At 40.4% G+C, this 144,179-nt stretch overlaps 1 long non-coding RNA gene across 1 annotated transcript; it reads left to right on the top strand.

The window, feature by feature from the left end:
* Nucleotides 1–72,356: 72,356 nt before the first annotated feature.
* LOC138760087 (uncharacterized) lies at nucleotides 72,357–136,787 on the top strand. The gene is made up of 3 exons (XR_011355391.1): nucleotides 72,357–72,519; nucleotides 102,533–102,602; nucleotides 136,465–136,787. It is a non-coding gene; the product is annotated as an uncharacterized lncRNA (long non-coding RNA).
* Nucleotides 136,788–144,179: the final 7,392 nt, after the last annotated feature.

The raw sequence follows: 144,179 nt of genomic DNA, 5'->3' as shown, positions 1-144,179 counted from the left end.
TCTAAACCAGATATTAAATAAAATCACTAAAAGCAACATCCCAAAAAATCCAGAGATCTTTCTGCTAAGTTATACAAGTAGTAAAGAACGAGGCCTCAATTTGGATGAAGCACAAAAAAGATTTATTATGATAGCCTTAGCTGTAGCAAAAAAATGTATAATGCCAACCTGGAAATCAGAAGAGAGCCTGAGAGTACAGTAATGGTACATAGAAATGAATAAATGTATTCCACTGGAAAAACTAACACAATTTAAGATATAACATCACAGTATTCGAACAAATTTGGGAACCATACATGGAACACAACAGAGAGGGCCTACCATGGACCTCCACCCCCTAAAATGACAGAATGAGAAGACGACGAAATGAACTGACCCAGTGTGTAAAAGTAGATGACACAATTTTCTTGTTTATTTTCATTGTGTGATGACATTGTTCAATGGGTTTATTGTATTGTACACGTTGACCGTTTAGTGGGTAGGGAGAGGGGTGGGAAGGAGGAAGGGAAGGGAGGGGGAAAAAGGGGAGAAAATGACACTGTGTATATTCAAGAGGGAAATGTTTGTGTGTATTTTGGTTAATATGGTTAATAGTGTGAAAAAAAAAATTTTAAAAATGATGCCTCAGAGGCTGATGGATAAACTATCCTCGCTGGGACTCAGCACCCCTCTCTGCACCTGATTTTAGACTTATTGATTGAAAGACTATAGTCTATCTCGGTTGGCAGCAAAACCTCGTCCCATCACGCTGAACACTTGCGCACCTCAGGGTCATGTGCTCGACCCACCACTGTTCATACTGCTGACTCGTGTTCTAATAGATTCATCATTTACTGATGATACAACAGTAGCTGCCTCATCGGCAACAATGAGTCGGCTTACAGAGAGGAGGTTGCAGGAAGAAGGGAATTTTGGGTAATCTTCATTATTACACATCAGTAAAAGAATTTTTTTTAAATGGTGTAAGAGCAACAAGGAGAAGACAAAGGAGATGATTGTGGACTTCAGAAGGACAAAGTCAACCAGTTTCCTTTACATATCAGTGGTTCCATCATGGAGAGCACAAAGTTCCTTGGTGTGCATCCTGGACCAATAAAACCTCTTCATTATTCAGGGTGGCAGCAGTGGCTACCAGCCCCTATCTTGACAACATATTACAAGAGCACAATTGAGAGTGTGCTGTCTATGGTTACACCATTGTGTAGTATGGTAGCTACAAAGCATCAGATGAGAAGATCAAAATATCCAAGAAGATCACTGGGGATTCCTTTTCCTCTATTGACATTTACTGGGAGAGTTGCTTAAGTAGGGCTCAAAGAATTAAAGAAGGCTCTTTCCATCCAGAAGACAGAATCTTTGACCTATTACCATCAAGGAAGTGGTACAAAAGCATGAAAATCAGGTCTGCCAGGCTGCGAAATAGTTTCTTCGTACAGGCTGTGAGATTGAGGAACAGTACCCTGTTACTGAGTAAATCATTCCAAAAAATGATTTGGTTTGTATATGTACAAAGGACAATAAACTTAACTTGAAATATTTGGAACAAAGTCCACCAATATAAGCATCCAATGGGAGCCCAAAATAAACAATAGAATTACAAGGTACAATTAACTGCACAGAATAGCCCGGCATCCGCACCATTTGTCATACCCAACTGAGAAGGTCAGTGCTAAGACTTGAGCAAAAACAACCTACATGCAATAGGACAAAGTTCAATGAACTCACATCAACACTGAGTCTGGAATGCCCCTTCAAATGCCATCTCCCTCCACAGTCATTGCTCAGTGCCTCATGCCCTCATTGTTAAGCTAACTGCAAGCTCTATTAATTAGAGGCTGTTCTGAACATTCAGGGGCCTGCTTCACCCTTCAACATTTTGTACATTGAATTAAATTTTTCAATGTCATGTGTACAGAGATGAAGTGAAAAGCTGTAGGTGAACCTCAATAAAGAGTTAAACATTCCAGTTCACCTTGGATTTACAAACAAGTGTCACAGAAAATAGAGACGAAAATCATCACGGCTTCTGCTGACATTTAACTTTAACAAGCGCTAACATTAACACAATAGACAAACCAAATTGAAAACTTAAATCAAAACTAACGTCAGCTAAGTACTGAGGATCCATCATTCTCCAGATGTACTCCCGTAACTGCTCTGTCGCAACTGGCCACCATCGCCAAAAGCAATTCTCTCACTCTCCATAACCATGGTCTTCCCTGCAGCACACACTTGGACATTTTTGGGCTCAGCTTGCAACCATAGTTCACGGCCTGAACCGAAGCCAGTGTGTAATGGCTACAGCTACATTGTCCAAAATGATTGTGTGACACTCACCGGTAGACTTCCTTCTTACTTACAGCACAAAGATTTTCGTCTCTATTTTCTGTGACACTTATTTGTAAATCCAAGGTGAACTGGAATGTTTAACTCTTTAATGATGTTCACGTACAGCTTTTCACTTCATCTCTGGACAGCACAAGCCAGAAATAGCAACAGAGAACAGATGGAGAACTGATGCAACTGTGGCCTCATTCACCTGGAGAAAAGATACCTGTAATAAAACACATGTAATGCTACATACATTTGCTTTAGCCTGCCATAAGGCAGACAGATTCGCCATCAGCAGAAGTAGCCTGGCACTTCTTACAGTTAAAGAAAGACAAGCCAAAGGGAATCCCCCCAGAATCACTGACTATCAATGGATTCACCTCCAGATCTCCCACAGCCTCCACAGCCACACAGACTCTCATCCAAACCATTGTCAACCTGAGCTCCAGTTCTGAACTCTTCAGTACCTTTGGCACCCTCTTGCCTTCCGATATCAAAACCTGGTTCTCCCTTCTTCCAGTCTCGAGCAGTCCACAGCCTAGTCAAAGTCACCATCAGCCTGCACGGGTTCCTCACCTCATCTCACCAATAGCATGCTGCCTGTGTGTTCTCCAGCTGCAAACCTCCTTACTGGTCCGCCGCTATGGTCACCATCCCATGGGTCATTTTCTTTGTTTCTCCTTCTCGGTGGACCCCCCCCCACAATTTTCTGATGATCTGTGCCAGTCTTCTCTGGATTCCCAGAGTTTGCAACCCTTTGAAAGCCACTGGCAGCATAGATGCCGTCATCTTGGGGCCAGGTCCAGCGGTTGCAGAATTTTAAAGCTCTTTTAACAAACCATTTAAATCCTGAACAGAGCTGTCTGTAGTTAGACTGGGTGGTAGAAGCCTGCAGAGGAGTGCTGTGTCTCTCTCCTCAATCTCTGCAGGTCTGAACCAGTAACTGCGCCTCATGGCAACAGTGCCACCATTTTTTGTATGCTGCGTGACAGATCTGATGTCATAGAAGCTGTCACAGAAAATGTACATATTAGAGCAGATATAATTGATATTATCCAACTATCCCCCTAAATTCACATTCCACCTTAAGCAATCCCTATTGCATAAGTGCTCTGTGATTAGTAAGGGTAAAAAGAAAAAGGTTGAAAACCACTTTTAATTGTATCTAATTGAGCCATTATGTGCACGGTTTCATAACTCGAAAGGAGATGGGCCAATAACGACTTTTCTCAAGCAAAATATTTCAGTAACAATTGTGTCTAGACCAGTGATTCTTAACCTTCCCTTCTCACTTACATACCACCTTAAGCAATCCCTTCCTTATCACAGAACACTTGTTGCATAGACATTACAAAGTGGTTTGTGAGTGGAAAGAAAAAGGTTGAAAACTACTGAACTAAGCAGTCTACTTACATTGCACAGGCTTTTTTTTTTTGCACAAAGCTCATTTGATCTTTATTTGTTAATTTTGACAAAATCTTTGCAAGATTATTTCCCAAGGGTTTGACCATTAACTTATAGTCTGTGTTCAGCAATGATATTGGTCTATAAGATGATTGTTTTAATGTATTCCCCACCAGAAAAGATCCTTCATGAGAGTGACTCCCAAGAACTTACATTGGCTCACCCCTTCACCTCTGATCCCCTAATGACCAATGGATCATACATCTCTGGTTTTCCCTTCCTGAAGTCAACAATCAATTCCTTGGATTTGGTGATGTCAAGTGTGAGGTTGTTGTTGGAGCACCACTCAGCTACATTTTCAATCTCCCTCTTGTATGCAGACTGATGTTCTCCAATTTTTATTTTATTGTGGGACTGTCCCTTTAAGAGAACAGATTTAACAACCTGCTTGCAAATTTGAAGTGTGTGAAACGAGCAGCAAGCTTTGAACATGTTCCTTTTACTGGATACATTTGAAGAGTCAACACAGATACTCCGGAGAAGCCAGATGCAAAGACCATGTGATCAACCTCTTAAAAAAAAACACATCATTTGTTCAGGTGGCCACTTTAAGGAAGCAGCACAAGAGTATCAAATTCTTTGACCTCTTTTGTGGGATTGAGAATCCCACTTGGCCTCATTGTGTGGTTATATACAAATTATCAGAGTTCTTTCTGTTAGTAATGAGGTATGAGAGACCACTTTAACTGACCCATGAAAAGGGTTTTAAAGTTGAAAAAAAAACTGCACTCTTCTTGACTGACCCACAAAAAGGGTTCTAACTGCAGAAGGGACTCATCTAAAAAGAATATTTCTCTGAAGCACCTCAAATAGGGCATCATAAATAATCAACATTCTATCACCCACTTCAGGAACTGCCAATTTCATCTTAAAGCCTGCGTGTCTTATCCATCTAAAGCCAGTGTGTTGCATCAATTTCAAACCAGTGTCCTAACTGAATTTCCAAAACTAAACTTTTAAGCTGCCTTCTGAGAGTTAAGCCTGAAGCTGTCGTTGCTTGGGGTATTCCCCACACACCAATATTTGTGCATTGTTAGAGTTTAAGTTAGATAATTATTTATAAATTTAAGTTTAGATTAAATTAGGTGTTATATAATTGTTGATTAATAATTCAAAATATTAATTTAAACCTAACACCGTCTGTGCTTATTTTTAAAGCACAGCTGTCGTATACCTAACAGGACTTACCACCTCTTTTTATACAGTCAACTACCATAGTATCATCACCAAATTTGTAGAGGGCGTTGTTGTACTGAGCCTCAATGTCATATGTGTAATAGGAGTAGAACAGGAGGCTAAAAAATGCAGCCCTATAATGTTCCACTACTGATGGAGAATGTGGAGGAGAGGTTCTTACCAATCCTTACTGATTGTAGACTGGAGGTGAATAAACCAAGGATCCAATTACTCAGTGGGGTGTTGAGTCTCAGGTCTTAGAGTTTGCTGATCAATTTTGAGAGGATGATGGTGTTAAATCCCAAAATGTAGTCAATAAAGAGCATCCTGATATATGTAACTTTGCTGTCCAGGTGCTCCAAGGGTTTGTGTGGAGCCAGTGAGATGGCACCTGCAATGGACCTGTTGCTAGGATAGGTGAATTGGAACAGACCCATGTCACTGTTCAATCAGGAGCTGATATGCTTTAACACCAGCCTTTCAAAACACTTCATCACATTTAATGCAAGTGTCACTGGTCAATAGTCATTTAGGCAGGTTACCGCACTCTTCTAGGGCACCATTACAATTGACATCTTTTTGAACCAAGTGGGTAGCACATTCTTCTGGAGTGAAATGTTGAAGATATCCATTAATACATTGGTAAGTTGGTCAGCACAGATTATTAATACTTGGCCAGATACTCTATCTGGATTCACTCTCCTGAAGGCAGCCTGCACATCATCCTTGGATATGGACAAGAGGATCATCAGGTGACACAAGGGTCATGGTTCTCTTTTGTTCTTGTAGTTGAATCAGGCATAGTACCTTGATGAAGGGCTCAAATCCAAAACATTCACTATGTATTTTTATCTTTGCTGCATAAAATAAACTGTTTGATCAGCTAAGTTTCTCCACCATTGCATTTTTACTTCAACCATATCGGAAGATTTTTGTGTTTTACTACTCCTCCTCCTCCTTTCTAGTTTCTCCTGCGAAGCCATTGTGTAGTCCAATTTACTACCTCATTCTGGATACTGCAGACTGAACCTTCTTGACCAAGCTCCCATGTGGGAGCTAGTCAAAGGCCTTACAAGCTTTCATGTGGACAACATTCATTGGCTTTCCTTCATCAACTTTCCTGGTAATCTCATTGAAAAAAAATTGAAATATTGGTTAAACCTGATCTATCACATTCAAAGCCATGTTGACTAACTCTCATGTCTATCAAACTGCTAATATCTGGTATCTTAAAATAGAATATAGTCCAATAATTTACCCACTACTGATGCCAGGCTCAATGGCAATATAATTTCCATGATTATTCTTAGAGCCTTTCTGAATTAGCTTTCTGCTAATCCTCTAGCACCTCACCTACAACTAAGAATGTTTTGAGATGTTTGCCATCAACCTCATCTATGCCTCTCTTAATCTTGCAAACTCTATTAAATCACCTCTCATTCTTCATCATTTCAAAGACAAAAGACCTAGCTCTGTTAACCTTACCTCATAAGACACATTCTCCATTGCAGGCAACATTCTGGTAAATACCCTCTCCAAAGCTTTCACATCCTCCCTGTGAACTGAACATGACCAAGTGTGGTCTCACCAGAATTTCATAGAGCTGCAACATAACTTCATGGGCCTTGAACCCATCCAGAATCCCATGCAAGTAGCCACTGAACATTCTCCACATTACTTCTGTGATTTTCCCCAAAAACAGCTGTTTCCAATTTACTTTCCCCAATTCTTGCCTGATCCCATTATTATCAGCCCTTCCCCAATTATACATTTTATTTACTCTTATCCTCATCCAGAGCCATGCCAAATATCAGAGAGTTGTGGTCATTATCACTGAAAGGCTGCCCCACCAAGAGGTCTGTCACCTGACCAGATTCATTGCCAAGTACTAGATCGAGGAGGAGGAGGAGGAGGAGGGAGTGAAGGGGTTAATTGGTCAAGGGCCAATAAAAGGAGATAAGGCAAAGGAGCAGCCAAGAGAGAGGTATGTCCCTCTGTTTTATTTGTCACATTATATTTTTCTCTTTGTATGGTGAGGGGGAGAGAGAGAAGGGATGAGTCTGAGAGTTGTTTGCTGTTCTCAGTGTCAGATATGGGAGGTCCTGAAGTCTTCTAGCCTTCTGGATGTCCACGTCTGCGCTAGTTGTGCTGAGCTGCAGCGTCTCAGGGACTGTGTTAGGGAACTGGAGCTGCAGCTTGATGACCTTGCTCTGGTCAGGGAGAGTGAGGCTACATAGATAGAAGCTATAGCCAGGTGGTCTCACCAGGGCCACAGGAGGAGGATCAGTGAGTTACAGTTAGGAGAGGGAAAGGGAAAAGACAGGGACAAGAGAGGGCCTGTGTGCCTGTAGCCCTCAACAATAGGTACTCCTCCATGAGTACTTTCAGGGGGGACAGTCAGGCTGGGGAAGGCAGCAGTGGCTGTACCTCTGGTACAAGGTCAGCCTCTGTAGCCTAGAAGGGTAGGGAAAGGAAGAGGAGAGCAATAGTCAGGACAGATAGTGGATTCTGTGGATATGATAAAGAAAACAAGATGGTGGTTTTCCTCCCAGGTGCCAGGGTCTGGAATGTAACTTCTCCCGTCCATGACCTCCTAAGGGTGGAGCGTAATGAACCAGAGATTGTGGTACAATGGGAGAAAGAGTGAAGTGGTCCTAAAAAATGAATATAGAAAGTTAGGTAGGGAGCTAAAAAGAAGGACCACAAAGAGGGTAAATATCTGCATTACTTCCTGTGCCATGCAATAGAATCAGGTGAAGGATGAATGTGTGGCTGAAGGGGTGAAGGGGCAGGGATGTGAGTTCTTGGATCACTGGGACCTTTTTTGGGGAGAGGAGGGACCTGAACAGAATGGATGGGTTGGACCTGAATCCCAAAGGTACCAGGATTTTGGCGGGGACATTTTCTAGGGCCATTGAGGCTTTAACCATATAACCACTTACAGCACAGAACAGGCCAGTTCGGCCCTACTAGTCCATGCCGTAGCAAATCCCCACCCTCCTAGTCCCACTGACCAGCACCTGGTCCATACCCCTCTAGTCCCCTCCTATCCATGTAACGATCCAGTCTTTCCTTAAATGTAACCAATGATCCTGCCTCGACCACGTCTGCCGGAAGCTCATTCCACATCCCCACCACCCTCTGCACCCTCTGTGTAAAGAAATTTCCCCTCATGTTCCCCTTATAATTTCCCCCTTCAATCTTAAACCATGTCCTCTAGTTTGAATCTCCCCCTTTCTTAATTGAAAAAGCCTATCTACATTTACTCTGTCTGTCCCTTTTAAAATCTTAAACACCTCTATCAAGTCCCAAAACTAGGATGGTTGAGGGAAGGAGTCCATATAAAAGAGAATAGCAAAGAGCAGGTGTGTCCACAAATAGAGAAAGCTTGTAGACAATGTTTGGGGGTGGAAAGGCAGATGAATGAGGAGGAAAGGGATCAGTGCTGTGATGGGGGGTGGGGGAAGATGGTAATAAATAAGTGTTGTCTGTAAAGATAGGAGCTTAAGAATTAAATTAGGAAAGCAAAAAGAAGGTATGAGGTGGGTATACTGAACAGGGTGAAAGTAATTCCGAAGGGATTTTACAAATATGTAAATAGCAAAAGGAGAGTGAAGGATAAAATTGGTCCCTTAGTGATTCAGAGCGGACAAATGTGTTGAGAGCCAAATGAGATGGGGAGATATTGAATGAGTTCTTCTCTTTGATATTCACTCGGGAAAAGGATATGGAATCGTGTAGGATAAGAGCGGCAGGGACTGATCAGGGACACCCAACATAGGTTTGTACGAAGAAGGTTATGTTTAACAAATCTTGTTGAATTTTTTGAGGAGGTGACTAGGAAGGTTGATGAAGGTAGTGCAGTAGATGTAGTCTATATGGATTTTAGTAAGGCCTTTGATAAGGTTCCACATGGAAGGTTGGTAAGGAAGGTTCAGGTACTGGGTATTAATGTTGAGATGATCAGATGGGTTCAATGGTGGCTAAAAGGTAGATGCCAGAGAGTCCTGGTGGATAACTGTGTCAGGATGGAGGCCAGTGATGAGCAGTGTGTCTCAGGGATCGGTGTTGGGTCCCTTGTTCTTAATCATTTCAATTAATGATTTAGATAATGGAGTGGTAAATTGGATTAATAAATATGCGGATGATACAAAAATAGGGGGAGTTGTGGATATTGAAGATGGTTTTCAGAGACTGCAGAAAGATTTGGACTGCTTAGAAGAGTGGGTTGAAAGATGGCAGATGGAGTTTAATACTGATAAATGTGAAGTCCTTAATTATGGGAAGAATAATCAAAACCGGACATATGCCGTGAAGGGGAGGGCATTGAGGAATGCAGAGGAACAGAGAGATCTTGGAATAATGGTGGTTCATTCTTTAAAAGTGGAATTTTGTGGATCGAGTGGTAAAGAAGGCTTTTGGTATGCTGGCCTTGATAAATCAAAGCATAGAATATAGGAGTTGGGAGGTGATGAGACTATTCAAGGCATCGGTGAGGCCAAATTTAGAATACTGTGTGCAGTTCTGGTTCCCAAATTATAGGAAGGATATCAAGGTAGAAGGGATGCAGAGAAGATTTAATAGACTGTTGCCTGGATTGCAGTACCTAGAACACAAAGAAAAATTGATGAGACTGTGTCTTTATTCATTGGAGCATAGAAGGTTGAGGGGGGATTTGATAGAGGTATTTAAAATTATGAGGGGGAGAGAGAGAGAGAGTAGATGTGAATAGGCTGTTCCCCTTGAGAGTAGGTGAGATTGGAATGAAGGGTCATAATTTGAAGGTTAGGGGGCCAAAGTTTAGAAGTAACATGAACGGGAACTTCTTTACTCAGAGTGGTGGCTGAGTGGAATGACTTTCTGGAAGAGGTGGTTGAAGCAGGGTTAATTTTGTCATTTGAGAAAAAGTTGTGAATGTCTCTCTCATTCATGGTCATCCCATTATTTCAATACCAAACCCTACCATTTGGAAATCTTGATTCACAGCTGGCCCACTTTTAAGCAACTTTTTTTCTTTCACATGTTCCCTTTCAGCTCTAACATTACTCTTTTCTTCCCAGCATGGAAAAAGTTACTCAAGACCTTCTGTTATCTGTAATTCCCCCTCATGCTGTTAATCTCCCTTCATTGCCTATCTTTGACATTATCATCAACATGAAATCTCCCATGACCTTTAGATCTTCAGTATGACTCCTCACTTAGACTCAAGACAACAGATGACCTACCTACTGCACACCGGATGTGCTATCAGGTCACAGTCATATTTGACCTGACCTCCATAGGAAGACAATATAAATCCTTCTCTTGTTATCTTTAGTATTCCCTGTAGAAGTCTTTTTCTATTTCCAATCTTCACAATATCATCTCCTTTCCTTTTTTTATCCTTTTGATCTTCACTGTCATTGTGACTCAGAGTATTATCCATCATCCCCTTCATTCATCACTGGCATATTTCCCCTTACTGACACAAAGCAAAGACACTCAGTTGCCTTAACCAGACCAATTTACATGTACCCATCCTGGAACATGTATTTCAACATTAACTTGGAGGATGTGGAATCGATATGGGTGGAGCTGCAAAACACTAAGAGGCAGAAATGCTAGTAGGAGTTGTGTAAACGACACCTAATAGTAGCAGTGAGGTTAAGGATGGTATTAAACAGGAAATTGGAAATGTACGCAACAAAGGTACAGCAGTTATAATGGGTGAATTTAATCTATGTGTAGATTGGGTGAACCAAATTGGTAAGGGTAATGAGGAAGGGGATTTCTTAGAATGTATGCGGGATTGTTTTCTAAACCAGCATGTCAAGGAACCAATGAGGGAACAAGCCATTCTAGACTGGGTATTGAATAATGAGGAAGCATTAATTAGCAATCTTGTTGTGCGAAGCCCCTTGGGTAAGAATGACCACAATATGGTGGAATTCTTCATTAAGATGGAGAGTGACAGAGATAATTCAGATACAAAGGTTCTGAACTTAAAGAAGGGTAACTTTGATATGAGATGTGAATTGGCTAAGATAGACTGGCAAATGATACATAAGGACTAACGGTGGAAATGCAATGGCAATCATTTAAAGATGGCTTGGATAAAATATAAAAAGTGTACATCCAAGTTTGCAAAAAGAATAAATCATAAAAGTAGCGCATCGTGGCTAACAAGGAAAATCAGGGATAGTATCAAATCCAAAGAAGCAGCATATAAACACGTCAGAAAAAACAATATTCCTGTAGACTGTGAGAAATTCAGAGTTCAGCAGAGGAGACAAAGTGATTAATTAGGAAAGGTAAAAGTGATTATGAGAGAAAGTGAAAGCAGAACTAAAGTAGTTATTCCATTGGTTTGCCATGGTCCTTGTTCCCCATGATCAATTCACCTGTTTCTGACTGTAATGGACCCACATTTGTCTTAACTAATCTCTTACTCTTTTAATATCTATAAAAGCTTTTACAGTCATTTTTTTAAAGTTTCCTGCCAGCTTTCTCTCATAATCATTATTACCTTTCCTAATTAATCACTCTAAATAATCTTCAGGAAATAGTAGGGGATCGAGGATCTAATGTGAGGGAAGGACTGAAGAAAATAAATGCAAGTCGAGAGGTTGTGTTGGGTAAATTGAAGTGATTAAAGGCAGATAAATCCCCAGAGCTGGACAGTCTATATCCCAGAGTGCTTAAGGAAGTAGCCCAAGAATTAATGAATGCATTAGTGATAATTTTTTCAAAACTCTTTAGATTCTGGATTAGTTCCTCAGGATTGGAGGGTGGCAAACATAACCCCACTTTTTAAGAAGGTAGGGAGAGAAAAAACAGGAAAATATAGACCAGTTAGCCTGACATCGGTCCTGGGGAAAACGCTCAAGTCAGTTATTAAAGATGCGATTGCAGCACATTTGGAAAGGTGTGATATCATCAGACAGAGTCAGGATGGTTTTATGAAGGGAAAATCATGTCTGTCCAATCTAATAGTGTGTTTTGAGGCTGTGACTAATAGAGTGGATAGGAGAGAACCAGTGGATGTGGTATATCTGGACTTTCAGAAGGCTTTTGATAAGGTCCTGCACAGGAGATTTGTGTATAAATTTAAAGCACATGGTTGTGATAGTACAGATCTATCACCAATGTATATAGTGTATATAGTTACGGTATCTAGACTGTGCTTACAGCGATTGGCTGAGAGCTAAGCCACGCCTACTGTCTGGGCCTTAAAAGGTTGTGTCCCTAGCCAGGTCGGATCATTCCGGACTGGTCGGCCACCTGTGAAGAGCTCCTGTCTTTTGCTAATAAAAGCCTTGGTTTGGATCAACAAGTCTTTGATTCTTTTGACGAGCTCTATAGTGGTATAAGAGGAAAGGTATTGAGGTGGATAGAGAATTGGTTGACAGACAGGAAGCAAGGAGTAGGAATAAACAGGTTCTTTTCAGAATGGCAGGCAGTGACTAGTGGAGTACCGCAAGGCTCTGTGCTGGGACCACAGTTGTTTACAATATATAACAATGACTTAGATGAGGGAATAGAAAGCAACATCTCCAAGTTTGCAGATGACATAAAGCTGGGTGGCAGGGTTAGCTGTGTAGAGGATGCAGGGTGACTTGGACAAGTTAATTGAGTGGGCCAGTGCATGGCAGATGCAATATAATGTGGATAAATGTGAGGTTATCCACATTGGAGGCAGGAATAGGGGAGGATTGATACCTAAATGATGTCAGATTAGGAAAAGGAAAGATGCAATGAGATCTGGATGTTGCTGTGCAGCAGTCATTGAAAGTGGGCATGCAGGTACAGCAGGCAGTGAGGAAAGCAAATGGGATGTTGGCATTCATAGCAAAAGTATTTGCGTATAGGAACAGAGGGGTTTTACTGCAGTTGTACAGGGCCCTGGTGAGACCACACCTGGAGTATTGTGCACAGTTTTGGCCTCCTTATCTGAGGAAAGACATCCTTGCCATGGAGTGCAAAGAAGGATCACTAATGATACCAGGGATGGCAGGACTTGCATGTGAAAAAAGGTTGGATTAACTAGGCTTGTACTCACTGGAATTTAGAAGATTAAGCAGAAATCTTATAGAAATGTATAAAATTCTTAAGTGATTGGACAGGCTAGATGCAGGAAGGTTGTTCCTATTGTTGGGGAATAGGGGACACAGTTTAAGGATAAGGGGAAGTCTTTTCGGACTGAGATTAGATTTTTTTTTCTCTCAGAGAGTGGTGAATCTGTGGAAATCTTTTCCACAGGAAGTAGTTGAAGCTGGTTCCTTCCCTGTATTTAAGAGAGAGTTAGATTTGGCCCTTGTTGCTAAGGGGATCGGGGGTATGGGGAGCAGACAGGAACTGGGTATTGAGTAGATGATCAGCCATGATCAAAATGAATGATGGTGTAGGCTTGAAGGGCCAAATGGCCTAACTACTACACCTATTTTCTATGTTTCAAAATATGATGGATCTCTGAAGGTCAAAAGGATGTTATGGACACATATGTGTTTTTTAATGTGTCCACATTATCACTTCCTAAAAGCAATGTCCACTTGTTGGGATGAGTAGGGGAATACTTCAGATCTCTCTCTTCAACCCTCTTCACCTCTTGTCAGCACCTCAACCTCGATTAGAGCTTTGACCTCCATATTCTGTGATTCTCCTACTCATCAAGAAAGCAAATGTGGGTAACCTGCCTTGTCTTATCAATCTCCAGTGATTTACTCCTTGGTTGATCATTGCTGAGACCTGCATATGTCTGCCTCTGTAATATTGTATAAATAAATCCTGTTCCATGACTAGCCTCGCCAAACGAACCCAGCTCAGCGCGGACATTGGTGACTTCAGGGGTTTCTATGAAGCTCTAAAGGCTGTGTACGGCCCCTCACCCCAAGTCCAAAGCCCGCTGCGCAGCTCAGACGGCAAAGTCCTCCTCAGCGACAAGATCTCCATCCTCAACCGACGGTCAGAACACTTCCAATCTCTTTTCAGTGCCAACCGCTCAGTCCAAGATTCCGCCCTGCTCCAGCTCCCTCAACAGCCCCTAAGGCGAGAGCTGGATGAGGTCCTCACCCAGGATGAGACATATAAGGCAATCGAACAACTGAAAAGTGGCAAAGCAGCAGGTATGGATGGAATCCCCCCAGAGGTCTGGAAGGCTGGCGGCAAAACTCTGCATGCCAAACTGCATGAGTTTTTCAAGCTTTGTTGGGACCAAGGAAAACTGCCTCAGGACCTTCGTGATGCCACCATCATCACCCTGTACAAAAACAAAGGCGAGAAATCAGACTGCTCAAACTACAGTGGAATCACGCTGCTCTCCATTGCAGGCAAAATCTTCGCTAGGATTCTACTAAATAGAATAATACCTAGTGTCGCCGAGAATATTCTCCCAGAATCACAGTGCGGCTTTCGCGCAAACAGAGGAACTACTGACATGGTCTTTGCCCTCAGACAGCTCCAAGAAAAGTGCAGAGTACAAAACAAAGGACTCTACATCTCCTTTGTTGACCTCACCAAAGCCTTCGACACCGTGAGCAGGAAAGGGCTTTGGCAAATACTAGAGCGCATCGGATGTCCCCCAAAGTTCCTCAACATGATTATCCAACTGCACGAAAACCAACAAGGTCGGGTCAGATACAGCAATGAGCTCTCTGAACCCTTCTCCATTAACAATGGCGTGAAGCAAGGCTGTGTTCTCGCACCAACCCTCTTTTCAATCTTCTTCAGCATGATGCTGAACCAAGCCATGAAAGACCTCAACAATGAAGACGCTGTTTACATCCGGTACCGTACGGATGGCAGTCTCTTCAATCTGAGGCACCTGCAAGCTCACACCAAGACACAAGAGAAACTTGTCCGTGAACTACTCTTTGCAGACGATGCCGCTTTAGTTGCCCATTCAGAGCCAGCTCTTCAGCGCTTGACGTCCTGCTTTGCAGAAACTGCCAAAATGTTTGGCCTGGAAGTCAGCCTGAAGAAAACTGAGGTCCTCCATCAGCCAGCTCCCCACCATGACTACCAGCCCCCCCACATCTCCATTGGGCACACAAAACTCAAAACGGTCAACCAGTTTACCTATCTCGGCTGCACCATTTCATCAGATGCAAGGATCGACAATGAGATAGACAACAGACTCGCCAAGGCAAATAGCGCCTTTGGAAGACTACACAAAAGAGTCTGGAAAAACAACCAACTGAAAAACCTCACAAAGATAAGCGTATACAGAGCTGTTGTCATACCCACAGTCCTGTTCGGCTCCGAATCATGGGTCCTCTACCGGCATCACCTACGGCTCCTAGAACGCTTCCACCAGCATTGTCTTCGCTCCATCCTCAACATCCATTGGAGCGCTTTCATCCCTAACATTGAAGTACTCGAGATGGCAGAGGTCGACAGCATCGAGTCCACGCTGCTGAAGATCCAGCTGCGCTGGGTGGGTCACATCTCCAGAATGGAGGACCATCGCCTTCCCAAGATCGTGTTATATGACGAGCTCTCCACTGGCCACCGTGACAGAGGTGCACCAAAGAAAAGGTACAAGGACTGCCTAAAGAAATCTCTTGGTGCCTGCCACATTGACCACCGCCAGTGGGCTGATATCGCCTCAAACCGTGCATCTTGGCGCCTCACAGTTTGGCGGGCAGCAACCTCCTTTGAAGAAGACCGCAGAGCCCACCTCACTGACAAAAGGTAAAGGAGGAAAAACCCAACACCCAACCCCAACCAACCAATTTTCCCCTGCAGCCGCTGCAACCGTGTCTGCCTGTCCCGCATTGGACTTGTCAGCCACAAACGAGCCTGCAGCTGACGTGGACTTTTTACCCCCTCCATAAATCTTCGTCCGCGAAGCCAAGCCAAAGAAAAGTTTGTTTTTATGAAAACTAATTTACAACATCACAGTCGCTCACTCAATTTCTCATTTTTTTTTCCTCTCTGAATCTTGTTCAATGTTTCACAAACTGGAGCTAAGCCAAAATCCTAAGGCCAACATGTCCTCACTACAAAGGACTAAATACCCACCTTTGTCAGAGTTCTCTGGTGGGTGATTGAATCATATATCGCAGAATCATGGCTGATCCATTGTGGAGGATGAAGACATCATGTTTGTTGTTAGGCAGGAAGGTGTGTAGACACTGTGATTGTAATGTAATACACAAAAGTGCTAGAAACTCAGCAGTTTATACGTCATCTATAGGAAGGAAAGGGTACCTACCATTTGGGTCTTGAATCCTTTGCAGCGTTGGTTTGAAAGGAGGTCTTCATTCTCACCCCACCTTCCAACACTGGATCAATAACCATGCAATTCACAGTTCTCCATCCACATATTCAAATATTGTTTCTAAATGATGGTTTCTACTTTTACCTTGCTTTCTGATTGTGAATTCTGACTGTTTCTGCACTCTGGGTGGATTAAAAAAAATGCTGTTATGACTTACTTTAAACCTATGCCCCCTATTTTTGACCCTTTACTAAAAAAATATAAATCGTATGCGACAGCCCGCAATTATGGAGATTGGGCCAGCACATCGCACGGCAGCAGACGCGGACAGAGATCACTAAAGCGACTCCCACGAGAACGAACCGGCAGGGGTAGAAGCTGGGGCAGCATCAGACCAATGGTGCTGGTCAAGCTGCCTAGCTAACTCAGTAGAAGCAGGCTGGGGAAGAAGGGCATTCATATGCATGAATGTTCCCACCCACCATTGTTATTCATATGGCTGACTCAATCAGCCAAAAAATGGCAGGAACTTGAACGGTATAAAAGCATCCTTTCCAGCCCTAATAAAGTGAGTGAGCTTAACCTGCCACACTGTATGAGTGTGTATTTCTTTGTAGTGATCGGCTACAGATTTACCTCCGTAAATGTTCCCAAAGAGAAACATTCTACCTTATTCAATCTTTTATCATAACTGCAAATTTCCAGTCCTGCTAAAATTCTTGCAAATCTTCTTTGAACTCTCTCCAATACCATCAAATCTTTCCCATAATATTGTCACCAGTTGTGTATGCAATACTTAAGCTGTGGTCTAACCAATGTTGGATACAAATTTAGCGTCAGATCAACTACACTGACGTTGTAACTGGATGCCATGTGACCTGCTGCGTTTCTCCAGTACGTTGATGCAGTGCACTCAACCCCAGCATCTCCAGATGTTCTTGTTTAGAATTCAAATTTAGAATTTGAATTTATTGTCACCAACGTGTCATGGAATTCATTGTTCTGCAGCAGAATTAAAGGTGAAAAAAAAAGCATTTAAAAAATAAATAATTTAGTGCAAAAGAACAAAAAAAGAAAAAAAACTTCCTTTCAGAAATCTGAAGCTCTTTTTGTATCATTGTGTGTTTATCTTCATGCTCCTATACTTCCTTCCTGATGTTAACAGTGAGAAGAGAGCATGGCTTGATGACACCATCTCTTGTAGATGTCCTTAACAGAGTGAACACTAATGCCTATGATGGCACTGGCTGAGTTCACTCTCTGTAGCCTGTTCCTGTCCTGTGTATTGGCACCTCCATATCAGACAGTGATGCAATCAGTCTAGTTACTCTCCATGGTACACCTGTAGACACTTGCAAGAATCTTTGGTGACAGACTAAATCTCCTCAAACTCTTCTGTTAGCAAGTCTTCTTCATGATTGCAGGGACATGGAAGGCCCCAGGATAGATCTAACACCTAGGAATTTGAAGTTCTTGACCCTTTCCACTGCTTACCTCTCAATGAGGACTGGTTTGTGTTCTCCTGGTTTCCCTTTCCTATAATCTACAATCAGTTCCTTGGTTTTGATAATGTTGACTGCAAGAATGTTGTTGTGACACCACTCAACCAGCTGGTCTGTCTCACTGTTGTACGCTTCTTCACTACCATCTGTGATTCTACTGATGACTGTCGTGTCATCGACAAATTTGTAGTTGGCATTTGAATTGTGTCTAGTCACACAGTCATGGGTGTTGAGAGAGTAGAGCAAAGGGCTAATCACACATCCTTGAGGTGCACCTGCGTTGATTGTCAGTGAGGAGGAGACGTTATTTCCGATTCACACAGACTGTGGTCTGATGAAGACATCAAGGATCCATTTGCAGAGGGAGATGAAGAGATCTAGGTATTGAAGCTTGCTGACCAGTTCTGAGGGATGATTTTGTTGAAAGCTGAGGTGTAATCAATGAAAAGCAACTTGATGTACTTATTGCTGTTGTCTAGGTGATATAGGGCTGAATGGTGAGCCAGTGACATTGCATGTTCTGTGCAGAAATTTTGATGCTAGGTGAGTTGCAGTGTATCCAGGCCTTTACTTAGGTATGTGTTAATTCTGGCCATGATCAACCTCTCAAAGCATTTCATCACAATAGATGTGAGTGCCATTGGGTGATAGACATTGAGGGAGTTCACTCTACTCTTCTTGGGCACCATTATGAATGATGCCCCTTTGAAGCAGGTGGGAACCTCTGACTGCAGCAATGAGAGGTTAAAGATGTCTGTGAACACTCTAGCTAGTTGGTTTGCACAGATTTTCAGTACCCTGCCAGGTACACCATCGTGGCTTACACCTTGTGAAGGCTCACATAGTTGAAGGATGTTCTGTCGTTGGCCTCCGGGACAGATATCACAAGGTCGTCAGCTTTTGCAAGGATTCTCACTGGTACTGTTGAATTCTCCTTTTCAAAGCCAGCATAAAAGTTTAGCTCATTTAACATCAACTGCTCCTATTTCCTTTGTCTCAACTAATAAAGAAAAGCATTCTGTGTGACTTTTTACCTGTCCTGTTACCTTTTAGGACCAGGGAACATATGTTTTAGCATCCCTCCACGTCTCTCAATATCCTTCCATTTATTGTATATTCCATTGGCTTTTGGCACCATCTCTTACAGCTCTGGATTTGGCTGCATTTGTTATTTTCCTGTTCAAATGACCAGAGCTCTCATATTATTCTGCTGTCCAAAGTCTTTCTTCTCACTGTAAACCACAGAGCCAATTGTGTATATATATATTTTTTCTATCAAGCATGTAAACTATGTTGAGATCTTTAATAATTGTTACCATTCAAGGGATCATGTACTGAGTCCTGTGGAGCCCTATGCAGTCTTCCAATCTCAAAAAATCCTGCAATCTTTTTCTTCCTGCCAGAAAATCAAAACTGAATCAGAATTGCCATTCTTTCATTGGATTCCACTGTTTTTACCAGTTTTTTTGCTGTGAGATCATGCCAAAAAACTTGTTAAAATCCATGTAGACTGCATCAATCACACTGTCCTCACTGAAACTCTTTTCATTCCTAAAATTTCATTAAGCATGACCTTCCCTTGAAAACTACGTTTCTTCTTTACCCTTGCCTTTTTAAACAAAGCTTTATACTATCCCTGAGAATGCAATACAATTACGGGTATGTGCCCATTACAAACTAAACCGTTGTGTTAATTTCACCCTTTCATTTTCAATAATGGTGCATGTTAACAGTTCTCCTTTCTTCAGACAACATGGAGGATTGCAAACTTGTCGTTGACTCCTCCACAATTAACACTTTTCAGTAGTTTGGAATACACTCAGAATAAATGGGGAAAACAAATATCTGCAGATGGCGGAAATCTAAAATATAAACAGAAAGTGCTGGAAATATTTATCAAGACAGGCTGCATCTGTGGGTCGAGAAACAGATTGTGCTGAAGCATGAACTTTGCTTTTCTTTGATGGTCTATAAATTCACTCACATCCTCCAACATTGGCATCATTCCCCTCTAGTGAAATAATCTCTTCTTGTAATAAACAAGAATGTATTTAAAAAAAAATATCTTTCACCTTCACACACAGTTTACCATTTTGACCCCTGAGTGACCCTAGTTATAATTTAGCTCTTTCATGAAATTATAAAACATTTTTGAATTTCCTTCATTTTGCATAAATAGTATTTTTTCCTCATCTTCTGCTTGCTTTTCTAATTTCCAATCTAGTTTTAATCCTACTTTTCTCATTTTCCTGCTTTATTAAGCTGTCTTTGCCTTAATTAAGGTTCACTTTCTTTTGTTTTGCTTAACCTTTATCCACAGCTCTAGATTTGGCAGTTTCAATCGTCTTTTTTGTGCAAATTGGCTCATGCTGAACAATTTTCAATCTTTTCCATTAAAAGCCTCCAGTTACAGAGACTAATTTATTTAAAGAAGCTGTTTCCAGACCAGTTTTGCAGAACCATTTCTCAGCTTAGCTTACCCAATGTGGAACCTTGCTTATGTTTACCCTATGACCCTTTCTCCAAAAAGGCTACATTAATTTACCATTGTAATGCTCTCCAACTGATTGGGACCAAAGACACACAAAAACTACAGCAGGAATCTTGAGCAAGCAATAATAGCTGAAGGAACTCAGCAAGCCAGGCAGCATACATGGGTAGAAATGGTCAGTCAATATTTCAGATATGAACCCTTTAACAAGACTGGAAGTACCAAAACGAGATCCAGAATTTACACTTGCTGTATAAAGGCTTGCGATATATTGGCTGAAAAATTCCACTAAATATTCAGTCTTATTAATGGATTGTGGTGATATTGTATCCCTTAAATCTCCATACTGAGTTCCTCTAGCAGTTAACTCTTCCTGTACTTGTGATTGTTGAGGACATGGGAGGTGTCCTGGTGCTCTCAGTTTGCAAAGGATGTTCACTCCATGGATCTAAAATGCCTCTATTTATTAGGCAAACTTACTTAGTTGAAATGAAGAAGTGCAGTTCATTTTCAGTGAAATGTCCATTAACTAAGATCATTGATGATCTTCAACGAGTGAAAGATATTTTCCTTAGCAATGCTATTCATTGTCATTTTTTTTATCATTTCCCTCTGAAAATCTAATGTTCTCTACTGACCACAAAGATTTTAACTCAATTTACTAATTGAGAATAATAGTACAGTATATTATTAAATATCATAATAAATAGAATAGTAAACTGCCTAAGCATAACATGTAACTCTCTAATCACTAGTGACATTTGACCCTGTAAATTGCACTCTATTTGCCTTGGCTCTATCCTCTCCCTCAATCTCTTTAAAATTGGAAAAATCGCTCCAGCTTTCTGCTGCTACTTGTACAGTAAGTCTTCAGGAAAGGGTTTCAATGCACTCCTGAGCTACTGGAGTGTAACTTGCTTTATCTAAGGCCAACTTCAATTTTTCTGATGACTCTAACGACCCTGCCACTGGTCTGCCATTTTCCACTAGGCTGTACTCTCTGCCGGCTGCTTCTATGCCAATACTTGGCCAGCAGTCATCTGCTCATTCTAAACTGGTCAAGCTTTGATTCGTTCATGTCGAATCCTGTCTTACTCCATATTTTCGTTCTGCTAAATGCTGCTCGGTTCCTCTATTCCATCACCATTCCATTCATCTGAAACCGAAGCAATAATTCTCTTACCACTCAATCTCCCTCCTGCTAACAACCTTATAACCTTTTGCTTGCAGGGAATGATATTAACAAGCGGGAAGGTGCTCTCTCCTCTGGTATTTCTTATCTATTTCTTTGCTATTTTCCTGTTAAAAATAACTAGAGAAATATTTTCATCAAAAAAGCATTTACCCTGCATAACCATGTCACTTGAGCTTGGCAAAAATAAATGAATTAATCTGACTATGTTCCAATAAGCAGCACTTTGGTCTCCCCAATCAAACACAATCACAAAAAAAAAATTGCCACATTTCTGAAAATGGTAGGGCTCTGAGATTTTTCCAGCTTTCTGTGATTCTGAGCCCCTTATTATTTTGCTGGCCATGTGAGTTCTTCATGCAGTGCCTTTTACCCTCCAGGGGTTAAGTTCCAAAGCAATTTCCAATCCTAATGCAGTTTGCACCTGAAGAGGAGTCTCCTGAAATTATAAATGGATTAGATATGTGACTTTCAGTTGTTTGGAGGCCCCGCTGGGAAAACTTTCAAGACTTGAAATTGTTGGAACATGCCTATAAATCATAAACTTGCAAATTAAACTATTTTTGTTCTATTAAATGATGGTAACAAAAATGCAGGTCATCATGAAAAAAGAAAACAACCTGAAAACAAAAGCTGATTTTTCAGTCGTCTGAAGAAATCTGGGTCAGAGGTTTTTTTTATCATGATCACATGAGCACGATTATTCTGAAACTAGGGAAACATGATCCAAAATATTAAGCTAGATCACAAGGATTCATTCATAAAATGTGACTTATCATGGGTGTGGATTGTATGCCTCTAAATAGAGATGTGTCAATGGTTTAATATATGCAACAGACCAAGAATTGTACAAAAAGATGGGAAAGAGTTGTTTAACTTACCTTCCTAAAAATTTTAATTCGGTATCCAATTAGTCCCAGTCTGTTAGTCTTTTACCAGAGTCCTATTCTTTATTTTTATCTATGTGAATACCCAATTGCTTTTGAAATTGCTTCCATGATCCTTCAACTCATGGATTCAAGACATAAGATTTATTTCACAATTAATCTGTGTCCTCTGCTTGCATCCTGCCAGTGGAATCCGTTTCATCCTGCTTGTTTTAATAGAACTTCTCATAGCTTCATTAAAACTTCTTGTTGCCATACAGAACATGGAACTATATCTTTCTCCTTCCATGTCTGTGCCAACCATATGACAATCTAACCAATCCTATCTTTCTTTATGTGGGTTGTACCCCATTATTCCCTGCCCATTCAAGTGTCTGTCTAAATACAACTTAAATGTTGCTTCTGTCGCCTTCCACCAAGTACATTCTGGACACCCACCATTCGTCTGAAGCCTATAAAATTCTGGTTGTAACTGATTGATTGTGTGTTAGCCAAGTGGAATGTACATTCCCAGTTTGCCTTTATGAATTTTGTAAGGATTGCTATGAAACATACTGAAACTAAAACTTCTGGTTATGGTTCTGAACCATAATCATGGTCCCTGAAGATCCCAAGGTGAACCCATGAACTATGAGGCCACTGGTTTTGACAGTAAGGGTTATGAGTGCTGATTGACATGGGAGAAGATAGTTTCACATTCTAATAATTTCTAAGTGGATCCTCCTGAGTAGTGCATCATATTAGATCAAGATCAACCTTGACAGTAATATTCTCTGGACACTTAGTACTCCAGTAATCCCACCAGCTGAACAATTGGACGAGAAGTGGTCATTCTTATCAAGTCGAAGCACAGCCCTATATTCAATAGATGTGTAGAAGTCGAGAACCTGGCATCTCTTCCTTTTCTACTTGACCAACCACCTTAGGAGCACTCTTGCCTGTGAGGCAAACACTGTGGGATTGAGACTTAGTTGGAAGGGCTCTCCACAAATAATTCAGATCAGCATTTCAGGGCTGTGATTCTGTAGGTGCAGTGTGTTGACAGCTTAAAATAACCAATTCTTGTGCTTGTAGGACACTATTCAAAGAGGCACAGGCAAGTCGTCCCAGCTCCACAGCCAAAACCTCCGCAGCCAATGGCTTCTTTAAGAATTTGATATTTAAGCATTCTTAATCAGCCCGATTTTTAATGCACATAGATTTCTCTGTTGTAATAGGCAATTGAATGGCATCTGCACATATCTTTAACAATTACTTGGAGAACAAATGTGGTCAGAAAGAAAAAGAGACGAGTATAAAACTGATGATGTATCCACTTACTCAGCACTATGAACATCACTTTTTCTTCTAGATTCCAGTCCAAATCCATTAATCAACTTCAAATTCTGAAACTCAGCTGGTATTGAAGTTCAAGAGAACTGATAGCATCATATTGACTTTAAAGTCCCAGTAGACTGATGATCATCACTCACTCAATGGACCCTCTCTTGATGGAACCCATGACTAATGTCACTTGAAGGGTATTCTGACAATGTTTAGTCAGAACTGTTGGATATTAGCACGATTGTGAGGAAGGATTTAAAAGGATACTTACAGCTTCCTAGTAGGAGAAATACATTGCATTGAATGGTTTCTAGTGACTTCTGCAATTTTGGAGTGTTTAATCTTCTTTACCGACAATGAAGGACTTGCAAAGCAGCCAGGAATGTAATTTTATCCAAATGGACAATCTATTTCAGATGTATATATTCTGAAGAGAGTGAACACCACATAATTTAGATGAGAAAAGAGAGGTAGGGAGAAAGCATAAAAATAAATGTAGCTAGTTAGCATGAAATGCCATAAGGGAAATCTTAGAAGCTGTTATTATATAGGAAGTTATAGGAGCTGACTGAAAATATTTAAAATAATCAAGCAAGGAAGGTGTACTCTTTTTCCTCCTGCATCTCAAAAATGTGTTCATTCATAAGTTAACTGGATGCTGTTAATTAACTCTTCCTCCACCAGAGCTGGTATAGATTGATGGGCTGAATAGCTTTCTATGTTGTAAGAAAGAATGAAGAGCTAGGAGAAAACTTATGGTGTGGTTGTTAATGTATGACCATCGCCTTCCCAAGATCGTGTTATATGGCGAGCTCTCCACTGGCCACCGTGACAGAGGTGCACCAAAGAAAAGGTACAAGGACTGCCTAAAGAAATCTCTTGGTGCCTGCCACATTGACCACCGCCAGTGGGCCGATATCGCCTTAAACCGTGCATCTTGGCGCCTCACAGTTTGCCGGGCAGCAACCTCCTTTGAAGAAGACCGCAGAGCCTACCTCACTGACAAAAGGCAAAGGAGGAAAAACCCAACCCCAACCAACCAATTTTCCCCTGCAGCCGCTGCAACCGTGTCTGCCTGTCCCGCATCGGACTTGTCAGCCACAAACGAGCCTTCAGCTGATGTGGACTTTTTACCCCCTCCATAAATCTTCGTCCGCGAAGCCAAGCCAAAGAAGAAGAATAAGGGTAGAGGATTGGCTGGCAAACCAGAAACATAGTTGGTGTAAATGGATTTCTATCTGGTCAGCAAGATTTAACATGACATGTTGCATGGATTAGTCTGTGGCTCTAAATTTTATATGTGACTTGGATGAAGGTGGTGAATGTATGGTTGTTAATCTCATGATGAAACAAGGCACGACATTAAGTTCTAAGGAGGACATAAGGAGTGTAAAGTCAGAAAATAACTATTTTGGCTGTGTAGAGCGAATCGAAAGAACCAAAGACTTGTTGATCCAAAGCAAGGCTTTTATTAACTAAAAGACTGGAACATATCACAAGTAGGTCAACCAGTCCAGAATGACCTGGTCTGGCGAGGAGCAATCCTTTAAGACCTGCTAGTAGGTGTGGCTATGCTCTCAGCCAGTCACAGTCATCCTACACTACCATCTGTACATGTACACATTGGTGATAGAATCTGTACTATCAGAGGCTGAATTTGTTGTTTTTAAAAAGTATTATCTAAATGGTGAGAGACTGCAGGAATCTTAGAAATAGAGGGTATCTGGATTCTAGTTCTACCTACCTTGATAAAGGGCTGAAGCCCGAAACATCAGTATTGTATTTTGACACTGTTTGACCTACTAAATTTCTCCAGCATTGTGTTTTTTACTGTGGATTCTAGTTCATGATTCACACCATGTTAAATTGCTGATACATCGAGTAAGTTGGAGACAGACAGACAGACAGTTCTGATTTATTGAGGGAGTGGTGCAGTGGCATAGCAAGTAGAGATGATGCCTCAAACCCAAATAATTCAAGTTTAATCCTGACCTCTGGTATGGTTTGTGTTGAGCTTGCTTGTTCTCCCTGTGACTGCTTGGGCTATTTCCAAGAGGTACTTCCCAAAGACTTGCAGATTGGCAGATTCATTGGCCATTGTACATTGGCCATTGTAAATTGCCCCTAGTAGATTAGTGAGTGATAGAATCCAGTTGCTGAAGGGAATGTTTAAATGGGGATGTGTAATTTTATCCATGGAACATTGTGACAAAAGGGCTGTTTAGTCATGATAGAATGGGGGTGGGGGGTGGGGGATAAAATTGCTTTTCAGGGAAAATATCACAGCTGTGCTCAGGCAGGACAGACAAGAGGACGTCTACTAAGACTATAGGGCTACAGCTGAGGAACGGGAAAGGTATGACCACACTCATGGGGTTGTATTATAGACTGCCCAATAGTCAACTAGAATTGTAGGAGCAAATATGTACAGAGATAGCAGACGGCTGCAGGAAACATGTGATTTTGCTAGATGGGGATTTTATTTTTCCCACATATTGACTGGGACTCCCATGCTGTAAAAGGACTGGATGGCTTGGAGTTTGTCAAGTGTGTTCAGGAATGTTTTCTTAATCAATATATAGAGCTACTAATTAGACAGAATGCAAAATAGGATCCCCTTATAGGGAACGAGACAGGACAGGTGCCAGAAGTATGTGTAGGGAACATTTTGGGTCCAGTGATCATGATGCCATTAGTTTCAAGTTAATTATGGATTGGGCCTTTTGGTCTGGGCCTTGGATTGAGATTTGAAATAAGAGAAAGGCTAATTTTGAGGAACTGAGAAAGGATCAAGGATGGATAGATTGGGATATGTTGTTTTCAGGAAAGTGTGTGTGAGGTAAGTGGAGGACCTTCAAAGGTGAAATTTTGAGAGTGCAGAGTTTGTATGTTTCTGTCAAGATTAGAAGCAAGGTTAGAAGGCATAGGGAACCTTGGTTTTTGAGGGATATTGGGCATCTGGTTTGGAAGAAGAGAGCAGCAGATAGCAAATGAAATACTTGAGGGATTTTTTTTTTAAATGCAAGAAAAACCTCCAGAAAGAAATCAGGAGGCTAAAATAAGACATGAGGTTGCTTTGGTCGAGAATGTGAAAGAAAATCCTAAGGGTTTCTACAGGTATAATAAAAGCAAAACAAAAGTAAGGGAAAAAATTGGTCCCCTTGAAAATCAGAGAGATCGGCTTTGTATGGAACCATAGAGATGGGGTATATCTTAAATGTTTTTTCCATCAGTATTCACTCAGGAAACAGGCGCAGTAAGGAAGGCACTGGAAGTAAGGAAAACAAGCAGTGAGGTCATGGAACCTATACAGATTAAAGAGGAGGAAGTGCTTGCTGTCTTAAAGCAAATAATGGTGGATAAATTCCCAGGGCCTGACAAGATATTCCCTTGGACCTTGAGGGAGACTAGTGTAGAAATTGCAGAGGCTCTGGCAGAAATATTTAAAATGTTCTTAGCCACAGGTGTGGTGCTGGAGTATTGGAGAGAAGCTCACATTATGCCAGTTTAAAAAAGGCTCCAAAAGTAAGCCTGGAAATTATAGGTCAGTGAGCCAGACATCAGAGGTAGGTAAATTATTGGAATGTGTTCTAAGAGATCAGATATACAATAATTTGGATAGCCAGAAACTGATTAGGGACAGTCAACATTGGCTTTGTGCATGGTAGGTTGTGTTTAACCAATCTTGTAGAGTTTTTTTGATGAGGTTATGAGGAAAGTTGAAGGAAAGGCTGTGGATGTTTTCAACATGGGCTTTAGTAAGGCCTTTGATAGAGTCCCACAATGGAGGTTAGTGAGAAAGGTTCAGACACTAGGTATTCTTAGTGAAGTAATGAAGCAGATTTGACAATGGCTGGACAGGAGAAGCCAGAGAGTCGTGGTGGATGATTGCTTTTCAGACTGGAAGCCTGTGACTAGTGCTGTGCATCAGGGATTGTTGCTGGAACCAGTATTTTTTGTCGTTTATATCAATGATCTGAATGATTGTGGTAAAATGGATCAGCATGTTTGCTGATGACATGAAGATTGGAGGTGTTGTGGACAGCAAAGAATATTTTAAAAACTCGCAGAGGGAGCCAGCTGGAAAGATGGCCTGTAAAATGGCTGACGGAATTTAATGCAGAAAAGTATGGGGTGTTGCATTTTGGAAGACAAACCAAGAAAAGACATACATGGTGGGTAGTAGGGCATGGAGGAAGGTGGTAGAACAGAGGGACCTGGGAATACTGATACACAATTCTCTGAAATGGCATCACAGGTGGATAGGGTTGTAAAGAGAGCTTTTGGCATCTTGGACTTCATAAATCAAAGTATTGAGTACAGGTGTTGGGATGTTGTGGTAAAGTTGTATAAGACATTGATGAGGCCAAATTTGGAGTATTGTGTGCAGTTTTGGTCCCCTAACTACAGGAAAGATATCAATAAAGTAGAAAGAATGCAGAGAAGATTTACTAGGAAGTTGCCCAAACTGAGTTATAGGGAAAGGAGATTTGATAGAGTAAATGTAGACAGGTTTTTTTTTCCCCCACTGAGGGTAGGTGAGACACAAACCAGTAGACATGGTTAAGAGTAAAAGGGGAAAAGTTTAGTGGGAACATGAGGAGGAACTTCTTTACACAGAGAGTGGTGGAAGTGTGGAATGAGCTGCCAGATGAAGGGGTGAATGCAGGTTCAATTTTAACATTTAAGAAGAATTTGGACAGGTAAATGAATGGGAGAGGTATGGAGGCAAATGGATTCAGTGCAGGTCAGTGAGACTAGGCAAAAAAGTGGTTCAACACAGACTAGAAGGTTTGAAGGGGCCTGTTTCTGTGCTCTAGTGTTCTATGGTATTAAGATTCTATGGTTTCTATGCTGTGTAGTAAAAACACAGAAAAGCTAGAGGAACTCAGCAGGTCTCGCAGCGTCCATAGGAGGCACAGATATATTACTCTTGTTTTGGCCTTGAGCCCTCCTTCAAGGTATCCCATGTTGTGTAACTTAATAACAGTATGAGTATTGAATAGAAAAGTAGGGAAGTTATGCCTCTGTAGTATTGACTATTGATGAGACAAAAGAGCATTGCTCTCCTCTTTTAAGGAAAAATGTATCACAGCAGATGTGGTTCTGAGGATGTTTCTGGAATGGTTGTGATGTGTTATGAGAACTGGTTGAAAAGGCTAGGTTTGCATCCTCTAGGATTAGAGACTGAGAGCTGACTTGATTGGAACATAATTTAAAGATATGATGGAAGACCATTCAGTCTCAGGAAACCTGTACCACCCAATTATCCTACCTATCCCACATGTCCTGGAGGGTGATGGGAACCTGGAGCACTCAGAGAAAACCCACACAGGTCACAGGGAGAACATAGCAACTCCTTCAGACCAGGATTTGAACCCTGGTCGCTGGTGCTATAATAGTGTCGTGCTAACCGTGCCACCCTCTTGAGGGTGGATGTGGAGATGGTATGAATCAGGAAGTACAACCCAATGATTGGGTCTTGAAAGCCTGAAGGATAGAGGAAGAAAGCGAATGACGTCAGCAATAAATACAGAAATATTTTTAAGGTTGTTGGTGTGGGGGGGGGGGGGGGGGGTGGAGAGGAGACTTAAAAGGAACTTGAGGGGAAACTTTCTCGCACAGAGGTTCGTGGGTATATGAAAATAGCTGCCAGAGGAAGTTGTTGAGGTGGGGACAATTACAATGACCAAAAGACATTTAGACAGGTCCTTGGATGGGAAAAAGTTAGAAGGAAATGTGCCATATTGGAATAAGTCCAGTGAACAATTTGGTCAGCATGAACACATTGTGTTGAAGGGGCTATTTCTGTGCTGTACAACTCCATGTCTCCATCACAAATTTAGACCACTATTAACAGAGGAATTAGGGTCCTGTGTTGTATGCTAAGTGTAGGCTTCAATGAATTTGCTAAGTAGGGTGGAGGAAGAAGATTTTATGAGAACAGAGAAATGGTGATTATGATGGTAGATATTGATAAATACAGAAAGAAGTGTCTATTTTTTGGTAAAAACTTAATATGCAGCTTGTGGCACTGTGCAGATTGAAAAACAGGCATTACCAACCATGATACAGAGCTGATGCATTGCTGGGAACAAATGTTTAATAAAAATTGGCTTCCCATTGCTAAAAAGACAAATATTTTTGTTTGTTTTGTTTGAAGTATAATGTTCATCGTCCAGCAAGTCGTCATCAAGTTTATTGTCATCTGATTGTACAAGTACACGCGGGTGAAATAGCGTTATCCAGTCCTCGGTGCCAAATAAGCAGATGCTCAACCAGACATAACACACATGCAGACAAATAATACATACGAAGAACAAGTATTTCAGTGATTAAAATAAATAAATATTATTTTGCACATGGGAGAGTGTCGGATGGTTAGTGTGGGAAGTGTCTTTGGTCGTTCAGCAACCTCACTGCCCATGGGAAGATCTGTTCCTCAGCCTGCTAGTGTTGGCTCTAATGCTCCTGTATTTCTTCCCTGATGGGAGCAGGTGAAAGATGCTGCGTGCGGATGGAAGGAGTCCTCAATGATTTTGTGTGCTCACTTCAGATAATGATCCCAGTAGATCACATCGATGGAAGGGGTAAGGAGTCTCTAATGATCCTCTCTGCCGCTCTTATGATCCTGTGGATTAACCACCAATCCATTTTTTTTCTCCAGTAATTGTAGCACACTCTGATGCAGCCAGCCAGGATGCTGTTAGTAGAATTCCTATAGAAGGTTGATATAATGGTGGCCAGTAACCTTGCCTGCTTTAGTCTTCTCAGGAAGTACGGTCACTGTTGCGCTTCCCTGACAAGAGAGGAGATCTTGAATGTCCACGATAGGTCACAAGTTAAGTGAACTCCGAGGAACTTGGTGATCTCCACTCTCTCCACTACGGAGCTGTTGATGTGTAGTGGATGGCGGTCGTTCATGGTTCTCCTGAACTCTACAATCATCTCCTTTGTCTTGTCCACATTGAGACTTGGCTTGTTACTCTCACACCATTTCCAGAGATTTTCCACCTCTTCTCTGGCATGCAACTCCGAAAGCTAGATTGTACTTGGCAATTTTTTTGGAGAGGAGGGATGAAATAATAATATGGAGGATAATTGGTGGATACCTGCAGAAACATGATCCATTCCACTCCAACACAGTGCATTAATTTAGTGAAGATCTGTCTGGGACCCATGCCATTTTGGTATTTGATAAATCCCTAATGGAGGGAAGGGTCAGTAAGTTGCAGATGATACAAAGGTAGGAGGTAGATAGTGTAGAAGGTTAGAAGGCTTTCATAAAGTACAATGGGATATAGACAGGATGCAAGGGTGGGCAGATAAGTGGCAGATGGCGTTCAATCTGGTTAAATTGAGAAGTGATGCACTTTGGAAGGTTGAACTTGAAGGTGCGTATGTGGTTAATGACGGGGTTCTTAGCAGAGTGGAGAAATAGAGGGATCTTGAAGTCCAAGTCCATAGATGCCACAAGGTTGCTGTACAAGTTGATGGGACGGTGAAGAAGATGTATAATGTATTGGTCTTCCTTTATTAGGTCATTGAGTTCAAGTGCTACGAGGAAATTCTTCAGTTCTATGAAACTCAGCATATTATGTTCAATTATGGTCACATCACTGTAGGAAGGATGTGGAAGCTTAAGAGAGAATGCAGAGATTTACCAGAATGTTGCCTGTATTGGAGAACATAGCTTTTGAAGAAAGGTTGACTGAGCTTGGATTTTTCTCTTTAGAGCAACAGAAGAAAGAAAGGCAACTTAATAGAGGTATATAAGATTATGAGAGGCACAGATATGGTGGACAGCCAGCATATTTTCCCCAGGGCAGGAATAGCTAATATATAACAGTTTACAGCGTGGAAACAGGCCATATCTATGTTTAAGGTGAGTGGAAGAAAGTTTACATGAGAGGTTTGGGGGTAATGTTTTTGCACAGAGAGTGATGAATGCCTGGAATGCATTGTGGGAGGGGGGAGGGGGAGGGATGTGTGTGGTGGGGGTAGTAGAGAGTGGTGCAATTGGGAGATTTAAAAGATTCTTACATAAGCACATGGAAATAAGAAATATAAAGGGTTATGGACTGTGAGGTTAGAAAGGGTTAGATTGATGCTGGAATAGTTTTGCATAGGTTGGAAAACATCATAAGCCAAAACTATATTCTGCTGTACTGTTCTCTGTTCCATATACCTTATCATGATAACATCCAGAAATAAACCTTTTCACCCATTGTAATCAGCCTGGCATCTGGGGGTGCAATCTCTACAGTCCCATTGCTCTTCTCCTTGTTTGTTCCCTCTCTTATCCACACACTCACACACCCACACATTTCCCTTTGACTCTTTACCATTAACCAAAGGGGTATTCAAAAATTTTCACTAGCTGCTCAACATCGGCACATTTGGTATGTGACCCATGTTGTAACAAAGTGAAAGTACAGACTTCACCAGAACATTACCCAAGGTCCCTGGTGTGTAGGACATCAACACAAAATGCTGTACCGCCAAATGCTGTTCCAAATGGCAGAATCTTATCTGAATTTCAATTCCAGTGCCCATGCTGGGATTTAAAGGTCTTTTGTTGATCTGCATTCTTTAAGCAATGCATCATTTGGCCATATTACTGCAGTAGTACGAGGAGAATCAAACGCTCTTTCTTGGGAATGTCATACTGTGGGAAAATTTGAAATTAAACATTTGTTGGATGGAACACTTTCTTTCTGGGAATGAACACTTGGCATTACACTATAACTCATTTGGAAAACAGATTCTTTCAAGTTCAACATCTAAAATTAACTTTGTAGCTGCCAAGTGCTGCAATATAGGTTCTCGCCAGGCATAGCCCCATTTACATCGGCTAGGTGATATCCAAATCTATTCCCTCAGAGACTATTTTGTGCAGACCTGGCGATAGGCATTCCCAGAACTATTCTAGTGCTTAATATTCTCATGTTTCAATGCAGAGTAGCAGCAACTTCACCGTCTAAACATTTAAATTAATTCCAGATTGGTTTATCAGTTGCTGTGGAGAGCCCCTTAGGTGTTTTATGAAGCCAATTTCACATCGCACTGGATCTGAACATGAGACTGCTTCCTTTGTAAAGTCTAATATACCATACCACTGAATGTGGGCTGGGCTTTGAGCTAGGATTTCCACTGGAGATTTGGCAATTAAACATGCAAACCATTTGTACTGATTCCAAAGTTGCACCACATATACACCCTTCGACAAGGTCAAGCACATGTTTGCATGACTGCACAGTTAAATTTGAGAATTAGTTGAATGCAAGAATGGAATGGCTGTTAACATGGCATGTAAACATGAAGTGAGTAATGAAGTGGGATCTGTTAAATGCTTGGAATTATACAGGCCAGATTTAGAATGCCAAATGAGTATATTGTATAGGTGTTTTCTAAAGAATTAAATTGTGAAAAATATATTGACTGAATTAGAGACGGTAGAAGATGGGGTGAAAATTGGAGGGAGATGTGATGAAAAGGCTAACTGCATTTAGAGTGGATTAGTTGCCTCGTTCTGATGGTGAGTAAATGGGATTGCAGGCAGTGGAGTGTGATCTCATAATGTTGCAATCTTCCATGGTTGCAGGGGGGTGGTAGGTGTCAGAAGAATTCCGAAGAATTACAGACTGGCCAGTGTTACATTAGTGGACTAGAAAAAGAAATAATCAGGGAAAAATATTTGGCCGGTCACTCAAAAAGATTTGAATCAATTAAAGAAGAGGCAGCATTGACCTGAAAAAAGACAGTGTCTGGCTAACATAATTGAATTTTAGGATGAAAGTTGAAAGAAATGCATTGGACATTAGCAATCACTTTCTTCATTTCCAAATCAACATAAGTAAGGTAAACACATTACTACCCACTTGGATTTTAAAAAAACCAAAAGCTGAGGATATTTTGGGGCCAAATGACAATAGAGGTCACTGATACGGTTGCTACATTTTTTTGGAATATACAATAAACAATAGAGGGCAATATTTCAGAAATGAACTGCTAGCGCATCTGAAAGTCTGACCAGTGCTTGAAAGTTAGAATGGATTATAACACCTCTTCATTGGTCAGGAAGGTGCAGCAGCGCCTAACTTCTTAAGGAGGTTGAGGAGGGAAAGTGTACTGGTCCCCATCTTGACAACATTTTCCAGGAGTGTGTCCTATCTGGCTGTATCGTTGTGTGGTATGGAAACTGCAATGCATCAGACCAGAAGTCAATGCAGAGGATCATTAAAACAGCTGGGAAGATTTCCCTTTCCTCTATTGATGACATTCACTGGGAGTATTGCTTAAATAAGCCTCAAATTATTGAGGGCCCCTACCCTTACTCACACAGTATCTTTAACTCACTAGCATCAGGAAGAAAGTACTGGGGTATCAAAATCAGGACTATCAATCTGGAAAATAGCTTCTTCCTGCAGGCTGTGAGATTGGGTATCCTGCAACTTGGGTTTCTTCTAAATGTAATGAGTAAACCATTTGAAATTATTTCAGCATATTTGTTTTTTATTATTCTTTTGTACATATGTGATTATTGTGTGTTGTGTATTACGTGCGTACACCATGCTCTGAAAAATGCTCTTTTATCTGGTTGTATGTGTACAACCAGATGATAATAAGCTTGAACTTGAATGTCACCATCAGACGGGAAGTACACTGGCACAGTAGTAGGGTCTTCCCTCAGTTCCATCAGTGCGATTCAATTTCAAACTCGCTGCTATCTGCAGATTGCATGAGTTTCCTCCAAGTGCTCAAACTTCCTCCCACATTCCAAAAATGAGCTAACTGCCCTGAGCATGGAGCTGAGTGTAATGATGAAATATGGGAGATGATGGAAACATACAGAAATTAAAGTGGATTAGTGTAGAAATAGTGTTGTTTCACTATCACTCCAGGACAGGCTAGCAGAATGGACAGATAAGTGACAGCTGGAATTTAGCAGAGGAAAGTGCAAGGTAATACCCTTCAGCAGTTAGGAGAGGAGGAAATAATTTTGGCTTCAGTGTATCATTTAAGTGTGTTCACAGGAACAGAGGTTATGATTCCCCTGTACAGTCGATCTTTAAAAATAGCAGGACATACTGAAAGAATGGTTCGCAAAATCATGTAGGATCCGAGAGTCAGAATCACAGAAAGATAGAGTATGAAAACGTGCCCTTTGGCCCATTGAATCTGTGTTCACTATCTGCCTCATTTACATTAATGCTACATTAATCCCATTTTATTTTCTTACAATTTTACCTCTCCTTAGATTCCACCAGTCACCTACACACCAGGGATATTTTATATGACTAATTAACCTGCCAACTAATGTGTCTCTGGGATGTGGGATTAAATCCCAGAAGCAACCCATGTGGTCACTGGGAGAGGGCAGAGACATCACATTGTTTGCACCTGAGGTCAGATTTGACCTCTGGCCTCTATCACTGTGACGTAGAGGCTCTCGTTACTGCACCACTGTGCCACCCTCTTAAGTAGGGTTTATTGAATTCAAAAGCAGGCACGACAAGATAAACCATATCAAACAAGATTCTGGCAGATTTAGATAAAATAGACAAAAAGAAAAGATGATGGCAGACGAGCCAGGTTTTGAAGGATTTCCAGGATAGAAGTAATGGTAGTAATGATCTGGAACTCAGTGACTAAGATGGTGCTGGAAGTGGAGAAGATCAAAGCTTTCAAGAGGAGATTAACTTGCTGAGCCATGGGGATAAAACAAGGGAATGGGACTGACTGGATTTCTCTGCATAGAACCAGCAGGGGCAATGGGCTAAATGAACTCCACATGTGCGGTATTGACTGATTAAATATGTTTCTCTGTAGTCCCATTTACATGACTGGTAAATGAAAAAAGTAACAAATGGAAAACTATAAAACTTAACGATGTGCTATGAGCAATCAAAATGAACTGGGAGGAACTCAACTGGTCAGGAGAGAGATGGACAGTCAACATTTCTGGTTCGTTGAGATTAAAGTGGGAAGGTAAAGGAGCAAGCATAACTCTATGATGTCAAAAATAATGCAACACTGATTTCTAGCACAATACTGAGAGACCATATTTCAAAAGAAGATCACTCAGTCTTTCACATGCACTGACCCACTTTGACTCACACTGTTAGTTCCTTAAGGGGTCCCTTCACAGTGATTCTTTTATTGGCTTTCTTCATAACATTTCTGTGGCTTCTTGCTTATTCTAGATCATACTTACAGTCAAAATTTTTCCAAACCTCATTCTGCCATTTCTATTAGTTTTGGTTGTTTCCTTGAGAGGGTACTGTTACTGGGAAATCTGGAAAGGGACCTTAGGATGTGGTAGACAGGGATAAGGAGCATGTGGACAAAGGCATTGAAAGGCTCATACTGAAGACCCAATTCATTGGTTTTACAAAAGCCTACACTTTTATCTAAATATCAGTGATGCCTGGGTGGTGAGAGTCCTTGAGGATAGAGGCTGCTTTCTTAAGACACCACTTCTTGTAGATGTCCTCAATGGAGTGAAGACTGGTGCCCATAATGGTGCTAGCTAAGTTCATGACTCTCTCTAGCCTTTTTTGTCCTGTGCACTGGCACCTCCTCAAACTCCTCATGAAATATAGAAGCTGGTGAGGCTCCTTCATGATTGCATTGGCATGGAGGCCCCAGAACAGATCCTCAGGGATATCAACACCCAGGAATTTGAAGTGCTTGACCTTTTCCACTGCTGACCCCCTTGATGAGGGCTGGCTCATGTTCTCTTGATTTCCCCTTCTCGAAGTCCACAGTCATCTCCTTAGTCTTGCTAACACTGAGTGCAAGGTTGTTGCGACACCACTCAACAAGGTGATCCATCTTTCTCCTGTAGGCTTCATCATAGCTGCTTGTGATTCTACTGATGACTGTAGTATTGTCAGCAGATATGTAGATGGCCTTTGAATTGTGCCGAGCTACACAGTCATGGATGTAGAGCAGTTGAACATATACTGGAGTGAAAGTGACTCACTCTTAAGCAGTCACTTCTACCGATAAATTTTGGAGACGAGAGTTAATCCAACTTGAAATGGCTTCTTACTCCTCAGAGCTTCATATCCTGCAGCTGACTGCTTATCTAATCGTTGCTACATCAGCACAAGGAGCTTCATCCGAATGTGTCCCGACAGAGGCTGGCATCGAACTACATGAAGAGCACAGCCTGTTTCCAAAGACAGGAGGAAGAGGAGATCAATGAGGATTGTGCTCCACATCAACAGCCTGAGCTCCAGGAGCACAATGGCAAGTGATGCCAAGGGAAGAGTTCTCTTGGATGTGCTGTCAAGGAATATTTTGTCCAGCAATGAATTTTCCAAGGGCCAGACATTCTCATCTGATGCATACATTACATTGGATGGATTATGAGTTTTTCCCACTGCTCATATCTAGGATGTCATTTCTCCATTCCCAGGCATTTAACAAGTCTAAGACCAGATTAATGAACAGAGACATGACAGAAAGATGCACCTTCAACAGAACATTGGGTTTATCTTCCCATGAGAGAAACCTCTAGCTCTTCCACACTGACCTGAGTCTCAAGCATGCAGACTGAGAGCAACTCATCTCACGATGTTGCTGATAGCTTGAGTGACTTTACAGTGATCTCAAACCACCACTGGCCACTCTGTGGAAGCTGCTTTACATGTCAGAAGCTTGCACACTATCTGCTTATCATATTTTCTTGTTATTAGGAAAAATATGCCTCGTTCAAATTCTGGGAGCTAATTAAAAGGTCCATTTAAGGACTTGAAGTCTGCAGTCCTTGTCAATCCCAGTAAATATTTTGGGCTCTGAAAATCAAAACTGCAGGCTAGTCCACGAAGTGCAGGCTAGTCCACGAAGTGCAGGCTAGTCCACGAAGTGCAGGCTAGACCACGAAGTGCAGGCTAGACCACGAAGTGCAGGCTAGACCACGAAGTGCAGGCTAGTCCACGAAGTGCAGGCTAGTCCACGAAGTGCAGGCTGGTCCACGAACTGCAGGCTGGTCCACGAAGTGCAGGCTGGTCCACGAAGTGCAGGCTGGTCCACGAAGTGCAGGCTGGTCCACGAAGTGCAGGCTGGTCCACGAAGTGCAGGCTGGTCCACGAAGTGCAGGCTGGTCCACGAACTGCAGGCTAGTCCATGAACTGCAGGCTAGTCCATGAAGTCTTCTAGATCTCCTTTAAATGCATTGGCCTGATGGAAAATTATAAGCATCTGATTATTTAGGTTAATCAAAACTCTACTCATTGACCATCTGGGATCATTTAATATTGGAGGTGATGTCTTTAGATGGAAGCCAATATTCTTCTTCAATCTCTGCAGAAAAAAGATCTTGTATCCAAAAGTCATATTCATAGGTAGCTCAACTCAAGAACAACAACTGGGAAAGAACAAGGACAACAGTATACTTTTGAAAATTGAAGATCTATTTTATCAGGTCCTATCAAATGTGACATGTTTAATGGCACCGCCATCAGTGGTTAAGCATTGTCAGACCCTTTATAATGGTGAAGGCATTAAGAATGGGGTGAGCCACTGTCATTAAAGATGACCTTTATGTTTCAGAAATTAGCTTTTCTAAATGGTGAGTAGCTATCCTAAGGGGATGGGACACGTTGTGGGTTGACTGCAGAAAAGAAAATGCCAACTCACAGCTTGATAATGAGAATAACTTCAAAGACTTGCATATGCCATGTTATTGAATCGGTCCATTCTTGCTGGAAGAGCGACAGGAGATGCTCAATAGGATTTTGGATTTCCATCTGAATAGTTGCTCTTAGTCGGAAGGTGGTAAAACATTCGACATCTAATGTCATGACAGGCAGATTAAATTATACTCTGAAGGGAACATGTTACTCGGGTCATGCCAATCTATCATTCCCTTTTGCTCCCCTTGAACTTGCTGCTTTGTTTTTGCATCTATCAATACACAATTATGCATTCATTTGTTTTCCAATGAAATACACTGAGATCTCAGGCAAATACCAGTATCTTCTTGTCACTGGATCACATTGATGCGATTTACTCCACATTATGACTTTATATATTTCCAACAAATGTGCTGAAACAAAAATTCTGCTGATTAGTTAAACCGGTAAACATATAACCTATAACCATTTACAGCACAGAAACAGGCCCATTCACCCCTACTAGTCTGTGCCGAACATCTTCTCTCACCTAGTCCCACTGACCTGCATTTGGCCCATAACCCTCCACACCTCTCACGTTCACATACTTATCCAACCTACCCTTGAATATTAACATCGATCTTGCTTCTACCACCTTTGCCTGAAATTCATTCCACCACCCTCTGAGTGAAGAAATTCCCCATCATGTTTCCCCTAAACTTTTCCCCTTTTACTCTCAATCCATGCTCTCTTGTTTGAATCTCCCCAACTCTCAGTGGAAAAAGCCTATCCACATTGAATCTACATATCCCCCTTATAATTTTGAATACCTCTATCAAATCACCCCTCAACCAATACTGAAACCCTGGCAACATTCTTTTAAACTTCCTCTGCTCTCTTTCTATTCTGTTTATATCCTTCCAATAAATCAGCGACCAAAACTGCACACAATATTCCAAATTTTCCTTATACAATTTCAACATAACATCCCAACTACTGTCTTCATTACTCTGATTTATGAAAGTCAACATACTAAATGCCTTCTTCACCACCCTCTCCACATGTGATCAACTTTCAGTGAAATATGTACCATGACTCCTAAATCCCTTTGTTCCACTGCACTCCTCAGTTGTCTACCATTTAACGTGTATGACCTATTTTGATTAGTCCTACCAAAATGTAGCATCTCATATTTATCAGTATTAACTTTCATCTGCCATCTTTCAGCCCACTCTTCTAACTGCTCTATATCTCCCTGTAAGCTTCCTCACTGTTCACAACACCACTTTGTACCATCTCCAAATTTACTAATCCAATTTGCGACCCTATCATCTAGATCATTAATAAATATGACAAACAGCAGTGGACCCAGTACCAATCTCAAGGCACTCCACTTGTCACTGGCTTCCAATTTGACAAACAATTTTCCACCACTACTCTCTGGCATCTCCCATCCAACCACTGCTGAATCCATTTCACTACTTCATTACTAATACCTAATGCTTCCACCTTCCTTATTAACTTCTTATGGGGAACCTTATTAAAAGCCTTTCTAAAGTCCAAATATACAACATCCAGAGCCTTCCCCTCATCAACCTTTTTAGTAACCTCCTCGAAAAATTCTATAAGATTTGTTAAACATTATCTACCACATACAAAACCATGCTGACTACTCCAAATCAATCCCTGTCTTTCTAAATAGTTGTATGTATCACCTCTAAGAACACTTTCCATTAATTTACCCACTATCGACATTGGACTTACAGACCTATAATTACCAGGTTTACTTTAGGATCCTTTTTTGAATAGTGGAACAACATGACCCACTCTCCAGTCCTCTGGCACCTCCCCTGTGGCCAGTGACATTTTAAATATTTCTGTCAATGCTCCCACTATTTGTTCACTAACCTCCCTCAGGGTCCTAGGGAATATTTTTCAGGACCTGGAGATTTATCCATCTTCATCTTTTTTTTAATATATCCAACACTACCTCCTCATTAATCCTTATATTATCCATGAGTTCTCTACCATATTTTTTCACTTCATTCGACTCAATACTCTTTTCCTTAGTGAATACTGAAGAAAAAAAAATCATTTAAATTTCTCCCATCTCCTCTGGCTTCTCACAAAGCCTACTCCCATGATCTTCAAGGGGCCCAATTTTATCCCTCACTATTCTTTTACTTTCAATTAACCTATAGAAACCCTTTGGACTTATTTTTACTTTGCTTGCCAAAGCAGCTTCATATTTCCTTTTAGTCTTTTTAATCTCTTTAGGATTTTTTTACACTCCTTATATTCCTCAAGCAATTCACCTATTCCCTGCTGTTTATACCTATTGAACACATCCCTCTTCCTCCAAACCAAGTTCCCAATATCTTTTGGAAACCAAGGCTTCCTAAAATTTCTAACCTTTCCTTTAATCCTCATGAAGACATACCAACTTTGTGCTTTCAGAATTCTCCTTTGAATATCCTGCATTTATCTGCTACATTCTTCCCTGAAAATATCTTATCGTAATCCATACCCTCCAAATTTTTTCTCATCCCCTCAAAATGTGCTTTCTTCCAATCAAGCATCTCAACCTTTGGCCCACCTCTATTCTTTTCCATTACTAGCCTAAAACTAATAGTATTGTGATCACTAGACCCAAAGTGTTTCTTAACACAAACTTCTGTCACCTGACCTATCTCATTCCCTAATAAGGGATCCAATACTGCCCCGTCTGGAGTCAGTTCTTCTGATTAAGAAAACTATCCTGAACACACTTAACAAACTCTACCCCATTCAGACCTATTACTCTATGGCATCCCTATTAATGTTTAGAAAGTTGAAATATCCCATATCTACCACCTTATATTTATTACACATATATAGAACCTCCACAGAAATTTGCTCCTTTATTTCCCTCAGCCCACTTGGTGGTCTATAATACACTCGCATTAATGTTTTCTTGCCTCTGCCAATCCTCAATTCTACCCAAATAGCCTCGCTGGACGTTCCCATCAAACCATTCTTGGCACAGCACTGCTGTAATGTTTTTTTCTAATAAGTAATGCAACTCCTCTACCTTTTATTTCCACCCCCCCCCCCACCTCCCACCCCCGTTCTATCATGTCTAAACCAACAGAATCCTGGAAAACAATCGAATCTTGGAAAATTGCCAAAACTACCTTCCTGAACCAAGTTTCACTGATGGCCATAATATTATATTTCCATGTGTCTATTCATGCCCTAAGCTCATACCCCTTATTTGCAATGCTCCTTGCATTAAAATATATGCACTTGAGAGAATGTCCTCCACATATACTCCTTTTGTTACCATCTATCTACCTTTATCTCCCCTCCTTTATTTATTTTTACATTCTGTTCCCTCTATTCCTTCCAATCTAGGTGTTCTTCCTCCCTAATCTCTGTCCTCTCATTCTGATTCCCACCACCCTGCCAAACTAGTTTAAACCCTCCCCAACAGCTCTAGCAAACCTGGCCACCAGGATATTGGTCCCCCTCCAGTTTAAGTGCAGCATATCCCTTTTGTACTGGTCAGACTTGCTCCAGAAGAGATCCCAATGATCCAGAAATCTAAACCCCTGCACCAGCTCCTGAGTCACACATTCAACCTCCACAACTTCCTATTTCTACCCTCATTAGCGCGTGGCACAGCCAGCCAAGATTGCCACCCGAGGTCCTGCTTTTCAACTTCTTACTTAACTCTATATAATCCTTCTTCAGGATCTCATCCGCACTTCTAACTATGTCATTAGTACCCACTTGGACCACGACCTCTGGCTGCTCGCCCTCCCCCTCCAGAATGTTGTGGACTTGCACTGTTAATGGAATCCACACCACTGGCACATCATTTTTTTTGCAATTGGTCTGCTGTTCTGACCACAAGGTTGCAGAGCTTGGTCTACCATTAGCTGCTGGAAGGCTGGGCCTCAGACAGGCTGGAGCAATCATAAGCTCTTGTGTCCTGGAAGGATTCCTGTCCTGGACTGCCCAACATTGCCAAACCAGTGCAACATGTGGCCTAACAGTCTGGAGAATAACTTATGTTCATTGACAGCTGAATCTCAATCCAGAGAGCCATCTCTCTGCACTCAGAAATGCAACAGACTCAAATTAGAGACTGATCTGCATTGCTGGCAGAGCACTGGTCTTGCACAGGAAATTCATGGAGACTGAAACCTGCACCGTCATCCATTGTCCTGCCTGAACTTGCCATCGGCTGATGCAGGAGTGCATAGTGTATTATTTATTTATTTTGTCTTTGAAAGATGTGTTCAGAGAAGGGGGACATGGATTCCTCTGTGCTCTCTTGCATTAATTACTGCAATTCCTCTGAAAGTCTGGATGCTGACTTTTCATTTTCAACAGCCTTCTCCTGAATGTTTCTATTTCACAATCTTCATCTGAGCTCTTCAGAGCAGTGCTCTCACATCCCTTCTGCTGTTCCACAACTCCAGCCATAGCAACTGAAAGCACATCCTCTCTATGTTGGGTCCTCAGCACCACTTTAAATTCCAAGATCTATTGTTCACCAGAGGTAAAATCTCCTTCTTTCATATATGTAATCAAAGAACTGCCTGCCATTTGACATACCTCTTATCACATGACAAATCACAGAAAAAAAAACAAGCTTTAATTAAGAGAAATTAAATTGTGGCGAAATAAGTTTACATGGGTCAGCACAGCATTATGGGTTAAGGGCATGTACTGTGCTGTTGTGTTTTATGTTCTCTGTTTAATTAAGATGGTTAAAAATTAACTAATACTCCTGCATTTTTAACAGTGTAAATTGCATATATCACACAGTATTGATGAACCAAATTGAATATGTAATATCACTGAACTAAAATGATTAGAAAGCTTTTGCCATCTCTCATTATCACACTACATTCCACCTTTTAATGCATAAATTCTACTTAGAAGGCCACGAGTCCCTTGTAGCTCATATATTTAAGCACATACCTCACAAATTAGTTTTCTTTCCACAGAAATGATGCAAATAATAAGTAGGACTGAACTTTACTGCATAAATAACAAAATGAGCAACAATTTTTACCTTGGGTCTTGCTGATAACTGATTAATTGTCATTCTCATTTCTTCAGATTTCTCTGTTTTGAAGCAGAATAATTAATGATAATAATCCTTTCACATTCCATGTATATTTCTTTGTCCTGCAAATATTTTCCCTTTTTGGGCAGACTTTCCTGGATATCATCACCAAACCTTTCTCCTTTTACAAAATAACCATTCCTTTGGCTGTCACTACTTGGGATTCCTCTTGCAATTCGAAGATTCTGTGTGTACTCATTAGTCTTGGAAAGGGTGACCTTTTGGTAGTGGACTGTTAATGAGATTAAATTCAAACCTAGATCAAAACTGTTAACCAGCCCTTGAGTGTATGTGTTGGTCTCAACATTTTTAGTGAGGCATTTAGCTGTTCAATCAATCCAGAAGTTTTAGGGTAATGTGGAATATGGAAAGTCCACTATATATCATTGTCCATGGCCAATGGTTGCATTATTTGTGCTGTAAAATGTGATCCATAGAGGCAAATAATAAAATCTGCAGATCCTGGTGATGAGTACAGTACACAAACATGCCAGAGAACTCAGCTGGTCATGCAGCATCCATAGGAAGTAAAAGTCAATGTTTTGGGCCTGAGCTGTTCATTGGGAGTGTGGTAAAATGGATAGACATCTGACTATAAAAGTAGTGGCGGGGGTGGGGGGGGGTGGGGAAGGAGGGAGGGGAAGGGAGAGGAGCACAGACTAGCAGGTGGATACAAGTGGAAGGGTAGAAGAGGAAGAAAAGAATGTGATCTATTATCAGATTGCATTTTAATAGACAACCATATAGTGGATCAATTGATTTAAACATTTGATAGTGCTTTGTTGATTTGTGTTTATAGTGGGAAATAGTCTCCCATCTAGTAATTTTCTGCAGTTGGTTTGTATTTTGCTGAGGTTTTTGGGCTTTCTTTTGTATTTCACTTTCAGCTGCACGGCTCTGTCTCCATGCACCCTTTGACATCTCCTAACTCTCTTAACAGCAATACCGCATTGCTCATGGGACTTCATTGTGCAGGTCCCACCAGTGGCAATATGACTCTTTTCATATGCATAGAACCAGATCTAATCAGATAGCTTCTGATATCCTTTAGTGCCTGAATTTGCTGCATCTAGATTCCTATGTGAGTTGCCGTGTTTATTAATCTTCAGTGAAACACGAGAACTGCAGATGCTGGAAAGGTGAGCAGACAAAGATGAGCTGGAGGAAAATGGCCCAGCAAATGTTTTGGATAAAGGGCCCTGACCTGTTGAAGCTTTGCCAGATCATTTCCACTCATGGATGCTGCCGAACCCATCGAGTCCCTGCAGCTTCCATTCATCTTCAGCTTCACCCTGCTTCCTCAGTGGCATGCCAGGGGTGACATTTCTCCTCCCAAACCAGAACACTGGAATATCTGTCTGTGACAGCTAATCCCAGCCATTTCAATCAGAACTGTACAATCCCCAGACGTTGTCTGCCAAACCTAATTTATCATAGGATCAAAGGAGAGAGTTCTGAACTTCTTCAGCTCTTGATTAGTAAGCCTGGGACCCAGAATCTTGTGAAACACATTATTTCATCTTGTATTCATGTGTGTGAGTTCTTAGACAACACATAGATGAAGGAAAAGGTTCTTTACTTTAAAGTTATTGTAAACAGCATCATGAAGCATGCCATGAGGCTGCAAGTCTCCATTACAGATCTAATATACTGTCTCTTGCTCTGTGTCAGCTCGCTGCTGGCAGTCAAGTATAATCAAATGGGACTATAATCCTTAAAGCGTTGCTAGTTGCCTTGCAAACACGACCACTCTCATTACATCTCCCTTTCTTAAAACAAAAGTAGCTTACTTTTAACTAACATTTTAACTGCAATTTTAACTTTAACACCAAGAACTTACATTTTCATTATTATCAACAGTATTAATATTTTTAAAACTTGTTTTGTGTGTTCATATTTACATACACTAAAACATGTAGAGCAAATAAGAAAGCACTACTTCATTCTATAGCAGGAGCCTTTAAATTTGCTGTATGAGTCTCTTAGGAGGATTCATGTGCTTTGATAATCTCCTGACTGATTGTCCCTGAATCTGAATTGTTGCCTCAGACGATGTCTTCTCAGATGTACATTCAGTATCCATCTTTCCATCTACTGTAGCTGGTACCATTTGAAGGTCTTGATGATTTCTTCACAGAACAGCACCTTCATCTGTCTGAATGGTATATGATCTGTCTTGTCCCCTTCTGAATCCATGTTCGTTTTGTCTTTTAGCCTTGCTTTGGTAGGTTTTTTGTTCCTCTGTCAAAGTAATACTATTGCTTTTCTTTCTGTTGTTCCTTTAATTTCCTCACTTTCTCCTCGTCTTTTGTTTTTAGGAGGTTCTCCTGAATGGGTAGGTTTGATCTTAACCTACGTCCCATGAGGAGTTGTGCTAGTGACATACCACACTCAAGCGGTGTTGTGTGGTATATTAGTATGTTCTGGCAGAAGTCTGTTCCACTGTCTTTTTCCTTGTACATCAGTCTTTTCATTGTCTGCACTGATTTTTCCATGAAACCATTGGACTGTGGAAAATGAGGACTTGAGGTGGTGCGTACAAAGCCTCACTCTTCGGCAAAATGTCAGAACTTTGAATTGCAAAACTGGGGTCCATTGTCTGTGAAGACCTCACTTGCCACACCATGTCTGGAGAATTTGGGTTTCATACCTGTTATTACAGCATCTGCAGTGGTAGTGTTCAGTCTACACACCTGTGGTTTGAGGAAGTCATAGTCTGTGACTACAAGATAGTCCTTCCCTTGACATTTGAATAGGCCAGTGCCTACCTTCTGGTAAAGTCTGTATGATGTTGGGTTTGACCTAAGTGGTTCTGCAGGATTGCTTGCTTGATATTTCCGGCATTTTGTAAAGTTTGATACTTCATTTGTTATATCATTGTTGATTCTTGGGCAGTACATCACCTCTCGTGCTCTTTTCTTAAACTTTTTGATTCTGAGATGTCCTCCATGAATCCTTTTTAGCATCTCTCTTCTCTTTGAGATAAAGATTTTGCTTCCTTTGTAGATGATGTCTTCAACTACTGATAGTTCCACTCTGCAGTTCCAGTACTCTGAAACATCAGGTGAGCAGTCCTGCTTCATGTTGGGCCATCCATCCAAGATGTTTTTTTCTCAATTGTCTCAGTGTTAAATCTTTGTTTGACTTTGTCTGACTTTGAGCTCCATTTTTGCATCTGATGTGGGCAGTACATTTGTGATCATGTCCACGAAGGCATTCAAGTCTTCATCCATTTTCGTATTGTGGGGTCTCTTGTGTCAACAGCTCTAGACAACATGTCTGCTGTGTACATTAGCTTACCTGGAGTGTACACTACATTCAGTGTATTGTGTTGCAGCCTAATCATCATTCTTTGTATTCTAAGTGGACATTCATTTAATGGCTTTTGGAACAATGCAATCAAGGGCTCATGGTCAGTCTCTACACTGATTGCTTATCCTGAGACAAACTGATGAAATCTTTCACAGGCGTATGTGATGCTAAGCAGCTCCTTTTCAATTTGACCGTATTGTGTCTCCGCGTCTGTCATTGAGCGTGATGCATACGCAGTGGGTTACCAGTCTTCATATAATTGCAGAAGAACTGCACTGAGCTCACTAATGTGATGCGTCTGATGATATCTTGATAGGTTTTGCTGGGTCGTAAAACCTCAGAACTGGTTCCTCTGTGAGCAGTTTCTTTAGTTTACTCCATGACTTTTCATGCTCGTGATTCCACTCCCATTCAATGTTCTTTTCTGTTAGTCTTCTCAATGGAACCATCTTTTCTGAGAGGTTGGATATGAATTTACCCATATAGTTGACCATTCCATTATAGAGGTATAATGCTTTTTGCATTGTGGCCTTGGCATGTTCCCAATGGCGGACACCTTTCTGGGATCTAGTCTGATGCCCTCACAGTCAATAATGTCTCCTACAAATGTTAGTTCTGTCACCCTGAGCTGGCATTTCTCTCTATTCAGCTTCAAGTTTGCTTTCCTTGTTGCTTCCAGCACTTTCCTTAGTCTGTCATCATGCTCCATTCTCGTGGTTCCCCATACTATTATGTCGTCCATTGAGGTATCAACTCCGTCCAGGGGCTCATAAACCACATGGATAGTTTTGTGATACACTTCAGGAGCTGAGGCAATTCCAAATGGTAACCTCAGGAATCTGTATCTGCCAAATGGACTAGTGAATGTGCAGAATCTTGAACTTCCTTCATCCACTTATAACTGCCTAAATCCTGAAGATGCATCTAACTTGCTGAAAAACTTTGCACTTGCAAACTGTGATATGATTTCTTCATGCATCGGAAGCTTAAAGTGTTCTCTCTTTATTGGTCTGTTTAGATCTCTTGGATCCAGGCAAATTCTATGCTTTCCATTCTTTTTATCCACAATGACGAGTGAACTCATCCACTCCATTGGCTAATCTATCTCTGAATCACGTTCAGGCTTTCCATTCTGCCCAACTCTGCCTTTAGTTGCTTTTGAAGCGCAAATGGAACTTTTCTGCATGGATGTATTATCAGTGGCACATTTTTATCTACTCTGATTGTGTGTTCTCCTGGAAGGCAGCCTAGACCCTGAAATAGGTCATTGTACTCTTTCATGAGTTCATCGTAAACTGTATCTCCTTTGCTTTCCACAACAAGGACTCTTTTTACCAGGTTCAGTTTCTCATAGGCTATCAAATCTGGTATGGCCTCTACATCTTTTGGTACCATGATGAATGCTAGCATGTGCTCTTTGTCCTTGTGTTTCACTTTGACCATGCATTCTCCTTGTACCAATAAATTGGTACCTGAATATCCTGTCACCTTCACTTTTGGTCCATACATCTTTGGTCTCGGTTTAATCTTAAAATTAGTCTCTGATATTACATTAATTTGTTCTCCAGTATCCAATTTAACTGAAATGTATATGTCATTCACTTTTAATTTCAACATCCAGTGTCTGTTTGTTTTCTTGTTTTCAGTTACAACATCCACATGGAATTCCTTCCATCTACCACATGAACTTTACTTTGTTGCACTTGGTTCATACAGTAGCGGGCATAATAGTTGCTTTTGTTGCATATTTGGCATGTTTTACTATGTGCTGGATGCTTTTTTGGTAGGTGTGGTGTACAGCATTGATGACATCACTTTGGATTGTCCCTTTCATCTTTGTTCACTGGCCACACCTCTCTTTTGACTTTGGCGCACTTTTTGTGAGATGGTTTATGTCTATTCTTGCTCACTACATCCACGTTGCAGCTAGTTTCACTGAACAGCTCTTTTGCCTACAATTTTACAGTTTCTGTAGCTCTACAGATTGCTATGGATTTTTCCAGGTCTAGATTTTTCTCTTTTAGCAGTCTTTCCCTTAGACTATTATCTGGAATACCACACACAAGTCTGTCTTTTATCAGTGAGTCGGTCAGTCCACTAAATTCACACATTTTGCTTCTGCTTCTCAATTCAGTCACATACTGATCAATGCTTTCTTTCATTTTCTGTATACATGTGAAAAATATGTGCCTCTCAAATATCAAATGCCTCAAAATGTTCCATTATTTTTTCCAGTTTAATTTTGTCTCCTTCAGCAGCAAATGTGAAGTTGTTATACACCTCCAGGGCTTCGTCACCCACAACATGTAAGAAAACTGATGCTTTCACTTTATCATTTTTCCCATCAGCTCTGTTCCAATTTTCAGCCACATTACCTGTCAGCTGAAGTTTTGTTGGTGGATGTAATCCTTCCATTTTTCTCTTTGTTAGCTTCTCTTCACTGATTAGTTGCTGTCTTTAGATTTTACCTTTTAAAGTGTTTCCTTTTAATTTCCTTCATCCCACTTCTGACATCATGATTCATTTTGTATTTGTATGTGTGAGTTCTTAGACAACACATGGATGAAGGAAAAGGTTCTTTACTTTAAAGTTGTTGAAAACAGCACCATGAGCCTCCATTACAGATCTAACACACTGCAGTCTCCTGCTCTGTGTCAACCCCGCTGGCAGCTAAGTATAATCAAAAGGGAGCTATAGTCCTTAAGGCATTGATAGTTGTATTGCAACCATGATCATTATCATTACACGTTCCACTAAGGATTTTGATGGAACTTGCTTTATTTGATAATGCTATATCCTGAAACTCTCTTTAGGAGTCATGGGTAATATATGTTTTCTGGGATGTTTTCCAACTTTTCCTTAGTTACTTTATTTGTTATTAAGGATTGGACTTTTCCTCCTCCCAACTAGACTCTCTCCTTGTCAGAAGGGAAGGCTCATTTACCTCCATGGTATTTGCTAGGATCCAAGATTTTTCATCATAAAGACTTATCCTTTACTGGATTTTCTATTTATTTCCTCAAGCAAGTTTATATTTGAAGTTCACCGAATCATTTCAAACAGCCATACTCTGGGCACATTGTCCGCCATCTTTTTCACTCTCCCCAGCAGTTTGGGCCACCAATACTACAGGTAATGCAACACTGGAACTATGCAACTGAATATTCTCTTTTTTTCCCAACACTTGAACTTCAGTTCTGATTAATCTTTTCCTCATTGAAAGCTTTGAACTGCAGTGTGTAATAGTCATCCAACGTGATGTGCGGATTCCTCAGGATTACATGGAAGACCTAATTCTGTTAAATGACCCTTAATACTATGGGATTGTTTCTTTGCAGTTTTTTAAAATATCCCAATTCCAAACTTCATGAACCCAATTTTCATCATCTCCTGCCAGGCACGGCTAGCCACTGTCCTAATTGATATCTTACTGCTCTCCTGGTTCACAGGACCTCAATCGATTAGGTCAACCTGCACCAACCTGCTTTGGCTCTTTCCCACCCCAACCTGCACAAGTTCTCACTTTGAGCACAAACCGTTTTGGTCAACACTCAAATGTGATGCTTGTGTTCCTTTAAGGCCTGTGCAACTTTGAAACATGTCCCTTTAGTAATGTCGACAAAACCTGAAAAACAGCACCTTTTAAAACGTCAAAACCAGAAGGAACATGAAGCAAAAACAGACTTCCCTCTTGTAAATTTTTGTAATGCCATTGCTGAGCCAAGCAACACTTCACCAACACTTCCCTTATCTGAAGAGGGTGCACAAAATCATTGAGGACCCCTTCCAATCTGCTTGCAGAAGAATTAGTAGGGTTATACATCCTTAGCTGAAGTCCCAATGTGAAACTTGAACCTGAAAAGTTTTGTCTCAACTGACTCACCTTTTTTTTTCCCCCAGAGGCAGTATCAATCTCAAGCCACTGCTGTTTTTAGAATCCTGGCTTTGGCCAGATTTCTGTAGGAGGATCATCAGCTGGTTTGAGCAATATTTCTGCTTATTAAAAAAAGAACTATTATGACACATTTCATAAAATTCCAAATTGTTTAGGTTTCTAGTCTGAACAGGTTTTTCAGGGCTATGTCCCTGTCGCAGAGAACTTTACTTGTATTGACTTTCATAGATTTTGTGGAATAATTTCACCTATAAGTAGAAGAAATTCTTTTGATCTTCCAGGTGGTCTGACAATTCAATTAATGTGAATGGAGATGGGAGTACTCCACCCATGGCAAATGTCAAACCACAACCAAAATCATACTAGAAGATTGGTCTTTTCATCTGGTGTCAATATTTGGTCTTGCATTAATCGATTGCAGGAAAAGTGTTAATTTAAAGGGCTAGTTAAGATTTGTTACAACCGTCCCTACATGTGGAACAAAGCATCATTAAGGAGTTGTTCAAAAGATGAAGGAGCTTACTTCATGAATATAATCTGGGCAGGGGTTGGGAGGAGCAGGTTTTGGAAAAATCAGAAAGCAAGCCAACATATATTGGCAAAAATGTGGATGTTTTGTCAAAAAAATGAATTAAATAGCTGTCATATACAGATTGCGTAGTGCCCTGGAGAAGTTGCTAAAGCAGGTGATTGGGATTAGCATTGTTAGGCATTTTAGTCATCCTGAATACACTGGGCCAAATGGCCTGTTTCCATGCTCAAAAACTCAATTAATGAATAAATCAGTGAATTTGGAATCACTTCTGCCTACAGTATGAAGTTGCTTGGTGCAAATGAGTGATTTGTTAGGCTATTTCATTTGAACAATTGCACTATTTTGAGTCAAGAGTCCCTGAATGATCAGAGTGGGTTATGAAGTCAGGCACCTTCCCTAAAGGGTGAGGCAAAATAGAAACTGCAACAGTTTCACAGTTACTGACATGGATTGATAGGGCAGTTTTAATCAAGGGCCTTTTTTTTAGACCAGGGCCTCTCATTCAGATCTTGGATTGCATGAGAAACATTTCAGCAACAACTAAAAGGGTTAGGCTTTCCCATCAGTTACCCTGGAGTCTAGAACGTTGATCCTTCTCAGGTAACCAGCACATTCAGAGTTTAACCTGCCCTTTACCTTTCTCCCTCTTCTTCAGTGCAGGACTACTTTGGAACCCCACCATCAGACTGCCAATCCTGCTTGCAAGTTTATTGTTTTTGCCTATCCCTGACCCTCACTGGCAGTCAATCCCAACCTGATCTGATTTCCTGCCGCCCCAGCCTGACTCTCATAATCACACAAAGACTATCACTCTGCCAAGTTTTTTCCCTCCATGTCAGTCCAGGCAGCCAATATTTATTAAGTCCTTGCCAGACTCCACTAATTGGCTTTACTTCTGTGACCCCATTTCACTCCACTTTTGTAACCTTGCCAGCCTTGTGTTCCAGCTCAGGCCAATCATTCTTATCAGTCTTGGTCCTGGGTCTTTAACTCGTGATTCTATCGAACCTGCCTCTCAATGACATGCTTGTTATCTGAAGAGGGTGCACAAATTCATTGAGGTCCCCTTCCAATCCGCATGCAGCATCTTTCAGCTGCTCCCATCAGGGAAGAGATACAGGAGGATCAGAGCCAACACCACCAGGCTGAGAAATAGCTTCGTCCCACGGGCAGTGAGAGTGCTGAACAACCAAAGGAACTGCTCACACTTACCATCCGAGACTTTCATATTCATGAAACAATATTTAGTTATTAATTTGTATATACATATGAATACTTATCCTGCGTAAGTATTGTTGTCTGCACGTGTGTTCTGTCTGGGTGTGTGCCTGCACATTTTGTATCAAGAACCAAAGAATGCTGTTTGGTCGGGTGTACACGTACAATCAGATTATAACAAACTTGACTCTTGTATTATGCTTTTGCACACCTCCACAAACATTAACTCCATACCTATTTGATGTTTAACTTATTTTTGCAGCATCTATCGATGCTCTTCCGTATTACATATGTTGATCACATCATACACATTTTCAACAATCTCCAATCATCTTTGTCTCACAAGTCAACATCCATATCTTTTTACTGGTTTCTTATGCGACATCATATCTGCAATGCCAGGAAAAAAAACTCAAATTACTCATTCCAATTGACAAATAATAGCTCCTTTGGCATTAGAGTGAATAATTAAGTTAACAATTTTTAGGAGTGAAACGATACCATGGAAAACAAAGTGATTTTATTATGCAGATACATATTTAATAATGCACTCCATTCTCTTCTTTCATGGTGTTTTAGTATTACACAGAAAATTGATGCTTTTATTATTCTCTCTATTTAATGATTTATTTTTCCTAGCCTGGGAATTTTTTTGAATTGAAAAAGAACATCTGTCATCATTCTGACAGTTTCAAGCTTTGAAATGCTCCTTGTCTATTCCAGGTGAGACTGTGGATATTTCTTTATTATGAACAACGCTCTTTTCACATTTCCTCTTTCACTCAGTCCAATTGAGCGAAAGTTAATTCACATATTTTAATGTAGCTATTAAGTCATTTAGTAAAGTATAATTGCAATTTCCTTGCGAAACAATACAATATATTAGCAAGACTTTATATATTTGAACTAAAAAATTGAGGAATAATTTAAACAATCCAAATGATGATGGCCAATAACTGATGTCATTTTTTTAGCTGACAAAGTAATGAGAGGAACAATTCAGAATCTCACCCCTGGCTGTGATATTTATGAATTGCCTTTGTGTTTGTGGAATGGAAGCTAACATTTCAATATGATTGTTTTTGTTCTGGGGCAAAACATATTTTTCAATAAAACAGCTTATGGTTTTTTATGAAAACTCCTTTTGTGTTTAGCCTCCCAGTTATACATAATTATGATTGATTTAAATGTGAAATAATGATTAGGTGCCATCCATTAGGCTTTGTGCATTCATCCACAATGTCAATAATGATATTAATAATCTTCAGGCCAACAGATACAATGTAAGGTGGGAGAAATTTAAATCTATTTTAAAAATTGTTCTTGGAGCTGAGGAACAGGAAGAATGCTCCTTCATATCTGCTTTCATGTTTAAACTGGCCAGTATAATATCAAAATCTTAAATCCCATACGAAATGAATTATAATCAGATGGAACACTTGCAGGATCTAGTATAGTCATCAACATAATCTTGCATGCTCACGAAAGGCTGTGTAATTTGATGGTCTGAAGCAAAACTTTATTTCATATTATTTTTCTGCACAAAACATTAAAAAATGCTCGATGCTTTGAGGTTGCGGTGGCCTTTGTGCAGCTGAGAACCACCGTAGAACAGAAAAGTCTTACCTGTTCATTGATGATCTATTCAATCCATTTCATTCTTGTACCAGAACAAAAATGCTGTGCCAGATCAAGCCTCCAAGTCACCAATTGAAGTAAGCAATATGCATGGCTGCTATATTAAGAATATACTGTCCAACTTTACAGAGATTTGGGTAGCAGAATTCACCCTTACAGAGTTCACAAATCACCATCAAAAAGTCTGATCTACAGAATAAAAACTTGCTCTCACAGAATTAAAAAAATTTGGTCAAGGGTTTGCATTTGTTACGAGCCCAGAGGACCCCAAAACGCAGCAGCAATAGATATTCACCAAGACAAATGGTTACTTAAACAAAAGTTGTTTTTATTTATCTTTAAACATGAAAATGGAATTTAACTTATCTCTATTGACTTACTTAACCTAACTTAACCCCCTTCGAATTCTAAGCACACATGTATATAATGTGTGTGTAAGTTCAGAAATCTTTTTTAGTTCACAGTCCATTCTCACTTCTCATTCCTCCAAGTTCACTGATTGCAGGCAATTCTTATACTGTGCACAGAATTTAACATTTATGAAGTTCACCAGGCTTTGGTGCTTGGAAGGTAAATGGTTACCGCTCAGGAAGGTTCTTGTTGGTTTGCAGAGAGAGATTTGTTGTTTGCTGGATCCCTTTTAATTAACTACTTCAGTGTCTTGACTTTAGGAGAAATGTTAGAGGATGCTTCCAAGTGGAATAATCTTCCAGAGGAGATAGTTGCAGCAGGGTCCTTTCTGTCATTTAAGAGAAGGTTGGATGTGTACATGGATATGAGGGGTTTAGAGGGTTATGGGCAGAGAGTGGAAGGGGGGAACTAGTGAAGTTGTTCAAGTGAACTGGTGTGGACTCAAAGGGCCGATATGGCCTGTTTCCGCGCTGTAAACTGTTGTATGGTTATGGTTAAATGCGTGTTATGACCCATTAGGGTTTTCCAGATGATAACTTCTTTCTTTCAGGTCACCACAGAGTTCCTTTTTGTTTTTCTTATTTCAAGTGTAACATTAGGCAGCCAGTCCTCTCTTCTTGTATGGACCACAAGGGCTTTGACCAGGCTGAACTAAGCCTAAGTTTTCCACAAGCTTGCCAGCTTGTCCTGTTCCAGTGCCAGCTGCTGCTGCTGACCTGTAAAACTGCAGAACTGATCCCTCCCCCCTCCTCCTCCCCCTCTCTTCATCTCCCTGCAAAACCACATAACCCTCTTAGAACAGCGTTCCACTCCCGACAGCCTGAGGCTCTGACCAGTTCTTCCATCTGTTGCCTTTTTGTAAACAACAATCTCTTGGGCACTCTCCAAAGCTTTTCAAAGGCTCTTGGTGCTGGAATGTCTGGCTTGAGCAGAGCTCCAGTCTTTTAAATGAAATCTGTTTTGAAGTGTTTGTATATGACCTACACTTTATAAAAAAAACCTGCCACAACCCATGTCCCAAAAACATATCGACAATCCATCACATATTAAGGAACTTCATGATGCAGGCAGTTTTCCAGGAAAGCAAAACCTCATAGATGTACTGTGTATCATTTTATATGTTCCCCATGTCAATATTTTGTATTTCTTCTAACAGGATGTTTTTGAGGAAGGCTTAACTGTTCAGTGCAGTTGGTAATTTAAAGGTTCTATATTTTTCTGGCAGTTCAGTAAAATGTATCGAAACCACCATTAACGTAACGATAACACTTTTCTCCAAAAATCTTTTTGTTGTATGGTGCTCAAATGCACAGATGTACAGTACGGTCAAAACAAAAGACATGTTTTCATATCTTGTTCTGAAAAGGCTCCCACACCAAAATACCTGTAATCAGAAGTTTCAGAAAAAGATAGTTTGATCTTACCTGGATTGCGGCTAAGCTGTTGAAGCCATCCATTGCCTTTCAGCTTTTTATAAGTGTTTTGTTATGTGTGTTCCTCTCTCACCCCTCCCCTCATTGCCAAAACATTTGAGGGCAGCAGCATGCTTTCCTGACTATTCATAATCATGGGGTTCTACAGCATAGGCCCAACTTGCCCTTGTCAACTGAACTAGTCCCATTTGCTTACTTTTGGACCATATCACTTTAAACCTTTCCTGCCTGTCTAAATGCCTCTTGAACATGAAAAATGTCCCTGCTGCCTTCCCACCACCAACACCTGATTGCACAAATTCTGAAAGCCCAAATGTGTGTCTGACTCATTGCACCTGTTCCTGATCATGTGTCTGATCTCCAACCCTATCCTAACCCTAACGGATGTAACTCAGCAAAATGTTTCCTGATCCTCATGACACCTAAATAGAGCCAAAGGATCTATTTCCATGCTGTATGCCTCTATGAGCCCAATGGCCAGCCTGTTTCCAATTTTCTACAATATCACCTATCTGTTCCTCCACATTAATGGAACTGTTAAGCAAAAGGCTTTCATTCTCACTAAGAGCACAAAATGCATTCCATTTCATCTGATGTATTGACCTCAAGGAGCAACTGAGTTTCATTGGAGGGAGGAACGGTTTGTACAAAAAGGCCAGAGAGCTCTGTACATCACTACTTTAATTTGCCTTTTCAGAATTTCTGGACTGATATCTTATGCCAGATCTAGTTCTGGGAACAGGAACATAGTCAGTTTTAATGGACTGATGATCCAGTTTAAGAATCTTCTTCCGTTTGGATGCAGAAAAGTCCTGGCATTTTATTAAGAATGACAGGGAGGCTGTCAATGCTCATCAGTATTATGGAATAAATCAGAGACCACATGTCTGTCTTTAAACATGGAAAGGAAAAAATTATGCTCTAATTGACCTTCAACTTTCAAAGCTTTGCTGTGTTGAAATTCTCAGCAGTGAACCAAATGTTGAGGGAGAGGTTGTGATATGGCTCCCTCACAAAATACTTTGGAACACACCGGCAAAAGTTAGCATCGACATTTTAATACAGTATATGCAAATTCTCAATGCTTTAAGTCTTAATTATTGCTAAATAATTATTTTGACTCTGCAGATTGACTTTTACATGGATGGACTTTCATTCATTCAGCTTTCATTTATTATAAGAAATTGATATTTTCGGGAAAAAAACGAAAAGTTAGGAGTTTACTTTGTCATGGCCAATATGACTGTAGCTACAACTCTATATTCTCATCTGCCCACAGTAATTGTTGACCTTTTTGTTTTTCAAGCGTCTATGTGTTTCAAAATAGATTCCACTCACATTGACCTTTATTAAAGAAAGTTCCAAGCTCCATGATCCCCGAGAGAGAAAAAAATACCCCATCAGTGTCGTAAATGGACAGCTCCCATTGTTAAACAGTTTCTCAAGAGGAAACCTCCTTCTACATTCCCCTATAAATACCCCACAGGATGTTTCATTTCACATAAATTCACCGTGACTTTTCTCCGGAAGATACAAGCCTAGCTTGCCCAGTCTTTCCTCAGAAGACAACTTGCCCTTTCCCAGTATCAGTTTAATAAACCTTTTCTGAAATGCTCCTCGTGCTTTATCATCTGTCTTTAAATAACAAGACCAATACTATGCACAATGGTCTTATAATATACTATATGTCAGCCAACATAACCTTCCCACAGATGTTTTTTAATTTCACCAGCACTAACCAACAACATCCTGTTGCCATTCCTAATTACTCACCTCACCTGCATACTAGCCATTTTGCCAAATGACCCTAAGATCTCTTTGCCTCTCAGAGTTCTGCAGTCTCTCAAGATTAGAAAATGGACTGTTTGATTTTTTTTTTCCAGCATCAATGAACAATTTCATATTTTCCACATTATACTTCAGTCAAATCTCTATCCACTTACTCAACCTTTGTGCCTCCTTCACAACTTGCATACATATATCCTCTTCACAACTTAGTTTCCTTCCTATTTTTGTGTCCTTTCACACTGGACCCTTCACTTAAGTCACATATAAATGTTCTAAAAAATGGAGTCACAGAGTCAAAAACCCCATTGCTGATCCCAGTGTATACCACACTCATGCCTCCTCTCAGTTTCCCGTTAGCAAAGCAATAAATTAATTTTTAAAAAATTTAGACAGACAGCACAGTTACCCATGAGCCTGTGCCACCCCATACCCCAATTAACCTATAAATCCCATACGTTTTGAAGGATGGGAGGAAACTGGAGTGCTTAGAGAAAACCCATGCAGACACGGGTGAATGAACAAACTCCTTACGGACAGCACCAGATTCGAACCAGGGTTGCTCACACTGTAATGGCATTGTGGTAACTGCTACCTAACTGTGCTCTTTCATCTGTACCAGTAAGTGTAGAGAATAGATGCTCCACATAATTAAATGTTACCTGTTCACCTAAATATAGAACATCCACCAATTCACCTTTATCAGCACCAGGTGTTGTTACTTCAAAGACTTTTCTCTTACGGCCTCACATTTCAGTGCTAATCTTCCTTTGCGTCATGAGGTTCTCTTTCTTCTCGTTAACACTCATTCTATTTTGAACCACAATTGTTTGAGTTTGCAGGACCTCTGGAAATTCAGTAGCAGAAGAGAAACTAAAAGGGCCAAACTCATGAGCCTTCCTCAATCGACTTGTGAGCCGGGAGCAAAAGGAATGCTTCCTTTAGGCTCAAAAAAACTATCATTCATTCCCAAATGGGATAGTTACTTGTTCTGATTGTCTTCAGCCTTGTGAAATATGCTTCATCCATTCAGTCTGTGTGGTGGGAAACACTCAATGAAGTACCTCCCAAAATAATTTGGGAAATATTTTCTAAATAAAATATTTTTCTAAAAAAAAGCAGATTCTCCCTTCCCAATTTCCCACTTTCATACTAAACTCAATTCTTGGTGTAAGTTCAGACTGGTAATGTTGCATGTATTGTTAAAGAAGAAAAGCTGCAGATGCTGAGGTTTGTGCAATACACAAAACTTGTTGGAGAAACTCATTAGGACACGCGGCATCCATAGGAAGTAAAAGCCAGTCGATATTTAGGGTAAGGGTTAGGGAATGTAAGAACTTCTTCAGGGTAGGTATCCCTCAAAGAGACTTCACATTGGAGCAGCCAAATGGAGTTAAACAAGAGAATCTTCAATTGTTAGTATCTGATGCAATACATAAAATTGCTGGCAAACCTCAAGAGCTTAGACGTAAAACATTGATTGCTATTGAGGGATTAAGACTATAATGGATCACAATTTAACCTTGAGAATGAAGGACAGACTGAACATCTTCTATACATGGTTTGATAAGAAGAAAAGGATGACACCCTGATGAACAGGCCACCTGCATAGTCATGGCTGAGGACAGGAGAACCTGATCCAAGGTGAATCCACACAAGTTGGTGGGACCAGACAACATACGCAGTTGGGTACTGAAGGGGTGTGCAGACCAATTATGGAGGTCTTCATAGAAATATGCTCCCCACTGCAGCAGGCCATAGTTCCCACAGAGTTCAAGACAGCCACTATGATCCCAGTACCCAAGAGGGTGACAATAGCAGGTCTCAATGACTACCACCTTGTGGCACTGACCTATACGATTATGAAATGCTTTAAGCGTCTGGTGATTCAACACATCGAAGTACAATTCCCAGAGACCCTTGACCCATTCAAATTTGCCTATTGAACTACTGTTCTAAAAACAATGCCTCATACACCAGGCTGCTGCTCATTGACTTCAGCTTGGTGTTTAATATGATCATTCCCCAGAAGCTGGTGGAGAAGCTGTTCTCGTTGGCACTTAATGTCTCTCTCCGTAACTAAAAATACACCGGACTGGCTTGCTCCTTTTCATGGCAGCATCACCAAATCCAGCTCCATAAATGTCATCAAGTTTGCAGGTGAGACAACAGTAGTTTACCTCATCAACAACAGTAGTTTACCTCATCAGCAACAAAGATGAGTTGCACTACAGAGAAGAGGTGGAAAATCTTGTGAAATGGTGCAACCTGTCTCAACGTGGACAACATGAAGGAGATGATCGTGGACTTTAGGAGGATCAAGAACAACCACCCTTTGTTACACATCAACAACTTTGTAGTAGAGAGAGTGGAGAGCACCAAGTTCCTTGGAATTCACTTAATTAGTGACCTATCATGGACTCTCATCACTTGTCAGGAAGGTGCATCAATGACTGAGAAGACTGAAGGGGGGCAAGGCTACCAGCCAATATTATGTCAACCTTCTATAGGAGCTCTACTGCGAGCATCACAGTGTGGTATGGTTGTTGCAGAGAAATGGATTGGAGGTCAATCCACAGGACCATAGGAGTGGCAGAGAGAATCACTGGAGGCTGCCTTCCTGCCATCAATGTGATCGACCATTATCATTGTTTGAAGAGAACGTGCAAAATCATTGAGGACCCCTTCCACCCTGCACACAACATCTTTCTGCTGCTCCCATGAGGGAAAAGATACAGGAATATCAGAGCCAGCACCACCAGGCTGAGGAACACCTTCTTCCTACAGGCAATGAGAATGCTGAACAACCAAAGGAACTGCTCACACTAACATCCAAGATTCTCATATTCATGAAACGACATCTATTTATTTATATGGATAGAAAAAAATTGTCCTGCTTTTGTATTGCTTATCTGTATGGTTGTTATGTTTTGTTGTACGTTTGCTTTATTTTGCACCAAAGACTGGAGAATACTGTTTTCATTGGGTTGTACTTGTATAATCAGTTGACAATAAACTTGACTTGACTTTTACTTTCTGTTGATACTGCCTGACCTGCTAAGTTTCTCTAACATTTTAGTGTATTACATGTTACATATCTTACCATCAAATTGGTTGAAGAAGTCTATGCTCATTTACAATGGATGTCACGCAGATCCAGTCCCAGAGTAAATATAAATTGCCATTCTAAACCCTTAAGTTCTGTGGGAAGTTCTACAGGGAATTTACGGAGACCACAGGATTGGGATTAAAACTTACAGATTGCATTTGGATCTTTTCTTGCTTGGGGGAGTAATTTAACATCATCACTATATTTATTCAATGCAACAGCTGATAGACCATTATCACTCCACTCCATGACTGTTACAGAGATGTTTTTCACTGCCAGGTTGGACACTGGGGATGTACAGGTGAGCCATGCACTGTGGAAGGCTGAAATCAGAGCCGAGGTTCAGTATCTCAATTCAAATTGGTCTGCAAATTGGGCTTGGTAAGACCAATTTGACTTCATTCGTTTGTTAGTGGAAGTTTCTCATTGTCAAGAAAACTTTTTTTTGTGTTGCAATTCCCTTGCAGTGAGCCATGATGCCATGAACAGCTTTCCATCTCTTTCACTTCACTGGAATACTTGCTCTGCCACTCCTATCCAGAGTCTCCCTATAGGCCTTAGCTCAACTTCAAGACCAGCCTGGATCGAAAAAGTCCTGGCCTGGGACATTCACAAGGATCTCTTCACTGAGTGTGCAGTTGAAAATCTAATGCAAAATGAGACTCAATTCACTGCCCAACTTCAATCCAGCCTTAGGCTAACCTCAACAGACAGTTGAAAACTGTTGTGTTGGAAACTGACAGAAGTCTGAATCATAGCCTCTTAGTTTCTCGAATTATTCACCACTTTTAATATAAATTACAATTCCATAAATCTGTTTTCTCATTTTTTCATGTTTAAAAATGCAAACAAAGCTTTTGTTATCATTGTGACCCTTTACATTCATGCTCCTCTCAACTTTTGTTCTATTTGGGAGAGGCTGAGGCAATTAAATAAAACTAAAATACATATTTCATACATTTTTGGGACTTTGCTTTTATGAATTTCTTGACTTGAGCCCACAGAATGTTTTGGCAGAGTGAAGAAATTTGTCTTGGGTATCATCCAAGAATGTAGAGCTTGATATGGCTGTTCTTAACCTTTATCACCCGATACTATCTGGAGTGCTTTATTTTCTTTCTATGAAACTTTAAAGCAAAATGCTGGAGATTTTTTTTTGGTTGTGAAATGTGATGTCTGAAGGAAGACACCTGTGTGTATCTAATGAGGTTTGGGATTGACATCGATGCGAATGCAAATTGTGATTTATAAAAAAACAGCCTTTCTTTTGTCCTATTCCTGATGACACTGCACTGTGCTGAAGCTCCATTCCACTGATGCTAATCACTTCAGCTAATTGGCCAACATTCATGTAGGATCCATGATAATGAGGGCAGTGTTTGGAGGAAATCACCACTGTGTACAATCCTTTCCTTCTCCTTTGTCTGCACAAATTTATTTCACAGCAACTGAATCCAAATTTGCAGCTTCAATCCTTGTACTAGGACACTGTGCCCAATTACTTTCAGTGCCCAGGTTGATATTTGCCAGCTCAGAGCAGCCTGGGTGTCAGGGGCCAAATGCAACACACGGCGTGCATTGCCTCAAATTTACTGGCACAGCTTGTAAAAAAAAAATAGAATCAGAAGTTCAAAATCAAGTCCCTGAAATTGTGAAGGATTTTGATAAAGGGGACAAGAAGAAATAATAGCAGCATCAGTAACCCGAGGTCTGTGGTTTAAGATAATTGGAATAAGATGCTGAGTCAGGAGAAGAAGGAATTATCCTATACAATTGAAATACAAAGCCTGAAAGGAACGTGGAAGCACATTTATTACCAAAAAGGAAATTAGATGGAAAATAAATATTTGTAAGGCGGTGAGAAAAGAATGTGGAAATAGGATTAATTATACAGCTTTTCCAAAGACCTGAAGGTGTGACACAATGGGTCAAATGGCCACTGTCCAGGTTCGACTTGCATTTAGCATGAAGTAAAAAATAATAGGTTTTTGGTATCATTTGTGTTTTGATATCATTATGGGCCACACCAGTATAATGTTGAAAGTGGGCAACATAGGAGTTGGAACATATGCTACAGCTGTATATGGTCATAATTGGACCATTACAAAGAATATAGAACATTACAGCACATTAAAGGCCCTGTGGCTCATGATGTTATGCTGCTTATGTAAACTACTCCACGAGAATCTTGTATTTCCTACCTTACACCCATTATCCTCCATTTTTAAAATTAGATATATGTACCTATCTAAGAGTATTTTGATTGTCTCTACTGTATCAGCCTGGCAATGCATTGCAGGCACCCACCAGTCTCTATGTAAAAATAAACTTACCTCTGCCATCTCCCTTAAACTTTCCTACCCTCACCTTAAACAAATATCCTCTGGTACTTGCTATTGTCACCCGAGGAAAAAGATTCTGGATGCCCACCCTATCTTAAGCCTTTAAAATCTATATTCCTCTATTAAGTCACCTCTCAGCCTTTGTTGCTCAACAAGTACTGGGTGATGCTTTGCTCACCCTGCTATAGGAAGAACATCACTAAGGTGGAAAGGGTGCAAAAAGGAAAGATTTTAAAAATGGCCTGAGCCATTTTTTTCATACAACAAATGTTGAATATGTGGAATGAGCTGCCAGTGGACAGGTCGACTGATATGGAAGGTTCAATCAGATATGGATGAAATGCAGGCAAATGGAGTTGCTCAGATAGACAGTTTCTGTGCAGTGTCTAGCTCCATGACTTTAAGGCTCCGCCCCCTGAGAGCTCTACCGACTAATAACCAGGCACACATTTTAGTCAAAGATTATGATGAGCTGGAAAAGGTAACTTGAAATATGATGCTCACTGGTAAAAAGCAGTTTGAACTCACGTAAAGACAGTCAGTAGTTTATTCATTCATGCAGACTATTTATTAATTTCAGAAATAATAATTGAACGAATACTTTAACTTGAATTGTTCTATCCTCATTCACTTTCTAATGAAATGAATGAATCAAGGCAGTGGGATAATTTAGATAGATATTTGAATTGGATTTTTTTAAGTTGATTAATAATCAGATAAAAGATTTTTATTAACTTTGTGTTATGTACCAACCCAACTTGTCTTCTTGTCAGCAAAGTGATAAATTACTGTGAAGAGAAAAAAAAATCTAAAAAAAGTTATGAACTGGTATTATATTCAATTACTTGTCATTTTGATGAAATAATAGATTTTCTATTCAAAAATTGAAAATATTTCCAGTTTCCATCAGTTTCATTTTTCCAGTATTCTCTTTTTCCCGAAAGAGATCTGATGATTCAAAGTTTGTAAATGTCCTTATTTTGAAAATAATCCCTGGCTACTTAACAAAAAATATCATAATGTGTGTATTCTAAACTCGAATATGTATATGTGCATGTACTACGGGTCTTGTCTTGGCAACATCATATCTTCTCTACATCTAATATATATTAATGATAAAGCATGGTAGAAGGCCTTTCTGGCCCATTAAACACATGCTGCCCAATTGCAACCAATTAACTGACCAACCCCGTATGTTTTGGAGGAAATCCTGGAGAAAATCCACAGGGAGAATGTACAATCTCCTTAAAGACAGCACCAGATCCGAACCTGGGTTGATGGTGCTGTAACAGCGTTACACTAACCATGCCACCCAGTACTGTTTACAAGCTTAGCTTCTCCAACTCTACTAACTTCTCTCAGATAGCCTTCATTCACCAGCTTGCTTTGCTGGCTCTAGTTTGGTTAAGATGCATCTATGACACCAAAATGCTGATGTCTTTTCAAGCTAACCCACTGATTCCACATTTATAGGCAATTATAGATCTCCATTTGAATAATTAAATTCTCATGATTGAATCATCACAGAAGATTTCTCTGAAAGCACCAATCTTGTATCATGCTCTGTCCATCACGCAGCTGGCAAGAAGCTATGAGATTTTTAATTAGACTAATGCATCAGGTGAATTTATGGAGATCTCAACAACAATGTTTTCACATGATCAGAGCAACCCATTCTACTTCAGTTACAATTGCCTGCAAAGCAAAAGCAATTATTTTTGTTTTCTCATCAAAAGTTCTCAGTGTTTGTCATATCCCAATAACATTAAAGTAGAGGCAACAACATTAAAGTGCTGCAGGGAAACCAATACAGTGAACAAGAGCTGTAAGTTTTTCTTTAATAGACTGCACACAATAGACTGTGATAACTCCATGACGTACTTTTTTGTAATCTGAGAGGAATGCAAGTCTTGACATGGTTTCCGTTAAATTGGCCGTTCGAGCGATATTCACTGCAATTGAAAATCCTAAAAGATTGCCTTTAAAAAAAAGGAAGCTCACAATTCTAATTGCTTTAATACATTATGAACAAATACTAACTTCTTGTGAATTGATGTGAAGTAATATTTTCCTTAAAATATTCTGAACGATGGGTAACTTAAGTGCTAACTGCCCTTTGACTAATCTTTAATTTATATTTCTTATTTTTCAAGAAATTAATATTTTTTTTCCTTGAAGAGAAGTAGTAAAATGTTTTTTTTTTCTCGAGCTGTATTTAAATTTACACCTAAGTAAGTTGGAACAAAATAACATTGGGGTAATTCACTCTCTAACAAGGAATATGGGTTTTCACATTTATGGGCAAGTAAAGCTTCTTTAATGTGACAGATAATCTTGCAAAACTTTGTTCTTTGACTCATTTACTGACAGTTGGCTTGCTATTTTAATCCTGATGTTCCAGATCGACAATGGCCAAAGGCAGAATGAGGGACAATTTAATTATTTATTTCAGTCGCATCGAACCCTGCATCAAGCAACACAAGATTCCAGTATTGCAGTACAAAATGTACTTTGTCCATCAGCAATACTTTCATCGAAACTGTGAAAGTAAATTCCTGCCCTGGATAGTAGTCGGGGACAGACTAAATCATGCTTGATCTTTTTAATTTTAATTTTAAACTGCTTGCAGGGAATTGTTGAAGACAGTCGAGCTTTTCAGTCCTGTCACAAGAGAGTAAATTGGTTCCTGATGATCTGCCTGGCACACACTTCCCTATTACAATTACTGTCAGGTCAATTTGAACCATCATTAATACTTTTTATCATGGAGAGGTCAGTAGGGAAGGGTGCATAGACAAAAGGACTCACTGAGGGACTGATCCTTGCAGAAGGTGGAAAGGGGTAGATGTGTCTGGTGGTGGGGCATGCCTGCAGCTGATGGATATAGAACCAGAGAACAATGGAATATTACAGTATAGAAACAGGCCCCTTCGGCCCTCTAATCAGTGCCAAACAATTTTTCTGTCTAGTCTCACTGACCTGCACCCAGTCCATGGCCACCCATACCCCTCCCATCCATGTATCTGTCCAAATTCTTCTTAAATGTTAAAACTAAGCCCACATTCATCACTTCATCTGGCAGGTCTTTCCATTCTCCCAGCACTCTCTATGTGAAGAAGTTCTTCCTCATGTTCCCTCTAAGCTTTTCCCCATTAACCCTTAATCCATGTCCTTTGGTTTGTATCTCAGCTATCATCAATAGAAAAAGCCTACCTACATTTTCTCTGTCTATACTCATAATATTAAATGCCTCTATCATATCTCTCCTCATTCTTCTACATCAGTAGTTTTTAAACTTTTTCTTCCCACTCACATCCACCTTTGGTAATCCCTATGCAGGAGCAGGCAACTTTAAAAAAAAAGCCTCACATTCTACCTTAAGTATTCCCTATGCCACAGTAAGGGATTGCTTAAGGTGACATGTGAGTGGAAATAAAAAGATTTGAAAACCATTTTTTAAATTGTATCAAATTGGCTCATGATGTGCACAGTTTCATAATTCTAAAGGAAATGGGCCAATGACAATTTTTCTCAAGCAAAATATTTCAGTAACTATTGGATCTAGAATAATGGGTCTCAACCTTTCCTTCCCACTCACCTATCACCTTAAGCAATCCCTTATGTCCTTTCTTGGTTTGCCTTTCCAAAATGCCCACAGGCCTCCAGTCTGAGAAGCAATCATCCACCACTACTCTCTGGCTTCTCATGTCCACCTATTGTCAAATCCAGTTTACTACTTCACTATAAATATCAAGCGTCTGAACCTTCCTGACTAACCTCCCATGTGAGACCTTGTCAAAGGCCTTACTTAAGTCCATGGAGACAAATCCCCAGTCTTTCCTTTGTTAAATTTCCTGGTAACTTTCTTAAAAAAATCTGTAAGATTGGTTAAACATGACCTACCACGCACAAAGCCATGTTGACTATCCCTAATCAGTCCATGGCTATCCAAATATGTGTATATCCAATTTCTTAGCACATTTTCCAATAGTTTACCTATGACTGACATCAAGCTTCAGGCTCACTGGCCTATAATTTCCAGGGTTACTTTTAGAGTCTTTTTTAAATAATGAACCAATCCTCCAGGACCACACCCATGGTTAAGGATATTTTAAATATATCTGCCAGGGCCCCTGAAATTTCAGCACTAGCTTCCCTCGAAGTCTGAGGGAAGATCTTGTCAGGCCCTGGGGATTTATCCACCTTTATCTGCTTTAAGACAGCAAGCACCTCCTCCTCTTTAATCTGTATAGGTTCCATGATCTCTCTGCTTGTTTTTTTTCTTACCATGATTGTGCCAGTTTTCTAAGTGAATATTGATTTAAAAAACCCATTTAAGATCTCCTTCATCTCTTTTAGCTCCATACATTGCTGACTGCTCTGATCTTTGTGGGGACCAATTTTGTCCCTAACCATCCTTTTGCTCTTAATGTACCTGAATACAACTTATCCCAATCCACACATTCTAGATCCTTTCTCATTTTCTCAAATTTCTCCAATTTAGAATCTCAACCAGAAGCCCAGATCTATCCTTTTCCATTATTAACTTGAAACGCATGGCATTATGATCACTGGACCCAAAATGTTCCCCTACACTTTCTTCTGTCATCTGCTCTGTCTCCTTCCCTAATAGGGGATCTTGTATTGCATTCTTTCTAGTTGGAACCTCTAAATATTGAGTTAGAAAATGTTCCTGAATACATTTGACAAACTCAAAGCCATCCAGCCATTTTACAGTATGGGAATCCCAGTCAATATGTGGAAAGTTAAAATTTCCTACTATCATAACCTGATGTATCCTATAGCTGTCAGCTGTCTCTACCGATTTGCTCCTCCAATTTTTGTTGACTATTGGGCAGTCTATAATACAACCTCATGAGTGTGGTCATAACTTTCCCCTTTCTCAGCTCCACCTCAGTAGACGAACCCACTTATTTTTCCTGCCTGAGCACTGCTGTGACACTTTCCCTGATGAGCAATGCCACTCCTCCCCCTTTTATCCACCCCATTCTATTATGTCTGAAGCAACAGAAGCCTGGGACATTGAGCTGCCAATCCTGCCCCTACTGCAACCAAGTTTCACTAATGGCAAAAAATGCCATAATTCCACATGCCAGTTCATTCTCTAAGCTCTTCTGTCTTCCCTACAATACTTTTTGAATTGAAATAGATGCACCTGAGAACTTTTCCACCATTATAACCCATTGACTTCTAATGTTACATGTAATTTTTACATAATATTTTCTCTCCTTCATTCCTCTATCTGCTCTGGCACTCTGGTTCATATCCCCTTGAAAATTTAATTTAAACCCACTGGAGCAGCACTAGAAAACCTTCCCCCAAGGATATTAGTCCTCCTCCAGTTCAGATGCAAACCGTCCTGTCGGAATAGGTCCCACCTTCCTTTGAAGAGAGCCCAATGATCCAGAAACCTGAAGCCCTCCCTCCTGCACCATGTCTTTAGCCACATATTAAGCTGCATTATCCTTCTATTTCTAACCTCACTAGCATGTGGCACGGGCAACAATCCTGAGATCACAACCTAGAGCCTAGCTCCCTAAATTCTCCTTGCAGAACCTCCTCCCCCTTCCAACCCACGTCATCTGGCTGCTCACCCCGTCTCCCGAAAATGCTGTGAACTTGATCTGAGATATCTCGGACCCTGGCACCAGGGAGGCCACCTACCATTTGGTATACTCGATTTCTTCCACAGTACCTCTTATTTGTCCCTCTAACTATGGAATCCCCTTTCACTACACATGATGAAGGAAGATGTGCTGAATAAGGAGGTTATGGTAAGAAAGGTGTGGACAAGGAACCTATACCTTTTTAAGGAGAGGGGGAAATAGAAGGGAGAATAGAGGAAATGCCGCTCTACCCAGTGAGTTCGTCCAGCAGATTGCTTTTTGCTTCAGATTCCAGCATTTGCAGCCACTCACATGGTCTTTGGATTGAAGTAGATTTGGGTTTGTATTTCTTAATATCACTTGTACTTAAACTTTGTGTATGTTCAGTGGTAAAACAAAAAATCATTTTGTTTTTTCAATCAACTAATAGATGACTGCTATGAGCAAATGTAAACAAAAACCAATAAGAGATTACAAATTGCATTGTAATCCTGATATTGCAGTCAACATCTGTTAATTAAATAATAAAATGTAAAGCAAGGAAGAACTTGGCACCATATAGGGTGATCTACTGCCAACAATCCACAACCTTTGTTTACTTTTAGCTGAAGTATGCATGGTGTTTCCTATGCAGGCACCAATCCTCCTGCACAATACCAATACATGACAATCACCCCTTCCTTCACAAGGTGATGTAAATGTAGAAAGTGCTGCACAGAAAGTGTTTCACTCTACAGTTGGATGACAATACTTTAAAATCCTCATTTATTTTCTTATTCGACAGGAAAAAAATGGCGGCGTTGCTCCAACAGCAGCATTGCCGCTGGTGTGGACCTGGAGAGAGTGGGGACCAGAGACATAATGCTCACCCCAAAGGGTCCTATTCCCCAGTCCGACTGCTGAAAGCTCTGTACAGGCTTTAAACAGCCTGTTAAAGGAGCCAACAGTGTTTGATTTAAAATCCTACGATTGCAGGGTCTCAGCCAAGATGGCAGTGCCTATGTTTGGCTGTGGCTTTGAGGGGTTGCAAACTCCAGGGAGGCAGCAGGCTGGCACAAGACACCAGAAATGGGAAGAAAGACCCCTCTTCCCCACTGAGAAGGAGAAGTAGAGGGGATGACCCTAAGGATGGCGACCACAGTGGTAGACCCGCGAGGCGATATTTGGCTGAAGGACACACACACAGGTGATGAGCAGGGGAGAAATCCACATGGTGCATACTGCTGGTGACTTACTCATGAGAACTTGCTATCAGCACTGGGATTCAAGAGGGTGATAAGGGCAAGGACTCCTGAAGGGTCATGTGTGTTGAAGGCTTCTTCATCACGTCAGAGGTTTGGATCTGGGCTTGGGTTGCTGATAGTTTAAACTGAACCGGAGTCTTATGTGGCTGCAGGAGTGCTGGAGATGAATTTAGGGGTACACAGTGACTCTGAGGGCACTCTCTTTTGCTTCTTTCTCTGACTGTAAGTGGCACTGGGCAACGCTAACAATGAATCTTTGACTGCCTTATGGCGGACTAAAGGCAATATCATGTAATATTGCATTTCTATTTTATTACATGGCAACTAATAGTATTTCAGTATCTCATCTGATCTGCACAATTAGACCAAGATTGAGGACAAAATGTGGTCTTCATTTAAATTCTGATAACTAAAATCAGCTATTTCCAATAAGAGAATGAACGTTGAAAAACTAGAGGGGCTCAACAGGTCAGAGAGCATCCATGGAGAGAAATGATTCATGGCAGGAGGCTTTATCAGAATTAAATGTTCTGCACATCATAATTCATGTAAATGAAAGGAAACGAATGAATCAGAAAAAGAGCCCAGCAATTTATTAGCTCCAGTGACCTGGATTCGAATTCAGAGCTGTCTGTATGGAGTTTGTATGTTTTCCCCGTGTCTGCAAGTGTTCCAGTTTCCTCCCACATTCCAAAGACGTCAAGGGTTTGCAGGTTAACTGGTCATATGGTGTATTTGGGTGGCATGGGCTGGAAGGGCCTGTTACTGCGCTGTACCCCTAAATTTAAAAAAAAATGGTGAAACATTTAGCAATGTTGCCTCACTATTCTAGAGACCCAGGATCCTGACCTTGGATGCTATCTGGGAAGAAATTGCAAACTCTCTCTGTGACCAAATGAGTTTCCTCTAGGTGCTTTGGTTCCCTTCCACATTCCAAAAGAAATGCAGATGAGTTAACTGATGACTCAAGATGATCACTTTGTGCAGGTTAATGAAAAGGGAATCAATGGTGAGTTGATGGTTATGCATATGTTGGCGCCTCACAGCTCGGCGGGCAGCAACCTCCTTTGAAGAAGACCGCAGAGCCCACCTCACTGACAAAAGGCAAAGGAGGAAAAACCCAACCCCAACCCCAACCAACCAATTTTCCCCTGCAGCCGCTGCAACCGTGTCTGCCTGTCCCGCATCGGACTTGTCAGCCACAAACGAGCCTGCAGCTGACGTGGACATTACCCCTCCATAAATCTTCGTCCGCGAAGCCAAGCCAAAGAAGATATGTTGAAACACACTGTGAAATAAAAAGAAATGAATTGGGATAAATGGGGTTGTTGCCTTGGGAACCAAATGGACCCTGTGCAGAAATGACCCCTCTCCACGTTGCTACAAAGAAACATAAGTTTAAGTTCAAATTTGCTTATCAAACACACAATTGGGCCCAACACAGATACAGACAAGCAATATATATGCTGAACAAATACACGTTAAAAAAAAATAAATTTTGATTCATAAATGGTGGGGTCTCGGAGGGTTAGTGTGAGCAGTTCATTTAGGCGTTCAGCACTTCATAAGATCTTTATCGATTGATTTTCCTTGGACTGCCTTGTGAAATTCACAGCCAATCTTTGAAGAATAGTTACTGTAGGAAGTAGGAAAGGTGCCTGCCAAGTTACCTTCAGCACTCTCGCATGAACATGTGCAATCGTGATGAGAGAATCTGCTTGATAATGTTGATTTAATGGTTAATGTTGGGCAGGATGTCTCAAATCTTTTGAAAAAGGCCATGGATGTTTTTGTACTAATGTGAGGGGGGATTTAGAGACGTGGTTTAATATTCCATTCAAAAAGGTGGCACAATCCAACATTGCAACAATGCCAAAAGAATCAACTTGGCAGCTTCAATATGGCGCTTCAGACTTTAAAATGCAGCTGGATTCCATTTTGCTCTGGTTTTGAGCAGATACATAAGTCTACAGGGAAAACTATTCATCAACGTCTCAAGGAATGAAGAATGAGTTAGAATCATGAACACAATTGGTCAGTCAAGGATAACGACCATACATATTCCATCATAAGTTATTTTTAAGTGTTTGTGATTTGTATACAGTACGTAGCAGTAAATTTGACAGTGTAGTGATACAGTAAAACATTCTTTTTTTTTAAATATATTTTTATTGATTTGGAAGAGAGAACTATTACATGTAACATATTACAGCACCAAATAGTCTGAATATGCCTGGGATTGTCTGATCTCAGAGGCTAAGCAGGCACAGGACTGGTCAGTGCTTGGAGGGGAAACAGCCAAGGAAAACCAGATGTTGTAGGTTTCTGTGAGGGCCGCAGAACAAAGTGGCGACTCTCCCTCTGCCGTACGGTAGACAAAAGTTGAAGAATTTCATATATGTTCATTATAGTATTATGTGACAATAATGGGACCTTTGTTGTGTGTCACCACTGTAGTGAATGATGAAGCAACAAAGAACACGAGGGGATGAACTGACCAGTTTAATGACATCCTTACAGCGTTTAAATATCCGAGATTCGTAGGCTCCCCACATCACGTGACTCCTGGAAATGACTTGGCTCTCGGAAGCCTTAGCATCATTAGTCCCCAGGAAACTTCTGGGAACTCGCGGGCCCGCAGAGACCCACGACTCGGAAGCTCTGGTGAGTTAAGTAGTGGTGTGGTCTGCCACACCTTTACCTTTACACCTTTAACCACACATAAACCACACAACTTATACAATACAATATAGAATATGAATCATAAAAATTATAGACATTGTCTTATTTAAAATGCTCAGTTACAATGGAAATCCCCTTAGGAAAACTTCACCTCATATTCCATCATTACAACATTTTCATGGTAAATTATCTAATTAGAGTAATATCTTCTACGTATAAAGAGAAAAAGAAGAAAAAAAGAAAGTAAAGGAAAATAAGAAAAAGAAAGAGAAAAAAGACCCCCCTATTCTAATCCTACCCCTCCCACTAAATACAGTCACCAGCGAATAATATGTAAAGAATCAATTTTTGTTTCCCGGACATTGGACAGGAAACCCCCAGAGCACCCACACCTATGTATTCATATTATGATAATAGTCCATAAATGTCCCCATATCTTGTCAAATTAAATCATGAACTCTTTAATGTTATATCTAATTTTCTCCAAGCTCAAGTGAGGCATAATATCCTGCACCCTTTGCACATGAGTTGGTGGTAAACTATCTTTCTACTTCACTACCATCCTCAGACATGTTAGGTAAAGTCTTCCTTAAAGCTCCAAATGTAGCAAACTGTTTAGAATAATCTCCATAGGTGGAGAAAGAGAGAGGACTTTCTGATGGGACATGCATTACTACTGAGGTGTGTTTTCAGATTCTAGTGCTCTGTGGTGGAATTGGGAGAAAGTCTTCAGTTTTTTTAATCTACATGTAAAGAGGTCTATCTTTGGTATCTCTGGTGATCCTACAGCAATATTGCAAATTGTATTGATGTTAATAAACACACATATGAGTAATGCCTCAGCAGCAGAAGCAAACTGAATTTTTTTTTCCTTTAGCAACTGACATCTCTCTCCATCTCAGACCTTCAAATTATTTCCTCAATTGGAGTCTTGAAAGATTGCCTTATTCAAGGATCCATCTGTCTCTTCACTCCACTGTCAAAGTTTAATTCTTTGCAGCTGACTTCTTCAGTGAAGGAAGGTTCTGTAAAAGGATCCACATTATAAGCACTGTATCAGCTGCTTCACTGACTGAATATATTGCTTTGTGTCAATATGAGAATGACAAACTCCGTAATGTTTCAGTTTCCATTGCATGCTCATTTAAACAAGTTACTGCAGGAATAACAAAACCAACAGCATATGCGCTTGCACTGGAGATATCATTAATGATTTAGGAACAGCAGGGAATATTTAATGGTCACAGTGTTGAAATAGCAGGGCAGGAGTATAGTGAGCTTTGTACTCCATCATGTCATCCATCCACCATTAAATTTCTCAATGGTTCACAGAAAGTTCCTAAACTACATTGGGCTTGCTGGAAGAAACTCACGGTTGCAACTTTTAATAGATTCCAGCTGCTGGATAGAACATGTCATTTCACATAAGCATCTGAGGACTTGATGGCCCAGTCCCAAGAAAGAGTCCCAACCTGACCAGTTGACTGGCCATTTCTCTTCATGGATTCTGCCTGCCTCATTGAGTCCCTCCAGTTCCTCTTTGTCCACTCGAGATTCCACAGTCAGTCCACAGTCTACAGTCTTTGTATTTGTCTCTTGGCTGCTCAATAATTTTTTTTTAAACTTTTGGTCCCCACAGAAAAGTCAGATTGCTATCACCATATTCAATGTACCAAACCAAAATTGACCTGCTCATTCCTGCTCTTAATCTTAATATGTTTCAGAATACATTTTGCTACTGCCATCAGCAGTTACATCATCAATGAAGATAAATGCACCAGTACCTGTGGCAGCCATACATGTCCAGGCCATAACTCCCCACCACCATGCTTTGGATCTTGGGCAATTCCCTTTATGCCTCCACACTTTGCTCTTGTCGTCACTCTGATTCAGGTTAATTTTGGTCTCATCTGTCCACAAGAATTCTGCAGGCTCTTTTAAATACTTCTTGGCAAACTGTCGTCTGGCCATCTTGTTTCTGTGGCCAACTAATGGGCTGCATCTTGCAGTGTTGCCTCTGTACTTCTGTTCATGAAGTCTTCTGCAGACAGTAGTCATTGACATGTCCACATCTACTTCCTGAAGAGCATTTCTGCCCACCAGTCCCTTTGCAATTACTGCACTCACCAGTGCACTCTTTCTTCTTAATGATGTTCCATACTGTTGATTTTGGTAATCCTAAGGTTTGGGTGATGTCTCCTTTATTCTTGTATTTTCATCCTCATAATGGCTTCTTTGACTTTCATTGGCACAACTCTGGTTCGCATGTTGAAAAATAGCAAATATGGATTCCAAAGGTGATCAAAAGCTTAGAGACAAGCCTAGGTCTCTTATACCTGCACCAATGAAGCAATTAAACATACCTGAGTACTCAGAAACATCCGTGAAATCACATGTCCCAAATATTATGGTGCCCTGAAATGAAGGGACTATATATAAAAAGTACTGTCATTTCTACACGGTCAGACCAAAATATATAAAAAATAACCTTGAATAAAATCTGGAATGTGCACTTTAATTTCAGGTGAATTATATTGCAGAGGGAAATAAAAGAAAAAAAAAATGTGTCTTTGTTCCAGACATTCTGGAGGGCACTGTATGCTCTCTCTCCAGTAGATTTAGAAAATCCATTTGAGGCGTTTGAACATGAACTTGATGTAAAGATATATAATATATTAAACCTTACTTCCTGTAATGGGAGAGTCTGGGACCAGAGGGCACACCTTCAGAATAAAATGACAGCCCTTTGGAACAGAGATGAGGAGAAGTTTCTTCAGCCAGAGGATGGTGTGTCTGTGGTTTTTGTTGTCATGGTTAGTTGTAGAAGCCAAGTCAATGGGAATAGTTAAAGCAGAGATTGATAGGTTTTTGATTAGTAAGGGCATCAAAGGATGTTGAGAGAAGGCAGGAGAATTGGGTTGAAATGAAAAATAGATCAGTCATGTTCAAATGCAAACTGAATGGGCTAAATGATAAGACCATCATGTGGTCTTTTTTTACCAAAATTATTAAGGCTCAATAGTTTCTGTGTTGAGCTGGCAATGAATATCAGATGTCTTTTCAAGCAGGTACAATGGTATTTCTAGTTTCATAAGAATAATTTTCCTGTAGAAGTTCCAATACTTAAATGATGGGGAAGAAGTAAAGTGGCTGGAGGATACCTCAGTCTTCTTATCATTCATGTCGCAAACTCCTGAAAGAAGCCTGTAGGATCAGTTATAGAATCATGGAACTCCACTGCATGCAAGGAAGCCATTCAGCCCCTACTATCATTTCTAGCCTCAAGAGAACTGTTGAGATTCATTCAGCTTTCTAGCTCTCCATGGCCTTGAAATTGTTGCGTATCTTTAATCAGCATTATTTAATTTGTCTCCAGGAAAATTAGAGAACCTCACCATTTGTGATAACACCCCCATCCTGTAAATGGATAAACAGTGGACTGGAAAACTGGGGAGGGAAAAGTTCCTGCGTCGAAAAACTGGGAATCTATGGCAGCTGAAAATAATATTGAGGAAGACAATTTTTATGTCGATATTTGAGCAAGGTCATTCATGAATGTTAGGTATTAAAGTGTGTTGGGAATGGTGTCTGTTCTGTACAAAAAGGATAATCAGCAGGTATTGCATGGCTTTTGGTAAACCTTCCACATTGCACCTGCTTCACAATTTGGCAGTCCAGATGACAAGGATGTAAAGCAGCTTTTAGGGTCTCTGATATATTGATGGGAATACAATGTTACAGTGCCAATAATCTCCAAGTCTTTGAAGTACTTCATCGACATGCTTTTATTTATGTTTAGTAAATATTTTGGTGGTTACACAGCATTTTCTTTCTTTTTTTTGCCTACCTGCTGCTTGTAGCCGTTCGAAATGTGTCATGTCCCACTTTTGGGCAGTGTTGAAAATAGTCAAGGATCTGGTGATACTGATTTCTGCTTGAGGTTGTGGCCAAGTCTGTACAGAGTGAAAAAATTGTAACTTTTCATACCTCTTTGTCCCAGTGTTGACAGAAAGGTGCTGAATGATTTGTCGGTGATTCAGGCTCAGTCATTTTTGAGAAGATATAATGCAGCAAGATTTTCTTCAGTCAAGCATGAGAGTTATGGCTGGTCTCTTCATGACTATTTTGATTGTGGCTTCAAAGGATTTCTTCATTCCCAAACAACAGGAATTAGTTTTTGTTCTCTGGTTGATCTTGTCAGAACTCTGCCTACCCACTATGATCTCGATTTTGAGGATTGTCACAAAAAGGATAAAGTGAAGATGGATTATTTTTTTTTGCTTTTTGGGAAATCTAGAGTACCAATTGAGCTATTGATCAGAATGATGTCAACCCCAGGCATAATATTTTTATCCTCATTTGTTCAGGTTTAAAGGATGTGTCTCGTTACAGACCAGCAGCAACAGATATTCACCAAGACAGTGTTATTTTTAAAACAATATATTTATAAATAATTATTAATAATACCACATCTTGCTTAAATCTACCCCAACTATGCAATTCCCTTTATGCCTCCATGCGGAGCACAACCTCAGGCTACCGTTGGGAGCGGGGACCTCAGGCCACTATGGCGAGCGTGGACTTTGGGCTACAGCGGGAATTGGGGACCTCGGGTTACCGTGGGGAGCAGGACTTCGGGCTACCGCTGGAACTCTAGGCTTGACTACTGGTGCCATGACATCATACATATGCGCCGAGCAATGGCCGACTTCGTTACCAATAATCTCAGAATGATTTTAGCCATATGGGGGGTTACGGGTAGGGTAGACAGCCATTGCTCTGCCACATGTTGAGCCAATAGGGCCGATGAGCGGCCCCGAAGGCGGTGGCCTTGTGAGATGGTTGAGGTTGGAGCGACTGGTGGGGCTGTCACAGCCTGCCCCGGCCACCATCTAATGGGCCAGTCACCCCTGCCCTGAGGGGGTCATGGAGGGTGAGGGGTGAGTAAGTAGGAGGGAGAAAAGTGAGTTGGATCATGGGCTGAAGGCATCATGGCAACGTCATCAGCCCACTCCTAGCCAGCCGCTGGCAGAGGCATTACATTTATGCTAGGCATAAATGCAGCACTCCACCGCTGTCCCTTTATCTGAGAGGGGTTGGAGTCGGCACCTAAGAGCCAGCCAGTCCACATTCATGGAGGTGTCTCCCAACATAAGGGTGGAGAATCTCCACCTTTACATTCAGACTTTTTGACTGTATGAAAGAGCCTCCTCTCTCTCTCTTTCCTTTTCCCTCTATCTTTTCTTCAGCTCTGCATTCACAGAGCCATCCCCTCCCCTGATTCATTCTCACCTTTTTTCCTCCCCTGATTCATTCTCACCTTTTCTCCATGTCCCTTTTGCCTCTTGACCTGTGCTCCTTCCCTCTGCTCTTTCTTCCTCTGCCCTTAGCTATTTTAGTCAAGCACCTGCCTGCTTTTTACTCGTACCTTGAAGAAGGGCTCAGGCAGGGGTGACTGGGCCATTAGATGGTGGCCGGGGCAGGCTGTGACAGCCCCACCAGTCGCTCCAACCTCAACCCCAAATGTCGGTTATATATCTTTATCTTCTCTGGATGCTGTGAGACCTGCTGAGTTCCTCCAGCATTTCTGTGTTTTAATATGAAAGAACTACCAATTACAATAATATAAATTAAACTGCAACAATAAACAAAAAGAAATAAAAATTAGAAAATAATAAATAGGTAAATATTTACAGTTGAAGTTATTGCAAGAAAAAAAAGTGATGTTTCAGTAGTGCATCCATACCTTTTGGTGGTCCCAGACTAGTTTATTACTTTTAGACAGATGAATAAAATTAAGATGTGTCCAGTCATGATAAGCAGAAAGTATCAATCTCCTTTAGCAGAAATGCCAGTAACTGAGTGTGCCAGACTTAAGTTAATTGATAAATGGATAAGAGAAGAAGGAGAAATACTTTTTCATTCAGCCAGTTGTGAACTCAGTGTTTAGGCCAGAGCTTTCGCCACATTTAAAGAATACCTGAATGAAAAATTGAAGGATTGTAACCTCCAGGGATATGACCCCAGGGCTGGGAGGTGGGAGCACAGACATTTTGGCTAGCACAGACAAGATAGACTGCAAAGGCTGTTGCTGTGCTGCACTTAGGATTCCATTACTTAATTTATGGCAGACCAGATCTGTCCAAGGTGTTGGCTGATATTGAGGTCCCAATCCCTGAAGCACTCTACCAGAAAAGGTTACCAATTAGAGATTCTAAAGACAGCCATAAGCGAATTCCTTACATGACAATATACTTTGATCGAAGGTATTTCCATCAGAATCGATCTTTACTGCTATATATAGTATAGACATACAGCAGTAGGAGACAAACAAAGTGCCTTTCCCCGAGCCTGTAAATTATGACCTGATCAGCTGCAAACATGAAGGGTGAGCATATTTATATTGGGATGCACTGCCCTACCACAAATTCTTGTTGAAAGGGACTTTTTAAAATGACTGATACATTTATAAACACAACAGCGGGCAACACTTCTATTTAAGGATCCAAATGTAAATCAATCTACTAATCTAAGTACTTGCTTTGTCCTTTGCATGTCATCAGGTGGACTCATTCTAATGTGACTTCATGGCTTTTTTTGACTGTACAAAACAATATTATGTCTAATGCCTAAGAAAATCTGCACAATCAGTTTGATTAGAACAAGATAAAAATCATAAGGTAACAGAGGTAGAAGGTGGTCTGATAATCTTTGGAACCTGCCCCTACGATGGCTGATCTGCCCCAGGCCTTACCTCTGTGCAAGTTCCCCTTCACTCTCAATTCCCTGCGCTTTTAAGAAACGTATATATTTCTTCTTTAAATACCCCCAATGCTCCAGCCTCCCTAATGCTACAGGGCAGAGAATTCCAGAAGGTAAAAAACAAAACCTTTCTTCTCTGCTAATTATGAAAGTCCTGTGTGATGAATGTTTGACAGTGACTGAATACTGATTTGCATTTCAGGTACCAGAGCAATCCTAGGTTTGTCTAAATTGGCCGTGGTTCAGAAATTGCAAGCAGTGGGACTATGTCTGGAGCCAGCAAGGGGACATATGTTCATGCTGTTTTGAGAAAATGTGTTCTTATAATAGAATATTTAATGAAGAAACAACCTGTTATACTCAGAACAATGAAATAAAAGAGTTTGCAGATTCCACTCTGCAGGGGGTTAGTAAAATATTTCAGAAAACAAGAGTAATTTTGTTCAAAGCACTGCTAAAACATAAATGCCAGATGGAGATTATCCCCTGCAAGGGCCAATTGACTACATTTTAGCTAATGGCTATTGCCTTTCAACAGACTTTTTCACAGTATTTCAAAATGAGATAAAAATAAAAAAAGATTTAAAATCACTTATTTTGAAACAGCTGGAACTGATCTTGATGAGTCTTCAAGAGCACCATTTTAATCTGTGGAAGAGTGTTCTATGCACCTCGTGCATCAAGCATTGGCTTTCCTCTTTATGGACACCATCTAAAATCCATCAGTTTTCCTTACGACAATGGTTGGAGCTAGTAGGAATTGTAAGTGTTGTCATCAGCCTGAAACCTGGAACAGCCCCAAAACTGCTTTGGGTGGTGATACACAGGAATGACCATCACAGGAATGGAGCCATGGGGCATTGTTACACATCCAGGAGCCAGCTCACTAAGTTTAGAATAAACAAAAGCAGTGAACGCTGGAAACAGTCAGCAAGAGATGCAACGTCGGTAAAAGAAAAGACAATGGAGTGAACACTTTGAACAGAAAAACTGCAGATGATGGAATATTGAGCAAACAATGAGAGGTTGGAAGAAGTCAGCTATAACGTAGACACGTAAATGACCAGACAATGTTTCAGGTCTGGACCCTTGATGTTGATTAACCATTGCTATCCAAGGATTCTGCTGGACTTGCTGAGTCCCTCCAACAGCTCATTGTTAACATTTCAAATATCCTTTCTTTGAATCAGAATATTTCTGATAAAGGGTCTTTGAGTTTGAATCTGGTCTTTATTTTCCTTTCACATTGGTGTTACCGCTGAATGTGCCCAGCATTTATCTTTTTCAGATTGTTAGCATTTGCAATTTAAAAAGAAATCATTTACTGTCCAATCTTGGGATTGAAGCTCAGCATGCACATCAATTTTTCCAATTTTATATTCCCCCACTTCTCTCCTGTCCCATGTTTCCATCTCTTCTTTACTTACCCCAGTTCTCACTTTTCTCTCAAATCTTCCTTCACATCCCTCTTCCAATTGTTTCTCCTTCTACCTGTCCCTCTCCTCCCCCATCTACTGTCTGTTTCCCTATCACCTCTTGGTCTCTCCCCATGAGATCCCTTCTTTTTCACCTCTTTATAAACTTGATATCTCCCCTTACTCTCATTATGTCATAAATGCCATTTATGTAACTGATCTTAGTAACCTGTGCCTAATTTCAACCAACTTCTGCCTCATTATCTCTTTGTAATTCAACTCCTTTTGTCCAATCCTTTCTAACCTATATCATGGACACCTCTCATGCTCTCCACTATTTTGACATTTCACACTTCCTTGATGACAACTGTTGAATCTACATCATCGACATCCAGTTTTTTATGCACCTATCATGAAAGCCTCAAAAGCCTTTGCTTCTTTCTAGAATGAAGATCTAGCCTGTTCCCCTCCACTAACATTCACATCCGCTGAGTTCAGCTTGTTTTGACTCTCGATGGCTTCTCATTAGATTCCTTCCACTTTCTACAAACTAAAGATGTTGCCATGGGTAGCTGCACCTATCTTTTCACTGCTCCAAACCTACTCTGGTACCAACCCTCTCCCCCAATTCTTTCCTCACTACATTGACGACTGCACCAGTTCTGATTCTTGCAGAACTCATCAATTTTATCACCTCTCACCTCTTTTTACTGGGTACCTTCCCCCTACACTTTAAATGCTAATGCAGTCTTACTGAAAAATGCACCATCCATTTTCCTCAACAGATGCTCCTTGATCCACTGAATTCCTCCAGCAGTTTTTTTAAGTAGTAGAAATTATAGCGTCTGCTTGTGTCTCCTCTACAACCTTTTCTCTTTTTTAACTTTTGGCCAGTTGCCGCAGTGGTCTCCTCAAATCCCTTTCTGTCACTGTCCAGCTGGATGAAGCTGTCCTCAGTCAAGGCTTCTCCTCAACATCACACAGCCTTTACCACTGCAATTCAAGAATTTATTCTTTGACACCCCCTCCTTGACAACACTATTCAAAAATGGGTCTGTTTTCAAATAAAAGCTTACAACATCCAGTTAAGGGGGAGAATAACAAAGGGTATCAATATTCAATTAATGTAGAATGATGGTTGATAGTCAGTTTGGACTGGGACCTGTTTCTGTGTGTATGTCTCCATGATCCTATGACTGTGAAGCTATCTCAGCACCACTTTGCTTCTCTTCCCTCCTCCAAAGTTTCTATTTTATCAGACGTTTTAATGACATCCAGTGTTAATTGTGAAAAGTTTCCACAATCTACAATTTTCTTGAAACTGAAGCCATTATTCTCAACACTAACTCTGATCCCAGCCATTAACTCTGTTCATCTCCTCAGCCATTCTTTGAGGGTAAACAAACATTGTTCACAATCTTTTTGACCATGAGATAAATATGACCACAACCGACATCCTTGCATCCTCTCTCTTTGGACGACTCCATTCGTACCTCAGCTTATCTATTATTAAAACAGTCATCCACTCCTTCATTGCCATGAGATCTCCCTGTTTTAAAGCTCCTCAACTGTGGGTTGGAGGACGCAGGTCAGCGACGGCAACCAGGGGCTTCAATGGGCGTGAGGGGGGAGGGGTTGCCGGGTGCAGTGGTCAGGATCCGTCCGAGCCAAGCCGGAGAAAGGCCTGAAGAGGGCAGCAGGAGCAGGCATTCTTTTTCGGCCCCGGCCCCTGTGGGGTGGGGTGGTCGTGGACGGAAGGCTGTTGATCCTGAGTGAAAAACTGTCTTGAACTAAAATGGATTCCCAAAATGGATACAATGATGAAGAAAATACGGTAGATTCAGAAGTTGAAAGAAGTCTCTGGTTTGGAACTAGCTCCCAAAGAAAATTTGTAACAAATGACAATAAAGAGGAAAACAAACCAACTAAACAAAGTGGAAAAAGTGGAAGTGCTCTGGGAGATCAAGAGAAGACTAAAAAAAGCATGGATGATGACAGGAATGCTAACTCGTATTATTCAGATAACTATGATAATTTATCATACCTGTCTGAACCTTGTTGTTCAGAAAACTCTGGTTATCTTTTCATAAACTTGAACTTGCCCACATCCTATCTTGCACAGAGATTCGATTGCCCGCCACTGTAGTGCTCACATATGTGTGTGGATCGCCAGTCTTAAAATTGACATCTTTGTTTTTGTGATAGTACAGATCTATCACCAATGTACATAGTGTATATAGTTACTGTATCTAGACTGTGCTTACAGCGATTGGCTGAGAGCTAAGCCACACCTATTGTCTGGGCTTTAAAGGGTTGTGTCCCTAGCCAGGTCGGATCATTCCGGACTGGTCGGCCACCTGTGAAGAGCTCCGGTCTTTTGCTAATAAAAGCCTTGGTTTGGATCAACAAGTCTTTAGTTCTTTCGACGAGCTCTACAGTTTTCAACTCATACCATGATCTTTCCCCCACCTATATTGGCATCCGTCGTGGAGTCCTCGACACTTATACTATTTGGTGTTTGCTTATTCACTTTTTTAATTGCACAATAATAAGGTTTTAAACTTTAGTATTCCCTCCTTAAAATGAATGCCCAACTTTTTGATTTCTTATAAGACATGCTTTAAACTCATTCCTTCGATTAAAATTTTAGTCATCAGTCATAATGTAGCATGATGTCAAATTTTGTTTGATAACATTCCTCTGAATTGCCCTGGGATGTGACTCTGTGTTTTAAATTATTTTAGAAATGCAAGTTGCTGCTAAGTTCCCATGTAAAAGATGACATCTCTCACATCATCTCTCTTTATAGACCCCAAGCAAACATAGGCTCTTTCAACTAGCAACTGTCAATTGATTCATCACTTTTCTTAGCATGTTTTCTCTTTACAGGTTTCTCTAGAGCCATTTTCTATCAGTTGCTCCAAGCTCCCAGATTGGTATTCTAAAGGTAACTTGACAGATGCTCGAGGATCAAAAACGATTGCTGCAAACTTATCTCAGTAAACACATCAGGGGCCAACTGACGCTCACTCAATATATCCCACAACAGCTGCTTCGGGCTCCTGATAATAGTGATTCAGCCCCTTGGCTAGTCTAGGTTTATCTTGACAGATGCTTAACATTCTGGATGACAAAAATATTTTGGTCCATTGGACTCTCCAGAATTAATGCCACTGCCCTCAACTCCTGGGCAATCAACATTTGGATCAATTCCATCTAAGATGTAATTATATAATGAGATTTGAGTAAGATCTTACAGCATTTTGTGAAAACTTCAGGTCTATTTATTTATCCACAAATAGTTTAGTAGAATATTTCTGGATGAATAGCAAATACTTCCAATTCCAGAAAGGAGCTTATTTTCTCCACTAAGTATACAAGTTGTCTTTTTGATTGCAAAGGAATTAAGTCATACTCACAGTTACAACTTCAAGGCATTTCCCCCAAATGTCTTTGCAAAATTGTTGCATGTTCATTTTCACAATTCTGGTTTGCAAATGGGAGGTTTATGTAGTAAATTCGAGGCAGATATAAAGTGCCCACCATAATGTTTGGGTCAAAGACATTTTTTCCCCTTTTATTTGCCCCTGTGCTCCACAATTTTAAACTTGTCATCAAACAACACACATGTGATTAAAGTGCTAAATCCAGGTGTATTTAAGGTAATTTGTATACATTTTGGTTTCACCAAGTAGAAATTACAGCACTTTTTATACACAGTCTTTCCATTTCAGGGCACCATAATATTTGGGTCATTTGGCTTCACAGGTTTTTGTGATTACTCAGGCATGTTTAATTGTTAGCTAGGCTTACTTCTAAGCTTTTGATTACCTTTGTGTGGATATGTCAATGACTACTGTCCACAGAAGACTTCATGAACAGAAGTACAGAGGCTACACTGCAAGATGCAAACCCCTAGTCAGCCTCAGAAACAGGATGGCCCGATTACATTTTGCCAAGAAGTATTTAAAAGAGCCTGCAGAATTCAGGTCTTGTGAACTGATGAGACCAAGATTAACCTGTATCAGTGATGGCAAGAGCAAAGTGTGGAGGTGTAAAAGAACTGCTGAAAATACAAAGCATACCACCTCACCTGGGGAACGTGATAGGAGGGGTGTTATGGCCTGGACATGTATGGACGCCACAGGTACTGCTGCACTTATCTTGTTTGATGATGTTACTGCTGATGGCAGTAGTAAAATGAATTCTGAAACATCTTATCTTCTTAAGTTCAAGCAAATGCCTCAAAACTCCTTGGACGGTGATTCATCCTACAGCAAGACAATGATCCCAAACATAATTCTAAAGAAACAAAGGAGTTTTTCAAAGCTAAAAACTGGAAAATTCTTGAATGGCCAAGTCAGTCACAAGATCTAAATTCAATTGAGCATGACTTCCATATGCTGAAGGGAAAACTTAAAGGGACAAGTCCCCGAAACAAGCAGGAGCTGAAGATGGCTGCAGTAGAGGCCTGGCAGAGCAGCACCAGAGAAGATACTCAGCACCTGGTGATGTCTATGAATCGCAGACTTCAAACAGTCATTGCATGGAGGTGATATGCAACAAAGTACTAAACATGACTAATTATCTGCACCTTTACTATGCCCTAAATGTTATGGTGCACTGAAATGAGGGGACTATGTATAAAATGTGCAGTAATATCTACCTGGTCAAACCAAAATGTACATAAATACTCTTCAATAGAATCTGAAATGTGGACTTTAATCACATGTAAATTGTTTAATTACAAATGGGAGGACTGTATATAAAAAGTGCTATAATTTCTACTTGGTGAAACCAAAATGTATACAAATTACCTTAAATACATCTGGACTGAGCACTTTAATCACATGTGTGTTGTTTGATGACAAATTTAAAACTGTGGAGCACAGGGGCAAATAAAGGAAAAAAAAAACTTTGTTCCAAACATTATGGAGGGTACTGTATGCTAGAGCTACCAGGGACTTCTGGGCATATCCTTTGAAACAATACTATATAAAGTGCACTTTATTTTTCTAAGTAAGAATCAAGTGGACAAATATCATTGTTTTTATCAGCCATCAGCCAATTCCATCGTAATAACAGAGTTCATGTCACATTAGCTATAAAAAAATAAATCCTGCTGCAATTCAAAATGGTTATTTAATTTTCTTTAACTTTACAACAGCTATAGGTTAGCAGAATCATTTTTACCAAGTAAAACTAAATATAATTGATGCAGCATTTAGGCAGATTTTTACATAAAAAAATGAATTAAGGGATATGAGGAAAAGGCAGGTAGGTGGAGTTGAGTCAATGATCAGATCGGCCATGATCTTATTGAATGGCGGAGCGGCTCGATGGGCTGGATGGCCGACTCCTGCACCTATTTCTTATGCTCTTATGTTCTTATTTCTCAATTTGTGGTCTGAGGGTTTGTTTTGGCAGTTGAGACCACTAAAGACAAAGCAACAAAGGCAAATGTTACTGATGTTAATATACAAATAAAGCAGCATTGTAAATATGACAACAAAATAAAAATTCTCAGCAAGTTTTCCGAACAAAACCAAAATGCCTGTGATCCGAGTAGGGGCTCAAGCTTTTCATCCCTCCCTGCCCCCTTGTGTTCTGTAGATTAGCTATAGGAGGACCTTGGTCAGTCAAATAATTCTTAAAATGGTTTATGGATGAATAAAAGTGGAGAACCACTGATTAGATAGGTTATAACTTGCTTTTATATAGGTGAAGTAGCCAGCAGCCAGCATTCAAAATGCTGATTTCCTTCCCCGACCACCAAGATTATTATTTGGTGTCCAGTCCGTGGAAAAAGGAGAAGGATTTGTCACTGAGAATATTTCTGGGATGCCTCCGAAATGGGCTGAGGCATTTTAGGTAAGTGAAAGGAAAAGATTTGATGATTTTGGATATGATGCAGGGGTTCCCAAAGACTCGATAGAGAAAGGAACTCTCTAATGATGCAAGAGGAAGGAGTGGTGCAGAGGACAGGGGGTGGAAATAGGTTTGAAGTGGCATTCAATATGATTGAGATTAGCTCAGTGAGGGGAGGATGAGGGAACATTTGGGGAATGGATCACACAAAGCGCTGAATGACATTCAAGAGGAATGGAGGTACAATAAACTTATTGGGGAAGGTGTAGCCATTGGAAGTGGTTAAAGAAGTAGGAAGCTCAAGGAGAATCCCATCATTCCCAGTATGTATTGAAATAAGTTAATTCAAGTGGTGTTTTGCCTGTTCAGTATATGACAGCTTGATTGATGACTAAGCGATGTGATCCTATGATAGTCCTTTAGGAAAGCTTATCTGATAGATTGAAAATTCTATGTACTAGTGGTAGGAGTGTAAATAGGATATGTTCTTTCAAATTAAACTCGGGTTGGTGGTCCTGTATTGAATGCATTCAATTTCTGCTGTTGCTATCTCTTCTCAATTTGTTTCACACACCATTAATAAGAAACATGAGACTTTTCAATACGAACAATGTTTATTGGTGTCTCTTTCCTTTCAAGCATGGGTAACAAAATTCTGTGACAAGTAGTAAGCTGAAATAATCACCTTTGGCTTGGTGGTTTTTCTTATTTAGTCAGTAATTGATTTTTGTTCGGAGTTTGTGAAATGTTGGCAACTCCATGATTAAAGCATAGAAATGTCAAATGAGGATAAGATGGAGGATAAAAAACTGTGTTGTCAATAGGTACAGTCCAGCTACACCCTTTTAAGTATTAAACACTCCAGACTTTGGTGTTTAAGCATTCCCTTTGTTTCATATTTACTAATGAAGTCACCAATGTTTCGCACAATGGTCAATGGCACTGCTTTTTCTTTTTAGGTCTAAGTCAGTGGTATAAATCCTGCCCAAAATGTTGAGCAAACAATGTTTAATTCCCCAACAGAAGCTTATTTCTATAATTATTCATAGCATCAAGTACAAACTGGGTTGGGGCTAGGGATGTGTTGATAGTGAGAAATAATGCTGCACTGAAGTCACATTTAAAGGAATAACTAACTAAAAAAGGGTTGCCAAAATGGGTTAAAAAGATATGGTAGGATTTGGAAAGGTGGCTCAGTGGATGACTAAGCTAAGAAAAGATAGGCGAGATTAATTTAAGATGAATCCTCAGCCTAGGGTTAATATTGAAGATAGGTAAAAGAACAACCACGCACTAGATTCTCAGTTTAATGATCACTAAATCCGACTGGTGCTCTAAAGATTGTTTTTCAGTGGAAGAGCTCTACTATTAACTCAGTGAAAGAAGATGTACTCTCATTCCAGGTGGCAGCTGATCTGGACCCTCCTCACATATCTCAGTTCTCCGCTATTGCACGGGTACAGGCAACTCTGCAGTTGATGGAGTCAATCAGCTGCCTTTCTGCAGAACCAACTCTATCCAAACACACAATCAGAATCTCAATGGAGTTGTCACTGCACACGTGACTGGATAGATATCTTCAGTCTTGGTGCATAGTGCTAATGACATCACAATGATCAAACCTTGGCAAAATTCTACAAATGTGTAGTGGGAAGTGTGCTGACTGGATCCATCACGGCCTTGTATGGGGGCACCAATATCTCTGAGAGTAAAGCCCTGAAAAAGGAAGTGGACACAACTCAGTACATCATAGGCAAAATTCTCCTCACCATCGAGAACATCTACAGGGAATGCTGCCATCAGAGAGCAGCAGCAATCTTCAAGGATCCCAGCACGTGCTCTGTTCTCACTGCTGCCGTCAGGAAAGAGGTCTAGGTGCCACAAGACTTGGACCACCAGGTTCAGGAACAGTTGCTACCCTCCACCATCAGACTCCTCGACGACAAACTCAATCAGACACTCATTTAAAGACTCTTACTTTGCACATCATTTATTACTAATTTTATTTTGCATTGCACAGTTTTTTAATATTTTTTTCTTTGTTTACATTTATTTCTTTTGTATATGTTCCTTTTCTTGAGTATGGGTCTTTACACTACCGATAATGCGTGGTAGATTGTGCTTAACCAATCTTACAGTTTTTCGGATTTCCGGCTGGCGACTACATGCTGTAGGGGGTAGTAGTCAAGAGTTCCTGGCAGCTTTTTAACATTTTACACTTATTCAATTTTGTTTTGCCAAAATGACTTAACCTTGGTTCCTTTGCTATTTAATACAACTTTATTTCTGAAAATTACATCAACACGAGGTGCCAAGGCAGCAAAACAGGGTAAAGAAGAAGCAGTCCCTCTGACTTCAGACCTCATAACTAATATGAGATAACGAGACAATTAAATGCAGCCATGAAAGAATGCTATCAAGAGATCGATGTCAAGCTTGAAAAGGTTTTACTCTCAATCTCAATAAATGAAGATTGTTTGTTGGTATCGGTGAATAATTGAATTGAGAGGCTAGAAAGTCATTCTGAAGAAACAGTTGTGAGCAATTGTGAGTGAACTTTGCGGGTGGTCGACTTGGGGGCCCCAGAATAATCGTAATAACATTAGTATTTAGGGCTTAAAAGAAGATACTGAGAAAAGACAGCTGATTGAATTCTTTTCTAAATTACTTAAAGAGGTGTGGGGAAAAGACTTTTTAGATCCTCATCCCATGCTCAATAGAGCACATTACTCATTGATTCCAAGCCGAAAATCACCCATGATTGGTAATTCTTTGTTTTCACTATTTTGAAGAAAATGAATGAGCTATTTGATAGGTCCCTTGCAACGAGACCTGACCTATCAGGGCAAACATATTAGATTTGTTGAAGATTTCTGCACTGAAGTCACAGGAGATGCGGAGAAAGTACCCTGAGGTCATGGCTGAAGTTTACAGCCAAGGACTCAGATTGTCATTGTTGTATCCAGCATGGCGGAGGATTATTACGGATGATGGCCGCAATAAATTTTTTAAATCCATGGAGGACAGCCACAAGGTTTTGTCTGATCCTGCTTTAACTTCAAGTCCATCATGAGTTAACACTTTGAGTCTGAATTTTATCTGTTTCAGGTGGGGGGGGGGGCGGGAGAATTCTCTTCTCTCTCATTTTTGGAAAGTTTCTTTCCCATTGTTATTTGAAAGGTTAAGTATTTAAGTTACTGAGTTTGAAATATTTTTTATAAAAGCTTAATGAAGTTGGGTAGGGAGTTTTTTTTCATCATGCTTGCTGAAATCAGAAACAATTATACTGCACATATTTGTGTGGAAAATTTATTAACTATTCAGGGTTTTTTTAAATATCAGGAGCTGTAATAAGATCTACAGCAGAAGTGAGTGGGGTTTGATGTATTTTCGAGAGCTGATTGCAACTCTGTTTGGCAACCTTCGGAATAGGGAGGGTTGGAAGGGAGGGTGTTTGCTTGGGTTTGTATGGGATTTTCAAGATTATTGTATTTCATGTTTTACATATTTTGTGTTTCAGCATGGTTTGAAGATGACAGCTTTTGGAACAGTGACATATGCAGCTGGAGCATCTATATAACACCAATTAATATTAATTAAGTTCCATGATTTCCTCTATTAGGTTTATATCATTGGAATATTAAAGGTATGAATGGGACAATTACAGGTCATTGAGTACCATGCTAGGTATTTAAAGGCAGATATTGTTTTTCTTCAAGAAACTTATTTTAGGAATTCTGACAAAGATAGGCTCATGTTCGAATGGAAGGGTCAATGTTTTCATTCTTCTACTGATGCTAAAATCAGGGGAATTTCCATTTTAATTAATCAAAATATTCCAGTTGTACTTCATAACACTATATCAGACAAACAAGACTGTTACATTATTCTTACAGGTAAATTATATAATAAAATGGTGGTGTTGGCTAACGTATATGCCCTGAACAGTGATGAGCCAGTATTTTTTGATTTTTTTTCAGCCTACATGATTTAAGTCAATATTCATTGATTTTTGGAGGTGATTTTAATTGTTGACTAAATACTGCTTTAAATCATTCTTCCTCTAAACCAGCAGTTCTTACTAAATAAGCAGCTGTAATCCACTCTTTTTAAACAAATTTTGGTATTTCAGATGTTTGGCTTTTTTTATATCCTAATAATAGAGAATATACTTTTTTTTTAAATGTGCATCATTCCTATTCTAGATTTGATTATTTCTAAAAGATAATCAATTGATTTCAATGACCAAATCATGTGAATATCAAGGAATTATTATATCTGATTATGCTCCTGTTATCTTGTCTGAGTTTGACTGACATTCCTTTCATAAAAAGGTATTGGCATTTTAATTCGACCTTACTCTCAGATAATGAGTTTTAAAAAAAAAAAAATTATGGAAAAAAACCAATACAGTTTTTTATTTTCCCCCCACCTATTTCTAATCTAATTGTATGGATACAATGACAGCATATCTGAGAGGGCAAATTATTTCTTATACAGCTAATATGAATAAGAAGATAAATAAGAAAGATTGGAATTAATTAATCAAATCAAAATAATTGATTTACAATACGCTCAAGATAAAAGTCCAGATTTATATAAAATGAGAGTTGAGCTTAAAACTAAATTTGATTTTCTTTCTACTTACCCCATCAAAAAGCAACTGTTGAGGAGTAAGAGTTATTTTTACATTCATAATGAAAAGTTTGGCAAGCTTTTGGCTAGCCAACTGAAAGGAATGCCTGCTAAAAAAAAGAGATTTGAATGGGAGATGATACAGTGACTACTGACCACTTTAAAATAAATGATACCTTTAGCGAATTCTACTCTAAACTCTATACATCTGAATTTAACTAAAATTATATTTCAGTATTGGATTTCTTGTACTGCCTAAATCAGCCTACACTTTATCAGAATAAACATACAAGTCTGGAGGCTCCAATTTCTCATGAGAAAATATTACTAGCGATTTCCTCCTTACAATCTGGTAAATCTCCAGGACCAGATGGATATCTTGTTGAAGTTTATAAATCTTTTTCTATATTACCTTATTGAAGATCTGTGTTTGATGATGCTTCCATTACCTTTTAATGAGTCTTGAATCTATTTTATTTTGAAAAAAAGGAAAAGACCCCATTGAATGTACCATATAGGCTTATTTTATTACTTAATGTGGATATGAAGATTTTGTCCAAACCTTTGGTCCTTAGATTAGAGATACTTTACCATTAATTATTTCTGAGGACCAAACTGGTTTTATTAAGAAGCAATATTCTTATTTTAATATACATCAATTATTGAATATTTTAACCATATAACAGTTTATGGCATGGAAACAGGCCATCTCGGCCCTACAAGTCCATGCCAGGTTACACAAACAACTCCACTAGCTCCCTCACCTATTCTCTGCCTATAACCCTCTAACCCCCTCTTATCCATTTATATATCCAGCCTCCTCTTAAATGAAAGAATTGACTCTGCCTCAACTATTTCCTCCGGAAGATTATTTCATTCAGTCACCACTCTCTGAGTGAAGAAGCATCCTCTATTGTTTCTCCTAAAATTTTGCCCCCTTACCCTCAATTTGTGTCCTCTTGTTTCAACCTCCCCTGCTCTCAGGGGGTAATAGTCTACTTGCATCTAGCCTATCTATTCCTTTCATAATTTTAAACACCTCTATCAAATCCCTTCTCAATTTTCTATATTCCAAGGAATAATGTCCTTATCTCTTCAATCTTTCTCTGTACTCTAGGTATTTTAAGCCAGGCAACATCCTTGTAAATCTTCTCTGCACCCTTTCCACCTTATCTATATCCTTCCTATAATTTGGAGACCAGAACTGAACATAATACTCCAAATCTGGCCTCACCAATGCCTTAAACAGTCGCATCATCACTTCCCAGCTCCTATACTCTATGCTATGATTTATGAAGGCCAGCATACCAAATGCCTTCTTAACCACTCTGTCAACATATATTCACCTGCTACTCCTGATCCAAAATGTATTTTTTTTAGATGCCAAGAAGACTTTTGATCAGGTGGAATGGGAAAATTTATTTGCCATTTTGGAAAAATTGAATTTTGGACCATGTTTTATTAAATAGGTTAAATTATTATATTTATGTCCTACTGCCTTAATTCTTACTAATTCACAGCAATCAAAACTTTTTAGGCTTCAGCAGGGTACCCATCAAGGTTATCCTTTAAGTCCTTTGCTTTTTAACCAGGTACTAGAACCTCTAACAATTGCTCTCAGGAAAGTAGAAATTTTAAAAGGATATATAGGAATGGTATCGTACATAAGGTTTCCTTATATGCAGATGATCTTTTGCACTTTATATCCAATCCTGATGTTTCTATAATCAAACAAATTAATTTTATTTGCTGATATTACAGTTATCTGTCTTTAAATTAAATCTGCATAAAAGTGAACTCTTACCCTTAAAGCATTTCTTATTAAGATATTCTAATTTCTCTTTTAAGACTGAACGATCAATTTATCTATCTTTGAATTACAATTACTAGGAATTACAACAATTCTGTTGTATTTAATCAGGTCAAATCATTGTTATTGAGATGGTTACCTTTATTTATTACTATGATTGGACATATTAATTCTATTAAAAGGAACATTTTACCTAAATTTTTGTAACTTTTCAAATCTTTACCAATTTTTATTCCTAAATCCTGTTTTGATTTACTGGATTCGCTTATCTCTTCTTACATATGGCACGGGAAACACCCCTGATTAAATAAAGCTCATCTTCAAAAGACTAAAAGAAATGGTGGATTGGCATTTCCTAATTTTAGATTTTATTATTGGGCAATCATTATTCATAATCTGATTTTTTTTGGTGCAGTTCAATAAATGAGTTGACCACTCTCTATGGGTAGAAATGGAATTCAATTTTACTAAAAGCACATCTATATTGGCAATTTTAGAGTTCTTTCTACCCTTTTCCTTTTATAAACTGAATGATAACCCATTAATGAAACATAGTTTGAGAATATGGGAACAATTCAGAAGTTTTTTTGGATTTCCAAGTTTTTCCCTGGTCAGTCCTATTATAACTAACCAGCTTTTTCAACCTTCTTTATTAGGTACTGTTTTTAAGGACTGGCATAGGTTAGGTATTAAATGTTTTAAAGATCTTTTTATTTAAAAAAGTTTGAGTTCCTTTGAGCAATTGGTGGTAAAATTTAACTTACCAAACACTCATTTTTTTTTGGTATCTAAAGGTTAGAAATTTTGTTCAATCAAAGATCCTTGACTTTCTGCAGATTCCTGATATAAATATTCTTGATTTATTTTTTGATGTTTAGTTTTCTCATAAAGGCTCAACATCAATTATTTATAACAATTTATTGGACTTAAGAATAGTCTCATTAGTTAGGATCAAGAATGATTGGGAACAGGATTTGTATTTATCACTTTCAGATGAGGTTTGGGACTATATGTGTAATCTGATTAACATACGACCTTCTGTGTACAACATTGTTGCAATTTAAGGTGGTCTATAGAGTTCATCTGTCTAAAGTAAAACTATCTTGCTTTTATTCAGATTGTAATCCTTTATGTGACAAATGCAAAATTTTTGAGGCTTCGTTAATTCATATGTTCTAGGCTTGCTCTCGTTTAGAAAAATTTTGGGAAGATATCTTTCAAATTTTATTGGTGATTTTTAAGGTGCAAGTAGAACCCTGTTCCTTAATTGCTTTATTTGGATCTTTCAATAAGATGATGTTTTACGGATTCCAACTCAAAATCGAATTTTATCTTTTACTTCTTTGGTGGCCAGATGGGCAAATTTGATTAAATGCAAAGACAATACCCCACCTAAACATACACAATGGCTAAATGATATCATATCTTACCTTGGTTTAGAAAAAAAAATCAGATACACTATTAAAGATATAAATATTAACTTCCATAAGATGTGGGGCCCATTTATGGACATTTATCATAACCTAAAGAATTAGGGTGTTTAGATGCATTGGTGCAGTGCTGTCTGGTTCCAGGTTGGTGCCATTGATTCCCTGATTCCCATGTATCCTTTTTTTTTCAGATAACCTTGTTTAGAGGTATTGATTTAAAGGTTTTTTTTCCTTATTTTTTTGTTAGTATAGTAGATAATTGTTTTGTTTAGTTGAGAATTGTAAATATTGATTATATTATAGAAGGAGAAGAAAAGGGTAGAGAATTTTTTTAAATAAAAGAAATTTTACGTCCCTTGAAAATAAATGATAATTTCTTCTTGTTTGGAGTGCAGAATTTAGATCATATTTTGAGAATATTTCTTAAATATAATAGGAATTGAGATGTTTAATTGTTAATGATTTAAATAAGATTCAAAATATTTTATAAAGAAAAGAATTACAGATATGATTTATGTATGTAGTGTCTTATTTATTCTGTAACTGTATTCATCATTTTATTTAATTGTACTATTTTTATTTGTATAAGTTCTTTATTAAAATCAATAACAATATTTTAAAAAGAAAAAACCTTTATTGAGGAGGTTACCAGGAAAGTTGATGAAGGAAAGGCTGGGGATGGAGCAAGATGTTCAATAAATAAATAAATATATAATGTTTCGGGAATATGAAAATCTCAGGTGGTTAGTGTGAGCAGTTTATTTGGTCATTCAGCATTCTCACTTGGTGCTTTCACACTGCCACTGAAAGCTGGTATTTATTTGCCTTTTTTTTGCCATTTCACCTGCCTGTGTGAACAGTACCAACATGGTATGCTGGGGTCATTTTCGTCCCGGTACTTACCCGCCAAGGTAGTCGTATCAGAGCTGATGCGAAACGCTTCAGCTCCAGTGTGAAAGGGTTCCCTGCCTTTCTGGGATACCAATGATGTATCACTGCAGGTCCCACCTCATTTTGACCTGGGCTGTGTAAAAGGTCGCACTGAACTGGCTTTTCTTGGTTCAGTGTGAATGCTCCCAACTGACCCGGCCCGGCTATAAACACGGGTCATTGACACACCAATTTACCAGGATCTCAGAGTGAAAGCACCTACTGCCTGTGAGAAGAAGCTGTACCTCAGCCTGGTGGTGCTGGCTCTGGTACTTCTGTATCACTTTCCTGATTGGAGCAGCTGAAAAATGCTTTCTGTGAGGTGGAAAGGGTCCTCAAATATTTAGTGTGCACTGTTCAGTCATTGATCCTGGTAGGTCATATCGATGGGGGCAGAGAGGGGAGAGAGTGATCCTCTCTGCCACTCTTTGGTCCTGTGGATTGACCTTTGATACACTGTGATGCAGCTGGCTTGAATGGTCTTGATAGAGATCATGTAGAAAGCTGGTAGCCCTTCCCACTTCAGCCTTCTCAGTAAGTGCAGTCACTGTTGCACCTTCCTGACAAGTGAGGAGATATTGTGATTCCAGACTAGGTCACTCCAAGGAAATGATGCTATCCATTCACTCTACTACAGAGTTGTTGATGTGAAGTGGAGGGTGGTCATTCCAGGTCTTCCTGAATTCCACAAACATCTAATTTATCTTGTCCACATTGAGTCTTAGGTTGAAGCCATTCCTTTAGGTGGTGTGAAGAGTAGAGTTACAACCAGATGTGAAATTTAAAAAAGAATGTCATCAATGTGATACTGGACCATCAGATGGTACCTTACATTTTCCACAAGACAGGACTTCATGCTTCAAGTATCATCTGTGGCCTGGGATGGTATCAGTCCATCAGAAAGGTAGAGCGCAAGTCCATTGTATAGGAAGACATAAAACAAGAAGAAAAAAAGGAAAAGGAGGAATAATTGGAGCAAGATGAGGAGAGGAAATGAAGATTAAATAGGAAAAAAATGAGTTTGGTTCAGTTACTGCAAAGGAATCAAGATTCTAGTTAATTGATCCAAAACAATGACTTGAATCCCTCCATGTCTACAGAAAAAATTAAATTCAAGTATTTAAATAATCTTACACTTTTGTTGAAGAAAAGCTTGTCTCAATAAGTGCGCACAAGGAAGGACCTGATCATTGTAAAAGCCTACTTCATTCACAGATGTCATTTTAGGGATGGACATCTGCCTGCTTCCTCCACTTGGACCTATATACAACTCCAGACAGAAGTTTTAACTGTCACCTTAGTTCAGGGTCAATCAAGGATGGACAGAAAATGGTGGTGTTACTTATCACCATCCACATCCTGTAAATAAAGGAAAAGAAAATCAGAGGAGTGGTAGGAAGAGAAGAGTTGGAAGAGGAGGGAGGAGAAGCAGGTATGGAAGGAGAAAATGGAACTGTAATCTTTGTGCATGTCCTTCCGACCTGTACACCAGGGAATTATGAAGAACTACTTACAGGGCTACTCATATTCCACCTTAAGTAATCCCTATGCCATCAGTGCTCTGTGATTAGTAAAGGATTACTTAAGGTGGTATGTGAGTGAGAATCATTGCTCTAGACCCAATTGTTACTGAAATATTTTGCTTAAGAAAAATTGATCATTGGCCCATTTCCTTTGGAGCTATGAAACCATGCACATAACGAGTCAATTAGGTATTATTAAAACAGTGGTTTTCAAACTTTTTCTTCCCACTCACATACCACCTAATGCCTTACTAATTAGTAATGCCTTACTAATCACAGAGCACTATGGCATAGTGAGTTTAAAAAAATGTTGCCCACCCTAGAACATGTACAACTGAGTTTTATAACTCTAACAACACTTTGTTATTCATTTACATTCTCAACAATGAGCAACCTGCATGAACAAATTGTTTACATATTTAATCTATTTGCAAGTATTATTTTGTTGCTTTGATCATTTCCGAGAAACTTATATTGACTTCCTGATTCAACCCAATTGAATTTTCTATTGTTTCTTGCACAGCATCATCTGGATCAACCCATGGAAGATATTCACAAGCAAAACCTTTTAATATTCCTGAAATTAAGTCTTTTTGAGGAATTAAGCCATTTACATGTACACTTTTGATTTTTATCACCACTAAGAGGTCACCCTGCATAGCACACTTCAACTTTTAACTCCGACATTTGTTAACATTCAAAGTCTGTCGCTGTGTTTGGATTAAAAACAGACATCTGTTAGTCTGTACTCCTCCTCCTGCCTTTTCTTCCCTTGTCCCCAGAATTTTAATTCAGACACCTGCCTGCTTTTCACTCATACCTTGAAGGAGGTATGGGTGAGACTTCTTGAGTTCGTCCAGCATTTCTGTGATTTGATGACAAACTCAGAATCGGCAGACTTTCATATTTCACTGTGTTGGAATTGTTTCTCTCCATGACTTGAGTCATGATTATCTTCCTTCCACTCTCTTCTCATGGTTTGGCTGAAAAGCTCAATTATGTTCAGAGTCTTCTACACATGAGGAACTCAGCAGGAGTGTAATCTGTTGTGGAATGTGGCATTATCTAAGGTTTATGAAAAGCTGACTCGATCATCTTTCATTGTTAAATCTGAGTGTACTTGTAATACTTTAATGTTCATTTGACAATTTTCACTGACACTAAATGGTAATAGTGCAGCAAGTTGAATGAAATGAATGAAACTACCTCTTCTGATAAAGCGTGACAAGTTAATATATATATAGTTTAAATCTTTGGTAGAACATTCAGTTCACATCCTGTCCATCCATGATCCATTTCAAGGTTCAATTTATTGTCATGTAATAAAGGCAGTGCAATATTGCATGAAACTTGCTTTCGTCTGCCGTAAGGCAGGCAGGTTCGCCATTGGCAGAAATTGCCTGAAGCATCTCTTACAGTCAGAGAATGAAAAGTAAAAGAGAGTCCCTTTAGAGCACACATGTCAAACTCTGGCCCACGGGCCAAATTTGGCCGCGATATAATTATATTTGGCCCGCAAGATCATTTCAAAAATGTATTAGAGGTGTCCCGCCGATGTTTTTTGGTAATGTCACCCCTACCATCCTCCCCCTTCATTGCACATCCTTCCCCATTGTAACACGAGAAATTGTAACACGAGAAGTCTGTCGATGTCATCAGCCGGCAAGCCGGTTGGAAGGCTCCCCGTACAACCAGTCACTTCTCCCACCTGTCGAGTGGTGCGGCGGATTGGTGAGTGCCTGTGATTTCCTGTCAGCGCGACCCGCATGGCAGGCTGCGCACGGCCCCCGGGCAGCGCGAGCCCTCTGCGACTGGCACCGGACGGCCCTTCCACAGCGCGAGCGCACTTGTCCTGGTCGCCACGGCCTTCAGGGCTTGCACCCGCGCGGACCCCAAGGACGGCTGGTTCGGCCCTGCACGTGAAGAGAGAGATGGTGGCTGTCCACAAAGGCTGATCGGCAGCGCGCTGGGCCTGAGTGGGTGGGCAAGCAGGGGTGGGCAGAGGGAAGTAATGGGCAGGTGAAGTTATGGTGGTGCGAGGGGCAATTAGAGGGAGGGATGAGTAGAAGGAGGGGTGGATAGGGAAGAGGTAAAAGGGGAGGGGCAGGGCGAGTAGGGGAGGGGTGATTAGAGGGTGAGAGACGGGTAGAGGGAGGAACAGGTTGAGGGGAGAGGCAGTAGAGGGGCGTGTATAGGATGGGGTGGGTAGAGGCAGAGCGAGTGGAGTGAGGGGTGAGTAGAGGTTGGGTAAAGGACTGGTCAGGTAGAGGGACGGTGGGTCGAGGGTGAATAGAAGCCTAGAGCCTGAGGAGTGAGGAGGAAATGCTGAGTCCTGATGCAGGCCAAAATGGACACAGCCTGTGAATGCTGACTACATCTCCACAGGGACCAAATAGGTTTCCCTCAGGTCAAGCAAAGGGTGAACTTGAACTACCTACTCCTGACCTGTAACATTATCCTCCTAAAGTTATATCCTAAAGTTTAACATTACATATGTTGAAAGAAGAGAAAACATGCAGATGTTGTTGAAAATTTTCAATAAATATTTAGTTCGGCCCTCGACTTAGTCCAAGTTTTTAATTTTGGCCCTCCGTGAATTTGAGTTTGACACCCCTACTTTAGAGTCACTGAGTGTTCTAGATTTACCTCCAACACTTCTGCAGCCCCCCTCAGCCACACCGGGTCCAGTCCAAACCATCAGCAGCCCAAGCTCCAGATCCTTCAGCACCATTGGCACCCTCTCGCATCCCAGTTCCCATACCTGGCACTCCTTCAGCCAGTCATGAGCCAGTCTCCAGCAGCCTGCAGCCTGGAGTGAATCCCTCCAATGCAGTTGTCAGCAGCTGGCAGCCTGCGTGGGCTCCTCACCTCAAGTCACCAGCAGCCCGCTGCCTGCATTTTCTTCAGCCGCAGAGTCCCTCAGTGGTTCGCCACCATGGTCACCATCCTGTGGGCTATCTCCTCTGCTTCTCCTTCTCAAATGGGGTGGGGGAGTGGGTGGCCTCCCCAGTTTCTGGTGCCTTGCGCTAGTCCTCTGCTACCCTGGTGTCTGTAACACCTTGAGCCAGCTGCCAATCATAGGCACCTCCATCTTGGCAGCATTTTTAAATAAAACCACTGTTGGCTCCATTTAAAGACCATTTAAAGCCTGTAAGCAGCTGATGGCAGTTTGATTGAGCGGTTGGACCCCATGGGAGCCTTGTCACTCCACTCCCCACTCTCCGCAGGTCCGCACCAATGGCAGTGGTGCCATTGCAGCAGCTCCGCTATATATTCTTTTTGAGAAACTATCAAGGAGCTTAAGAAATTCTGTTCCTCCACCCCAACCCCCTCCCCCCCCCCCCCACTTCATAATAATTAAAGTACAGTCCATGAAAATATATTTTTGAACATTTCCAACCCCATGCAGGTGCTCTCACTGGAATGGGATTGAAGCCTTAATAGTTAGTATATGGCAGTTATTTCAAGATCAAGTTTATCATCATCTGGGTATTTATATGTATCTAGATGAAACAGTGCTTCTCTGGACCACGAGGCACATGTTTGACCTGCTGAGTTTCTCCAACATTGTGTTTTTATTTCAATCGTGGTGTCTGCAGGCTTTTGTGTTTTGAACATCGTTCATCAATCTCACAGCCTGGCCATGTATGAAGAAGTTATTTCCCCATTGTTTTTTTAATTTTTTAAATTTCTCACACTATGAACCATATCAACCAAAATATGTACAAATGTTTCTCATTAAATATACACAGTGACATATTCCCCCTTTTTTCCCCCCTTCCCTCCCTCCCCCCTTCCCACCCCCCTCCAAAACCAATAAATATTCAACATATACAATAAAATAAAACCATAAAACAACGTTCTCACTCAAGGGAAAAACAATAGAAAAACTTGTCATCTACTTTTACACACTAAATCTAATCGTTTTGTCTTATCATTTTATCATTTTAGGGGATGGAGGTCTGAGGCAAGCTCTCTCTGTTACATTCCATGCACGGTTCCCAAATTTGTTCAAACAATGTGATTTTATTTTTTAAATTATATGTTATTTTTTTCCAATAAAATACATTTATTCATTTCCATGTATCATTGCTGTACTCTCAGGCTCTCTTCCATTTTCCAAGTTGACATTATACATTTTTTTGCTACTGCTAAGGCTATCATAATGAATCTTTTTTGCGCTTTATCTAATTTGAGGCCTAATTCTTTACTTCTTATGTACTTAAAAGAAAGATCTCTGGATTTTTTGGTATGTTGTTTTTTGTGATTTTATTTAATATATGATTTAGTTCTTCCCAAAACATATTCACTTTAGTACATGCCCAATTTTCATGTATTGTTATTCCCATTTCATTTTTACAGCGAAAACACCTATCTGATATTGTTGGATCCCATTCTTTTAATTTTTGAGGAGTAATATGTAACCTGTGTAACCAATTATACTGTATCATGTGTAACCTTGTGTTTATTGTATTCTTCATAGTTACAGAACATAACTTTTCCCATGTTTCATTCTTTATCTTTATATTTAAGTCCTTTTTCCCACTTTTGTTTGGGTTCATAGCTTATTTCATCATTTTCCTTACCTTGCAGCTTAATGTACATATTTGTTATAAATCTTTTAAATATCATTGTATCTGTAATTCATTTTTTTCCTTTCTATGTGTATCTTCTTCCATATATTAAGTAAATGATGCAATACTAGTGAGCTGTTATATTGCACCAGATTTTCATCCCACTTATAAAGTATATGTTCCGGTACCTTCTCTCCTATTTTATCTAGTTCTATCTGAGTCCAGTCTGGCTTTTCTCTCATCTGATAAAAATCTGATAAAATCCTTAATTGTGTGGCTCTATAATAATTTCTGAAGTTTGGTAAATATAAACAACCTTGGTTATACCTCTCTGTTAATTTATCTAGTGCTACCCTCAGTTTCCCCCCCACTATCCACAAGAATTTCCTTATTATTCTCTTTAGTTCAACAAAGAATTTCTCTGTTAAGGGAATTGGTAATGTTTGAAATAAGTATTGTATCCTTGGGAACACATTCATTTTAATGCATTTCACCATCCATATCAACATAAGTGGTAATTCTTTCCAATGTCCTAAGTCTTCCTGCAATTTCTTTATTAATGGCTGATAATTTAGTTTCTACAAGTGGCTTAAGTTATTGTCTAACCTGATACCTAGGTATCGGATTGCTTGTGTTTACCATTTAAATGGTGATTCTTTTTTAAGTTCTATATAATTCACATTACTCATTGGCATCACTTCACTTTTATTTGCATTGACCTTATACCCCGATATTTCTCCATATTCCTTCAATTTCTTATGTAATTCTTTTATTGATATCTGTGGTTCTGTTAGGTATACTATGATGTCATCTGCAAATAAACTGATTTTATACTCCTTCTCCTTTATTTTTATCCCTTTTATTTTATTTTCTATTCTTATCAGCTCTGTCAATGGTTCTATTTTTAAGGTGAACAATGAGGGGGATAATGGACATTCCTGCCTAGTTGATCAACTTAATTTGAATTGGTTTGATACATATCCATTTACTACCTTTGCCAATGGTCCATTATATGATGCTTTAATCCAGTTAATCTATTTTTCTGCAGATTGAACTTCTATAATACTTTAAATAAGTAGTTCCACTCTACCCTGTCGAAGGCTTTTTCTGCATCTAAGGTAACTACCACCGTTTTTACTTCCTTGAGCTGCATGAATTAAATTAATAAGTTTACAGACATTGTCCGCTGTTCGTCTTTTCTTGACAAATCCAGTTTGATCTTGTTTTACTATTTTTGGTACACAGTCAGCCAATCTGTTTGCTAATAATTTTGCTATTATCTTATAAGCTGAGTTAAGTTGGGATATTGGTCTATATGATGCTGGTGTTAATGGATCCTTTCCCGTCTTTGATATTACTGTAATTATTGCTGTCTTACATGAGTCTGGTAAGTTTTGTGTTTCTTCTACCGGATTCATTACTTCCAGGAGAGGAGGAATTAATAACTGTCTAAATGTTTTATAAAATTCTATTGGAAATCCATCCTCTCTTGGTGTTTTATTGTTCGGCAGCTTTTTAAATATATCCTGTACTTCCTCTATTTCAAATGGTTTTATCAGTTTGTTTTGCCCCTCGTCTTGCAATGTTGGCAGTTCAATTTTAGCTAAAAACTCTTCTAGTTTATCATCTTTCCAGAGATCCTCAATAATTCTTTGATCCCTTTTTAAGCAGTGCTCCTGGTGAATGTTGTCAATAGAGGAAAGGGAGATCACAAATCTGTAAGATATTAACTAAGTCACAAGGCTAAAGTACTTTGTCTACTTTAAGTACCACTGCAATTGTTGTTGCCTTGCTCTACTGTCTACTTCAATTAACTCTTTCTCTTCCTGGCTTTTTAATTCAGGTTGGTGCAGATTTATTTTGCTCCTGCTTTGATCCAATCGAGAAATATAACTTGTAAATTCTCATAGGTATATATAACTATTTCAGACATGTGTCTGTGTGATTTTGTAGCATCTGCAATAAACAGCTCTATTTGGCTTAGATTTGCAGTGAAATGATGTCAAGAAAGATCAATTAATTGAATCAACTCCAACCATGTTATTCTGTTTACAAATTATTGACTTCTTAAAAATTTTAATTATCTAAATTCTTCAGCACTTGTTATAGAAAAGTTTTCAAGTTCACGATGTTTTGTCATTGGCACTTGTCTGAATTTATTTCAAATATTGTAACTCTGCATAATATTATTTGCTACAACTTCGATGTATGCTTTGATGCATCAATGATTTTGAAGATGTTCTCTTCCCACCATTGTAATCTGAGAACAATTCACCATTGTTCCTGTTGGGATTTAATACATTTTAATCCTGTACTGGTGGTTTCTCACTGTGAACATTGCCCTTCTGGGAAGTGACCGTGCAAACAGAATTACTTTGATTCAATGACTTGACCTTAGTCTGCTGAGGATATGTTCCTCTTTTCCAGCAATTTTTTCTAGTCTTTGATTCTACCTTGGAATTCTCGATCATGGTCATGAACAAGTCACAAAATTCATGGCTTTGCGGCATCACATTTATGTAAATAAATAAAAATAGTGCATGAAAAATCAAGATTAGACAGGGTGTCTTGAATGATATTCTGACATGACCTCAGAGTTGGATATCACAGGGTCCTCAGCCTTTGCAGGGATTTTCATAGGCACTGTTGTGTTCTTCTTCTCAAGGCAAACATAGAAGGTGTTCAGCTCATGAGGTAATGAAGTATTACAGCTATCCATGGTGCTCACCTTTATGTTGTAGGCTGGATCTATCTCTGTCTTTAACTTCCTGGGGAATTGCTACTTTGTGCCAGAGATAACCTTCCGCAGGTTGTACCTGGATTTCATGTAGAGATCTGGATCCCTATCCTTTAACGCCCTTGATCTTGCACTCCTCAGGTTGCGAACCCTCATTCATCCAAGACTTCTGGTTGGGGGACATGTGGGCATACACTAGTACATGCAGTCTTGATGAAGTCAGTGACACATGTTGCATATTCATTCAAGTTTAATCCTTGAATATGGTCCAGTCCACCCAATTCAAAGCAGTCCTGCTGACAATCCTCTACTTCCTTCGACCATACTTGCCCCGTCTTCTCTATTGGTGCTGTGGTCTTCAGTCTCTGCTTGTACACTCAAGTGCAAGTACAGCCAAGTAAACAGACTTGAAAAGGTCTGGTTGTGGTATGGTTCAGTATGCATTCTTGAAGGTGGTGTAGCAGTGGTCGAATGCGTTGACTCCTCTGGTCTCACATGTGACATGTTGGAGGTAGTTCATTATAGTCTTCTTCAGTTTGGCCGATTGAAGTCCCCTATAATGCAAATCAAAGTCCCTCCAGTGTCAGCCTGATGTTAGCTTGGGGTGGAACGTACACCTCGACAATTAGAATGGGCAGCACTTGATCACCAGATCGGGGGAACAGCACGGGGATATAACCATCATGTTTGTGCCTTAGGATGAATTAATGATGACACAAACATCACCTCCCTTGGTTTTTTTTTTCCTGATACCCATGTCTGGTAAGCGCGGTGTCCCTTGGAAGGACTCTCCCCATTTAGCCATATTTCTGTAAAGCCCATCACGCAGCACTTCCTGATGTCTCTCTGATGTTGTAACCTGGCTTGGAGTTCATCGAGTTTGTTTTACAAGGATTTTTTGTTGGCCAGGAGGATGGTAGGGAGTGAGAAGCCTCAGGGCCCAGCTTCTTAGTTTAACCTGCAGCCTCCTGTGTCCATATGGTCAGGACTTCTTTAAATGGTTCGTGGGTTGGCTGCTAGCAACTTCTGCAGTGTTGAAATGGTCCATGTGATGTCTCTATAAACCTCTCACAATGTTTTAATGGACTGAGCAACTGCTGTTTGCGACTCCCGCAGAGCTTATATGGCCCAGTCGCCAGCTGTTTAAAACTCCCGTGGTGCTTAAAGGTGCTGTGGTCTGATGGAGTCTGCCATTTCTGCCAATTGCAAGGTCTGCCACCATTTTTAGGACATCCTTATTTACAGGTCTATTTAATTTTATGGTTATGGGGTTGAGTTTTAATAGTATTGAGCGGGAATATTTGATAATTCCCGTCAGAGCTGCACACAAAGAGTCATCACTGTAAGGTGCAATTTTTTAAATCTACTTCCTACGCAAACAAAACCAAGGAGCTGATTGTGGACTTTAGGAAAGGGGAAGCCAGAGGTGTAGGATCCAGTGATCACTGGGGGGTCAGAGATGGAGAAGGTGAGCAAATTTATATTTCTAGAGTTTCACTATGTCAGAGGTCTTTTCCTGGACCCAACACACAAATGTCATTATGAAGAAAGCTCACCAATGCCTGCTCTTCCTCAGAAGTTTATCAAGGTTCAGGTGCGACATCAAAAGCGTTGGCAAGCTTCTACAGAAGTGAACTGGAAAGTGTACTGACCGGTTGTATCAGAATCAGAATATTTTATCATGATTATCTCACAGTATTTGTCACAATTTGTTATGAAATGTTATGGCCTGGTATGGGAGCACCAAGAACCCTGGGCGGAAAGTGCTGCAAAAGGTAGTGGACACAGCCCAGTACATTACAGGCAAAACTCTTCACACCATTGAGAAAATCTACATGGTCCACTGCCATCAGAGAGCAGCAGCAATCATCAAAGATCCACACCATCCAGGACATGCTCTGTTCTCACTGCTGCCATCAGGAAAGAGGTATAGGTGCCACAAGACTCGTGCCATCAGGTTTAAGAACAGTTGCCACCATACCACTATTAGACTCCTGAACAACCAACTCAATCAGAGTCTTATTTAAGGACTCTTATTTTGCCCATAATTTATTAATGGATATTTACTTTATTCTGTTTTGCACAATCAGTTTGTTTACACTTCTCTTTTTGTTTACATGTCCCCTTTGAATACATATCTTTTCTAGAGTGCAGTTTTATACACTTCTGATAATTACAAATTCTTCCGGGCCCACAGGAAAAAGAATCTCGGGGTTGTATGTGATGTCATGTATGTACTCTGACAATAGATCTGAACTTTGAACTTTGGATGCTGTGTAATTTGCTGAATTTCTCCAGCACTTTATTCCAATGTAATGGCTTCCTAGGCTTATTCCTCTCCAGCACCAAATAAGATTGAGCAGCAAATGCTGACCTTCTGGGTGACTGCTGAATGTCATTGATTGACACCCAACTCCCAGACTAACCTTGTCACATGTGCTGTCATCACCGTTGTCAGTCCTACCCACACTGCAAAATGATTTCCCACTGTGATTGGTTTCAACAGTCTTCCATCTTTTAAGAAGCAGAGATAGCTTTATTCAATTTCAGTCAGTGAACATGGGTCCTGTCTAATATCTGTCAATGGGACATCATGGCATTTAATAACATGAAACATTTGCATGAAAGCTCACACACAAAAAAAATCCTGCATAATCAGATTGCATGTGCATTTCACAACAGCATTTCAACATGCCATGCTTTCCTTTAAAAAAAGTTTAATGAATTTCCAAATTTATTCCCATTTTTACTTCAAAATGACATTTTAATTTATTTGTGAAATGAATATTAATAAAACTTGAATTCTTTTAATTTGAAAATTTGCCAAAGAACTTTTAAATAATTTTTTCACTCACATTTTCATAACAGCTTGTCAAAAGCAGAACCGATAGCTCAAATAATCTCACCTATAATTCTATGGGTACAAACTGCACAATTACCATTGAACAGGATATTATTTTACTTAATAAGATATTAATCAAAATGCCAGATTCTTCTGTTTCAAATATGTAACAATGGTACAAGATTCTTCTGACTAGAGTAACATATTACTTGTAACATTGTGTTTGAAATTGACCTTTCAAGTTAATCTAGAATTCTTGAAATACAAGTAAATTATTCTGTCACATACGTAACTCCTTAGAAACGATCAAAAAGTCACAAAATAGAACTTGAGGCAACTTTCCAACTTAATAGATAGAGCAGAAATGCTCAGCTGCCCGAATCTTGTTAAGATGCCTGTGCATGTTCTGAATAATTTTCTAAACATTCAGATTAATAATCTGAGAACTGTGCAAAGCACAAGTCCAATTTTCTAAAACCACACCGCTGATTCACAAGACACCTCACTGGAAGTCAGAACATCTTTTCCCAAGAAGCTAGGTTTCCCTCAAGTTAGTGGTGAGAAATGAACAAGTACAGCTTGCAGTTGATTGCATCTCATTCGGAGATCTCTTTTATATATCCTGTGTCCATTTTAAAAATTCTGGTTGTGAAAGAAAAGTTTTATAAATATTAATGATGCTGTTTAAATACAAGTTACCACTGCTTTTAACTTGTACAGTGATTTTACATGAGCAAGCTATGTCAGCCCATTGGTAACTCTTAGCAGCCATTAAAGGGTGATACTGACATTATAGCCTGCTTCACGTACCCATTTCTTAATTGTGGCATTGCCTATTGACTGATTACACATAATTCTGAATTTCTTCTTATTTAATTATTGCAGGTTTCTTTAAAATATGTGGTACCATTGTTGTAGTCTTGCCCCTAATATATACAATAATACCTGTAATACATCAATACCCATCACAAAGGATTAAAATGCTGATGCAGGTGGTATAACTGATTGAGGATCATATGACAATACAGGAACAGCTGCCTAATCCTCATCAGGTGGTTAAAAGATTAAGTTGTCTAACTAAGAGAATCAAGCTAGGCAGTTAAAAAAGAAAATCTGGAGACACTGATTACAGTTTACACAAAAATGCTGGAAAAACTCAGTAAGTCACGCAGCACTCTTGATGTAGCAAAGATAAAGATACAAAATCAATTTTTCAAGTTTGAGCCCTTCATCAGGATATGAGCATAAAGCAGGCAGGTGCTTGAATAGAATGGTGGGGATAGGGGCAGACAAGAGGTCATTGGTGGATATCTATGGGAAGTCACAAGGGAAAGAAGGTGAGAAGTGATGGGGGAGGGTAAAGCTCTCTGAATGGAGAGGGGAGGGGTGGAGAGCTGTAGGAAAGGAGACAGAGGGATGTGGAAGAGAGGTAAACAGGAGAGTGGCCTAACAGAAACCAGGAAATGATGTTAATACCATCCAGTTGGAGAGTGCCCAGAAGGAATATTAGGTGTTGCTCCTCTATTTATAGGTGGGCTTGGTTTGGCAGTGCATGAGACCATGGACAGACATATCAGCACGGGAATGGGGGGTTGGAATTGAAATAGTTACCCTCTAGGAGATCCCCACCATTGTTGCAGACTGAGTGTCCAGTCTGGGTCCAGTCTCTCCAGTAGAGAAGGCCACAACAGGAGCACTGAATGCATTAGATGATCCCAGCAGATTCACAAGTGCTATGTTACACTTGGAAGGACTGCTTGGAGCCCCGGATAGTGGTGAGGGAGGAGGTGATGCAAGTGAAGGTGCCTAGGAGGCATTAGTGGGGAGGGAGGAGTTGGCGAGTTAGCTATGGAAGGTGTGGTTCCTGTGGAAGACAGAGAGGGGAGGAGAGGGGAAGATGTGTCTGGTGGTGGGATCATGTTGCACGTGATGGAAATTGCAGAAGATAATTTGGTGGATGTGGAGGTTGCTGGGCTGGTAGGTGAGGACAAGGGGAATCCTGTCCTTGTGTCTAGGGGTAGAGAGGGTCAGAGCAGATGGGCAGGAAGCAGATGCAGGTAAGGGCTTAGTTGATGATGGTAGAGGGAAACCATGTTTTTTTGAAGAAGGAGATGATCTGGACCTCATCCTGAGACATATCTGGCCTGGCTCCCTCTACCCTCCCATATCCAGCTATTACCTCTTGCCTGTGACCCAGTGCTCCTCCACCTCCCCCCTGCCCCCACAACTTTATTTAGGTGCCTGTTTGCTTTTTGCTCATCGCTTGATGAAGAGCTCAGGCCTGAAACATTGGTTATGCATCTTTATCTTTGCAACAAAAGGAACGCTATGTGACTTTCTGAGTATCTCCAGCATTTTTTAATCAAGGCAGGCAGTTATTTAGATATCTTTGTTTAAGGTCCATGAACAGGTAACTGTTCAGAATTACACAAGTTTATTCTACTTGCACTTGTAAAATTCAACACATTAGTGAATAAACATTTAGTTTTTCAGTCACATCCTTTCTTTCATCTCACGCAGACATGTGACATCCAATTGTTATGAAATCCAGAGACTACTTTTTAGATCGGGCCTTACTGCACACTCACTGTCACAAATAATTCTTACTTTGAATTCTTGCTGCTTTCAGATGCAATTAAAGTTCTACCTCTTTTTGGCCAAATGCATTAAGTTTTAGTGATATATGTTTCTCCTCCTTTAGTGCTCCCTTCTCCTATGCAGGTTTCTCCTATGCAGGTTTCTTATTATTTTATTAATTTACAAAATATTCATATTGATCTTTTTCAGTTCTGAAGACCTCAGATATTCCTGCACTGAGAAAAGTTGAAGTATATCATGTACATTGCATTTTCATGTATTATGACATGACAATAAAAAAGGAAACTTCAACCTTGAATTTATCTAAGTGCTCAAATGATAAACTGGAATCACATTCTCACAATTCACACTAACCCTATACAAGTGGGCATTTGATTTTGCCCTTGGCCCATCAGCCATAAAGCAGCATTTGGAGTTTTCCTCTCCAAATTTACAGTGACTAAATCTAGAGAGTGCCAATCCACCTGCAATGACCTCACTTTTTTCCCCCCGCAATAACCGGTGAATTCTTTAGCTTGTGTCCTCTTTTATTTACTCCTGGAATTTGGGAAAATTAAATACAATAGTTTGCAACCTTTGATTCATTTTGTTTCAATCCTCTGGCTGCTAGTTTTAACTTAACTTCCTAATTAATGCACAGTGTCCATTTAAATTACACCCATTTCCTCATGTGCATGTGTCCTTAATGGTCTAGATTCCACAATTAATTTGTTTAGTGTATAACGTGATTGCTTTCATGGCCTTTATTGCTTCTTATATGCCACTCTTTGACCTTTTATTTATGTTTTCTACTATCTGTTACTTTAACTACATCCTCGATCCACTACACTCTTTTCATTATGTCAGCTGTAAGATTTCTTGTTTGTGTATGTTTGTGTGTGTGTGTGTGTGTGTGTGTGTGTGTGTGTGTGTGTGTGTGCGTGTGTGCGTGTGTGAATGTTTGTGTGTGTGTGTATGTGCGTGTGTGTGTGTGTGTGCGTGTGTGTGTGTGTGTGTGCGTGTGTGCGTGTGTGAATGTTTGTGTGTGTGTGTATGTGCGTGTGTGTGTGTGTGTATGTGCGTGTGTGTGTGTGCGCGCGTGTGTGAATGTTTGTGTGTGTGTGTGTGTGTGTGTGTGTGTGTGTGTGTGTGTGCATGTGTGTGTGAGCGAGAGTCTCTTTGCCTTGAAACGTTAACTCTGTTTCCTTTTTCACAGATGCTGCCTGACTTGCTGAGTATTTCAAGGATCTTCTGTTTCTAACTCATTGTGGAGTAGTTTATAGGTACCCAAACATGAGCTAAACTGCAGGATGGAGTCTAACACAAGAAGGGAAGGAGATGGAATGCAGGAAGCAGTGACAGATAGGCAGAAAAAAAATGAAGAAAATGGACTAAGAGACTAAGCTAGCAAGAAACACAAGTTCAGTCAGTGAGCTTCTGAAAAGTATGTAAAAATGAAGAGAGCCAAACAAGAAAATCTGCAGAGGCTGGTGTTGAGTGCTAAAATAGTCTAAAAATCAAGAAGGGAACTCTAAAAGTGAGGTTGAGATTGGGGAATAATAATGGAAATTCGAACAAGGCCTTCAGCCTTTATAGTAAAAAGTACCTACCCATCTTTGTTCAGTCCTACCTCATACTGGTATATGCTGGTAATCTATCCTTTCCCTCTCCATCCCAATGAACAGCCTTGACCTGTATTGTTGGTTTACACCTTTTGCTTTCACAGATGCTGCTTGATCTGAGAAAATCTTTGATTGCTCTTTTATTTGCTTACTTGTTTATGCTGTGTACAGTATATTTTTTGCACTGGTAATTCTGCCATGCCCACTGGAAAAAAAGAATCTCAGGGTTGTATGTGATGTCATGTCTAGACTCTGACAATAAATCTGAAATAAATCTGAAATCTGAAAGCATAGAAGCTGTTGCATTCAGAATAGGATCAATAGGTTCGAAGAGTATCAAGGTTGGACATGTGTTATCAACAAACAGTGGTCTTTATTTATGTACAGAGAACTCACAAAAGGGCACACACTCACACAAGCTAACCCAGAATAATGCACAAATAACGCCACATTGGGTGCAAATAAATCTCTGCTAAACATTCTCAATTCCTGATTGGGAATGCGAAGGTTAAACACATAATGCCCATCCACCCACAAGTACAGCACACCAATGCACAGTAAATTAATTACCACTAACAATTATATCCAATGAACTTGGTTTCCAGCATCTACCATAGTTTGAGATTTGGGATGGGCCTATTGCAGTCCACCTCTGGTGCCCACCCATGGCCTGCAGCCTGGACTTCAGTGATGGGCTTGAGACAGCAGCAAAAGGGGATAAGCAGGTTTCATGTATGGCTTTTCAGAGCAGGGCCTGTTCACATGACCTATTTGAACTAATCATGCGTCAGCCTCATAGGTGGGCAGATCTAACCCTTGGTTGTCAGGTGAGGTGACCCAACTAGGTTTCAGCTGGAGACGTCACATGACCCTCTGCCATCCACATTCCCACTGGGTCCCAGATGGAGAGGTCACACGACCCTCACAATCCACACTGCATTCTGCCCCTTGGAAGTCACCATACCTTGCCAATCAATTAAGAGGTTAGTACCCTGGGGACGTATTTACATCACACACAGCCCATACCCACTGATGTCCTGTCAACTTCCCCCCCAGCCCCACAGGTTCACCAGCTTCCCCATGGGTTTTGAGTTCAAGGGATTGGTCCCTGGCTCATTTAATTTTGTCAATGACTCTCATGCGTAGGGAGTGAGAGGTATTCCCCAACTGACCCTGAACGTGCAGAGCTTCTTGCCAACAGCAGCACCAGTACCACCTCCAACACATGTCCAACCTTGATACTCTTCGAACCTATTGAGTCCAAGGCCATCCTGACTCCTCCTTATGCTGAAATTCCACAGCCAACTCATCGGTCAGCATCTCTACCATGGTGACCATTCATCAAGGTGCTCCTTCAGAATTACGAGGCATATGGTGGCACATATCCCAGATAGCAGCACCATACTACCCCATGGGTAACCAGCAACTGTGCATCCAGATTTAGCCCCTAGGGGATATCCACCTTGGCTGTGCTGTTGGCTGTGGTCTCTCATGCCAGGAGACTGTTACTGGTCACACTCCCACCATTTGCTCAAATCAATGCTGATTGCACCATCTGCACAAACATTCACAAGACCTGGTCACAGTTCGGGGACTCACTCTGAGAGTCGGGAATTGGTATTGGCCAGATTATGTACAGGGAAAGATCCACTGTTGAGCCACCCACCCCTCCGAGGTTTGATGGCTGTATGGCTTGTGTGAGGCGAAGTTGGTTGGCGATCGTTATCTTCCCAACACAGGAATATCAAAACCTGTTGAGCTGGTCAGATTCCCCCCAGAGACTCTGTTTTCAGTGACAGCAGGGATAAGTGATCGCGCCATTCCTTCAGTATCGTTCAAACTGTTGGCTTTATCAGTCACGTGTCCAACCATTGTTCAGTGCTGCCATCACCACTTCTAGTGTCTGCAGATAAGTCATCTGTGAATGAAGGAAACTCACTCTGTGTGTGTGTGTGTGTGTGTGTGTGTGTGTGTGTGTGTGTGTGTGTGTAGATATGTCATTCCTATTCCACTTCTCCCATTAACTGCACATCTCTGAGTTTGTATACTACAAACAACCCCCTTCTTGGTGCTCATTTCACAGCCAGGAGACTGGCCACTCCACCTTACCATTTCTCAGTAAGGGTGCACACACACACACACACACACACACACACACACACACACACACACACACACACACACACACACACACACACACACACAGAGAAAACAGGGAATCTGCATGCATGTGATGTGTACAGGGAAAGGATAAATTGGTTAGTATTATCCAAAAACTTCATGACCACACAGGTCCAGTCCAAACTTCTTGAAACCTGCTTGCAACAGCAAATGTAGTGTGGGAAGAGAAAAGTTTGGTGGGTTCAAAGAATAGCGGGTTTCGACTCAGGCTGAATGCAGAAATAGTCTTTATTGAAACACAGAAAGTGGATTGCAAGAGGGTTAACACATGCAAGTATTCTCAATCACATAATACTGTGCAACCAGTCATATCAAGAGGGTTAACACATGCAAGTATTCTCAATCACATAACACTGTGCAACCAGTCATATCTCCCAACCGATACAACAACTACTTGCACTCTCCAAGCACAGTACAACCAAGTCCCATAGGATTTAACACTACCAATAGTAGTAAAAGCTATACAATCTTACCACAACCAAGGATTATAACTACCATTCCTTGTCTCACATGGGCACACCACAGATACTATCTACAACTTCAACAGTATACAATAGCCTGATCCCTATGTGGTGCACACCATCTAGCGACTCCTCCAGCATTTTCCACAGCAAATTTGTCTCAGGGCTGAAGAGCAAAAAATAAAGAGCTACTACATGTGGTTGACTTTATAGTGCTGTAGGCTGGAGGGTCTGGCCCAGGTAATCACTAAGTGATTAAAGAGGATCATAGTCAGGTGTGTACTAATGGGTAGTGTTACGAGCCCAGAGGACCCCAAAACCCAGCAGCAATAGATATTCAACGCAACAAATAGTTACTTAAACAAAAGTTGTTTTTAATTATCTTTAAACATGAAAACAGAATCAAACTTTAACTTATCACTATTAACTTAACTCATCTAACTTAACCCCTTTCTAATTCTAAGCGCACGTGTATGTAATGTTTGTGCAAATTTAAGAAAAGTTCTTTGGTTCACAGTTCAATCTCACTTCTCATTCTTCCAAGTTCTCTGGTTGCAGGCAATTCTTATACTGAGCACAGGAGTTAACATGTATAAAGTTCACCAAGCTTTGGTGTTTGAAGGGTAAATGGTTACCACTCAGGAAGGTTCTTGTAGATTTGCAGAGAGAGATGTGTAGTTCCAGGATTTCTACAACTGAGGAACCACCATTAGTCACCTCAATGTCTTGTTGTTGAAACTTGCCCCATCAGGGTTCTCCAGATGATAACCTCTTTCTTTCAGGCTACCCCCACAGAATTCCTTTCTGTTCTGCTTATTCCAATCAGACAGATAGCACTTTCAGCCATCCGCCACTCTGGATCTTCTGTTTCAGTTCCAACAAGCTTCTCCTGGCTTGTTACAGCTTTCTGTGTCACACACAGTCCAAGATTCCCTTCTGTCTGTCTGTCTGTCTGTCTGTCTGTCTGTCTGTCTGTCTGTCTGTCTGTCTCTCTCTCTGAGATTCAATCTGCCAGGCAGCATGTCCTTCTCTCTCTCACTTGCAAAACCCCTCATCTACTCCAGCAAACAATAGGAGTTCATCTTTTGGTCCTGTTGTTTTAGGTAAACAATAACCTCTCAATTACTTTGCAGAGTGGTCAAAAGCCTTGCAAAAAGGTCCAAAACAGACAACCTGGCTCATAGTTCCTCTTCAAAGTACTGTGGATATGAATTCTCCAATATTTCAAATAAGATCTGTTTTAAAGTGTGTGTCTGTAACCTACTCTCATTTTGCCAATTTATCTCCCAAAAACATTCCCAAATATTCCATCACATTAGGCAGAGTCCAACCTTGATTGGCAGGTGATGTGACTTCTGACTAGATTCCAGAAGGAGAGGTCACTTGACCTTCCACAAACCACATTCCCACCAGGTTCCAGATGGAGAGGCCACATGACCCTCCACAATCCATGCTTCAGAAGCCAAAATTGTGTACTTCTAGATTCAGGAAAATTTCCATACCCGGAGCTATCAGGCTCTTGAACCTCCACATATCACCTGAACCACAACATTACTACAAGACCATCAAAGGTCTGTCTGTACCACCGACAGGACACTGTTTCATATGACTACCCAACCTCCTCTGCAAGACCTGCTGAGTTCTGATGCATGATCAATTACACAAAGACTGAAGTTGCTGAGACTGAAGACTTTTATTTACAAGAGATGGACAACATCCCTGTGTTGGTCGCTCACACTGACCCGGACTTGAACTAAGGGCAGGCTTGTGGCATGACAGCCTTTATGGGGAAGAAAGGGGAAGGAGTCAGAGCCAGCCAATGACAGCAGGGTCAACCAGGAAAGGTCATGACATTTACATATGGTAAATATATAGAATAATGGTTTCACCACAGGTTCCTCTGTCATTTTTGTGTTTTAACTCTACCCGACTGTGAATATTTATTATTTATTTATTTTCTCTTTATTATCTTTTTCTCTTCAAAGCATCTTAATCATACTGAATTGTTTGTTTGTGTGTTTTACATAACTGCAAAGCTGCAGCAATTTCATTGCATCACTATATTGTACTTAAGACAATACTCTCATTCAGTCTCTCTGCCTCTTTCTCGTCAATGCTGTCTAATAAGCTGAGTACTAAAATTTTCCATCTCTTTTGAATTTCTTTGATCACATGCTAATAATATTAACACACTTCATACACAAGACCTAGAAAGTTTGATCCTCATATGTTTCACCACAATCCAGAGATAAGCCCTGCTGTCACCATCTGACTGTGTTCAAAGCCCATTTTGACTTCATTTGTTGCTATCTACTGGTTTGACTTCACACTCACAGTTGCCCGTTGCGTGAATTTTTATGTTAAATTTAACTTCACAGTAACAGCTGAAAATAAATTAATGCTGAAATATCTCCTGCGGCAAATAGTCAGGAATCTCAAAGTTAAGGCAAACAATATCATCAACATTAATATTGAACCTAACACCAAGGCAACATCTCCAGAGATATCACTGGCATTAATGACACCAACCAAAAGAAATGACCTTCATCTCTTGCAGCCAAAAAAAAAACAAGTATATATGGGAATGAGGTCTGTTTGTTATTTTGTGAATATGTTCATAAAATCAGAAAGAAGTTTCATGGCAGCTTGTCAATGCCACCTGAACCTAATGCTTATGAGCATCTGTCCGTTTTTCCCCTTGCTCTTATTTCAGCCAACATGATTTGGCTTGGCAAGCCAGCTCCTCATTGCAGTGACAGCAGTTTCTTGGCATTGACAGAGGTGCTAACCCTTCAACAGGACCTACACCTGGTGCAAAACACTACTTGTATATTTATCAATGTCACAAGCTAAAGACTGGCCCCAAGGAAGTTTTGAAATTACAGTGATAATGTTAGTGACAGCACAATTGTGAATGAAGTTCCTCAGTCTCCTCCCACTGCCATTTCAGCAGATGCCTGGAGCCACCCATGACAGATTCTGATAGTTCAAAACTTCACTGTGGCACCTGGATAGAGTGTTTGGAGTAATGGAGACAAATTCCACCGCTAAAGATTTCTTTGACAGATTGTCCTTACAATGCATGCTGGTGCATACCAATATAAAGAGTTTTTTTGCTCAAGATTCAAAAGGTTGACAGGAATGGTCAGGGTTAGTGAATGACTACCCCACTGACTGCCACACTGGCCTCAGACTCTGCTTGAAATGCTATGACCCAATTGCTCACTAATTAGCAATCCATATCAGGAATTAAATCTGACATTTGTATGTCCCCACCTTAAACCCACATCTTGCAGTCTGCACACACTGCCAGCATTCAAATTCAAGTTTATTATCATCTGTCTGTACATATACTGCTAGACAAAACAGTGCTTCTTGGGACCATAATGTACACAAATACACACTCACAATACACAGTGCATAATAACACTGGCCAACAATTAAAAAAAAAGGTTTGCTTCCATAAAAAAAAACAGGGATTCTAATAGACAACTTGTTGAGTACAAAGATAATTTCAGATTTGCTGTATCACATAGGAAATTGGAGAAACCTTAAATTATATTTAAGTTTTGGCCTATGAGCCCATGCCACCCAATTACACCTGAATGATCTACATCTCCAGTACGTTTTTGAATGGTGGGAGGAAATTAGAGCACCTTGTAAAACCCACGCAGACACGGGGAGAATGTACAGACTCCTTACAGACAGTGCGGGATTCGAATTCCGGTCCTGATCACTGGTGCTGTAAAGGCATTGTGCTAACTGCTATGCCAACTGTGCCAGTTAATGCCTACAGGATGATTCTTCATGCTTTGAGAGACCTGCCAGAAAGCATACATGTAAAGTCAAGGAGCATGGGAAGTCCAACATCTACCTAACATGGGTTTTTTTGTAGCATGTAGAATCCATTATTTCCAGCATGAAAATAGTAATCAGTTTCATGATTCTGAAATGGGGAGTCACAGATTCCATTGGTGTCATCCTTGATGGGTGTTTCAGCAGTGGACTGTCTCCTGCTTTCATGTTTGTCATGAGGCTGCCCTGGATATGTGTGTGCCAGTGACCCTGTGAAGCATGAACCTATTCTCTCTATTTAGTGCCACCCTGTGTGATCCCACCAGTGGCCTTGTTGTTGGCCATCAACCAGACAGCTCAGGCAGTAACCATTCCAGATGGCTGCTGTCTGACATTAAACCTTTTGGCCAAGGGCGGTGGAATCATCTTCCAAAGCCCTTCTTCACTTAAGATCACTAGTTTTCTGCAACAGGGCAATTAATAACTTATGTAAAGGGAGTTTGTTCATTAAATTGCACTTTGATCAATGGTGACTGTGTACTTGGCAATGCTAAGGCCATGCTCCAAGTACATGTATGCTCATTCTCTTTTCTACCTCCTGTTTCATTTTCCTCCTGCTCTTCCATTTTTCTGATCTAGCCCTACTTCTCACTCCTTTTTTTCTTTCTCTCTTGTCTTTCTTTGTCTCTTAACCACAGCCCATTTAATTCACCAGCTTCCTCCATCTTTCTCTTTCTATCTCCTTACCCCATCCTCTATCCTCTCCACTTTCTCACAATACTTCTGGAGCTTGCTGTAAAGCAGAAGATATTTTGTTGCGTGCAGCAAAATTCTCCAAAGGAATGCATTGATGTTTTATCTGGATTTGTTGTTGTGATTGCCTCTTGAATATTGGTGAATAAATATTCCAATGTGCTGAGTATGGTCATATGCACTCTGTGACACGATTGTGAATGTATATGGACTGGATGCATAGCAACACAAGTCACCTTGCTGTATCGGGAAGCTTTCAATACTCATGAATCCAAATATTCTTAATAGAGTCTACTCTATTGCAAGAGAGAATATGGAAACATTCCTTCCTGGATCAAAGATTGGCCAAGATCACCCTTCAAGTGAAATAATTACTGATTGTCAAATCTTGTAGTTAGCTTGGATCCAGCAGGGAAAGAGCTGGAAAGGAAAACATGATAGCCATAAGCAAAGCTGCTGTGGTGATGTTCTCTGCCAGTAGTCTCAGCTACATTATACCCAATCAATACCAATGTGAAGTCTTGTCATGTGTTACTCCTTGTTGAGGTGCCTATGAAAGGATTTCTCCATCTAGTTCTTTGGCAGTAATAGGGGTGACATCAGTCCTTGTGGACCTCATAAACTGGCAGAAATTCCAAAAGCACAAAATAATACCTTATCACTACACAATTTCTCACAGACTACCAGCAACTATCAATAGACCAGATCTGCAGTTGGGCTTTCTGATCTATATGATGTATTCTCCCTGCATTGAATTCCCATTCAATAGTCCAGACATCATATCAGTGTTGGGCAGAGAATAATACTTCAGTACACTCAGACATACTTCCAGAGTGTAAAAGGACAGTATACTTCCAGTGTTTTAAACCGTCCCAAAATGGCAACAGGTGTGACATCTGCATGTGATATTCGAACCAATTCAACCACTCCAGGTGATATTCAGTAGAATTTTGACACCCTTATAATGGAAATATTTTTTTCCTGGAGCAAGTACAGCTAAGCTTATCGATTTATTTTAGGAGTCATAGAGCTTTACAGCCAGGAAATGTGGCCTTTGACTAAGTTGTCTATCCAAGCTAGTCCCATTTGCCTGTGTTTGGCCATATCCCTTGTACAGTGAAAGTCCAAAATCTAGATGTCAGAAATCCAGACCACCCAAGAAGCTGGACTTTTTGAAAACTCTTAGCTTTTACGTGCATATCTGTGTCTGAGTGTGCACATGTAAGTGCCACAGGTACACAGCAGAAATAAGTGACCACATGGAAGATGCTGAAATGTAAGAAAAAAGATATTTATTTGTTTATTTTGTACTTTGTATTTTATATGAAAAATGTTTCATTAATAAACTGTCAAAATTTATTTGTTTATTCTCCTTATCTGGACCAACCCCCAATCCCTAGCCAGTCTGGATTTTAGGACTTTTACTGTATTAGTGATCCTGTTTAAAGTGGTCATAATTTCCAATTTAAATAAAAACAGATTTATTACTAAAGCAGGAAGCAATCAAAACATTGGAAACGTCACACTGTGTCTTGAACTGACACGGCTGGAAATGTTTTGCTTGCATAATTTTCTCAGACTAATCAATAAAGGGAAAGATTTAGAGGCAATGAAATCTAGTGTGTAATGGAGTATTGCAATATTTGTGCCTCTTCATAATGGCGCTGAATTTTGTGATGGTTCTGAAGCACTAAACATGACATAGAAGTTGAGTGCAACAAACAAAAGTATTGAAAAACTCAGCAGCTTCATGCAGCATCCATAGGACATAAAGGGTTTTGGGTCTGGAGCTTTCACCAAGGTATAAGCATAAACAGGCAGGTGCCTAAAGAAAAAGGTGGGGAAAGGTGCAAGGGATGGCAGGAGAGGAGAGAAGGTAGGAAGGGGCAAGGGAGGAGTACAGGCCAACAGATAAGAGGTCATAGATGGATACAGATGGGAGGGTAGATGATTAAAAAAAGCTGAGAAGATTGAGCAATGCAATCTCTTGCAGAAGTGTAAAGGCAAGCTTCTGCTCGCAGAACTGATAAGGCCCATGAGCATCCAGTCCAAATGTTTCTTGGTGACTTCATGTCCATTATATAATCAGCATGATCTGCATCCTATTTTCTGATGTACTGGTCCTGAAAAATACATTTTGCAGCCTCCTATTGGATGAGAGCAGCTGTAGATACAATAGGAGTCGATGTGACTCTGTGTGTTATGGTGTCCAGATTAGTCAGGCATGCCTCTACCACAGAGAGCCAGTGAGGGAATATCATTATCATTATCTTTTGGATTCATTTGTCTTAACTTGGGAATAGGAGCTTCAGTACATTCTAACCAACAGCCAGGCTAATCATGGGATGTAGGCACCAGAAAATTGGCATGGAGAACATGAGCTATTTGGCTTTCCTCTTCTTCAAAACACATGAAAAGAAAACCTTTTGTTGCCAGTTATTGTGCCAAAGAGAAATATTTAAAATGGAGCAATTGGTACAAAAGTTTATAATAATTCAAGTGCCAGGGCAAAAAGGAGGAACACAGCCTTAAAAATGTCCCAGAGTGCAGATCTGGAATGATTACTTCTTGAAACTCTTAGGACAACCTACACCACTATATATAGCACCCATCATATATGATTGGGAATCTTGCAATGAGACCAGGATCTTTGGAGATATGTGCAGAATATTCTGTACTGCATTGCAATGATTCAGACAAACACTACCTCTTCTCATTATCGTTGATCTTGGTAAAATATAAATGCCAAGGAATTATATTTCACCCACTTTTAAAAAAAAATTAAAAAAAATTTCACATTATGAACCATACTGACCAAAATACATACAAACATTTCCCTCTTGAATATACACAGTGTCATTTTCTCCCCTTTCCCCCCCTCCCTTCCCTCCCTCCTTCACCCCCTCTCCCCACCCACTAAACGTTCAACATATATGATACATTAAACCCATTAAACAATGTCATCACACGATGAAAATAAACAAGAAATTTGTGTTATATACTTTTACATACTGGATCAGTTCATTTCGTCTTCTTCTCCTTCTGTCGTTTTAGGTGGTGGAGGTCCGCGATAGGACTTCTCTGTTGTGTTCCATGTACGGTTCCCAAATTTGTTTGAATACTGTGATGTTATGTCTTAAATTATATGTTATTTTTTCCAATGGAATATATATTTGATGCATCAATCATATGCCATTGGAATGAATTAAATTTTTTGAAAGACTTTGTGTGGTGCTTTGCAGAATGAATAAGTCTAAACGGAGCCTTGTGTGCCTCTTGCTAAGAACTGCATGAAGATTTCAGAACTGACCCACCTCTCCTGTTGCACTGAAAATGGCTGGAAAATCTCTTCTTGCCAACTGCAGAGCAATTGTATAAAAGGGTCCCATCGAGATAATAGAAAACTCAGGTGTGTGCAGATATAGAGCTCTTCTCCATGGTTGGATACACACCTTTCCATGGTCTGTCCCAATCAAATTCTATGTAGTGAATGGATTCATGCCACTTGGAGGCTGTTCAAGGAGCAAGCGATTGCAGTGTGCACATGGGATATCTTTTGTATTATAGAAGGCAGCCAGTGAAGGGAAAAGCAGTGATACATTTTCTATCACCATGAGCGCTGAAAACTGGGGGAACAGATGCACTGATGTTATAGTGCAGACTCTTCAGTGTCACATTGCTGGCCCCTGTGCACTGTGCTCTTAGATATATAGGGATAATGAGACACAGGACAGAAATAGTCCCTTATCATAAACAACCCTGACAACACAAAAGATCTGTCTGTACTATTGAAATATCAATTTATTTTCTCTTGTATTAACTGTAAATGTGAATTGTTATGAGCACAAAGGACCCCAAAACCCAGCAGCAATAGATATTCCCCAAGACAAGTTGTTACTTAAACAAAAGTTGATTTTAATTATCTTTAAACATGAAAACAGAATGAAACTTTAACTTATCTCTATTAACTTAACTAACCCAAATTAACCCCCTTCTAATTCTAAGCGCATGTGTATGATGTGTGTGTAAATTTAAGAAAAGTTCTTTGGTTCAACTTCAATCTCCCATTTTTAAATTCTCTGGTTGTAGGCAATTCTTATACTGTGCATAGAATTTAACATGTATAAAGTTCACCAGGCTTTGGTGCTCAAAAGGTAAATGTTTACCACTCAGGAAAGTTCTCATAGGGTTTGCAGAAAGAGATTTGTTGTTCCAAGATTTCTACAACTGAGGTACCACCATTGGTCACCTCAATGTCTTGCTGATGAAACTTGCCCCATCAGGGTTCTCCAGATGATAACCTCTTTCTTTCAGGCTAACACAGAGTTCCTTTCTGTTCCACTTATTCCAAGAGAAACATCAGACAGATAGCCATTCGCCATTCTGGAGTTTTCTGTTTCAATTCCAACAAGCTTCCTGCTTGCTTCAGCTGTGACTGTTCAGTCTTTCAGTGTCACACACACATTGGCTGAGAGAACTTCTTTCACCTCTCTCTCTCTCTCTCTCTCTCTCTCTCTCTCTCTCTCTCGCTCTCTCTCTCTCTCTCTCTCTCTCACACACACACACACACACACACACACACACACACACACACACTTGCAACCCCCCCCCCCCCACCTTCCCCAGCAAACAATAGGAGTTAGTCTTTTGCTTTCATCTGTTGTCTTAGGTAAACAAACTTCTCAGGAGTTACCTTTCTGTGCACTTTGCAGAAAGGTCAGAAACCTTGTAAAAATGTTCAACATGGATGACCTGACTCCAGTCAATTCATTTGATGACATCATTTCAATTAGCAGCTACTTGCGAAATGTGCATAACATTCTCCATAATTTCTGTAAAGTTCACTGAATATGAATTCTTCAGGATTTGAAATAAGATCTGTTTTAAAATGTGTATAAGTATGTAACTTATTCTAATTTTACCAATTTCTCCCAATTTTTATCTACATTACAGAATATTTATCATCTATCCATATTATATACAGTAAATTATCTCTTACCATAGATTAATTTAATGTAGACTCCATTTTTGAGGTGTGTTTTTAGTTGTAGCATGTAAGAACTTTGGTACATACATATATTGCAGTTATGTGTATGACAATGAATTCATCATTTGGCCAAATATGGTTCATGTCCCTATTTATGTTTTATTTGAGGCCCTTCCTGTGATACCCCATCAAAAGCCATTGAGATAATTTTCTATTCTCTTCTTCATATGCTTGTTCAGTCACCCTTTAAATGCATTGATATCATTAATGTCAGCTGTGGTGCAGCAAGTTCCACATTCTCACAACATTTGAGGCAAAAATGAAAGTTTCAAATGAGATTCTCTTTTAATGATGACCTCCAGTTATGCTTGTCCGTACAATTGGAAACATTTTCCTTATTACCACAAATAAAAAACTTACATCAGTGTACATCCATATTAGGTCTCTTCCCCTAACCCTCCCCCAACTTTTGTTTCTCAGGGGAAAATAAACCCAGGTGGTTTATCCTTTACTGCAATCCTATTAACATTTTTCTTCACCCTCTAACCTCATTTTATCCCTGTTACGACCATCAAAACTGTGTGATGTACCTAATAACCGACCAATCTGAGTTTTTGAAGACTTTGCTGCCTTTCAGTGTGATCTATCTCAAAAGAAACATCGTGCTTTTTTGCTTTCTGCTTCAAGGCTATACAAGCGATGGCAAAACTTTTAGCGACTGTTAGACAGTCCAGTACATCACAGGTAAATCTCTCCCCATCATGGTGAATATCTACAGGGAACACTGCCTTTGGAGCGCAGCAGCAATCATCAAGGATCCACACCTCCCAGAACATGGTCTGTCATCTCTGTTGCCATCACAAAAGAGGTATAGGTGCTAAAAACTTGAACCACCAGATTCAGGAAAAGTTGCTGCCCCTCCACCTTCAGATTCCTCAACAACAAATTGAATCAGATTCACTTAAGGACTCTTAATTGCACATTATTTATTACTGAATATTTATATTCTAAATTCTGTATTGAAGTTTGTTTACATTTCTTTATCTTGTCTACATTTCTCTCTATTGAAAACATTTTTTCTTAAATATAGTTTTTTTTGCACTACCAATAAATAAAAACTCTGCCTTGTCTGTAGGAAAAAGAATCTTCGGGTTGTATGGAATGTCATGTATGTACTCTGACAATAAATCTAAACTTTGAACTTGAACTTCGAATTTTGCATTAAGATTGATCCTGTAGTTCCTATAGTCCAAATAGACTTCCAGTTTCCTTCATAATAATTGACCTCTGAACCCCAGTCTTCTCAACAAATCTACTACCTCACATTCATCTGTGTTGAATCTTATTTGTCTATATTTTTTGCACATTCTGCAATTTTAATCTTGTGTAATTTGTGTCAATCCTCTCTCTCCTCATTGGCAATTCCTCCCACTAACCCCATACCCTGTAATTTGGAATTTCTGGCAAATTTAGAATGCGTTTAGCTCCAGACTTTAAATGTAAATTGTGAGCAACAGGTGGTTTTGGAACCAATTCAGTGGAAAATAACTTCCACTGTCAAAAACGACCTGTTATTTCATCTCCGCTTTCAGTCATGAAGCCATGTACTCTACTAAACTATTCTGCTTCTTATGGCTTGGCCGCATTCTTTGAATTTAGTCTTTAGTATGTTAGGAGTACGCTTTTCAAGGCATTTAAAAAAAAACCTCAATAAATGCCATTTCCCACATTATCACTATCTATTCTCTTTGTTACCTCCTGAAAACATTAAATAAGTTTGGTCAAGAAGTATTTTCTCATTTTAATCAATGCTGACTATCTCTCTCTCAAGCTATCCATCCCAAAGGATGATGATGATTCCTTTTAGTCAGTTTGTAGGGTTTGATATGAGGATACCCCTCTCCTCAGAAAGGAACCGTGTGTGAATGGATTTTAGATGAGTAAGGGGTTGCACAGGTCCATACCTACCCTCTCAGCATCCCTTTCTGGATCCAGCAGCATGGCGAGGTCCAAGACGGCTTGGGGAAGTACTGTTGCAGTAAATGGCCAGACTAAGCTTCGAGGCAAGGGATGCACTTCATGGGCTTCATGGCACATGTTTGCTAGATGGGTGTTGACCCTACAAGATGGTTCATCTGCCCTTTTACAGGTCTTGTCTCTCATCCTGCAGTGGGTCTAGCCACCCTCCGCATCAGGCAAGCCTGGTGGGGGAGCCAGTTTAGTCACCGACCACCCGACCATGCATCAGGTCAGACGAGTGACCTGACCCGACTCTAGTTCTCATCTTAAGGGATTGCTTATTATAACTTATACTTGGGATTCCATTCCTTTTTCTACGATTGATGCTGAGTTAATTGGTGGAAACTTCCCATGACATTTCCTATCAACCTAAAAATATAATGTTCACATTAGCTGTCTGTTAGCATTCTGGCATTATATCTTTTTCTCTTTTTCTTTGGCTTGGCTTCGCAGATGAAGATTTATGGAGGGGTAATGTCCAAGTCAGCTGCAGGCTCGTTTGTGGCTGACAAGTCCGATGCGGGACAGCAGACACGGTTGCAGCGGTTGCAAGGGAAAATTGGTTGGTTGGGGTTGGATGTTGGGTTTTTCCTCCTTTGTCTTTGGTCAGTGAGGTGGGCTCTGCGGTCTTCTTCAAAGGAGGTTGCTGCCCGCCGAACTGTGAGGCGCCAAGATGCACGGTTTGAGGCGATATCAGCCCACTGGCGGTGGTCAATGTGGCAGGCACCAAGAGCTTTCTTTAGACAGTCCTTGTACCTCTTCTTTGGTGCACCTCTGTCTCGGTGACCAGTGGAGAGCTCGCCATAAAACACGATCTTGGGAAGGCGATGGTCCTCCATTCTGGAGACATGACCTGCCCAGCGCAGTTTGATCTTCAGCAGCGTGGATTCGATGCTGTCGGCCTCTGCCATCTCGAGTACTTCAATGTTGGAGATGAAGTCGCTCCAATGAATGTTGAGGATGGAGCGGAGACAATGCTGGTGGAAGCGTTCTAGGAGCCGTAGATGATGCCGGTAGAGGACCCATGATTCGGAGCCGAACAGGAGTGTGGGTATGATAATGGCTCTGTATATGCTAATCTTTGTGAGGTTTTTCAGTTGGTTGTTTCTCCAGACTCTTTTGTGTAGTCTTCCAAAGGCGCTATTTGCCTTGGCGAGTCTGTTGTCTATCTCGTTGTCGATCCTTGCATCAGACGAAATGATGCAGCCATTTCTTTTTCTAATGTATTATTAAATGTATGCAGCAATTCCTTTGCAACATTTTCTTTGGATTTTTAAAATAATGTATGGTTTGCCATCCATCTGGATCAGGGATTTTATCCTTTTTTAACATATAACATTTTCTGTATTTCTTCTTTAATGCAGCAATTTCATTACCGATCTCATGTTTACTTATTTATCTCCTGGGCAGAAAAGTCACCTGTATGCTTTCAGCAAAGTTTAACATTTGAATTGAAAACTCCTGTTTATGTCAGTAAGGGATGTGATGTGCAACGTGTGCTGTCCCCAGATGTACTAGGTTACACTGGGAAGACAGACTGTGGTGAGATTAATTGCACAGAAGTGCTCTGTCAATTTCCTGAACTTGATTCCTGGCATGACCGATAAAAGGAAATTTAGTTTTTATCCACAATTTGTACGTGAAAAATGTGCATAATGCATCTAACTGCAATGTGCAAAGTAGGTGAACTGCAGTAACAATTCCCTTCAGGACTAGGGATGTAGCCTATGAAAGACCTTACTGGTAATCTGTTCAGCTTTCAGTATCTTTCCATTAAGTAAAGGTTTGACAAACTGTTCAAAACCCAGAGCTCAAGGTCTCCCCTAATTTATTAAAGTAAATTTGCCTAATTTAGACTCCTGAAAATGGTGGACATATTGACAAAATTCAAGCAAGTAAACCTCTGGTATTCTTGACAGGCAGGCTTGCCAACTAACTGCTCTAATCATCCTGGCACAGGGTCAGGCCGGCCCTACACTAGACATAAACAATGATGAGGACAAGTGATAGCTAGATTCGATTAACTTCAGCCAACAGGAATAGTATTTCTTTACTAAGCAGTGGATGCAGGTAGAGATCTCAATCTCTGACCTTTATTGATTTGCTCTGTCTGCTTGTTAAGGCAAAGCTGTTCAGCTTTCCTGCAAAAGGTTCAGTTTCCCCAGGAGATATTCATTTCAGAGGTCACTAAAACAGGTGCCTATTTTCTGAGGTGGTTTTAAACAGTTTTAAACTGTTTTCTGAGATATTTTTAAACAACCACAAAGCCAGTGGTGGTTTTTCCAGCTTTCCAAGTTTAATTTCCATGTTTGTCACAGCACTTTACACCTTGGCACCAAAAGAAGGTGCACCCTGGAACCATTTCTCTGGGGTGCTTGACTCCACATTTGAAAAGTAATTTGTATTTGCCCAGGCCACTAATGGCATTGTAATGAAAGCATGTCAGTGCCTCTACTTCCTAAGGAGTTTGTGGAGGTTTGGTATGAACCCTGGCAAATTTCTACAGATGTGTGGTGGATAGTGTGCTGACTATCTGCCTCACCATCTGTCATAGGGACACCAATATCCCTGAGCAGAAAGCCCTGAAAAAGATAGTGGACTCAGCTTAGGACATTACACGCAAAATCCTTCCCATCATTGAGAACATCTACATGGAACGCTGCCATCAGAGAGCAGCAGCAATCATCAAGGATCCACACCACCCAACGCACGATCTGTTCTTCCTGCTGCCATCAGGGAACAGGTATAAATAGGTGTCAAAAGATTTGCATCACCAGGTTCATGAACAGATGCTACCCCTCCACCATCACACTCCTCAACAACAAACTAGTTTAAGGACTTTTTGTGCTTTATTGATTTTTTTTCTCTCTGTATTGCACAGTGATTTTCTTACATTTCTTTATTTGTTTACATGTATATGTATATATTTTGAGCGCAGTTTGATTGGACCAGCACTAAGTGTTAATTCTGCCCCACCTCCAGGAAAAAAATAACCTCAGGGTTATATGTGATGTCATGTATTTACTCTGACAATAAATCTGAACTTTGAAATTTATAATGATGGTAATGGGCCTTATCCCACCTGCTTGCCCACTGAGGTTTTCCCATGGTTGCTTTATCCTTCGTAGCTTCAAAAATAATTTTTCTCGATGTGAAGTCCATGCACTGTATCCTGAGCCCTCACTCTTGAATTGCCTCTCAGCCTTTACTGAGTCTCTGTGAAGTCATTTCAGCCAGAGCTGATTGTTAATTAAGACATGGTATCTGGACCAAAAGCAAGAACATTGGTGAGAGCAGGCAATTCTGTATATGGTTATATGGTTATATGGAGACATTTTAATTTAGAGGAGAACACACATTGTGCAGCTCTGGACAAAGTATATGTAGCCAAATGGTGTCCCAATAGAAGTAAAATAATTACATTTGACTTTTAATTAACTTATTACTGACTTATCAACTTATGGGTTCACACTGAGCATCTTCAAGCGCTTGTGATTTCCTTTTTAAAAGCCCATGCTCTTTAAGTAACAATGTACAATATTCCTATTTAAAAAGCTTGCACTAACAAGGTCTTTAGATTCCACCTCCAGGTAACCGCCAGAGTAACCGCATTTAGAGTCATATGACAGAATATTATTATTGAGTAAGGGGCTTAACCCTTTGAAACCTTTCAAGCTTATTGTACCTACACAGCGTGCAATATCAGAGAGAGTCAAATGATTGTGAGGACACCTGCAAGTGGAGATGGGAGGGTTTTAGTGATTGAAAGGAAATTTAAGAGTGAGGTAATGGAAAATAGTTCAAATGTAAAATGACTCCAGTTGGAACATAAAAGAGGGTTTGTGATTTTGTAGGTGATTTACTCACCTCTGAACAGTATGTCGATAGAAAATTAATGTAATAGGCAACGTGAGGATTTAAACAAAGTGATATTTGGATGGTTCCATCAATAATGGAGCCAAGGTCTGCAATTACTTCTGCCAAAGCGACCATGTTGTTTTTGACTCCCTGAGAATGGAGGGAAATTTTTGTTTTGAGTCTGGAAGGCTGACTTGGTTTAATAAAAGAACATGGCACTGGCAAAATCAGCATTCATGGGAGAAGATAAGTGCTGAAATTAAATTAGCTGCCTGATAGCTGTGAGAGGAAAAAAAACAGTATTAATTGAAAGGGTTGCAAGCAGAATGATTTAAAATACACATAATACTAGATGTACCTGGAATTGCTTATTGACATGAATCTTGGTATTCAAGACCAAACAATGTGCTTTGAGCTGCAAATGCAGTAAAAATAGACCAATGCTCATCTGGCGTACAATGTGTGGAAGAGTGTGGACTTATTTATCAGGAAGTAGAATCAAAAGGCAAATTGTTATCTAAATAGGGAGAGAATGCAAGTGAGTAAAGTACAGAGGGATCCATTTTTAAAATTTATTGTATCTTTTTAATTCAATTAAATACACTGTACTAGTTGTTTTTTAGTGGTTTGGTTGGCTTTTTTTAAACATACCTATTCAGCTGCAGCAAGGGAGCATGTTGGTACATTGTAAAATCTATCTAACAATGAACAGATGATCATTATCATTCGAGATCCTAGGGCATGAATCACGCAAAACTGGCAAGCTGGTTGGACAAGTTGTTAAGGTGGTCAATGGCATTTTGGTCTCCATTGTAAAAGGGTTGGTGTTTAAAAATAGGCAGTTTTTGTTTGAATTGTATTTCAAGTTGATGAGGTCTCTCCTGGAAAATCACATGCAGTTTTGGGCTCCCTACCAAAAAAAGGAAAGAGTAACATTGCAGGTTGATCGACAGGTCTAGGTCTTTGTATAAGAGGGTAGTTCCAGCAAAAGAATATATAATTCGATCAAATGATTTTCATCTTTCCCTCCTGTCCTTCTACTAATGTCCGATTACGGCCTTTCGCCACTTGTCCTCTGCTCCTCCCCCTGCTCTTTCTTCCAGTCTTTTTATTCAGGGCACCTGCCTGCTTTTTTAATGTGCATATGTAACATGATATCTAATGAGTGATATGTTATTTATGATAATTGTTTCTGAGGTAATTTAACCATGTAAATAACCAGCTCCACCATCCAAACCAATGTACACTGCAAGGTTTATGGAATGAATGACAAATAAACGTGACGTGACTTGACTTCTCATACCCTGAAGAAGGGCTTAGGCCCAAAACGTTGGTTATATATCTTTACCTTCTATGGACTCTGCGAGACCTGCTGAGTTCCTCCAGCATTTTTATGCTTTTACTGCTAAATAGTTTGACCCTGTATTTCTCAGTGATTAGAAGAGGGAGGGGATGTGGTGGTACAGGATTGGCATGATGCAAACACATATATCCTCACGGACATTGACAAAGTAGCTTGTGGGAGGGTTTTAGTAATGGGAGAGCCTCGAACAGTAAGATAAGGGACTGATTATTTAAATCTGAGGTGTGCAGAAATTTCTTTTTGCTGAGGGTGGTAAATCTCTGGATTTCTTAACCCTAGCGAGTGATGGAAGTTAGATACTTCAAAGAATTAAAAGTGGAGGTGGATAAGTATTTGATGGTTTCAGGGATAGAAGGGTATGAGAAGCATGGGAGAGGTGAGAATATATCAATCGTGATTGTATTTGATGTGGGCAAGCTTGAAGGGTTTGACAGCCTACCCCTGCTCTTACTTTGTCATGATCTTGTCTTCTTGTGTATACAAGTGGCTTACAAGAGCTTAATCTCTGAACGGTCAGCAAAGTGCAATCACCCATAATAATTTAAAGAACCTGAAAGCATGAGTTTGCAGGTAACCTCACTGCAGTTCTTACTCTGGCCAGAAGGGACAGACAAGGTGTAACATATCATGAGAGTACAGTATTGGATCGGCGAATGCAGAGAGGGGTATCGGTAACCAGAGGACATAGGTTTAAGGTGAGGGGAGAAAGATTGAACAGGAACCTAAGGGGTAACAAATTTACACAGGGGGTAGTGGCTGCATTAAATGCTGATGGAGGAGGTGGTTGAGTGAAAAAAAAAAACCCATTGCAACATTTAAGGAAAAAATTGGATGTATGGGATGGGTTTAGAGGGATATGGGCCAGGTGCAGGCCAGTGGGACTAGTGTGGATGGGACATAGTGGCTGGCATGGCCAAGTTGGGCAGAAAACTCTGTTTCCTCGGTGTATGACTACAAGTCTAATAGCAAAAAAATGCCTGTTTTTTATATCCTGATGATCAAGGAGCTGGCCAACGATTAGATTAATGGCTTTCCTTTTCTTTCTCACATCAGATTAATAATATTTTTATCCAAACTTTGTTACCAAGGGTGACTTCCGTGGTCCAATACATACACCAAGGAATGTCTGCCAGTGTTAAAAAGAAGTATTAATTAGAATTGGTACAGAAACATGATGATGAGAACCTCTTAATGGGTTTTTGGAAGAAGTCACCTGTCTGATGTATGAAGTGGCCTGGGTGAGGAGTGAAGCAAAAGCATTCCCACCAATTACATCATGGGAAAAATTCTCCTCATGAAGGATGAGGAAGTTTCAGCAATTGATGCAGTGGGAAAATGGAGTAAAAATTGTCCATGCGGACAGCTGCGAGAAGTGGTTGGCTGGTGATTTCCACAGGGCAGGTTAGGAGTTACGTTCTGACAATTATGTTGCGCGGCATGTACATGGGCAGACCAGAATGTTAGGTAAAAGCGCAGGAGAGGAGGAAGACAAGATCTTCAGCATTGGGTTTTCACCAGTTCATTACACAGAGCAGAAATGTGCTCCATCTTTGAGTGAAAAAACTATTTCTGCAAGGGTTAGGATCAAGTACTGAAACTGGCAAGTTAATCCAAAAAATTAATAAAATAAAATGAAAAAAAAAGCAAGCTCTCTCCAAAACTTACAATGCCCTTCAACATGCCTGGAATTACATCATCAATAGAGGGATTTCCTTCCATTCCTCTGGACAAATGGGAATTGACACTATAGGAAAAATCCAAGGCAGAATAGTTTTTTTGGAATATTTCATTTTAATTTTTCCAAGACACATATAGAACATTATTGCATACATCATACATGTGCCGTGAAGTGCAGAAATGGCATCCCTTGCATCAAACCTTGGTCTGGCCATTCACTGCAACAGACCTTTGCATGCCGATGGATCCAGGAGGGGATGTTGGGAGGGTGGGTCTACACCAGTGCAACTCCTACTCACCCAAATCCATTCACACATACGCTATCCCTTTCTGAGGAGTGGGGTATCCTCATATCAAACCCCACCTTCTGACTGAAAGGAACCAGCATCATCCTATGGGATAGATAGCCAGAAACAGACGATGCCGCTTTAGTTGCCCATTCAGAACCAGCTCTTCAGCGCTTGACATCCTGCTTTGCGGAAACTGCCAAAGTGTTTGGCCTGGAAGTCAGCCTGAAGAAAACTGAGGTCCTCCATCAGCCAGCTCCCCACCATGACTACCACCCCCCCCACATCTCCATCGGGCACACAAAACTCAAAACGGTCAACCAGTTTACCTATCTCGGCTGCACCATATCATCAGATGCAAGGATCGACAATGAGATAGACAACAGACTCGCCAAGCAAATAGCGCCTTTGGAAGACTACACAAAAGAGTCTGGAAAAACAACCAACTGAAAAACCTCACAAAGATAAGCGTATACAGAGCCGTTGTCATACCCACACTCCTGTTCGGCTCCGAATCATGGGTCCTCTACCGGCATCACCTACGGCTCCTAGAACGCTTCCACCAGAGTTGTCTCCGCTCCATCCTCAACATCCATTGGAGCGCTTTCATCCCGAAGTACTCGAGATGGCAGAGGTCGACAGCATCGAGTCCACGCTGCTGAAGATCCAGCTGCGCTGGGTGGGTCACGTCTCCAGAATGGAGGACCATCGCCTTCCCAAGATCGTGTTATATGGCGAGCTCTCCACTGGCCTCCATGACAGAGGTGCACCAAAGAAAAGATACAAGGACTGCCTAAAGAAATCTCTTGGTGCCTGCCACATTGACCACCGCCAGTGGGCTGATATCGCCTCAAACCGTGCATCTTGGCGCCTCACAGTTTGGCGGGCAGCAACCTCCTTTGAAGAAGACTGCAGAGCCCACCTCACTGACAAAAGGCAAAGGAGGAAAAACCCAACACCCAATCCCAACCAACCATTTTTCCCCTGCAGCCGCTGCAACCGTGTCTGCCTGTCCCGCATCGGACTTGTCAGCCACAAACGAGCCTGCAGCTGACGTGGACTTTTACCCCCTCCATAAATCTTCGTCCGCGAAGCCAAGCCAAAGAGAAAAAAAACATCATATAAATAGTATTTTAAATTATAAAGTCTCTTAAAGATTGCCAAATCTCATCCTCCCCCCCCCATAACTGCTAACATTAAAAAAAAACAATTGTCCAACAAAGAAGGGATGTTTGAGCATGCCTTCATTAATTAGTCCATATCTTTTTTAAGTATTTTATTTATAATTTTAAATCATATAACATTAATTAGTCCATATCTTGATCTTCAGGAATTCAACGCCATTAACCTAACTATATTATTTAAACCTTTTGGGGAAGTTAATTATATCCTTAGGGAGTGCGACTTATATCTTGTCATCTCCTGGCTACTGCTAGACCAATTCTCATGAACTGTATTTGATATTTTGATAATTTCGTGCCAATAACCATAAGTGCTCAATAAATACTGTTCTAGTTCCAATGGAAAATCCATTTCTACAATTTTTGTCAGAATTTCTGCCAAGTCATACCAAAAGTATCTTACTTTCACGCATAGCCAGGTTGAATGTTCCAGCTTCGATACCACACCTAGAGCATGAGTCTGGAATTTCAGCTATAAACTGTGTAATTTTTTGCTGTGTAGGTATAATTGGTGCATAAAATTACATTTTATCAATCTATATCTGACATTAATAAATGATGTCATATTATCAGAGCACAGTTTTAACTAACATTTTTCTTGAATCCTTTCCCTTCCCCCCCCCCCCCCCCCCATCCCTGAGTCCGTCTCCTTTCCCTCGATTTGTGCAAGCCCGGTTTCGGGCTATTGCTCTGCAATCGGAAATGCATTTACCTGTGATCCCCTTTGGAAGAGGAGCCCTCACATCACTACACATTGGCAGGGCCAGGGCTGGTCCCAAACTATCTCTTAAAAAAAGATCTTAATTGAAGATAGCAGAAGAAAGTTCTATTTGGCCAATCATATCTATTTTGCAGCTGTTCAAATGGCAGAAATTGTCTTTGTTCATAACAATTCTCAATACATTTGATCCCTTTACGGTGCCAAGTGTCCATGATTTTATTTCCTAATGTCATTGGTATTAACTCATTTTGATACAAGGGTGTTTTTGAAGATAACCCCACTCTACATGTATTAATTTGTTGCTGTGTCCAAATTGTGTGTTTTTGAATGGGGGTTATCTGTCCTTTCCGTCAATAACTTAATATTCCATTTGTAAATTAAATCTTCTGCTATCTTCTCACCTGTCATGTGTAGACCAATTTGAGCTGAATCAAGAATATCCCCTCATGGCAAAATAGTTTCCGTAAGATTCAAGTTGACACTTTGAGTTCTGTATTTGCCACCTGATGCTGATAGAAAATAAAGAGAACCTCAAATTTAAAGATTTATAATTAAGCCATAACATAGATATTGATATGGCAACCTTCTGCTCCATTACTTGAAGCAAGAGATATTTCCAGATATAGAGAAGGTGTAATGAGCACAAAGCATATTAAAGTTGATATTCTACTCCTGCAGGACCGTGAGAATAACATGATTAAAGTAATGTGCTGTCGGCTGCAATGGGCACAGGCAAGGCTGCCAATTATAATCCTCCTGAATAATCAGCCTTAAACCCAATGACATGAAAACCATATTTTCTAAATTAGGTAACCCGCTCCTGCATCTCATTCCGGTGTTTCCATCTCCTCTGCCCATTCCTGTTCTTACTTTTCTCTCTAACCCTCCCTGGCCATCTCAGTGGTCTCTCCCTTGACCTCTTTCTCCCACTTTCTGGCCTTTCACCTCTTTGGCTTTTTCTTTATTTTCCCCCCTTGATGCACTTGACATCACCCCTTCCAATTTTAGTCTCAACGAAGAGCCCCAACCTGGAATGCTGGCGGGCCATGTCTGCCCAGGATGTTGTGAAACGTGAAAGACTGCAAATGCTGTAGTTGTAGTAAAACACAAAAATACTGGAGGAACTCAGCCAGTTTCATAACATCCATAGGAGGTAAAGATATATATTACTGACATTTTGGGCCTGAACCCATCTGCCTGCTTTTTGGACTTACCTTGAAGAAGATCTTAGGCCTGAAATCTCAGTAATATATCTTTATCTCATACAGATGATGCGTAACTGGCTGAGTCCCTGTAGTTTTACTACCCAGGATGCTGCCTGATCCATTGAGTTTCTCCAGATTATCACTGTTTATTGCTGATTATGGTCCGGGTTTATGAATAGATTCGGCATGTCACCAGAGATTCTTGTAAACTTCTGCAGGAGTACTGTGGAGAGTATTCTGACCGGTTGCATCACAACCTGCTGTGGAGGCACCAACTCTCAAGTCCTGAATAAAGTGGAGAGGTTTGTTAACTCAGCCTGCAACATCACAGGCATCAGACTTTACTCCATCGAGGACATCAACACAAGGAGATGTCTTAAGAAAGCAGCCTCTATCCTCAAATACCTCCACTACCCAGAGGGCACCCTATATGCTACCATCAGGAGAAAAGGAACTGGAGCCTAAAGGCGAGCACTCAGCGGCACAAGGACAGCTTCTTCCCCATTGCCATCAGATTCTTGAATAATCGATAATTTTAAGAACTAAAAACACTGTCTTACTTCTCGTGCATTATTATTAATATTATATATATTTTCTTTTTGTGATGTAGTAAGATGGTATAAAATGAATGTACAAGTATGACCCTGTGGCAATACACCAAATTTCATGACTTGTTCATGACAATCATTCAAATTCTGGTTCTATTTCTGATAGATCAACTCTGCTGGAGGGAGATCAACTGGATGAGTGGGATAGATTGGAAAAAGGCATTTGGATTGCTTACAATCCAATAACATCTATAAAAGCTCCTGGAAGAATTTGAAGATATGTTTAAGGATTCACACTGGGGCTTCGAAGAATATGTGAAACCAAAAGCAAACTGATCTCTTGTAATACCAGACTTGTATGATATGCATTAAACTCTCTGGCAGGATAGGAGCTAAACAACTTCGATGCACAGAGGATATTCGTGAAAGTGTTTGGGTGACAATCATGGAGTAAGTGTGTTAGGCAGACAGAATGGCCTGACTCTGCAGAGGTGATTAAATGATATTTAATAAAGTTTCAAATATCAAGCAATATTTTCTACAGAAACCTCAAGATCCTGTACAGCAAATTGGCAAGGTGATAGATTTTAGAATATTACAGAAATCAAGGGATATGTGTTTCACACATGAAAGCGACACAGAGGTAAAAGACTTGAATTTGCAGAGCCAACATGAGAGACTGAATGGCCTTCTCCTGCTCATTTTTCTTGTGCAAATGAAGAATGCCGACTATTTAACAAATCAATGGCTACAAGGGATTAGACTAGTATACAGCAGGATGGGTAAAATCACCACTGCAAAGTTATTTTAGATGATACAGATCAGATCTTGCAGGAGGCCTGGGAAGCTTATGCAGGCAGGAAGAAGCTTATTGCAGTTGCCACAGGGAAGGAAAACCTTCCAGGAATGGAACATTGAGCACAGAGTAGTGTAGGCTCATCTTGTCTGCACCAACAATGATGCCAATCAATCTAATCCCATCCGTTTTCACATTGAATTGATTTTTTAAATTAAATTGAGTACTGAGAAACAGTATAAAATGTTATTTTGTATGCTATCCAGGCAAGTCAACCTATAGTTAAGGACAATAGATAGTGTATGAAACAAAAGTGCTGATACAAAAAACAAAGTTCTGTTAAAACAGCTAAATTAAAAATTAAAAAAAAACATGTTTACAACATGGTAAAAGCTGATTCCGGCTATTAAATCCCATGCCAGGCAATTCCATCCAATTAAACTATCAACTTGTATCTTTTTGGAGGGCAGTATTGTTTTACCTGCACCATGCACTGAGGAAGAAACGTTCTTTGCTGTTGAATGTGGAGTGAGTGTCAGAGTGATAAAATCGGGGGCATTAGGGAACCCACAGGGTGGCACAAACTGCCCTTCGAGAACTCACTTAGCGGGGGAGGAGTGGAGCAAGTGCCATACCTGCTGTGATGCAGTCTGCAACTCCACAGTGATGCGTGTGGGGGGAGGCATATAAACTCATTTTGGGGGGAGTTGCATGGCCAGCAAATGCAGAGGATCATGTGAAATCCCTGCCTGGAATCTTGTGGTTTGCGGAAGATCACGTGACCTCCCTGTCTGGAACCTAGTTGAAAGTTGCATCACCTGCCAATCAAGGTTGGACTCCAGGCACCCATTAGTGCACACCTTACCATTGGCTCATTTTAATGACATAGTGTCATCATTGACCAGTAGCCTAGCTCAGAGCCATATAAATTCCAACACATGTGACAGTTCAGTCTCTCTGTCTCTTGGTTCAGGCCATGAACATTGCTCCATGCCTGGCCTGTGGACATTGCAGGAGGAGTTGTGAGTAAAGTGTGCACTAGATTTAGTTGAGCTGTAATACTGCATTAGATCAGAGCTTGCAGAGAGATGCACCACAATTAATACAGGGAATTGGGAGTCTGTATGGAAGTCCCAGTCTGTGAGTGTGTACAAGTGCAGGAGAATGTAGTAGGGTCAGCAGCCACTGGTATTGGTGACCCTTGCACCTGATGAGCCTGTTTACACCATTATAGTTTTTGTCTCTTACTGTGTAGATTATAAGATAGCTGGCCACTGGTTTTGGTGTCCAACCTGGATCCGAAGTGAATGCCTGTTTAACTATTAACTATAATGGACTTTTACCCCCTCCATAAATCTTCGTCCGCGAAGCCAAGCCAAAGAAAAGAATGAGAGTGATTAAGTATCGTTTGATGTCTTTCCCTGTTTGATTCACGTGTGTACAATAAAGTTATCTTTGATTGTAAAACTCCCTCTGTGAACCCACCAAACTACTTCCCAACACAACACTTGTATCCAGAGGTATGTATTTTTTGACTTGGGATGAGATGGGGAGAAGAGCATGTGAATGGGATGAGATGCATCCTTTAATATATTGGCTGCTTTTCAAAGGCAGTGGAAGTGGGAATGGAGTTGGTGGATGAGAGGTTTGTTTGTGTGATGGTCTTAATCGCTTTCTGCAGCTTCTTGGACAGAGAGTTTCTGTTCTAAACAGTGTTACAGCTGGACAGAATATTTTACATGGTGCATTTTTAAAACCCAGTAAAAACCATTGGCAACATGCTGAATTTCTTCAAGCTTTTAAGGAAGTAAAGGTGTTGAAGTGCTTTTCTGTCTGTAGTTGGATGTGATTGGACCAGGACAGAATGTTGATGATATTTACACTAAAATACCTAACCCTCTCACCATCTCCATCTCAGCACTGTTGATGCAGACCAGTGTAGTCCATGCTGCTTGCTAAAGTCAGTGACAAGCTCCTTTGTGTTGTTCCATTGAGGGAGACACTGTTGTCCTTACACTATGCCACTAGACTCTTATCTCCCTCCTGATTTCCATCTTTTCATTTTTTTTTGAGATCTGGCCTAAAACAGAAATGAGATATACCAACTTGTGGTTGGAACTTGAGCAGTTACTGGTCATGCTGTCATGAATGTATAAGGAGTATAGTAAGAGGTAATACACAGCCTGACAGGGCATTGTTACTAAAAATTATTGTGGAAGTGGTGTTGTCAATAATTCTCACTGATTGTGGTCTGCAGGTTAGGAAGTTGGGCATCCGATCGTTGAGGGATTGTTGAGACCTAGGTCCAGGAATTTGGAGATAAATTAGTTTGGGACTCTGGCATTGAAGGCAGAACTCTATTCAATAAATAGGAATCTGACATATGTGTCCTTATTACCCAGGTGTACAAGGGCAAAGTGTTGGGCCAGGGATATGCATCTTCCATGGACTTGTGCTCTCCATCCTCTGCCTGTTCATGTACCCATCTAAATGCCTATTAAATGTCTTTAATCTATCTGTTTCCACCACTTCCCTTGACAGAACATTTTGATCAACTACCACTCTCCATTCAAAGTTTTGCTTCCCAATCTCCTTCACACTTTTCCCCATCTTATCTAAAGTATGTTTTCTCATATTTCCCACCCTGGAAAAAAGACTGACAGTCTACCTTCTCTATGTCTCCCATAATCTTATGTACTTCTATATGGTCACTCCACAACCTCTGACATGCCAGAAGTCAATTCAAGTTTGTCCATCTCCCTCAGAGCCAACACACTTCAACTCAGTAAACATCCTGGTGAACCTCTTCGACAGCCTCTCCAAAGCCTCCCCATTCTTCCTATAGTGCGGTATCCAAAACTGCAGACATTGCTTCAGATGTGGCTGAACCTTCTTGAACTTTTAAGAAAACCTTATCAAGTTGAAAATATCAAACTGTCCCTTCTTGCAAAAGAATATATTTAGTGTCTGAGTAGTTGAAAATGCACTAAGGCAAGTTAAAATCAATCCCACTTTCAAGAGCAGGAAACAGGAAGACATGACCAAGCTTCAGAAATCTTTAGAGATGTTCCGATGCTGTGCCAGATTTCAACTCAACCTTGCCATAATGTTGACTCAATCTTATCAAATTTCAAAGAAAGGCAAGACATTGCAACAGAACAACCATAAGCCAAAGTTATGGGATCTGCACAAAAGAGGTCTCAGCAATGAGTCCTTTCAGAGCATTGCAAGATTATTCACACTACTTACTGATCTCAAATTCTCATTGATTATTCAGGGACTGAAGTCTGCTATTTATACAATGACAGCATTAAGAACATATGATGGTGCATTCGCCTGTCCCAGTAAAGTCAGTAAGTACATCAGACAATAGTAGTAAGTTTCTCTTCATTCGCTTCCTAGCACAAATTCAGAACCAAGGACTGTATGCTTACTACAACATCTGCAAGTTACATACAACTGTCACATCAGCAAAACAAATTGAGGATGACAGACCAAAAACAAACTTGAGAACTGTAACTGCATAAAAGGGAGAAGTCCTGGAAATAATTTGGAATATTGAAGAGGCTGTTGATGGCCTTTGGAACGACTGATACTTGCTGACAATTTGTGATAGTCTGCCCCTGTTCTATTTGCTCATTCACTCCCAGTCATCAAACGCAATTATTAAAACCCCTGACAGTATAAATCTTGTTGTTAATAGTTCTGTATGATCTGAAGACTATCATTGCTTCCTGCTTTCCACTCTTTTCCAAGGTCAGCAACAAGCAACAGAACAAAGCCCTTGTACATCTGGTCAAGGGAACACTTCACAGCACATACTGGCACAAAACCTGACCCTGGCAACCATCAGCTCAGATATATCTACCTCAGATAAATTAAGCAGCTCACAGGGTGATAAATGCATTGGAGTGAGTGGGAGTGAGCAGCAGCAGAGAAGGATGGACCTATTGAGTCAAGGGCCAATTTACTCTCTAACATGACTGCTGTTACTGGCCATTCGAACCACTAAGGAACCATTTGGAAAAGAAAGATGATTTTGATTTAACAAGCGGTTAGTGCAATGATTAGCCCAACGCTAATACAACGCCAATGACCTGGATTCGAAATTAGTGCTGTCTGCAAGGAGTTTGTGCATTCTTCCCATGTCTACATACATTTCTTCTCACATTCCAACGATATACAGGGTTAATAGTTTAATTGATCTCATGGGTGTATTTAGGCAGTGTGGCTCATGGGCTGGAAGGACCTGCAACTATCTCTAAATTAAAATTAAAAATTAAGTGTTGAGGTTGAATCTCAGGAGAACATGCATAATTATGGGGGTTTATATAGAGTATATGCAAGCAGACTTTTCCAATGAATTTTGATGAGACAAGAATTAGAGGGCATGGGTGAAGGGTGAAAGACAACATATGTAGAAAGTAAAGGGAGGGAAATTTAGTGGAGACATCAGGGGTAAGTTTTTTTACTCAAGAGAGTTGTGGGTGCCTGGAATGCCTTGCTGGGGATGGTCATGGAAGCTGAAAAATTAGGAGGAGCACATGGATGAAAGAGAAATAGAGGGTTGCGGGGTAGGAAGGGTTTAGAACATTTTTTTTAAAGGAATATATGCATTGGCACTACATTGAGGGCCAAAGGGCTTGTACTGTGTTGTAGTGTTTCTAAGTTCTATGTTTAAAGTCAGCTTTAGGGAGAACTTCTTCAGTGGTGAGAGTGTAGAAGGAGCAGCGAGCTTAAGTGATGAATGCAGGCTCAATTTGCAACACGTACCAGGATTGGAGACATATGGAAGCTTCTGGTCCAAGTGCAGAATAATAGTTCCGATAGACTAGATGGGTCAAATAGCCTGCTTCTGCATTGCAGTGAATGAGGTGAAAATGTATAGACACGCAGTTCCCTGTCAGATCACTGGGGAACTAACTAACTAAAGGATGCACAATTTGAATTTTCCTCAAAGGTGTTCATGCAGCTGTTGTTCAATACGTTCCAGAGTGGAGAGACTGGGGATTAGTGAGAATGAGCCATGATGACCTGCATCAATAATTGCCCTATGCCATGAACAGTCAAACCAGGGATTATTGCATTGTAGAGTATAGTGGGTTTGGATTGCAGATCAAACTGCCCTCTGCAAGTTGGTGGTGAGCTGTCTTCGTTGACGGCTGCAGTCCTTGTGCTGAAGATACTGGCTCCATTATGTGAGATGGGGAGTTCCAGGGTCTTTGCCCATGTGGTGATTTAAAAAAAAAAGGTGGTAATTTTTTTTCCGGACAATGTGTGACCCAGGGTGGAACTTGAAAGTGGTGGCGTTCCCAAGTGCTTGTCTTACAGGCAGCAGTGCTTGTGAGTTTGGGAGCTGCAATTTGAAGAAGACTTGGACGGGCACATCTTGCTGATTGGATTTTGTTAGTTCAGGTAAAGCAGAGGGCACCAGTAGAGATGAACCTGGAATGGGACCCAATGACAGTCTCCTCCCAGGCTACTAAGATTTCTTCACTCCTCCTCTTTGTGTCCTTCCTGCCTGGAGTAAGAGATATAAAGAGAAGTGCTGCCAAGGTAACAGCAGCAGACATTGGCCTCACTAAGTAGTGAAATGCCATTTGTGGGGTAGCTGGTTCCCACAGACATGGGATGCAATACATTGCAAAATTCATGCTGCTCATCACAGCAACAGGAGGCTTCAGATGAATCTGGCTGTTCTCCTCAGAGATGCCGCGTCAGTATATTGATCTCCTTCATGAGCAGAGAGATGCCACTGGTAAGCAGGCCACTCTCCTGCAGTGGTCACTTACCCACCACTGTGACATGTGATGGTGGTCTCTCTCCCACTATGGTGTCGTGCCCTTACGTCCTCCCATGCACCTCCCATGGACCTTGGAGTTACAGGGAAAGGTTGTGCAGACTAGGGCTTTTTTCTCTGGAGCATAGAAGATTGAGAGGGGACTTGATAGAGGTGCTTAAGATTTTAAAAGGGACAGAGTAAACGTGGATAGGCTTTTTCAATTAAGAGTGGGGGAGATTCAAACTAGAGGGCATGGTTTAAGATTGAAGGGGGAAAATTATAAGGGAAACATGAGGGGAAATTTCTTTACGCAAAGGGTGGTAGGGATGTGGAATGAGCTTCCGGCAGACGTGGTCGAGGTGGGATCATTGGTTACATTTAAGGATAGACTAGATAGTTACATGGAGAGGAGAGGACTGGAGGGGTATGGACCAGGTGCTGGTCAGTGGGACTAGGAGGGTGGGAATTTGTTACGGCATGGACTAGTAGGGCTGAACTGGCCTATTCTGTGCTGTAAGTGGTTATATGGTTATATGGTTATATGGAGCCTGTTCAGGTGGTGCAGGTGCAGTCCCTGAGGAGAAGATGAAACAAGGGGCTCCAATGATGTTGAACAATAGAGGGTTATGGCGAAAGGGACAAAGGAAAAGTTGAGGCCAGAGCAGATCAGTTAGGTTCATGTTGAGGGGGTAAGTGGCCTACTTCTGCTTCTATTTATTCTCTTGTGTTCTTGACTCTGTGTGTCATTCCTGGGTCTGGAATATGAACCAATGCAAGTGTAGCCCAGATGCCAATGGATCATCACTCCATCATCTGGGCAGCATAACGGTTAGTGCCAGCAATCCCAACCGGACTTGGGTTCGAATCCTGCCCTATCTGCTATCTGTAAGGAGTTTGTATGATCTCCTCTTCACTGCATGGGTTTTCTCCAGGAGCTCCGGTTTCCTTCCACCATTCAAAAACATACAGGGGCGTAGATTAATGGGGTCTAAATTGGGCAGCACAGACTCATAGAACCGAATTGGACTGTTACAGTGCTCTATGTCTAAATTTTAAAAAAAAATTAAATCTGTCCAATTCCTGAAAGTTGTTTTGTCTGCAACTTCAGAATATTGATGACCCTTTAAGGAGGCCACCAATTGAATTGAATTAGCTTGTTTATTGGCACATGTATCCAGATATAAACCTTTCTCTTGTATGCTATCCCGGCAAGTGAGCCCACACTTAAGTATAGTAGATAGTGCAATAATAAAACAAAATTGCATTATGTACTTTTGCAGTTAGTCAAAAGTGCAGGGGATAG

This window comes from Narcine bancroftii, chromosome 4 (assembly GCF_036971445.1).
Source record: "Narcine bancroftii isolate sNarBan1 chromosome 4, sNarBan1.hap1, whole genome shotgun sequence".
Classification (NCBI taxonomy): Eukaryota; Metazoa; Chordata; class Chondrichthyes; order Torpediniformes; family Narcinidae; genus Narcine; species Narcine bancroftii.
The sequence above is the reverse complement of the archived record's forward strand: the minus strand, read 5'-3'. Positions and strand labels throughout refer to the sequence as shown.